Source organism: Musca domestica, unplaced genomic scaffold (genome assembly GCF_030504385.1).
Source record: "Musca domestica strain aabys unplaced genomic scaffold, Musca_domestica.polishedcontigs.V.1.1 56, whole genome shotgun sequence".
In the NCBI taxonomy this organism is placed as follows: domain Eukaryota; kingdom Metazoa; phylum Arthropoda; class Insecta; order Diptera; family Muscidae; genus Musca; species Musca domestica.
Window position 1 is genome coordinate 1351995 of NW_026712356.1, and position 125537 is coordinate 1477531.

Genomic DNA, 125537 nt, shown 5'->3' on the forward strand with positions numbered 1-125537 from the left:
ATACTAAGTTTTTTCAAATACTAAATTTTTAATACCAAAAGTCCTACGACATAATATACATTTGAGTAATATTTTATCAACCTACTTCATTTCTGTTGGAAGCTAGAGTGATTTCCACAGATGGACGGTCATGGCTAAATCGACATAGAATTTTATGCTGATCAAGAGTATATATACTTTGTTAGGTCCAAAATGTATATTTCGAGGTGTTACAAACGGAATGATAAACTTAATATACCCTCCATACTATGGCGGGGGGTATAAAAAGCATGCAGAAAAATAACCAAAAATAACAGTTAATGTCCTCAAGAAAATTAATGCATATTCCAATGCAATATAAAGAAAAATAAAATTTTATAAATTTTAACAAAGCCTTTGCGGAAACATTTGCGAGGTTGGAGTGTACCGCACTCTGTGATCTTGCAGAAAAAAGAAATAAAAGAGTGATCTGCAAGAGTGTAATCTGCTCGATTTTGAATGAAATGCTTAGGTTGTTCGATCTTTTTTCTCCCAGAATCACATTCGCTCAAATTCGATTGAGTTTCGCGCTTTGTACAAATTCGTGCAAGTTTGAACACCATGATAATTTTTTTCGCTTAGCACCCCCCTGAGTACCTTTTTTCATTACATAATTCGAAAAATTGAGTAAAAGAAGTTCAATTTATTTTTAAACAATAATCTTTATTCCAATTTTTGTGTGGAGAAATTTACAATTGATAATATTTTCATACTAATTATCAATAAGGACTAGTTTTTGTAATCGTTTGTTTGTGTTTTTTTCTATTTTTTTTCTTCTTTATAACTTCTAAAATATTTATTTTGTGCTATTTTAAAAATATGTATACGTACGTTGTTGTTGTCGTATTTAAATAAAAACGCTTAAATACTATTGATGGTGTAACGAGAAAATTGGCTTAATTTATGATTTGTTTTCAATATTTTTCAATTAATGTGAGAATTTGTGTTATTATATTTTTCATGTGTTTATCTTAATTATTAAGTATATACAAATATTAAATATTTATAAATAAAACAAAAAATAAAATAATGAAAGTTAATACAAACGAAAGGTATGATTTACATGTTTATATTAAATTGTGAAATAAGAACTTAACACATTGGCTGAAAAGTTTATGGGGTAAAGAAAATTTGTAGTGAAAAAAATCTTGTTATGTCAAAAACAAATTTTGTAATATAGGAAAAAATGACTTCAGAATTTGGTCCATCAAAATTTATTCAATTTCAAAAATCATTCTCCAAAACATATTCTTAGGTTATTATAATCCATAACTCAAAGGTTATTATACAGGGTGAGATAAAAAACGCCATAATTTTTACATGTTTTTTAAATTTTATTGAATGAAAGCACAAAATGTCGGAAAGATCATTAAATTTTAGAATACGTTTAGATTTGTTTGAATGGTCATCTTTGGCACGAATTATGACCTTCATACACCCAATGAAACCGTCACTGCGGTATTTTGGCCCATTCCCGGCGTAGCGCACTTTGGTATTTTTTAGTGCCAACCTTGCTTTCCAAACTACTCCAGACACAAAAGTCCAACGGATTGGTATCCGGAGATTTTGGTGGCCATTGTGCGCTGGATGGCGCGTGCTGAGTGCGATGGTGCTGAGTGCTGTTGGAATGGCCAAGGTCTGCGGTCAAAATGTTTGCGTGCCCAAGGCGTTAATACACCCTCCAGAATATTTTCGCGATAATATTCGGAATTTATTATGAGGCCACGGTCGATTGATACGAGCGGAGGGCGACCATCGGCTGTTATGGCGGCCCACACCATCACCATGGCCGTCGCTTGAGTTCTGGTGGCCAACCGAAGCTGCACATTTTCAGCTGACAAACTTCTGGACAACGAATGTTTTCTCATCGGAGAAAACCAAATTTGACAGTTCTTCACTGTCGGCCAAGCGAAGCAACTCTTTAGCTCTTTTGAGTCTATTTTCTTTCTGTTGCTGTGTATATTCTTGTATTTTTTTAATTTCAATGGCTTTACCCTGAGCTCATTTTTCAATATTTGCCGAATGAAATATTGCGATATGTTCAGCTCACGAGCCATTTTTTCGGCCACAGCGACGCGGGTTTCGATCAAGTCGCTTCTTAACTTTTCGAACCATTTCTGCCGATGTTGCTGTTTTCTTCCGTCCACTTCCTTCACGTCGGGCTACCCTACCAGTGTCACGGTAACGAGCGATGGTACGAGACACAAATTCTCTTCTAAATGCTGGAGTGCTCTAACGATAGTCACTTGTGGTTTTCCAACCAAATGTAAAGAAATCACACTGTAACGCTTGAATACTATCACGAATATTTTTTTTCTGGAAAACCAAAATGCTTTTGTACGCTTGTAAATAATATAATGAGCTTTCACTGGAATAATTCTAAAAGCTGTCGGACGAGTGGTTTAGAAATGACAGCAGTTTGAAGTTGATTACAGTTTTTTTTATCTCATCCTGTAAATTAAAAGTCAACACAAATAAGACCCTGAACCTTTAAATATTTTTCTTAAATTTGAAATATATTGAGTGTGGACATGTATTCTACAATTTTTTTATTTTTTCCCTGCCAATATTTGATTTTTAGTTACGTTTTTTAAAATAGTATTTGGAATTGTTTCAGATCGAAAAAATCGTTCATAAAAGTAGGTCACCAATGAACATAAGATTTATAAAGAGTATGACTATTATTATTTCCTAAATAAGAAATCTTGGTAAGCCATGAAAATTTCAGCCATGTGTTATTGTTATAGATATGTCAAAAAAATATATATTCCAAGAAAATTAAAAAATATACAATTTAAGTATTATATTTGTTTCCAATATTTTCTTAATTATTATCAGATATTTATAAATATGCAGTATAAGGAGAACCCTGAGTTGTTGTTTTGTTGTTAGACATGATTATTTTAATTATTATTGTTACTATTAGTAAAATGTTAAATTAATTTATTTTTGTTTCATATTTTGCACTAATACACAATTCTATAATAAAGTCTTAAGAATAATAATTGTTGTCCTCTATATACAAAATTTGATATTTGCTGTTTTGTGTGTGGGTTTATTTGATTATAGGTTAAACAAATACTTGTTAGTCCAATTTATTTAATTCTTTTTTGTAGTGCTATTTTATTTTTGTTTTTTTATTTATATCACAGCCAAATGAGCAAAACAAAATCAATGCAGAAATGTTTATTTTGTTTTTTTTTTCTCTCTTCAAACAAAAAAACACAACAAATAATTTTTAACATTTGTCATTTGGCAAGGTATGGCATATGGGATTCATTCCCCTTCCATCAGGCATTTCCGTTTACATCGATTCTCTACTATTGTCACTGTTATGTTGCATTGCTAGTTGACATTCGGTTAATGGAACACTGTTATTACCAGCCGCTGTTATGGGTGGATTATTTTTCATGTTATTAACATTGCTGCCAGTACATTTACTGTTCATGTTATTGTTGCTGTTGTTAACGTTAATATTACTTTTAGCTGAATTGATAATACTATTCGGTGTGGAGCAGGCTGAATTCGGTGCATTGTTGTTGTTGTTGTTGCCGCTGTTATTAGCAGGTGGCGAAGTGGTGGTAGTCGACACAGTGTGCTGAGCCATAATATCGGCTGGTATTAGACCCTCCTTGACACGTTTCTTTTGTTTCATGCGACGATTTTGAAACCAGATTTTAACCTGAAATTAGAAAGAAAATGTTAATTTTTTTACTCAAGTTTAAAAATATGCCTCAAAATATTCTTCAAAAATTCCACATTTAAAGATCTGATAACCCTTAAAAAATATTCTCAAATATCCGTGTTCTAAGATAACATAATTTTTGAAAAAAAAAAACATTTTTCAAAGTGCGAATTTAAAACTCTGATAGTCCTTGAAAAAATATTCCTCAAAATTCTCTTTTTAAACTCTGAGAATACTTGAGCAAATATTTCTTAAAAATCCAGGCTTCCCAAAGATGTTTCGAAATATTTTTAAAAATCCGCTTTTTAAGATCTAGTAATCCTTGAAAAAATATGTTTCAAATACGGGTTTAAATCTCTGATAATCCTCATAAAATATGCCTCAAAAAATCGGTCTGCAATAATCCACGTTCAAAACTCTGATAGTCCTTGAAATATGTTCTTCGAAACTCTACGTCTTAAGCTCTGATCATCCACATTTATAGTTCTTATTAGTCCTATTTTTTTTTTCCAAATTCTCATTTAAAGCTCTTATATTAGTAGTGAAGTACGATAAGGCTGCGTTTTTGGAAATTTGTACAAAAGGGGTACGAAAAGTACTAAAATGTACTAATAATATTTGCTTTTGTCAAATGGAATGAGCTAGAATTCTAAAATTTGGAATTCTAAAATGGCACTAAACTTCTCAACCGCTGCCATTTGGTATTATGAAAAGGGATAGAGTTAAATAGAGTATTAGGCTCGCTGGACATACGGAGGTTGTTTGGTAAATTGGTATTATAATTGCAAGAAAAGTTCTGAATAGTACTAAAGGGTGAGATGAAAAAACTATAACCAATTTCAGACTTCTGTCATTTCTAAGCCATTCGTCCGACAGCTGTTAAAATTTTTCCAGTGACAGCTCATTATGTTGTTTACAATCGTACAAAACCATTTTTTGAGAAAATTTTCAAGAAAATAAGTTATTCGTGATAGAATTCAAGCGTGACAGTGTGATTTCTTTATATTTGGCTGGAAACCACAAGTAGCTTTCGTTAGAGCACTCCAGCATTTAAATGTGAATAAATCTTTTGTGTTTCGTACCATCGTTCGTTACCGTCATACTGGTAGCGTAGCCCGACGTCAAGGAAGTGGGCGGAAGAAAACAGCAAAACCAGCAGAAATGGAAAGAAGCGACTTGATTGAAACCCGCGTCGCAGTGGCCGAAAAAAACAGCTCACGGTAAAGCCATTGAAATTCCAAAAAATGCAAGAACTTACACCGCAAAAGAAAGAAAATAGACTCAAAAGAGCTAAAGAACCGAAAGTGGTGAACTGCCGAATTTGGTTTTCTCCAATGAGAAAACATTCGTTGTCCAGCAGTTTGTAAACAAACAAAATGATTGTGTGTCAGCTAAAAATGTGCACTTCGGTTGGTCACCAGAACTCAAGCGCGGCCAGGGTGATAGTCGCTCGCTGCTCGTATTAGTCGACTGTGGTATCAGAATAAATGCCGAATATTATCGCGAAAATATTCTGGAGGGTGTATTAAAGTCTTGGGCACGAAAACATTTTGGCCGAAGACCTTGGACATTCCAACAGGACTCAGCACCATCGCACTCAGCACGCGCCACCCAAGAATGGTTAAAAAATTAGGTTCCTCGCTTCATTTCCAGCGCACAATGGCCACCAACATCTCCGCATACCAATCCGTTGGACTTTTGTATCTGGAGTATTTTGGAAAGGAAGGTTGGCACTAAAAAATACCGAATTGTCGATCACCTCAAGCAAGCGTTTCGCCGGGAATGGACCTGAATACCGCAGAGCAACATTCGGGCAGCGTGTGACGGTTTCATTGGCCCTTTGAAGGCCATAATTCGTGCCAAAGGTGACCAATTCGAACAAATCTAAATTTATTCTAAAATTTGATGCTATTTTCGACATTTTTTGCTTTAATTTAATAAAATTTCAAAAAAAAAAAAAAAAATAAATTATGGCGTTTGACTTTGTTGCAGATTTTTATCTCACCATGTATAAATCATTTAAAATACTAAAAATTAAAATACTTTACAAATGACTCTAACATTACATGTATGCTATATAGATATATACTGCAGCTTTGATAAACTAGGTCACCGGTGGCCAGTTTTTGGTCAATTTTAGATAAAGGATTTAAGAAACCCCAAATTCCTGAGGATTTCGCATTTTAACCAAACAATATTCCCTGCCTCCTACTTTAACTTACCTGAGTTTCGTTCAACTGCAGCGTATTGGCAATTTCAATGCGTCGCGCCCTCGTCAGATAACGATTAAAATGAAATTCTTTTTCCAGTTCGGTTAGCTGTTTGTTGGTGAAATTCGTACGGCCAGAATTATTGGTGGCCGCAAGGCTACAGGCCATACCCAAACTATTTGGACTATGATTACCGCTCAGAAGCACGGCAGGCGATTGGGGGCCAGCCATTTGATGTGGTGACAATACAAGTCCAGCTGGACCGGCATTGCCACCAGCCGCTGCTGCATTGCGGCACATTGCATCCAGTGCCGACTGGCTATTCAGGTGATGATAATCATGCAAAGTGGCAGGTAGTTTTGGTGCTGCAAGAAAACGAAGGAGAAGAAATGATAATTAGACAAGTTTGTTTGTTGGATGAGTCAAGTGATGTTTAATTTTTTTTTTTTTGGGAAAAAATACAAACAGATTTTGTTGTTTTTGTGTGGTTAACCCTATTGTTAGAATCTCAATGCCCCGAAAACCAAAATTGTGGTTTTACAGATTATGAGTGATTTTGTCAGTGATGATCGCTGTCAAAGTTAATCAGCGTGAGATTTTCTGTTGTTGTTGTTGTTGGTCTTGTGGTTTGTTCGGTTGGCTGGGTTTCCTTTGAGACATTTATACCCAAAACAAAAAGCACATGCCGTACTCAAAAATCCCAAAAATGTTTAAGATGTTACGTTCAGGTTCAGGTTAGGGACCCTAATTCATTTCTACCTCCAAGAACACACAGCCACATACAACACAACGGGATATTTTTGTGTTGCTTATGAGTATTGAATGATTTTGAAATTTTTTTTTGGTTTGGTTTCTTTTTTTGGCACACAGGTACATTTCATGTGTCTAGTTTTGGCATGAGTTGGCATATATTTGTTATTGTTGTTTTGCTTCCTTCTATCCAGAGGGTGACATGCACCCCATGGCTAAAATCTAATGATTATTAAAATCCATAATTTCTGTGGTCAATAGTGGTGGGTTACAGGTAGGCAATGGATATTCCTATGTGACGTGCAATTGACTTGACTTTTTGATTTTTACAATGATGTTGTGGGTTTTACTTGAACGAAAGAAAAGGCTTTAATGAGATTAACCAGAGTTTGTTTTGGAAATATTTAATTTAATAAGAAATTAATTCTTCTTTGCTTCGTTTTTCTTTAGTGGGCGTTTGCTTCTTGAAGACCTCCTGTGACCAAGCTAACAGAGGAAAATCCTGGCAGGATATAGTTTTCGTAGAAAGGAAGAGATTTTATTTGTCATGGTTAACCAAAGGATTTTTTTTGGAAAATGATCATGTTTGGTACGAAAGAAGCTAGGGGTACTGACATAACCCAAGGATAACCTTACAAGGAAGTGGAAAGTTTTGCATCCTACCCAACACCATGGATGAGAAAACACAAAACTATTTATGAAACCTACTCTATAATAACCCCGAATAAAAAAAAACCATAAAAAAACTCTACAACAAGAGAAAAATTTCCCCCGACAATTTGGTAGAATTCGGACATACGTCGGACAAAACTTCCGACTTTGAGCAGACGTGTCGGGCGTCCGACATTTGGTGGGTTGGGTATGTTCGTAGTGTGTCATTTTTGTTGAGATCAAAAGCCTTCAGCACTCATACCAAAACAAATGCTATGTTGGAGCATGCATGAGGTAGCGGCACGAAATCACCCAGCTAATTCGGAATGGGACTCTGAACCAGTTTTCGATTCTGATGAGGATGCCTAAAATCCGAAAAGTTTTGTCGGAAAAAAATTCCAAAGGAATATTGAAATTTTGTGATGCATTACTTTGGAATTTACGAAATAATAATTGGGAAATTTATTTTCTGAACTATGGATGCTTTTTTTGAAAAAATCTGAATATTTCTAATTGGAAAAAATCGGATAAATATAACAAAATTAAAACAAAACGATATATAATTTTTTAAAGGTAGAAATATTCACACTTGATTTTGACATGGTAGGAATATACCACAGTGCAAAACATAAACTAATTCCAGACTCCTAAAAGTTCGTATGAAAATATTTGAACCATATTAGTACCTTTATTCGCTTTTTTTGCCTGTATCCTCCAAAATTTGCTCATTCACCCAATTAGACCCGATTTCAAAGGAAGACTGTTCTCAGTGGCTAGGAAATCAATCTTTCCGGGAAAAAGCTAAACCAACTTTGTTTTAATTTTCAAATACTGTTCGAAATCTGGACTTTGATCTTAAATTCCTCAATTTAAGCTTTCGATCAAATTGTACACATCTAAATATTTTATTAACACAACATCTGGTGTGAAGATTGGATATATCGGTCCACTCCTTCTAGTACCTCCACCACAAAGGATTCAACCTTTTCAATAACAAAACCACAAAAGGTACAAATTTTGATTAACAGTTATTTGCATAAAATTGAAAATGAATTTTCGATTTTCTTCAAATTTTTAGTTGTATTAGACGATGTGGTATGGTATCTGGTCCACTACAGGGCGAGATAAAAATTGCAACAATCACAAACGCCATATTTTTAACTTTTTTTTTTAAATTTTATTGAATGAAAGCTAAAAATTTTGGAAAACCATTAAATTTTCGAATAAGTTTGGATTTGTTCGAATTGGTCACCTATGGCACGAATTATGGCCTGGAAACGGCCAATAAAACCGTCACACGCTGCCCGAATGTTGCTCTGCGGTATTTGGTCCACTCCCGGCGAAGCACTTGGTTGACGTGATCGACACTTTGATCATTTTTAGTGCCAACATTGCTTTCCAAAATACTCCAGACACAATAGTCCAACGGATTAGTATCTGGAGATTTTGGTGGCCATTGTGCGCTGGAAATCAAGCGAGGAACCTCATTTTGTAACCATTCTTGGGTGGCGCGTGCTGAGTGCGATGGTGCTGAGTCCTGTTGGAATGTCCAAGGTCTTCGGCCAAAATGTTTGCGTGCCCAAGGCTTAAATACACCCTCCAGAATATTTTTTCGATAATATTTGGCATTTATTATGATGCCACGGTTGATTAATACGAGAGCGACAGTCCACACCATCACCATGGCCTGCTCTTGAGTTCTCGTTGCCAACCGAAGTTACACATTTTCAGCTGACCTCTTTGGCAAGTAAACACGATCATTTCGTTTGTTTACAATCTGCTACACAACGTATATTTTCTCATCGGAGAACACCAAAATCGGCAGTTCACCACTTTCGGCCAAGCGAAGCAACTCTTTAGATCTTTTGAGTCTATTTTCTTTCTGTTGCTGTGTGAGTTCTTGCACTTTTTGAAATTTCAATGGCTTTACCCCGAGCTCATTTTTCAATATTTGCCGAATGGAATGTTGCGCTATGTTCAGCTCACTAGCCATTTTTCGGCCAGTGCGACGCGGGTTTTGATCAAGTCGCTTCTTTACTTTTTGAACCATTTCTGCTGATGTTGCTGTTTTCTTCCGCCCACTTCCTTGACGTCGGGCTACGCTACCAGTATCACGGTAATAAGCGATGGTACGAGTCTCAAAAGATTTATTTTCATTTAAATGCTGGAGTGCTCTAACGATAGCCACTTGTGGTTTTCCAGCCAAATATAAAGAAATCACACTATCACGCTTGAATTCCATCACGATTAACTTTTTTTTGGAAAATTCTCACCAAAATGCTTTTGTGCGCTTTTAAACTATATAATGATCTGTCACTGGAATAATTTTAACAGCTGTGGGACTAGTGGTTTAGAAATGACAGCAGTCTGAAATTGGTTGCAGTTTTTTCATCTCACCCTGTATACCCTCTGTAGCCATATGGTTTAGGGTTTAAAAAAAAACTCTCTAAAATTTTCAACACAACTATTTCCCTCTCTTTCGCAGAAAAAATTACCAACATTGCCAGAAATGCAATTATTTCGGGGGCACAACCGACAAAACCTGAAATTTTCAAGAGGTTACGTCGAAGAAAAAAACTTAATTTAAATAGCACAATATTGAGTAATGAAACAAATACTTTTCTTAGCCTTAGGGATAGTTTATACATCATGTTAGTGTCATATGTAAAGTAACGTTTGTTATATTATACATTTAGGCGCTTTTCATATTTTTTAAACTACAAATAAGAGTTTATGTATTAATTTGTATTAATTTCAGTTAATATATTCAAAGTATACACATAGTACAATGCAATTTTGTATAGTGCGTTTAAAGTTATTTTACATATGACTTTTTGCTGTAGATTTTTTCTTCTCCTCCATAGGGCCTGAGGCATTTCTCTAATACTCTTAAAACTAAATATCGTCTTTAAGCGTTTGTTGTCATTTTCCACATAACGAAGCAGACCACCTATTTGAATACGATTTTTTATATGCTAGATATCTTTGCATATTCTAAATATACAAGCAGAATAGGTATGAATGTCTGTATACCCACATCATATGTTTGTATCCTCTATGTCTTTATTAATAACTAAATATAAATGTTGCCCAAAAACAGAAACATTTCTATGCTCCATGTTTTTTTTTGTTTTGTTTAGGTTTTTTCTCTGATGTTTTTTTTTTTTTTTTTTTGACTGGCTTTTGATTGATCATTTCAAATGATTTTTGACTTATTTATGAGACGTAGACGAGTCATGTGTATGTTTGTCTCTCTATGTTTATTGACCACATGGTTATGTGGGTATGTGTGTCTGTTTTCAACATTTTTGATTATCTCTTTTTTCGTTGACTCTCCAGTTTTACGGTTTTATGGCACATTTGATTTCTAACGCTTATAAATTTTATTTAATAATATTGGAAACACTTGACATTTAATATGGCGTTATATGATTTGTTGCCTAGGACAAACCGAACCAAAAATTTATATATGACCAGCCTCATAGGCATTTGTTTTGGGTATAAATTTGCTGGTGTGTGTGTGTGTGCGTGTGTGTTAGTGTGTCATATAAATCATAAAAAGCAATTTTATTTACAACAGTAGCAGCAATTCAATGTTTTATCTCTTCAGGTTGTTTATTAATTTTTATCTGTCCACCATACTGAATGTTGAAAATCACGTTTGGTAGTACAATTCGTTGTTATTATGGCCTAATTATGGATTAGCGGAATTAGTGGCAGATTGGTACAGCTGAGGGGAAGGGGGTGGGTGCAAAGGAAAAATGTTCTCAAAGAGTATTGCTTCAATATTAAAATTAAATAGCAATCCTATCGGATTCTCTCTACGACGGAGGTGCAAATTCAAATAGATCTCCTCTAAAGGAAAAATGTGGTAAGACAGTTATTTCAATTATGTAAGTTATAGCCTTATATAACCTTTGTAGACATGAGGCTAAATAAATAAAAACTTTGGTTCGAAATTGGACTTTATATTAAAAAAAAGAAAAAAATAATTTCATGAAGTATGAAGAGATACGCGAATCAATCCCAATATTTTAATAATAAAATATATTTACCCAAATTAGATGAATTTCGAAGGTAATTTCCAATTTGGCAGTAATTTTTTCTAATTTAGGATATCCAACATATATCAAGGACCGACGCAATATCTCCTTCTAGTAAAAAACTTAACTTTTGAAAATTTGTACAGAGCATAGAGAGCTCCCTACTAATTTGGTCCAATTCAGTAAAAACTTCCATTACCAAATAATGGGTTTCCTAACCAATTTTAGGCAGTTACTACTACTTACAAAAAACTTACTAGCCCATTATTTTTATTAGGGCATGACATCTAAAATATATAGTTGTTCTTGAGTCTTGAATTTCGACAAATAAATAGAAACAAATAAAAAAAAAACAGAAAGTACTGCAGGACCGAACTTTGAATATCCTCCACCATTTGGAAAAATATGAAAATTTTCAAAAAATCAGATATTCAAATAGGAAACTTGAAACAATTCTTGTGAATAATGTTGTTAAAATCATGAAAATACCAAATATGGGGAGGTACAGTTGTATGTTGTATTTCCTGTCATAGACTGTAGTAAGCATTTGGAACTTCAATTACGAAATTTGATACAAATCCTGTTATTAACGTCGCTGAAATCATAAAAATACCGAATATAGGTAGGTACCATTACATGGGGGGTACACGAATACATGGAACTATGAGCAATTTTCTGTCATATGACGTACTTCAGACTACTGTTATTTCTAAGCCACCCGTCCGACAGCTGTTAAAATTAGACAGACGTGATATTGTAATTTCTTTATATCTGGCTGGGAAACCACAAGTGGCTATCGTTAGAGCACTCCAGCATTTAAATATGAATAAATATTTTATGTCTCGTACCATCGCTTGTACCCGATATACTGGTAGCGTAGCCCGGCGTCAAGGAAGTGGGCGGAAGAAATTAGCAACATCAGCAGAAATGGTTCGAAAAGTAAAGAATAGACTTTATCGAAACCCGCGTCGCAGTATATATATCGCAATAATCCGTTCGACAAATATTAAAAAATTAACTCGGGGTAAAGCCATTCAAATTCCAAAAAGTGCAAGAACTTACACCACAACAGAAAGAAAATAAACTCAAAATAGCTAAAGAGTTGCCTTGCTTGGCCGAAAATGGTAAACTGCCGAATTTGGTTTTATCCGATGAGAAAACATTCGTTGTCCAGCAGTTTGTAAACAAACAAAATAATCTTTTTTACTTGCCAAAGAGATCAGCTGAAAATGTGCACCTTCGCATGGCCACCATAACTCAAGCGCCGGTTATGGTGATGGTATGGGCCGCCATAACAGCCGATGGTTGCTCTCCGCTCGTATTAGTATTATCGTATTATTATTACGTGGCATCAGAATAAATGCCGAATATTATGGTGGGTGTATTTAAACCTTGGGCACGCAAACATTTTGGCCGCAGACCTTGGACATTCCAACAGGACTCAGCAAAATCGCACTCAGCACGCGCCACCCAAGAATGGTTACAAAATGAGGTTCGTCGCTTCATTTCCAGCGCACAATGGCCACCAAAATATCCGAATACCAACCCGTTGGACTATTGTGTTTGGAGTATTTTGGAATGCAAGGTTGGCACTAAAAAATACCAAAGTGTCGATCACCTCAAGCAAGCGTTTCGCCGGGAATGGGCCAAAATACCGCAGAGCAACATTCGTGCAGCGTGTGACGGTTTCATTGGCTCAGGCTCTTGAACTTACAACCTTCGTTTTATAGTTGGACCCGCATACCATGTGCCGACGATACTCATTACTTGGCAATGAGGAAAATAAGTTCGTTCTTCGGATATTCGTTTATGATATCGAAGAAAATTGCAAAACTATTAGATTCTTGCAGGTTTTGGAAAAAAGCATATGTATAATGCAAAAAGTAGTTTGAAGAAAGTTTAATAGGTTATTCCAAATTTAGCTGAGAATGATTGCCCCCCCCCCCTCTTACTTACATTGTATTTCCATGAAGTGTAGCAATAGAAATATCTAACCATCTGTTATCTATAAATGTAAATACACTACTCTGAGAATAATTAATATTGAAATTTCGATGACAGCTCTAATTAAGAATAGTTCATAGTGTTGACATAGTTAATCATTGTCCACAACAACATACTGGAACTGAACAACACCAACTCTCAACATTCCAGTTTGAAGTGCAACATTTATAAAAAATTGTATCTTTCAACACATTGTATTTCATTTCTTCCTTTCCTCCCTGCCTCCCATCCTCCTGTCCAACGTATTTTTTATGCAGGCGCCAGTAGCCCATTCTCAGGCGAACAGATGCTCTACAAACAAATCGTAGAGGCATAACACAACATTGTTGTTGAGCTCTTGTTAAATAATGCTTGTTGCGGCCGATTAAATAATTGCAATTGAGCTGTAATCAGTTGACTTCTCAGGGAATTTTTGTTTAGTGTTCTTTTTCGTTTTCTTTTTCAATTGATAAAGTAAATAAACACTTAAGCGACAAGATAGTCATTTGGTGGTGGTGATGTTGATGACAATGATGTTGATGGTGACAATTAGTTGAAAATTAATATTTATATCGATGATAGTGTTGTGGCGATGATGATAAGAAGTCCCTAGTAAGCAGTTGTCTACGAAATGTAATCGAAAAAGAATGCGGGGGGATTTTATGAAAATATTAGCCTTTAATACAAGAATATCTACCAACTTAAAATAACATAAATGTACTTATCTCGACTTGCGGTGTTTTGCAAATGAACCAAAGATAAGTTCATACACAGAACTAAATGTGTTGTGTTTTTTTTTTCATAATTAAAATAATAATAATAATAAAATTTGTATAGCCTCCAACATGGTATGGAGGGTATACATTTTTGACCGCGAAATATACATTTTTGACCACACAAAGTATATATATATTCTTGATCGGCATAAAATTCTATGTCGATTTAGCCCTGTCCGTCCGTCTGTGGAAATCACTCTAGCTTCCGAAGGAAATTAAGTAGATTGACAAAATTTTACTCAAATGTGTATTATGTCTGCAGGACTTTTGGTATTGAAAATGGGTGATCTAGGTCCACGTTTTGGTATAGCTCCCATATAATGTTACCTCCCTTTTTTCGGTATTTTGGTGGTTTAAGCGACATTATTCACCGGAAATGTTACAAATTTGGTATTTGAAGTTCGCAATTGTACTACAGCCTAAGACAGAAAATTGTCTGTGCAGGTCCACGTCTTCGTATAGCCCCCATATAACGGTACCTCCCGATATTCGGTATTTTGATTATTCACCGGAATTGTATCAAATTTGGTATTTGAAGTTTGTAATGGATACCACAGCCTATGAAAGAAAATTGTCTGTGCAGGTCCAAATTTTGCTATAGCCCCCATATAATAGCACCTCCCTATATTGATGATTTTAGCTACATTATTCTCCGATTTTTTTTCAAGTTTCGCATTTGAAAATTGTAATGGCTTATGACGAAAGTTGCCTATGCAGGCCCACGTCATCGTATAGACCCTATTTTATTTTTATGATTTTAACAGAATTTTTAACGTATTTTATTTTTTTGAAAATGACCAAAATCGTTCAAAATGGTGAAGGGTATTCAAGCATCAGCCCGGCCGAACTTACAGCTTTTTAACTTATTTTTGATTGTTTTTTCAGTTTTCAGACACTGTTTAGTGTTGCGCTTATGCATGTATTTACAAAAAAAAAATCGTTCCAAAAATTTTCTGAACAACCTGCCTTACCCCCTTGTAAACATTACCATCGTTCTCCACTAATAAACAAACGTTGTTTTTATAAAAACAACAATAAAGGGATAAAGCCTGACCATTTTGCAACAACAAAAAATTTATTTAATTTAGATCTGTTACTCTCAAATCTTATTAAAAATAATTAGTTTCAGAATTTAGCCAATTACATTTGTAATAAACAATTTATACAAATATTACAGCATATGTCCACACGAAACGAATACCAACTGGACAGGGAAATTGGATTTAGTTACAATAACAAAAACATACTGCATGAAAATCATAATAAATTAACAATGAAAAATCAGTCACACTTGTTCACTTTCCCTTAAATAATGTTGTCATCGCCGACAACGAAGGGGTTATTAGCAAAAAGGGAGTTAGTCAGTCCGTCACCCTTTTCTTCAATTCATCTTTTCAATATTTAACTTGATTTTATGATGCTGGACAACACAAATGACGGACATGGAACACACAAAATCCATAATCCCTGAAAGATAGTGAGTGGATGAGCGAGCATACTGACCATACGGTACGCAGGCTCGCTGTGAGTGACATGCTGGTCTGTCAATGGACTGGCTGGTTGGTTGGCTGACTGGCTGGCCGACCGGCTGACCATTGGGTTTGTGTGAATGAGTGACAGCTAGTATAATTTTTTGATGTGAATTAGCTTCATCTGTTTTTTGGGCTCATTAGCAAAAGTCAACACATTTTGGAGCCATGCCATGGATTTTAAGAGGCAACAAATGATTGAAGATACATTGAAATCTTTTCTGTTGGAAGCGAGGGGGTGAGGGCTGATTTATATGGTATAATAGAATAGCATTTCACATTTTTCATGGCTATGATTTGAAGGTATTTTGTGTTGTTGCTCGAGTTAGAAGGGGAGGAGGGCGAAACGAAGCTTGAATCGAAAACCTCCAATACAATGACTTGACGAAAACATGGACTAATCCATTTATACTGTCATTTTTATTACTTTTCAAAAGTTTTGTGAGCTGTCATTTGAATTTTCTACCCATGAATGTGTGCTTTGAATTGAGCCATATTCACATGGACGTAAACGCACACACTCACTGTGACTTTTTGTTGGCCTTTTAGGAAGCCAAGTGCATCCAGAATGACTTTGGATTATTTGATATTGAATTTAATCAAAATCTTGGGATTTAATTCTTCAGTTGAAATCATGCTCACACACACTCAAATACTCCATACCACATTCATACTATTGTGAATTGAATTCATTTATGAAATGCATTGATTATGATGGCTCCCCGCAGTTTATTAGTCACGATTTGTTATAATAACATTATAAGAAACCCGCGCTCTCTCTTGCTCCAAGACAGACACATGTACATCTATATGTCTGCATAAAACAATTTTTCTCAGCGCATCAAGTTCATTATTTGGTTAAATTCTTGTGAGCTGGCGTCGTCGACGAGGCTTAAGAAAAATTATTTCATTGAACTCCCCTCCAGAAAGGTTAAGCAGCAACAAGTGTTCTCAACTCCTTGGGGATTTTTTATATTTGGGATTTCAATATTAATCTTGTTATTCGCTTGAATTTTTTTTTTAAACCCCAACAATGCTTCGAATTACTTCTCCCTCCCCTGACCCCCTTTTCTTCTTTACTCTGCTCTTATTTCTTTTGTTGTTCTTTCTATTGTTCCTCTAGACATGACTTGTTAGTTAATCCTTTTTCTTTTGTCAACCAATGGCCTGACGTTAAATGTGGCGCCTTCCTTATCAACAGTGTTCTTTATTTTTACATCACAGGCCTAGCCTTGTAGTTATTTGTCTTTTCTATGTCAGATGCAATCTATTCGAACAGGAAGTAAATATTTTTGGAGTTAGATTTTATAACACCTTTTTGTGGTTAGAAGGAATGGTTGTATGTTTGCTTAAAAAAATACCGTCATTTGAAATGTAAACGCTTGTCTTTTGTAAGGTTTATCTTTTCCAAAGACAAATATTGTCAAGGTGAAGAAAAATTTGAGACAGGGAATTTTTTTTTCGATTAAGGAAGGTTGGATTGAATTTAAGGCATATGGAAAATTCAGGATAATCCACCACGTATCTTTCAATTTTTTTAACACTCTACAACACAAAAAATATTTACAAAAAATATCCAGCTGATTATGAAAGCAGGGCTAAATATAAAAGACACTTGTATCGACCTTTTGAAAGTTTACATAGCAAACTTACCTAAATAGAGGGGCAGGTCCAACCTCCCCTTGTCCAAGAGTAAGAGTTTACTCTAAGAGTGAAAATGAGTGGAAACCAGTAAAAAAAGCAGCTAAGTTCGACTGGGCCGAACTTTTAATACCCTCCACTATTTTGAAGGAACTTGAAAAAATGTTCAAAAAATTCAGTCGAAAAATACCACTCAAAGGAAAACCGTTATACGGGGGGTATACGAATACATGGTCCTGCATGTATATTTTTTGTCAAAGGCTGTAGTACCCATTACGAACTTTAAATACGAAATTTAAAACAATTCTGGTAAAAAGTGAGACTAAAATAAAAATGAGGCCAAATAGCGAATATCGGGGGTAACGTTGAATGTTGGCTTTACGACATCGTGCACCATTATAGACAATTCAGCGGGTAAAGTACTCACAACAAAATGCTTGTATGAATTTTCAGATAATTCCATTGAAAAATTAGTCTAAATTATCAAAAAACCGAATATCGGGTGGTACCGTTATATAGGGAATATACGATTTCGTGGACGTTATATGTGGCCTATATGAAGACGTGGACATACAATTTTCCGCCATAGCTTGTAGTACCGTAGACAGAGGGTAAAGTACTCAGAAGGAAATCCTTATCCGGATTTTCAGACAGTTTCATTGAAAAATGAAGCTAAATTAATCAAAATACAGGATATCGGGTCGTACCATTATATGGGGAATATATGATTTCGTGGACGTTATATGTGTTGAAGTTATATGTGGCTTATATGTAGACGTGAACCTACATAGACAATTTTTCGCTATAGGTTGTAGTACCCATTACGAGTTTTACATACGAAATTTGAAACAATTCCGGTGAATATTGCCCCTAAAATCATCAAAATACCGAATATTGGGAGGTACCGTATATGGGGGTCATACGAAGATTTGGACCTGCGATTTTTGTTATAGGCTGTTGTACCTGCTACTAACTTTAAATACGAAATTTGAAATAATTTCGGTAAAATATATCCCTAAAATCATCAAAAAAAAAAAAAAAACAGTAAAGAAAGTCCTAAAGTCGGGCGGAACCGATTTTATGATACCCTACACCACTTTGCTAATTTAGTTGAGCTCCACTTAATAATTAAAAGTTTTTATGGGAGAATTCAATCATACACGCTATGATTATAATTATAATTTAAAGTTCAAAGGACTAAATATGCCGAAGCATTTGTATCTTTTAAATTCGGACTTGCATTGCCCATTTGGTGCGAAATTAATTTGAAATCGGATAAAAATATATATGGGAACTATATCCAAATCTGAACCGATCTCGATAAAATTTGGCAAAGATATTTCTGAGCTGTATTTGATATATATATCGTTGTTACGCAGTGCATATTACGGCTGTGGGTAACAAATACAATAAATCGGATGAACAATATATATGGGAGCTACACTTACATCTGAACCGAACCATCCTCTATTAGAAACTGTTTAATTTTAACAGCTAACACAAGGGCAATAAATCAATCGATTTTCTCTTGATTTTTGGGACCTATAAATTCATGGTTCTATCGACGGGAATCATTCTCAAAAGACGAATACGACATATTTACAACACCTTTTACAAGAGTACACGAAAGCAAACAAACAAACATCACCTTTAACTTTCAGTTGCACAAATACAACCACATTGACATCTTTGTAATGGTATGGCAAAAGAATGTTTTTTCCGACTTTGTGGCCACCATACAATGTAAACTAAACCGGACACTAGATATCAATGCAATCAGTATTGCAGCTATGCATAGCTTACAGTGCTTGCTCTATGACGACGTCTTGCGTATCCGTCTAACCATTATGTGCGGCAGTCAGCTAAAATGTCAATACAGTAGCCAATGTAAATATTGTGACAGCAAATATTGACTCAAAGAAATAAACTGTGCATCGCATAAATGGTGGTGGTGGTGGCGGTTGTTGGGTAACATAAATGTTGTTGAAAATCCCCACGATACTGCAATCTTGCTGTTTATTTACTTGGCAGAAAATGCATTTGCTGACGCTTGAATGTATGCTATGCGAGCAAAATCCTCTTATAACGGTGGTGCAGGATTTTCTTACAAAACAAATTTCATAATCTGTTGACGTTGAAGTTGAAATGCATAGCGCCAGTTTTGTATTCTTTCGTTTTCCTTGAAAGTGTTATTGTTATCGGGAGTTATTTTTCCTGTGGGTTGTTTGCGAGAGTGGCACAGTAGTTGGGAATTTTAAATTATGCCTCGCTTGGATAAATGTCAATGAAAGTAATTTTTAGGATTTTTTAATGTAGGAAATTTTGAGATTGAGATAAATTGAAAAAAATATTCTGAAGGAGTTGAAGGAAACATAAGAACATTTTTTTCTTTAATTTTGAAAAAATATGCACAGAATAAATTCAGAAGGTATTGCCACTGTTCACAGAGAGAACCTGATTACAGACTAAAAAAGACCAAAGTATATATAAAAGTAAAAGTTAAAAATCACTTAAGTTCGACCGGGCCGAATTTTCAATACCTCCATGGTTTTGAAGGAATTTGTAAACAAATCCGTCGAAAATGAATCTAATGTTATCAAAATACCGAATATCGGGCGCTATAGTTTTATGTGGGCTATACGATAGCGTAAACCCGCATTGTCCAACATCTGACAGAGAATGCCTATTGCAAACTCCAAATTTCTTTAGTCTTACCACAAATGTTTTCTGTGCCTAACGAGTTTAATTCATACTTTAATTTATTTATTTTATCACTTTTTCGCTGAGATGAAAAAACTGCAACCAACTTTAGACTGCTGTAATTTCAAAGCCAATCGTCCAACAGCTGTTAAATTATTCCAGTGACAAATCAATATATTGTTTACAAGCGTACAAAAGCATTTTTGTGAGAATTTTCCAGAAAAAAAGTTATTCGTGATGGAATTCAAGTGTGATAGTGTGATTTCCTTATATTTGGCTGGAAAACCACAAGTGGCTATCGTTAGAGCACTCCAGCACTTAAATGTGAATAAATCTTTTGTGTCTCGAACCATCGCTCGGTACCGTGATACTTGTAGCGTAGCCCGACGTCAAGGAAGTGGACGGAAGAAAACAGCAACATCAGCAGAAATGGTTCGAAAAGTAAAAAAGCGATTTGATCGAAAAATGCGTCGCAGTGGCCGAAAAATGGCTCGTGAGCTTAACATATCGCAATATTCCATTCGGCAAATATTGAAAAATGAACTTGGGGTAAAGATATTGAAATTTCAGAAAGTGCAAGAACTTACACCGCAACAGAAAGAAAATATACTCAAAAGAGCTAAAGAGTTGCATCGCTTGGCCGAAAGTGGTGAACTGCCGAATTTGGTTTTCTCCAATCAGAAAACATTCGTTTTCCAGCAGTTTGTAAACAAACCGATGATCGCTCTCCGCTCGTATTGATCGACCGTGGCATCAGAATAAAATTTGATTCTATTTCCGACATTTTTTGCTTTCATTCAATAAAATTAAAAAAAAAATGTAAAAATTATGGCGTTTGACTTTGTTGCAGTTTTTATACCCTCCACCATACTATGGAGGGTATTTTAACTTTGTCATTCCGTTTGTAACTCCTCGAAATACTCATATCAGACCCAACAAAGTATATATATTCTTGATCAGCGTAAAATTCTAAGTCGATTTAGCGATGTCCGTCTGTCTGTCTGTCTGTCTGTCTGTCTGTCTGTCCGTCTGTCTGTCTGTCTGTTGTAATCACGCTATCTTTCGAATGAATTGAGATAGGTGGCTAAAATTTTGCACACATGTTTATTTTTCCAGTAGGCAGGTTAAGTTCGTAAATGGGCCATGAAGGTCCACGTTTTCATATAGCCCCCATATAACGGTACCTCCCTACATTCGGTATTTTGATGATTTTAGCGACATTATTCACGGGAATTGTTTCAAATTTGGTATTTGAAGTTCAAAATGGATACTACACCCTAAGACGGAAAATTATCCGTGCAGGTCCACGTCTTGGTATAGCCCCCATATAACGGTACCTCCCTATATTCGGTATTTTGATGATTTTAGCGACATTATTCACGGGAATTGTTTCAAATGTGGTATTTGAAGTGCAAAATGGATACTACACCCTAAGACAGAAAAATGTCTGTGAAGGTCCACGTCTTCATATAGCCCCCATATAACGGTACCTCCCTATATTCGGTATTTTGATGATTTTAGCGACATTATTCACCGGAATTGTTTTAAAATTGGTATTTGAAGTTCGTTATGGGAACTACAGTCTGTGGCAGAAAATTGTCTGTGCGGGTCCAGGTCTTCGTATGGCCCCCATATAACGGTACCTCCCTATATTCGGTATTTTGATGATTTTAGCTACATTATTCACCGTTTATTTCAAGTTTCGAATTTGAATATGGTAGTGGCTTATGACAAACAATGCCTATGTATGTCCACAATGCCTATGTATGACCCCAAAATAACGGCTATATTCGGTATTTTTAAAATTTTAACAGAATTTTTTAAGGATTTTATTTTTTGAAAATTTCCAAATTCGTTGCAAATGGTGGAGGGTATTAAAAGTTCGGCCCGGTCGAACTTACTGCTTTTTAACTTGTTTTTATCTCACCCTGTATATTTTATACATATATTCTTAAAAAAACGTCTTGTCAATGATGTAGTCTTGAAATAAAAATTACTCTCTAAATTTAACAACAACTCTCACACCTTCTCAACTCTCATTCTCTCTTGCCAAAATATATCGCTCACAGGAACGCCAACCTTGTAAATTGGAAAGAAAGCTTCCGATATTTTACTGTTTCACCCACAATGCTTTAACAAACAGCGGTTAATGACTTATCGCAGAAAGCGCTGAAGTGAACATAAACATATCTTTCACTACGAGAACAATGTCCTTGTGACAATCAGTAACAAACTCGGATATGAATTTTGATAATAATTGAATAAATTTAGCGAAAGTGATTTGGAAAGTATACAAGCGAATAATATACAACCAACCCACATTTTTTGATTTGCAGAGATTTCAGCAATATTGTTATCTCTCTCAGAGTCAAACAATACAGGAGAGTTTGTAAACAAGAGAGAGCCCCAGAGATCGTGAGCAAGACAAAACAGAGCCAAATATTGAGAAAGGTTGCCAAACAAGAGAGTACGAAATTAACACGAATAGCGAAACATGGGAAAATAGGAAAATAATTTTGAAATTTATGAAATTCATACATATCATTGCGAAAATAGTGTCTTTATATTGGACGTTTACATATAATCAATATTAAATGAAAAATTAATTTAATACGATTTTTTCGAAATTTTTTTAATAACAGTTTTAAAGAAATATTTTCTGCAAATAATTTCTCATTTTTTTATTTGATTAAGAGCAAAACAAAATTGTTTACAATAATTTCCCATTTTCCTCAAACACCGTACAATATTTCCACTAATCAAAAATACCATTACACAACGTACGTACATGCCTACATCCATAAGTATAAAATTACAGGTAACAAAACACAAAAAAAGAAATCCATTGACTTCGGCGATATGAGTAGCATTATGCTATGACCACGATATCATTTGATGTCAAAATCGGCGCGGCCAGTTGGCGGCGCTAATATAGGCCCATGGCGCCAATTGATATCTTGAAATTGTTTGACGCTTGTAATGTTAACTGTTTTACCCGGACGGTAGCGGTAGTAACAAGAGCAGTAGCTGTAAGTGCAGCGCCAACCTATTATCGCCTTATATTTGTTTTTGTTTTCTACTTTGCTGACAACATAAACAAAACGCTATCGAAGAAGAAGAAGAGCGATGTTGGCTACCCCAACATTCAATTACATACACCTTCAGTACGGCTCCTTATCGTGATAAGTGTGATTATGATTTTTTTTTCGAGTTATGGTGGTAATTTTTCTGCGATTACATATTGTTGTAACATGGAAGTGGAACTATGTTACACAATTTTCGGTTTGGGGGTGTATGAAGATGGAAAGGGTTGTCATCGTCGTCGTTGCGCTAACATTGTCGCCAGAGATGACCTAGACATAAGCGCCACTGGCACTGGCACCAAAGCATTTAAGCGACATCAGACATCATCGAAGGGAATGACAGTTGGTAAACATTGTCATTGGGAATCGGTGGGTAAATATTTCAGGAGACATCGGCATCTAGGCTGACAAATAGATGGAGGGATGAACGTACGGGGGACACTAATATTTGTTTGTTCCGATAAAGATATTAAATGTGTAAGATGTCTTTGGGTTCTTTCAAGTAGTGGATTGCATATCTTTTTGATGTGGACTTTTTGTTGTGGTGTTTCCGAGTTAGTTTGGATCATCTATATATATAAATGTAAGTTGTGTTAGTTACTACGCTTATAACTTAAGAACCGCTGGACTGATTTTAACGATTCACACAAATTCGGAGTTGTCTCCTCTCCGAAAAGGATAATATCCAAAAAAATCGCGTAAAAATGTGATATATTAACATAGTAATGTTTTATTTTGCATGATTTTTTCTATTTTGACTGGCTTTTTTCTAATTTACATTTGTAGTGTTTTTTATATTTTATTTTTGAATTCGAATAATAAAACCAATTTATTTAATTGACTTGATTTCTTGAGAACTGAAATTGATGGCGGGTTACATGGAAGTGTAATACCGAATTATATGGTGGCGAAACGGAATAGATGATATCGAAATGATTTAACGCGGTCTCACCAAAAGAAAGATAATTATTAATTAAAAGATAATTACTTTTTCAAATTCGCTAAAAAATCACGAAAAAGAGATCTCATTGCAAAAATTCTCAAATCGGGAAAAAATCGAAAAGATTTTCAGTGGAATCGAATTTTAAAATAATAGTAAGGGTCTTTAAACATTTGCTGTAATAAATCAGCGAACAAGTTGAAGATTTTTTCAATTTGTTATTCTTCTTTTGCATTTTTTTTTAATTTGTATTATCATATTGAATTCAGTGGATTTTTTTGTGAACAAAATAAAGAATAATTTTTCACTATATACAATTTTTCAACAAAAAACTGAAATAAGTGCGAAATACGATGTTAATTGACATCTACCTTTCAACTATAGGGCCGACATCGTGGTTCATATGGAAGATGCGAACACATTTAAACAACCAAAAATGACAGAAAACCCCTAATGGAGCTCATTTCAAAGCGTGGACCTACTTCTTTGATGTGACAATAATCCGTCCAATGAGAGCTCAAAATGCAAAATTCTTTGGGAGTACAATCAGTAAAATACCAAATATAAAGGACGGAAAATAGTAGAGCGAATGAGACTCTTAGTAAGAAAAGGATTTCTATCCTTCCAGAAATTCTTCACAAACATTCAAGATACCTTAAATCACTTTTGCAGGTCATGATATCGATCATAACTCACGATAAGGGTACATCCCGATTTCATATTTATATAATCATCATATGATTTAAGCTATTTTTGGGGTCTTGGCCACTTTTTTCATTGCTTGGCCCTTATTTGGCATCTTTGTCTCTAAGGGGTTAGGGAACCATCATACAGATAATTGCCACATAGGAATTTATTTAAGTAAAGTCCCCACATTGGAGTATCCCCAAGTCCACTTTCACATATAATGTGTGGTCTGAAAAGAAAATTTTGTATTCTATTGAATTTGTAACTCTCAAGAGAATATTGGTTGGAAACGTAGATTTGGGATATACATCTATATGATAATATAGTGGATAAAACTATTTTTACTCATTTAAATCACGCGAAATTTTTTTCAGTTTGACATGCTATGTTGTTCTGTTAAATTTTTGATTTGGTCTCTATTTAACTTTGGCTATTCTTAATTGATTCAGCGCTCAATTATGAGGTGTACAAAATACAGCAAATTCCAAATTACTGCTCATTTGACTGGAAAATTTTGCTACGATTTTTATCATACTAAAAATTAATTTGATCCTTTACATGGGGATAAGATTGATATATACTTTTTAATAGATTTGTATAGCACATCCACACCTTTGAAGCCCACGGCTTAAATATGGGTACAGGTATTTTAAAACACTTTTAATCGACCAGTACGGGAACACTTATATCAGTCATATCTGTGAATAATTATGCTTTGACAAATATGCATAATAGACAAAAACTACTGGCCGGCAACGCGGACCGGGCCAGCTAGTAAAATTATAATTAAACTTTTGGTTTAATTTCAAAACTTTTTTTAGAAGTTTAATGGACAGAAAACAGGAAATTTTCTCAATATATACTTTGGTCAATTTTTCAAATTTAAAAAATAAGGGATATTCTTTCAAATCGACATATAATCCAGTGGCTGTTATAAGGTTCTAGTGGATGTTGTGTGTTCACTAAAATCTGAACTTTTTTCATAACTACAGAAAAAAATGTATATGACATTTTGAAGGGTTGCAATCAATAGATTGTTTGGAAATATGATGGCGTTCATATCTTGTGTGTATGTCCATGATGGCCATGTTGGAAAGCACCCTAATCTTATTTCCTCATTCAGCATCAATCATAAATGAGGGTTGAGTTTTACAAAAGGATGCGCAAGGAGGTTGTCCTGGTTAAAATTGCATAACTCTTAAACCAACATTTTCATAGCTATTTGTATACCAACAAAAAAAAAAAAAAAAAAAAAAAGAAATAAAAACAAATAAAAATTAAATTACAAGCTTTAAATTATCGTATTGCTTACGAAATTTTCAATGTACGTTAAGTGGTTCGAAAAGTACTAAAATGTAATAAAAATTGCAGTGTACAAATGGAATGACCCTAGAATTCCTAAATTTGTAATGAAATTTGTCACTAATGGATGTACCAAATGGTATTTGAAAACTCAAACTTTAAGGTTACGAAAAGTTCTAAAATGGTACTAAATTTCTAAAATTGTACCATTTGGTAATATGTGAACGGATGGAGATAAAAATTTGAAATGTGCTATGCGAATCAAGGTTGGAAAGAAACGTTTGAAATTGTTCGAAAAGTACTAAACAGTACTCAATTTTGTAATGCGGGAAGGAACAGGGCTGGAAACCTCAAATTTAATATTGAGGTCTCTATTGGTATCTTGAGGTGGTTTTGGAAATGTGAACTTGAATCAGTTTAGATTTGCTGTGAAGAGATAGAGATAGATTGCTGTGAAGAGATAGAACTGAAATTCTCAAAATTTGATATAGATGTCACTGTTCTGTGCACTGGGACTGTGTTTAACATTTAGAGGTGGTTGTACTAAGTGTGCAAACTGTACAAAATGGTACTAAATTTGCAACAATTTGGTAAGGGTGACATTTCGAATTGATCAAAACTCGCATCGCATTGCCCGAAAAATTGCTCGTGAGCTGAAAATAACGCTATATATACCATTCGTACATATTGAAAAATGAGCTCGGGGTAAGGCCATGGAAATTTAAAAAAAATTGCGAGAACTTACACCGCAACAGAAAGAAAATAGACTCAAAAGAGGTAAAGAGTTGCTTCGTTTGGCCGAAAGTGTTGAACTGCCGAATTTGGTTTTTTCCGATGAGAAAACATTCGTTGTCCAGCAGTTTGTTTACTTACCCAAGAGGTCAGCTGAAAATGTGGACCTTCGGTTGGCCGCCATAACAGCCGATGGTCGCTCTTCGTTCGTATTAATTAATCGTGGCAACAGAATAAATGCCGAATATTATCGCGAAAACAGCAATAGAACAACATTCGGGCAGCATGTGACGGTTCCATTGGCCTTTGAAGGCCATAATTCGTGCCAAAGGTGACCAATTCGCACAAATCTAAACTGATTCTACAAATTGATGCTATTTCCGACATTTTTTGCTTTCATTCAAGAAAATTTAAAAAAATGTTAAAATTATGCCGTTTGACTTTGTTGCAGTTTTTTTATCTCACCCTGTAGTGCTTGAAATCTGAAATTTGGTATTAGGGTCGCTTTTCATGTGTAGCATGGACATATGGAGGTCGTTTCGGAGGTATATATTATTATTTTATCTCAAATATCTCAAATTTAATGCTAAAACCGTTGTTGGTATCTGGAATTGAGATATGTAAATAATTGTACGAAAAGTACTAAAGGGTACTATATTGGATGAACATATAGTGCGTGAAATCTTAAATTTTGTATAAGCGTACAGCGGCATGACATATAAAGCTGGCTTATGAAATGCGTATTATAATTGTACGAGAAGTTCTAACCGATACTAAATTTGGTATTTGACGAAGGAATAGAACTAACTGTTAAAGTGTGTGGTTAAGATATGGATGCGTTTTTGAAAATGTGTACTATAATTTTTCGGAAAGTAACAAGCGGTACTAAATTAGGTATTACGTGAGCTAAATCCTGAATAGAGCTTGAATCTTGAAATTTGATATTAAGGTCTTCATTGGTTTCTAGGATTTAGATATGATGGTGGCGACAAATTTTTATAATGAAAATGCGTTGAAATAGTATTGGCCATTGGCATGTGGTCTTCGGTAGACATCGAAACTTTTGGTGCACTTTTTGGTGCAAAATTTTCTATAAGGTGATGCCGTGAAATTATGCATTTTTGAGAACTTAAATGAACGGTTCGGACGAATTTATAATTTTAAGATAGAATTTTCACGTACGAAGTCTTGCTAGTCTTTCATAATTTTTTGTCCATAGGATTTCCATAGACTGCAGAATTTCTAAGGGACTTCTATAAAATAGAAGAAACTTCATATATCTATTTTAAAATACAATACCCATTAAGACATCCAAATGAAAAGAAGAACTTCTATTGACCCATAGCTTTGTTATCATGGATTTTTAAGGAAGTAAACTCACAGTTTCTAGTTTGGAATTTAATTTCTTATTTGCACTTCTTAACATTTCATGTTAGTTTTTTTAACAACGCAATTTTCAAATTTAGCACTAGCGTGTTTTCCTCATTCAATGGCTTCATTTCGGGCATTTCGGGTGTCTATGTGTACTTTGTTTTCGAACTATGTTAGTATGTATTTGTTTTGTATTCTTTTCCGTATGCGTGTGTGCGTTTTTTCGTTTTCCATTTTTTTTGCTTGCCCTGTTAGCTGTCGGTGATCCGTCATGTTGTCAGAAAGTATTACCCCCGAATTAAGATTTCCATTTCTTCCCTTTTTGACATTGAATTAACACATCTACACGCATACAAAAGACCCAGGCCCAGACACATATGTACAATATTGCTTATGTACTTATGTAAGTATATGTGCATAGTAAATATATGTACATATAAATGACGCAGATGTACAACTACTCGTAATTCTATTGTTAGAAAATAACTACAACAATGGCCAATAAAGTGTAGACATTTTGGATTTAAGACAAATCTCCCTCTTGAATCATGCATACGTACATACACATGTATTGTGTGGTATGTATGTAGTTGTTATATAGTTTATACAATTTTATGGGGGAAATAAGCCTGTCAACATGTTTTTTTTTCTTTTTTTGAATGGAAAGGGAAAATTGGAATGTTTCAATTAAAAATTTTGTTTTATGGCTTCTATGAATAGGTATTGGCATCCGGCAGCTGTGTACTTTAGTGCTACGTTTTTGACATTTTACCCACTACAAATGAAAAGATAGAAGCAACGATTCACCCCATATTTAATACAGGATAACTATGTTTTCAACTTCCCTAGTCTATCTATGTAAACTAGTCCTCAAATCGGTTGTAATTTCACATTTTCATCCTGGATGCGATTTAAAGGTCCCTTAGTTTTTGAATATTAGATTGTTTTATAATTTTTCCAATGATTATAGGAGCTGCAGCTTTGGGGTATAATTTTGTGGGGCTAGAATTGCTATTATCAGGCTCGAATGCCTTACAGGGTGAGATGAAAAAAATGGCAACCAATTTCAGAGTGCCGTTATTTCTAAGTCACTCGTCCGACAGCTGCTAAAATTATTCCAGTGACAGCTCATTATATTGTGTACCAGCGTACAAAAGCATTTTGGTGAGAATTTTCCAGAAAAAAAGTTTTTCGTGATGGAATTCAAGCGTGATAGTGTGATTTCCTTATATTTGGCTGGAAAATAACAGGTGGCTATTGGTAGTGCACTCCAGCATTTTAATATGAATAAGTCTTTTGTGTCTCGTCCCATCGCTCGTTACCGTGATACTAGCATGTAGCGTAGCCCGACGTCAAGGAAGTGGACGAAAGAAAACAGCAACACCAGTAGAAATGGTTCGAAAAGTAAAGAAGCGACTTGATCGAAACCCGTATCGCAGTGGCCGAAAAATGGCTCGTGAGCTGAACCTATCGCAATATTCCAATCAGCAAATATGAAAAATGAGCACGAGGTAAAGCCATTGAAATTCCAAAAATTCCAAAAAGAACTTACATCGCAACAAAAAGTAAATAGACTCAAAAGAGCTAAAGAATTGCTTCGCTTGGCCGATGAAAAAAACATTCGTTGTCCAGCAGTGTGTAAACAAACAAAATTATCGTGTTTACTTGCCAAAGAGGTTAGCTGAAAATGTGCACCTTCGGTTGGCCACTAGAACTCAAGCACCGGCCATGGTGATGGTGTGGGCCGCCATAACAGCCGATGGTCGCTCTCCGCTCGTATTTATCGACCGTGGCATCACAATAAATGGGAGTGTATTGAAGCCTTGGGCACGCAAACATTTTGGCCGCAGACCTTGGACATTCCAACAGAACTCAGCACCATCGCACTCAGCACGCGCCACCCAAGAATGGTTAAAAACTGAGGTTCCTCGCTTCATTTCCAGCGCACAATGGTCACCAAAATCTCCAGATACCAATCCGTTGGACTATTGTGTCTGGAGTATTTTGGAAATCAAGGTTGGTATTAAAAAATACCAAAGTATCGATCACATCAAGGATCGCTTCGCCGGGAATGGGCCAAAATACCGCAGAGCTACATTCGGGCAGCGTGTGACGGTTTCATTGGGCGTTTGAAGGCCAAAGGTGACCAATTCGAACAAATCTAAAATTATTCTAAAATTTGATGCTATTTCCGACATTTTTTGCTTTCATTCAATAAAATTAAAAAAAATGTAAAAATTATGGCATTTGACTTTGTTGCAGTTTTTTTCTATCTCACCCTGTATTTTTTCACGGATTTCCAATTGTAATTTTTTGAGTAATTTGTTATAAAAAAATACAAGGGCTATAAGGATGTTGTACATTAAAAAAACTTTAAAAGAAAGATTTTGTAGATTTTCAGGTATTTACTATTTTCGAGAAAATTTTTTTTCCGTCTACTATCAGGGAACCAGCAGAATTTCATTTATGCTCAGAATAAATTTTATAAAATAGTAATTTCCTGGTTTTGTTGCAAAAAAAAGACATTTCAAAGAAAAATTTTTAATATTTTTCCAATGATCCAAAAATTAAATTCTATTCATATATTTTCGTTATAATAAGAATTCCTAAACGGCAAAATGTTGGTGTCCCTGTATCTCAGAGTTCATTTGAAATAGCATTTCGGATAATATGTACGGAGAATTTTCTTAGTGACGCTCCTTCCTCTAATCTCAGTTGAAAGCTTTCCCAACAGTTTCCATTTTCTTCTCAGCTCTTTTCAAATATCCACTTTAAAATGTCCGGGACCACTTAAATGATCACTTTATTCACAGCAAGCTATCACAACCGGGCACTTTAGATTAAAGTGAAAATTCCCATAACCCCAAAAAGGCACACACCCAATAACATGGCTAATAACCCAACCCATAACAAAATGGTAAACTAAAAATCAACCGTCCCCCTTCCTCTCTCGATCTCTTAAGAAACCCAAACAACAACCTTCTTAATAAATTGCAAAAGCCCAAAAATTAATTGAATTTAAAATGTGAACAACGCAGCAGCAGTAGCAACAGAAGTTAGCTGTGACAATGCCAAACAGTCAGCCAGCCAGTTGGAAAGAGGCAGCAGTACATTTTCGAAATGATTTATTAGAAAAGTATTATCTCTGGTAAACATAAAGTCAATTTTCACAAAATACCCAAGTAATGACACTTGTGGTTGGTCTCCAATCGAACAACTGCTTAGACTTAATTCTTCTTCTCCCACCTTGTTCGCTACAACTCCTTGGCAAGAGAAGCCCATACTTTTTTTTTGGAAAGGCAAACGAAACTACCCAACCACATGCTGATTTAGTCATCCGAAAACAAAAAGTGACAAGTAAGAGCTAATACTTTATTTTTCTTTGTTGTTGCTGGTTTGCTTGCCTCGATATTAATTTGTCTAATGAAAATTTGCCATGTCACCCATAGGCATACAAACATATACGTCTATAGGAAAATTAACGTAAACCCTACCTATATTTTGTGGGTATGGACGAGTTTTTTTATTAAGACAAACGTTCCATTATTAATGCCTTAATAAACAAAAAATTGGCAACAGAAGCCATTCACGTTGGCAATCTTTGGCCAAATGACATCTTAAATGGCGTTTTTGTTATGTTCGAGGGACACTTGTGTTCAGGTTGTCATTATGTATGGCCGGGAATGTTTTTTGCTTCGACAAGTAAATTTATGAGAAAGGAATAATGAGCATTTGGGTGGGGTTTGGTAGCTTGTTTTTAACACTGGGAGCCCTGTGGAAACTGTTTGACAAATCGGAAAAAGTAAATTTCAATTCAATTAAAAAATTGGATGGAACAAACTTTACTAAATGAAATTAAAAACCAGTAAAGAAAGTCTGAAAGTCGGGCGGGGCTGACTTTATGATACCCTACACCACTTTGCTAATTAAGTAGAGCTCCACATAACAATTAAAAGTTTTTATGGGAGAATTCAATTAAACACACTATGATTATAATTATAATTTAAAGTTCAAAGGACTAAGTATGCCGAAGCATTTGTATCTTTTAAATTCGGACTTGTATTGCCCATTTGGTGCACAATTAATTTGAAATCGGATAAAAATATATATGGGAGATATATCCAAATCGGAACCGATCTCGATAAAATTTTACAAAGATATTTCTGAGCTGTGTTTGATATATTTCCCTGAATATCGTTGTTACGGAGTGCATATTACGGCTGTGGGTTACAAATATAACAAATCGGATGAACAGTAAATATGGGAGCTATAGCTATATCTGAACCGATCTTCACCAAATTTGACATACTAGCTTCTAGAATTAATTCGGTCGTAAGTGCCAAATTTCATCTCATTTGAGCAAATATTAGATGTTTGGTGCACAATTAAACGTAAATCGGACGAAGTTATATATGGGAGATATATCCAAATCTGAACCGATCTCGATAAAATTTGCAAAGGTATTTCTGAGCTATATTTGATAAATTTCCCCAAATATTGTTATTACAGAGTGCATATTACCTAAATCGACTCAGAATGTGATTGTAGATCATCAAATGGAACTATGAGTCTATCTCGTTACCTTTTTCCTGTTACAAACAAATGCACAAAGACATAATACCCTCTGGTGTAGGGTATAAATAAATATTCTTAAAAATTATTTGTTTTCAGTTTGAAAGGCCTTTGAAACCTTAAATTAGGTTCAAATCGGTGGCTAAAAATTCCTAAATTTTGTGGTTTTAAGTGGATGTCAAAATCTTAAAAAATGCTCAATTTTAGCCCAATCAATTAAAAAAATGTTGGATTTTCTAAATTTTGAGGGACATTTTTAAAATGTGCAATCCAATATTGAAAGCAAAATTTAAAAAAAAAAGTTAGGCAATAAAATACTAAAACCAAAAAATAATCGCAAAATATATTAAAAACAAGTAAGCAAAGGCTATAGTCGTGCGGGGCCGACCAATTGATACAATACAACGCTACAATGTGGCAAAAGTCCCAAATCCATTTTGGAAGATTTCGCTTTTAAAATTATGCCATAGAGCACTGCTCAGATATTACCCTTGGCTTTTTGACCAGGAACATTTTCCCAATATTTATGCACTCCGTCGTTCTGTTATTTGTTATGGTCCATTTTAGAGCTAAATATATTCCAATGATCAAACGCCAGACTTCTTCCCTGTCCTTAACCCTCTTCTCATGCTAAATTCCGTGTCGATTGGTTTCAATTGTCTGAAAAGGAAAATCTTTTCGTTTTTGGTTAATTTGAACCCCTAAATATTTTGCGATCATCTCCAAATGCAAGAGGCTCTTCTGTATCTCCAAATTTAAACTCATCTATATGATTTGCTTGTCTACGATATTTGGCTATATTGGTCAAAGAAATCTTCATAAAAAGCCAGAGGTTCGCCTGTATTTTGAATTTCGCATGTAAGTTATTTCCAGCGTTTCGGTAGAATGAAAATGTTGGTATTTATTCACACAAAAGTAGTGGTTCATTCTACCTGGTGTCCTAAACTCTAACTTCATGCGAGATTTCGTGTCATTTGGTTTCTATTTGTAACCTTTATAACGACTGCAAAATCAGGAACATTTGTAGTTGTTGGTCCATTTCAACCCCTAAATATATTGCGGACATCTTTGAAAACAATAGGCCTAGCCCTTCTGAGCCTACCCTTGAAAACATTTTCGTGAAGATCGGACGATAATTGCAATCTGTTTATAATAACCCCAACCTGTGTTGTAAGGTGAAAAAATATTACAAAATATACACTTCAATATTATAAGTCAAATTAAAAAATCGCTTGCGATAAAAAATATGAAAAAATATGTAAAAAAAAACTACAAAATCTATATTGGCATTATTATTAGCCAGAGATGGGCATAGTGCACTGTATTTTTAGTGCACTAATAATTTCACTATCACTGTTCATTTAGTGGTAGTGAAAAATAAATTGCACTACCCCTAACCCTTTAGTTATATTTAAAAAAAAAACCGCACTACCACTAAATTTTAGTGGTAGTGAAATTTCAATAGCACTACCACTAAATTTAGTGGTGTTTAAAAAAAACTTGCACTAAATTAGTGGTATTTCATAAAAAATAGCACTAAATTAGTGCTATTTAGAAAAGTAATCAAATTGTATGACTATATACTATATATTATGGATTGTTGTTCCCTACTCACTTCAATAAACTTCGTTATAGCTGATATAATACTTATATACATAGTGCTTTTTTTGGCTTCGCTAAAATTTAGTGGTAGTGCAATTTTTTTTTTAAATATCACTAAAGGGTTAGTGGTAGTGCAATTTATTTTTCACTACCACTAACCCTTTAGTGGTAGTGGAATTAAAAATTGCACTACCACTAATTATTTAATTCTTAGTGCACTAAAAATTTAGTGCAATATGCCCAACCCTGTTATTAGCATCTTTTCATGCGATTTTTTTAGACATTATTCTCTTATGTCAAGATGGCCTTTTGAATTGACAAAATTTGTCACAATCGGACCAGCCATTCTTGAGATATAAGCATTCTAACTAACATCCCCTTCCTTTGTATATACACATTGTATATATTTCGCTATATATATCCGATATATTTACTATCGGCAACTACTTAACGATCAGAATGGACCTTTCCGTCTATTTGTGATTTCGTCGGGATTAAAAATATTTGCGTTTTAATGGAAAATTTGCCTTTTATTTAACACAAATGTCATGGTCTATTTCACCCACTAAATATTACCCGATGAGCATCAAATTTGGAGGGCATAAGCCCAGCTCAAAGCTCTAGGCCCGTGTTAATTTCCGAGTCGATTGGTCTAAAATTGCAACCTGTAGAGCAACTGCAAAATGGTTTTTGGGCTCATAAGTCTCCCAAGTTTTTGGTGGGTAATATTAGTCCAAAATTGCTCTCGAAACAATATGAACATTTCTATACAAGATTTTTCCATACAAAAGATGGAGGTTTAAATATTATATCCATAAACGATAATTGATTATGATTGTAATTAAGTTGACATTTGCCCAATAATTTCTAATTTAGTTGTTACTAAAACTCTAAAATATAGGGTTAAAAATTTTAGTTTCGCTTAGATTCGGCATTCAATTTCTAAAAATGTTCTCGGTGATTTTATTGCCTTTTTTAAATAGTCCCCAATCTTCACATATTTTTAATTCAATAATTTTCTTCTCCTACCACAGTGTCATTTTTTTTATTCCAAACACCAAATATCAATTTCCCGGCGCATACGTTTATCATTTGTCGTCGCATAATTCATTTTCCCCAAACGAACTACTGTCACTACTCAATTTGAAATTAATTAACAATCCTTGATGTCGCCAACCAACCAACCGTCAACCACTTCACATAATCCAAATATTTCTTTGGCGTTTCGTTTATATCAAATTGAAATGTCAACATTACAAATTTTAAACGCTTAAAAAATGTTCCTTAAATCCTCCTTAGAAGAACCCCCTCCCCCATAAAGCAAAAAATACTCCAACACTTAATGTCTTATCAAAAAATGTTCAGCATATTCTCTTTAGCGTCTTTGATTATTTTGGCATTCGCATCGAGTCACTCCGCCATCCGATGTGATGCTATTTTTTTTTTGCAAATATTTGTTTATAAGCAGCGTACGCATGTAAGAGTTTGAGTGTGTGTGTGTGTGTGCGTTTGGTTGTTTGTGAAAATAAAATTTGACAATGATGCTAATGTCATCATCAATCTTCAGGACAGTCAAGGAACATAGCATAACACGAGCGACAATAACAACAACAAAAAAAAAAAAAACACTTCAAGAAGAACAACCGGCACTAGTGCTTAAAAAGACAGCAGGAGCAAAAACTATGAAATTTAGATGTATATATATACATAGGTATGTATACATATATTCACATATGAACTGGTAAAAGTAGTGTAATTATGGAATATCGCAAAGAATTTGAAATTAGAAGTATAGATTTTTTATCTACAGATTTCGAAAAACTTCAAAATTGTTATAACCTCAGTCATCGAGCTACCTCATCGAAATAACGATTTTAGAACCTAGGTCTCTTTAAACTAATTCCATTTCTGGGCATTTGGATTCGATCTAAAGTTGTCCGTCCGTTTTACATTTAGTTCACAAATATCATCCGATATTCACAAAATTTTGCATGGGAGTAGGGAATTAGTAGCAGAATAGAACGCTATTATTTTGAAAGATGTTCGCAAAATATTAAAATGGACCAAAAATCTAAAAATTGTCTAGATTTTACAGTAGCTCTACAGTTTTCAACAAAAGATCAATATACATGGAATGTAGATAGAATTTAAAAAAGTGCTGAAACATAAAATTTTTGACGGTCGGTGACGGATAATGTTTAGCTACAAAAGTGAACCACAATTTTATCTGAAATTATATTAAATAATTATATCCTCTAATATAAATAATAAAATGAATAAATATACATGCATATAGATTTGTTCGAATTGGTCACCTATGGCACGAGTTATGGCCTTCAAACGGCCAATGAAACCGTCACACGCTGCCCGGTATTTTGGCCCATTCCCGGCGAAGCGCTTGATTGAGGTCATCGACACTTTAGTATTTTTTGTGCCAACCTTGCTTTCCAAAATACTCCAGACACAATAGTCCAATGGATTGGTATCCATAGATTTTGGTGGCCATTGTGCCCTGGAAATGAAGCGAGAAACCTCATTTTGTAACCATTCTTGGGTGGCGCGTGCTGAGTGCGTCCTGTTGTGTTGGAATGTCCAAGTCTGCGTGCCCAAGGCTTTATTACACCCTCCAGAATATTTTCGCAATAATATTCGGCATTTATTCTGATGCCACCGTTTATTAATACGAGTGGAGAGCGACTATCGACGATTGAGTTCTAGTGGCCAACCGAAGGTGCACATTTTCAGCTGACCTCTTTGGCAAGTAAACATGGTCATTTCGTTTGTTTACAAACTGCTGGACAACGAATGTGTTCTCATCGAACAAAATCAAATTCGGTAGTTCACCACTTTCGGCCAAACGAAGCAACTCATTAGCTCTTTTGAGTCTATTTCCTTTCTGTTGCGGTGTGAGTTCTTGCACTTTGTGAAATTTCAACGGCTTTACCTCGAGCTCATTTTTCAATATTTGCCGAATGGAATATTGCAATATGTTCAGCTCACGAGCCATGAGCCGTCGGCGACTGCGACGCGTGTTTCGATTCTTACTACTTTTCGAACCATTTCTCCTGATGTTGCTGTTTTCTCCCGCCCACTTCCTTGATATCGGGCTACGCTACCAGTATCACAGTAACGAGCTATGGTACGAGAAACAAAAGATTCCTTCACATTTAAATGCTGGAGTGCTCTTACGATAGCCACTTGTCGTTTTCCAGCCAAATATAAAGAAATCACACTATCACGCTTGAATTTCATCACGAATAACTTTTCTTCTGAAAAATTCTCACCAAAATGCTTTTGTATGCTTGTAAACAATATAATTTTTACAGCTGTCGGACGGTTGGCTTAGAAATGACAGCAGTCTGTAGTTGGTTGCAGTCTTTTCATCTCACCCGAAATTAACGAAATCGCAAATACATGAAAGGCGCACCTCTGATCTGTACATTGATGCTGATATCGTTGACGAATATAGCCAAATATCGGCATATCATATAGGGGAATTTAAAATTTCAAATATTGTTTAACGACATAGGGCGATATCGTGGTTTCGGTCAAAAGCCAAGATAAATCTTTTATTTCAAAAATGAAAAGAAAAAAAAGGTTCAATAGCCAGGAGAAATATGAAGTTTATGTTCTTTTCCTTCGTTTATGTTCTTTTCCTTCGTCAAATACCGATGCTTTTTTAGAGATCGTATTTTTTTGGTGAATATTGGTTCCAGGACAATGATGTTAATTCGAAAAGAGGAGCAATTAGTTTCAATATTTGGTTTTATTATGTAGTAGATATGAGAATGTATCTTAGGGGGATGCTTCATTCTATTAAAAAGGGTTTCAGATCTGACGAAACTTTACCATAAATATTGTAGGTTATCGAATGGTCGACCCGCCTGTCTATAACCTTTGCTAACCTTGTTTTTTATTATTTTCGTTTCCACCTTTTCCTGTTTTATTTCCCCAAAAACGTTTCTAATTCCATAAAACATCCTTTCAACACATTCCGATCATTAATTTCTTTCTTCAAGCCTTGCCATGATAAACATTTGATATTTAAACAATTACCCAAATGCCGCCACCCCCACACACAAAAATAACCTCTTAAGTGACTATTAATGTTACAAATTTCATGTTATCAGAGCTTACAAATCGGTTTAAAATGATAGCACTGATGTTGGAGAGAAGCAAAAAAAAAAAAAAAAAAAAAAATAACAAATCAACAACATTCAAATTCTTGACGAAATTCCAATGGTCACAAGTAATTAATATGGTTAGTGAAATAAAGGTTCTAAAAAAGACACATTTCAAAGAAGCCTTGTTAATTGTACCCACATAACCCCGTACCCTTTTATGTTCTTTTCATTAAAGTCCACATTTTGTTTTTCTTTTTTTTTTGTGTTTCTTATCATTCAAATAAATGGCATGACATGCAGGAGACAATGCACATATGTACATATTCGGGACCAAATATCATGGTGATAATTATGGTCAGTGCTTTCTAAGGTTTATTTGAAAACTTACGAAGTCCGAAAAACTTGCTGGAAATCCATGTGACAAATGGGGTCTTTAACAATTACTAGAAAAAAAACAACGAACCTTACAACAAAATTGAAAATACCTCTCCCAAAAAATATTGGTGTAATTTCCAAACTTACATTTCATGTTAGTCTCGTTTCTCTTTTTGTATATATGAAAACAGATCTTATCTGTTTTTTCAATTGTTGTTGTTAGAATTATTCCTGGTGGTCGTTTTTACAAAATTAACAAAAAAAAAAAATGTTCGTTTAGCCACTTTTACCCAAAGAAATACCAATAAGAGGAGAACCATTTATTAATTAATTCAATTTGTTTTGTTGTTGCGGCTGATGGCGTTTAGGATATGTGTGTGTGTGTGTTTTCCTTTCCGAGGTATTAACACTTTGGAGCTTAACGAGATATCTAATGTGAAAAGTCTTTGGGAAACGCCATTGATGATGGCCTTAAGTAAAAAGGGGGCCTTTTGGATGCCATTTATTTTTAGGAATTTTGCAGCTAACAATATAATACAGGGTGAGATAAAAAAAACTGCCACAAAGTCATGTGCCATAATTTTTACATTTTTTTTAAAAATTATTGAATAAAAGCAAAAAATTTCGGAAATAGCATCAAATTTTAGAATAAGTTTAGATTTCTTCAAATTGGTCACCTTTGGCATGAATTATGGCCTTCAAACGGTCAATGAAACCGCTACACGCTGCCCGAATGATGGTATGCGGTATTTTTGTCCATTCCCGGCGAAGCCCTTGCATGAGGTGATCGAGACTTTGGTATTTTTAGTACCAACCTTGCTTTCCAAAATACTCCAGACACAATAGTCCAACGGATTGGTATCCAGAGATTTCGGTGGCCATTGAAGCGAGAAACCTCATTTTGTAAACATTCTAGGATGGCGCGAGCTGAGTGTGATGGTGCGGAGTCCCGTTGGAATGTTTGCATGCCCAAGGCTTTAATACACCCTCCAAAATATTCGGAAATAGCATCAAATTTTGTAATAAGTTTAGATTTCTTCAAATTGGTCACCTTTGGCACGAATTATGGCCTTCAAACGGTCAATGAAACCGTTACACGCTGCCCGAATGATGGTCTGCGGTATTTTGGTCCATTCCCGGCGAAGCCCTTGCATGAGGTGATCGAGACTTTGGTATTTTTTAGTGCCAACCTTGCTTTCCGAAATACTCCAGACACAATAGTCCAACGGATTGGTATCCAGAGATTTCGGTGGCCATTGAAGCGAGAAACCTCATTTTGTAAACATTCTAGGATGGCGCGAGCTGAGTGTGATGGTGCGGAGTCCCGTTGGAATGTTTGCATGCCCAAGGCTTTAATACACCCTCCAGAATATATTCGCGACATTTATTCTGATGCCACGGTCGATTACTACGAGCAGAGAGGGACCATCAGCAGTTATGGCGGCCCACACCATCACCATGGCCGGCGCTTGAGTTCTGGTGGCCAACCGAAGGTGCACATTTTCAGCTGACCTCTTTGGCAAGTAAACACGATCATTTTGTTTGTTTACAAACTGCTGGACAACGAATGTTTTCTCATCGGAAAAAACCAAATTCGGCCAAGCGAAGCAACTCTTTGCTCTTTTGCGTCTATTTTCTTTCTGTTGCGGTGTAAGTTATTGCATTTTTTTGAAGTTCAATGGCTTAATCCCGAGCTCATTTTTCAATATTTGTCGAATGGAATATTGCTTCTTTACTTTTCTAACCATTTTTGCTGATGTTACTGTTTTTTTCCGTCCACTTTCTTGACTTCCTTGATGCTGGAGTGCTCTAACGATAGCCACTTGTTGTTTTCCAACCAAATATAAAGAAATCACACTATCACGCTTGAATTCCATCACGAATAATTTTTTTTTCTGAAAATTCTCACCAAAATGATTTTGTACGCTTGTAAACAATATAATGAGCTGTCACTGGAATAATTTTTACAGCTGTCGGACGAGTGGCTTAGAAATGAAAGCAGTCTGAAGTTGGTTGCAGTTTTTTAATATCACCCTGTATATCTAAAACTTTACCCGCAAACAATCACATCATGAGTCTTGATCTTGACCAACTTTCTTTGAAGACCTCTTCCATAAAAAGAGGCCCCGTCTTGGAAGTGCAACCAAAAATCCCTCCTTGTTCTCGATAATTGTGTCTTTAGCCATAATCAAACTTTCATTCTATGTCATGCAATATTTTTGGTTGTATGTCTGTCGGTTTGAATGTTAGTCGTATGGTCGAAGAAGTCCAGTCCGATGATGTTCGTGTTTAACATTTTTGAGTGACATTGCGTGCAAGTGTCAAAAAATATCACAACATCACATCAAATAAATGTTAAAATATATTCATAAATTTGAGACGAATTGAAAAAAAAACACACACACAAAAAAAGAAAACAATTCTACCGCGCTCATTGTCATAAACAATAAGTGGTCGTAAAGGCTAGTTTAGCTATTGGCGCTTAGGGGAGGGTTCTCTCCAACACTTGAATAAATGGCTTGGTTAAGTAAATGTTAACCTGGCTGGTTGGCTGGCTAACTGACTGACAGTTTAGACTTGTTGTCTCTGATGTGGAGTGACCTTTTTTTCTACTTCGGACAGACAAACATGGAAAATAGAAAGGTAAGGCAAGTTATGTTTAAATTTGTGTGGTTGTTGGCGAGTAGTGTTCATTTCAAACCAACAACTATGGTGTGGTTTGCTCTAATTTTTTTTAATAAATTTCAATTTACCATTTTTATTTTTGTTGCTGTTGTTGTGACCTGCATTGCGTTTTTATATCTCATCTTCTTTTTATTACTAATTTTTAATTTCTTGTTTTTTGTTTCTTTTTTATTCTCCCAGGTTTGCGTTTGTGTGTGCGGCGTTTTGAAATGTTGATTAGTTGGATTTCTTTGAAATCACCAAACAGTTTAGCAGTCCAAGGTTTGCGTGTCTTCTATTGGCCCCAGTTTGAACTGTTATTATTATTATGCCCATCATCGTCGTCATCATCACATAAAAGTAACAAATAAATAATTGCGTTAATAAAGAGCTTATCATTATGGGGCCACAATTGTCGCATAAACGCAAACCTATAAATTAACACCAATATTGAGTTATTAAATTCAGTAATTTGTTAAGAAAAAATACAGCTGTGTTCGGTGAGGACGGGGGAAATATAGGAATTTAGTGCAGTTAACTAGAAATATTGTCTGTTGAACTATAATCGAAATATTGTACCATTATTTTTAAAAATTACAAATTATATTTGTTAGGCTCAAAATTGGTTTAAGTCCAAATATCGAATATAAGGAGTTAGGACCTGTAAATTGTGATATTCAAATGCGAAACTTAAAACATTTACGTGAATAATGTTGCTAAAATCATTAACATACCGTATATCTGTTTACATAGGGGCTATACGAAGACCTATACATGCATATGCAATTTTCTCTAAGAAAATCGATTAAAAATATGACAATATGATATTGTGGAACTATATAGACAAATCTATTTCTGGAGGTAAAGTACTCACAAAGAACTCCTTGTGTGGAATTTCAGACAATTCCCTAGAAAAATGTGGATAAAATCATCAAAATACCAAATATCGGGGGGTTACAGTTACTCACAAAGAACTCCTTATGGGAATTTTCGGACAATTCCGGTGAAAAATTTGGCTAAAATCATCCAAATACCACGTATCGGGAGGTACCTTTATATGGGGGATATACGATATCGTGGACCTATACAAACAATTCTCTTCCAGGAGGTAAATTGCTCACAAATAACTTTTTATGCATAATTTCAGACAATTCCGTTGAAAAATGTGGCTAAAATCATCAAAATACCGAATATCGGGGGTACCGTAATATGGGGGCTATACGATATCGTGGACCTATATAAACAAATCTCTTTCAGGGGGTAAAGTACTCACAAAGGACTCCTTGTGTAGAATTTCAGACAATTCCCTAGAAAAATGTGGCAAATATAATCAAATTACCGAATATCGGGGGGTACCGTTATATGGGTGTTATACGATATCAAGGACCGATATAGTCCATCTTCGAACTTGACTTGCCAGCAGACAAAAGACAGACTTATGCCAAATTTAAGCTTCCTATCTTAATTCGGTTTTTACTGTAGCGTAATTACAACAGACGGACGGACGGACAGGGCTAAATCGTCTTAGAATTTTACGCTTTCCAAGAATACATATACTTTGTTGGGTCTAAAATTATTATTTCGATGAGTTACAAACGGAATGACGAAGTTAATATACCCTCCATACAGGGTTGCCCATATTCGACGGACCCATGACTCTTTGGGCCCATTCCAATCGACGAGGCTTGTCCGCAGGCAACATTCTTTGCGTCAATTGAATTTTGTACGGGAACAAATGCAAATCAATGCGAATAATCCGTTGTAAAGTGGAGCGAGCCATGCCCAACTGCTGAGAACGGCGTTTTTGGGATGTTCTTGGGGACCTCTCAACACTGGCTCGTACGGCAGCGATATGCTTCAAACGTGGTATGTCATTAAGCGATGTGACACCTCTGTCAAAAGTTATGGCGTTGCCAGATGGGTCCGTCGAATATGGACAACCCTGTACTACGTATGGTGGAGGATATAAAAAAATTATATGATTTTGAATTCAGTTACAAAATTTCATATTATCAATGTGAGAAGGCCTTCCTTATACACGACGTACTGTACGAATAAACTCATCTCCCCCTATGGAAAAATGTTTCATACCGTATTACCCAAATACACAAGGTCCATGTAAGGTAGTTAGACTCCCATTAGAGACTTCAAATACAAAATTTCAGACAATCCGGTTAAAAGAAATTGGGGAAAGCCATCAGAATACCGAATAAAGGTGATACCATTATATGGGAGATATACCACAATGTGAACCTGTATTACTATTTCAATGTGATCAGGAATCCGTTAAAACATTCAAAAACCAAATTAAAGCCATTCCGTTGTGTGTGCCGAAAGCTTAAAATGAGGGGCTGTCATGTTATGGTGAAGTGCAAAAAAAATTGTAAATTAAAGAAAACCAATCTTATAATGAGTTGCATTTTTTATATTTTTCTCAAAGGTAAAATAGTTTTCTGGTTGTGCTCTGTGCTCCTAATGTAAATTGGGATTATTTTTAACCCAAAAAAGTAAATCAGGATCTCATATTTTGTATAGCCTTTCGTGTTGGGGATCTTTTTTCCCCAATTTGAAGTATTTTGAAGATTCATATTAAAACAATTGCTTATTGGCATCTTCGCTGACATTTCCCGAATGATGTATGAAATCAATTCATATAAGTAGAATAAGAATTTTCGCATGAAGGAAATGAAATAAAAAGATATCCAGGGTGTGTGTGTAAGGGAGAGACAGAAAGCGAGAGGGTAAAAATCCCTGAAAAAGGCCTAATGGTCTTAAAACTGCCTCAACCACTGTATGGTCTCTGACCATTGTGAGAGTGTTAAAAGTAAATAATCCTCCTACTTTCGCTCGTTCTTACGTTAAACTGTCTAATATTACATAATGTGGCATATCATCCCCAAATTTCTGAAATCGATATTGGCACACTTGGCCTTGTGCCACTTTTATCTCGTCAATATTTACTTTGACGGCTTGTGTTGGCTGAGAGCATTTTGTTTGTTCAACTGAGTAATATCCTTTAGTTTGCGAATTATTTTTTTTATTTTCTTGCATTTTCTGGATATATAAAATGAATCTATAAAAATGTTTGAATAGTTCTAAAGTTACGCCATCGATGTGCGAAATGTGTCGTATTTCATTGGTTCTGTAAAAATATGTCGACTTAGAGATTTAGAAATTTTAATTTTCTACAATTGTTTGAGAAAGTTCTCTAGTTCTTAAAAGATATGTATAAAATATTTTGGTTTTCCGAAATGTGTCGTATTTCATTGGTTCTGTAAAAATATGTCGACTTAGAGATTTAGAAATTTTAATTTTCTACAATTGTTTGAGAAAGTTCTCTAGTTCTTAAAAGATATGTATAAAATATTTTGGTTTTCCCCTGACTATGTTCTTTCTTTTTAACACATTTTACATATACACACATATATACACACATTTATAGCAACTGTTTGCCCTTACATGATATCACAGTTTTTTTTTTGTTTTAGATAAAATACCTATAAATTTCGACTTTGTATTGTGTCGTTCTTTTATGTCAACTCTAATTAATTATTGATTATTTGACATCGCAAAAATCTGGGGGGCTTTTTTATTCTTCAAAGTCATAAATCTTTTTTCTGCGTTCAAAAAATAGTACGTTTTGTACTTATTCCTTTGGAAAACGATATGAAATTTTACACTTTAGTTTGGCAAATTTATTTGGCGCCACATAATCTATCAAAGCTAGAAAGTTTTGTAAAAAATCAATAACATTAACATTAATTTTTTTAAATAATGTTATCTTTTTAAAACTGGTCATAAATATTTGAGATATTTATGGACTGTAAGAAAAAAAAATAGATTTAAACCAATTAATCAGAGTCATAATGGAATGGAATAATATAAATTGATCCACAATAAAAATTAGAATATCAAAAACATAATAGCAATAAATAAATTAAAACAAGTAAGCAAAAGCTACAGTCGAGCGGGGCCGACCGTTGAATACCCTACAACACTATAATAAACGATACAGTTTATATAGGCGAGAAACTCGAAAGAATTCCACAAGATATTCTGACAAATAATAAAAGAAACCCATCAGGTTTCGTTCTCTAATTTTCAAATAATAGCAACTTAAACTAATTTGCTCATTTCCAGTTTATTGGTAGATTTTGCACGTAAATGGTCTTCCTAGATCTGGAAGCAATATTTCCCAAAGACCCATAATCTCTCAAAAGTGGCAAAAATTAACATCTATATGAGATACAGACATTTGACTATATTCTTCAACGAAATCAGCGTTAACGAAATAGTCAGAAGTGCGTCTTTCCTGTATTTGTGAATTCTCCAAAAAGTCACTGGAATGGACATTTTCGTATTTTGTCTACAAAAGTTGGCAAACTATTTCACACATTGAATATTTTTGGATGGCCATTCAAAACTGCTTGGCTTTTGTAATGTCCGGTAACCTATATTCAAATTGCGTGAGGATCGGGCGATAATTACGACCTGCAGACAATTTTGCAGTTTTTTGGTCCATTTCAACCCCTAAATTTATGGCGATCATCTCCAAAAAGAGTAGGCTTCTATTCTGACCCTCATCTTATCTCCATGCAAAATTTCGTAAGGATCGGGCCATAAATGCGATCTGTATATGATATCCTGATATCCTAACTACTTCGTTTTGTTAGCTGTAGAAATATTACCAAATGTTTAATTCAAAATGAAAATATGCCAAAAATATGACAAAATTGAAAAAAATATGAGAAAATTTTACAAAATCAATATTTTCATCTTTAGAGAGATATTTTTATGCGATTTTTTTAGACGTTTTTTCTTTCCTGCCAAGAGGCCATTCTGAATTAATGAGAACTGTCGAAATCAGTTCAGCCGTTCTCGACATATAAGAGATTTTTCAAGCATATCTTCTTTGATAAATATATATATCGCACATATTTTGCTATATATCCGTTTTGTTGGATGTTAACATCAATGTAAAGATCAGAAGTAACCTTGTCATGGCTTTGTGATTTCGCCGGGATTTAAAATATTCGCGGTTTAATGAAAAATTTTGAATTTTTTCAACACAAAAGATATGGTATATTTTACCCGCTAAATATTATCCGATAACCACCCAAATTGGTAGGCTTCTTCCCCGACCTAAACTCTAGCTACATGCGAAATTCCGCGTCGATTGGTCTATAATTGCAACCTGTATAGCTACTGCAAAATCCGACATTTTTTCAGTATTTGGTCCATTTCAACCCCTAAACATTTGGCGATCATCTCCAAAAGAAATAGGCTTTTATTCTGACCCTAACCTTCGTGCAAAATTTCGTAAGGATCGGGCCATAATTGCGACCTGTAGCGTGATTACAAATTAACATGGACAGACGGACAGACGGACGGACGGACATACATAGCTAGATCGACTCAGCTCGGCGAGCTAGGAAGATCCATATATACTTTCCTATATGGGAAACCAATATTTCGAGGTGTTACATAAATTCTGGCCCAATCAAACTTATAATACCCCCAACACATAGTGTTGTAGGGTATAAAAATCGAAAATCTTAAAAATTAATTTGGGATGGTGCTTTTCTTTCGCCTTTAATTTCATATTGACTTATAGAAATAGACCCATAGTTTCTCTCTGAAAAAAAAAAAAAAACTATAATCAATTCGGCTACAAGCCGGCCAGTAAGCCTTGACATGGCTTGAGAGCAAATTGTCAAAATGCAGAATGTGATTTGAAATTCAAAGAGGGTCGAATCACAATAGTGCAAAAACATCTATGTTTAATGTCAAATTGTTGCCATAAGAAGTCTTCTTGGCCGACCTTATATGCAGGGTGAGATGAAATAACTGCAACCAACTACAGACTGCCCAGCCACTCGTTCGACAGCTGTTCAAATTATTCCAATGACAGCTCATTATATTGTTTACAAGCGTATAAAAGCATTTTGGTGAGAATTTTCCAGAAGAAAAGTTATTCGAGATGGAATTTAAGCGTGATAATTTTAAGCGTGTGATTTCTTTATATTTGGCTGGAAAACCACAAGTGGCTAGAGCACTCCTGCACTTTAGCAATGTGAATAAATCTTTTGTGTCTCGTAACATCGTTCATTACCGTGATACTGGTAGTGTAGCCCGACGTCAAGGAAACGGACGGAAGAAAACAGCAACATCAGCAAAATGGTCCGAAAAGTAGAGAAGCGACTTGATTAAGACCCACGTCGCAGTGGCCGGAAAATGGCTCGTGATATTTCAATATTGTATTCGGCAAATATTGAGAAATGAGCTCGGGGTAATGTCATTGAAATTACAAAAAGTGCAAGAACTTACACCAACAGAAAGAAAATAGACTCAAAAGAACTAAAGAGTTGCTTCGCTCGGCCGAAAGTGGTGAATTTGGTTTTCTCCGATGAGAAAACATTCGTTGTGCAGCAGTTTGTAAACAAACAAAATGATCTACTTTACTTACCAAAGAGGTCAGATGAAAATGTGCATCTTTGGTTGTGATGGTGTGGGCCGCCATAACAGCCGATGGTCGCTCTCCGCTCGTATTAATCAGAATAAATCGAGTGGTGTATTAAAGCCTTGGACACTCAAACATTTTGGCCTCAGGCCTTGGACACTCCAACAGGACTCAGCACCATCGCACTCAGCACGCGCCTCCCAAGAATGGTTACAAAATGGTGATGGTTTCATTGGCCGTTTGAAGGCCATAATTCTTGCCAAAGATGACCAATTCGAACAAATCTAAACTTATTCTAAAATTTGATGCTATTTCCGACATTTTTTGCTTTCACTCAATAAAATTTAGAAAAAAAAAGCAAAAATTATAGCGTTTTACTTTGTCTCATTTTTTTAGCTCATCCTGTATATAGCATGGAGGCTTTATTAAGTTCGTCATTCTTTTTGTAACTCCTCGAAATAATAATTTTAGGACCAACAAAGTATATATATTCTTATCGGCGTAAATTCTAAGACAATTTAGCCTGACCATCCGTCTGTCCGTCTATTGTAATCACGCTAGAGTCAAAACGAAGGAAGGAAGTTAAAATTTTGGACAGATCAGTCTTTTGTACCCCCGATATTCGTTGATAATTTTAGCTAAATTTTTCAATGGAATTGTCTAAAAATCCATACTAGAAGTTCTTTCAAAGCACTGTACCCATTGGAAGTGAAACGTCTACGATATCATATAGCCCACATACAACGGTACCCCTCCGATATTCGATATTTGGACGATTTTAACGACATTATTCACTGGAGTTGTCTCAAATTTCGTATTTAGAGTTCGTAATTGGAACTATAGGCTATGACATTGTCTATGCAGGTCCAGATCTTCGTATAGGCCTCAAATATCAGTACCTCCCTTAATTCGGTATTTTTTAGGTACAATATTCACCGAAATTGTTTGAAATTTCGTATTTTTAAAGTTCCTAATAGGTACTACACCCTGTGACAGAAAATTGTCTATGCAGATCAAGGTCTTCGTATAGCCCCGATATAACGGTACTGCCCTATATTCTGTATTTTGATGATTTTAGTAACATATTGTAATAGCTTATGACGATTTTAGCGACATTATTCACCGGTGTTGTCACAAATTTCGTACTTACAGTTCGTAATGGGAAATACAGTATATGCCATTGTCTGTACAGGGGCTGGATCCTTGTTCTATGAAAATATGAAATTAAAAATATTTCCTTTATAATATTTTTCATTTGACATTTCTTTCCTCTATAAAAGTTTTCATTATGCCCTACAACACTATGTGTTGGGGGTATTATAAGTTTGATTGGGCCAGAATTTATGTAACACCTCGAAATATTGGTTTCCCATATAGGAAAGTATATATATCTATATATATATCTTCCTAGCTCGCCGAGCTGAGTCGATCTAGCTATGTACGTCCGTCCGTTCGTCTGTCCGTCTGTCCATGTTAATTTGTAATCACGCTACAGGTCGCGAAATTTTGCACGAAGGTGGGGTTAGGGTCAGAATAGAAGCCTATTTCTTTTGGAGATGATCGCCAAATGTTTAGGGGTTGAAATGGACCAAATACTGAAAAATGTCGGATTTTGCAGTAGCTATACAGGTCGCAATTATAGACCAATCGACTCGGAATTTCGCATGTAGCTAGAGTTTAGGGCGGGGAAGAAGCCTACCAATTTGGGTGGTCATCGGATAATATTTAGCGGGTAAAATAGACCATATCTTTTGTGTTGAAAAAATTCAAAATTTTTCATTAAACCGCGAATATTTTAAATCCCGGCGAAATCACAAAGCCATGACAAGGTTACTTCTGATCTTTTCATTGATATATATATATATACAAAATATGTGCGATATATATGTTTATCAAAGAAGATATGCTTGAAAAATCTCTTATATGTCGAGAACGGCTGAACTGATTTCGACAGTTCTCATTAATTCAGAATGGCCTCTTGGCAGGAAAGAAAAAACGTCTAAAAAATCGCATAAAAAAATCTCTCTAAAGATGAAAATATTGATTTTCTAACATTTTCTCATATTTTTTCAATTTTGTCATATTTTTGGCATATTTTCATTTTGAATTAAACATTTGGTAATATTTCTACAGCTAACAAAACTAAGTAGTTAGGATATCAGGATATCATATACAGATCGCAATTATGGCCCGATCCTTACGAAATTTTGCATGGGGATAAGATGAGGGTCAGAATAGAAGCCTACTCTGTTTGGAGATAATCGTCATATATTTAGGGGTTGAAATGGACCAAAAAGTGCAAAATTGTCAGCAGGTCGTAATTATCGCCCGATCCTCACGCACATTTGAATAGGGGTTTTGGATGGCCAAGCAGTTTTGGATGGCCATCCAAAAATATTCAATGTGTGAAGGAGTTTACCAACTTTTGTAGACAAAATACGAAAATGTCCATTCCAGTGACTTTTTGGAGAATTCACAAATAAAGGAAAGATGCACTTCTGACTATTTCGTTAATGCTGATTTCGTTAAGGAATATAGTCAAATGTCTGTATCTCATATAGATGCGTTTCAGTCAAAAACCAATAATAAATGTTAATCTTTTGCCACTTCTGAGAGATTATAGGAATTTGGGAACATCTACCAATAAATTGGAAATGAGCAAATTAGTTAAAGCTGCTATTATTCGAAAATTAGAGAACGAAACCTGATGGTTTTCTTTTATTATTTGTCACAATATCTTGTGGAATTCTTTCGAGTATCTCGCCTATATGAACTGTATCGTTTATTATAGTGTTGTAGGGTATTCAACGGTCGGCCCCGCTCGACTGTAGCCTGCTTACTTGTTTTACTTATAAGGTTTGAGTTAATACCTCACAAAAAAAAAAAAAAAAACAAACAAACAAAAAATTAAACTTGTCCGCAACAAAGCATATGACTGCCTCACTACCAAATCAGGCGTGAGAGATACGTACGGAAAAAGTGTCATACCACCAAACCAACCCACCCACCACCCCCATTGACAGGCATTGAAGACAATTAAATCTTTTGTCATTATAACGAGTATTGTTAAAAACTTTCAACTTGACATTATAAATCAATTGTACGAATACCCAATGATCGGTTCATCAAAGCAACCGCTAGACAGACAGACATACCGACAGTAGTTGGAGTACTGGCACATTTGTATAAAAGCCCTCCACCCACCACCCAATCACTGGCTCCATAACGGGCTAATGACTACTCCACGATCGGATAGCGGGTGTGCTGCCGGATTTTTTTGGTTTTGTTTAAAAGGACATAGACTCGGATCGAACGGTGATTGTGTCACCATAGTATCTGTTTGTTGTTGTTGTTGCTTTATTGTTTTTGTTTTATAACACACATTGTCACACTGCTGACGCGTAATTTACCACTGTTGGTGCACTTAAATTGACACTGTCTGCCACCAGATTTTGATTTGTGGCGGCGATCAACATTCACCGATAAATGAAACGAATCAAAAAAAAAAAAGACCAGTTACAATAACAACAACATTTTTTTGAAAATGATACAACAAAAAATAATTGTTCATTACAACACCTGAATTGTGTAGAGAATTGAATACGTCACTTTGATGGCTGGCCAAGTTTGTTAGCTTTGCTAACTGATCGGGCTGCCCATTGTTAAAAGTGCCGCCGGCAAGGCAGGCTGGGCCAGAGATATTTCACAACACTCACACACCAAAAGAATTGGACATTCGATACTTTTGTTTGTTTTTTTTTTTTTTACTTTAAGACAATTGTTGCCGGTGTTAAATGATTTGGCTTATTTTGTTGTATGGCGTATAGCGAGCGACCTTAAATATTACCCATTTACAAAATGATTGTTAAATGTTCTTGCCTTTTTTTTTTTGGGAGAGGGTTTGAATTTACCTTTTTTGAATGATGTTTTGCCTTTTTTGTAAAATGTTTTTCTTGTTAAAAACATTTGAAATGAAACAAAGCCACAGAAGCCGTTGAAAATTGTTTTTCGTGTTTTTTTCTCTTAGGAGTTTGTATGGCTTCTACACCATATTGTGGTCAAGGGGGTAAGACTTTATGCACTAGTGGTCTATTGGGAGTTCAAGAAACCATCTAAAATATCTTCGAAAGGTATTCTATGGCAAAAAAAAATTCACAGATGTCTTCTAGGGCTGTAGAACCTTCTACAACTTCAAAAACCTCCTATATATGGATAAAATACCTTCTAGAAGACATATATGAATAAAAACACATTTGGAGATTTCATGTGAAGAACTTCTTGATATCTGCTGTCGATACGAAAACCTTCTAGGTATATTTTATAAAGAACTAGGAGTGATTATCTCCATTGAATACCTCCAATATGTCCTTTTATTGGAAGAATATCTTTTTTTTTTTTGGGGTAGATAGGATCTTTTTGATACCATTTGTAGATAGATGAATGGCTTCTATAAACCTTTTAATAGTCTTTTAGAAAAGTTCTAAAGTTTCTTTTATGGGTTGAAAACTTTCTTGAAGCCTTTGTGAGAATACAAGAGACATACTTTGGATAATCGGCCTAGCAGAAGTCATCTTCGGAAATCCCTCCAGATCTCTATTGTCGATAGAAATTTTTCTCGAGATCTTTGACTTTCTATAAAAGAGGAAAATGTTTGCATGTTTGTTTGTTTGTTTGTAATTTATGGACTCGAAACCCGCAACACAGATTTTCCTGAAAAATTCCAAGTATACTCCAACATCGCCTGAAAGTAACATAGGCAGTATACATTTTTGAAATTCCACCTGGAACTGGAGATATAGCATCAGAATCGGAGGTACGTCCCAAAAATTTAGATATGATATGCACTTATATTGATTGATTACAAATATAGTCTCCAAATTTGGAATGAATGACGGTATTTGATCAGAAAATATATTTGCCAAATTATATTGAAATCGGTTCGGATTTGGATGTAGATCCCATATATATTTTCGACCGATTTCGTTTAGTTGATGCACCAAACAAGATATGTGTGTTCGATTCCAAAGTAATATGGAATGAGTGACGGAATTTGTTAAAAAATAAATTTGCCAAATTATATTGAAATCGGTACAGATTTGGATATATTTTCGGCCGATTTCATATATATGATGCACCCAACGCGATATGTATGTCCGATTGCAATGAAATTCGTGCAGAGAGGCGAGATTTGTTAAAAAAAAAAACCAAATTATATTGAAATCGGTTGAGGTTCCGGTATATCTCCCATAAAACTGCAACAACTTCAGACTGCTGTCATTTCTAAGCCACTCTTCCGACAGCTGTTAAAATTATTCCAGTGACAGCTCATTATATTGTTTACAAGTATATAAAAGCATTTTGGTGATGATTTTCCAGAAAAAAAGTTATTCGTGATGGAATTCAAGCGTGATAGTGTGATTTCTTTATATTTGGCTGGAAAACCACAAGTGGCTATCGTTAGAGCTCTCCAGCATTTAAATGTAAATAAATCTTTTGTGTCTCGTACCATCGCTCGTTACCGTGATACTGGTAGCGTAGCCCGACGTCAAGGAAGTGCACGGAAGAAAACAGCAACATCAGCAGAAATGGTTCGAAAAATAAAGAAGCGACTTGATCAAAACCCGCGTCGTAGTGGCCGAAAAATGGCTCGTGATCTGAACATATCGCAATATTCCATTCGGTAAATATTGAGAAATGAGCTCGGGGTAAAGCCATTGAAATTCCAAAAAATGCAAGAACTTACACCGCAACGGAAAGACTCAAAAGAACTAAAGAGTTGCTTCGCGTGGCCGAAAGTAGTGAGTATTGCATTTTAAGCCTGTTCAGGGTAATTTTAATAAAAAGTTATTTTTAAGGACTTGTAAATTCAAGAAAATTTACAAATTCAAGCTACCGAAAAAAATACTCTGCAATTGCTTTGCAATACATCAACGTGACATCTTAAAATTAACACAATTAATTACGTGAGTCAATGAACGTTAGATTGATTTTTGATAAGGTATTGTTAATATAATGGAAGTAATATTTTACTTTTTTACAAGTTTTCTGTTTTTTTTTTTTTGTTTTTGGTTTGTTTACACACTTTGGCTGTGGCTACAATTCAGAAACTCAATTAATTAATAATTATTATTAGCAGTAATAAGTACAAATGAAATCAATAATGTTATTAATATAATACCTTAATCACATTGATGGATATCAAGACAAAATTGTGTTGCGTCATGGAGTTTTTCTTGTTTCTTTTTGTGGACATACAGACAATGCCCTAAAATTGGCAGAATATTTGTATTTGGTCTCAAGACATTAACCACAAAAACATAGAAGCTAGAGCGATAAGGTCCAATGGTCAGCGGTCGAACTGAAATGTGATAATGAAACCGGGGTTTTTCAAAAAAGAAAACATCAACATAAAGGTGTCCACTCTAATACCAGTGGCGTCAAGTAGATTTTTTTTCTTATCACCCATCCAGAACTTAACCAAAGAAAATGTAGATCTAATATTTTTGTCTTCTCATTTCTATTAACTTTATTAAAAATTGTTTGTTTTTTTTCTCTCTCTCTCTAAATATTGAGACATATATCAATATTTGCTTTATGAGCACTCAAGTGGGGGGACGACATCACTCAATTCTATGCAAATTTATCTTAGTTTGGCATCCAACGGCAGAGGGGTTTTCAGAATCAACAAAAATTGTATTTATATCCTCCTGTAAATTTCATCCGGAATATGAAATTTGTCATTCCGTTTTAAAATATATAAACAGGACGTGTCAGCTTATTTTTTATCTTCAGGCGAACTTGAAGGCACTCGTTCGACAGCTGTTAAAATTATTCCAGTGACAGTTCATTATATCGCTTACAAGCGTTCAAAAGCATTGGTACAAAAAGGTAATCGTGATGAAATTCAAGCGTGATAGTGTGATTTCTTTATATTTGGATAGAAAACTACAAGTGGCTATCGTTAGAGCACTCCAGCATTTAAATGTGAATAAATCTTTTGTGTCTCGTACCATCGCTCGGTACCATGATACTGGTAGTGTAGCCCGACATCAAGGAGTGGAAGAAAACAGCGACATAAACAGAAATGGCTCGAAAAGTAAAAAAAGCGACCAGCGTCGCAGTGATCGAAAAATTGCTCGTGAGCTGAACATATCGCAATATTCCATTTGGCAAATATTGAAAAACTAGCTCGGGGTAGAGTCATTGAAATTCCAAAAAGTGCAAGAACTTACACCGCAACAGAAAGAAAATAGACTCAAAAGAGCTAAAGAGTTGCATCGCTTGGCCGAAAGTGGTGAACTGCTGAATTTGGTTTTCTCCGATGAGAAAACATTCGTTGTCCAGCTGTTTGTAAACTAACAAAATAATCGTGTTTACTTGCCAAAGAGGTCAGCTGAAAATGTGCACCTTCGGTTGGCCACCAGAACTCAAGCGCTGGCCATGGTGATGGTGTGGGCCGCCATAACAGTCGATTGTGGCTTTCCGCTCGTATTAGTCGATAGTGGCATCAGAATAAATACCGAATATTATGGCGAAAATATTCTGGAGGGTGATTTTAAGCCTAGGGCATCGCACTCAGCATACGCCACCCACGAATGGTTTCAAAATGAGGTTCCTCGCTTCATTTCCAGCGCACAATGGACAACAAAATCTCCGGATACCAATCCGTTGGACTATTGTGTCTGGAGTATTTTGGAAAGCAAGGTTGGCATTAAAAAAGACTTTGTTGCAGTTTTTTTTATCTCACCCTGTACAAATAAAATTTTAGCCTTATTTAAAACACAAATCAATAATTATACAAATTATATTGAAATTAAATGATAGAAAAAAACAACAAAAGTTTTTTTTTGTTATTTTACTTCTCAATCCACGGTTTTTTAATTCTTAAATACCAGTTTAGCTAATTCTTAATTAGCATAAGTTGAAAATCACGCAGGCATCTTTATATCGTCACTTACTTAATCAAGACCAAAACAACAAAAATCCAGCAACTACAACAACAACACCGTGATTGAAAATTGGCTAGATGTCAGTTTGTTTTCGTTTATTTTGAATTCTGTCATATTTGTTATTGTGGCCGTTGAAGATGCTAACAAAAATGCCACAAGGCAATGTCACTGATGTTAAGACGTCTGTTGTTGAATGACTTTGGGAAAAGGGGCAAACGAGCGATTTGGAGACTTAAATGTCTAAAATATATATTTTTGATTGACATACCAGATATTTCAGCTTAGCCATCAGCAGACATCCAACTGAGGGGGTATGTCACCTAAACCCATAAAAAACATATTTGCATATCAACGCAACAAAATGTACGAAGGAGCGAACATTTCAATATAGGTATTTGAAAGAATATTGCCAGACTGTGGCAGAGATGCCATTAGAAAAATATTGTTGTATTAAAAATTACCATAATCGAGCATTGGTAAGCGAGTCAGCAATATAACTAATCGTTTCTAATGGGTGATTGTCACTTGGATTTTAGTTGTATGGAAATTGTTAAATAACCTCTAGTGTTGTTCATTTGAAAACGGGTTTTTCGATTTGTGCAAAAAAAAAAAAAAAAAAAAAAACACAAAAAAATTAATAAATAAATTAGTATTCTAGAAATTTTATAATTAGTTTCGATTTTTTCCATGACCATTGCAGTCAATTGTGTGCCAGAGAAGGTGGAGCCTATTTCGAACTCAAAACACTTGGTTTTAAATAATTCCGGCGAAAAGAAAATACCGACTATCTAAAGGCACAATTATATAATGACTATTTTAAAATTTGGACCTATATAAATACCTCTATGCAAAGACATTTCAATTTTTGTTCAGAAAAGTACTAAATGTACGAAAAGTACTTAAATGTACTAAAAATGCAATTCTTCCTTTTGAACAAACGATATGAGCTAGATATCTGAAATTTGAAATTGAAGTCACTGATGGAATGCAGGATATATGTACCAACGGGTTTTGTGGAAATCCGAACTTAAAGGTTACGAAAACTTCTATGGTTCTGAACTTCTAAATTGGTACCATATGGTATTATGTGAACGAATAGAGCTAATAACTAGACATTTTGTATGAGAATCAAGGTTAGAAAATAAGTTTGATATATGAAAGTGCTTAACTAAGTGTGTAAAGTGTTTGGGAACAGTTTTGGTACTAAATTAGACACATAATTTGCAATTTTGTATTTAGATCCCTGTTGCAGGTAGGTTTTTGATAAAGAGGTGGTTTTGGAAATGTGTATCCTACACATATGGAGGTGGTTTCTGAAAATTGCACCATAATTGTACGAAAACTACTGAATGGTACAATATGTGGTATTGGATGAAGGAATAGAGCTGAAATTTATTGGATGAAGGGATAGAGCCAGAGGTCTCTTTTGGTATCTAGCATTGAGAATGGAGGTGGATTTGGAATAAATGAGCGAAAAGTGCTAAATTGTACCGTATTTGGTATTGGGTGAACGGATAGACACAAAACTCTGAAATTGGATACTTCGATTAATGATGGTATCTGTGTTTGTGATTTGACGATAGTTTAAATGGTACTAAATTGAGAGAAGGAATAGGGCTGAAATCCTCAAATTTGATATTGATGTCTCTGTTACTATCTGGAATTGAGATATGGAGGGGTTTTTGATATAGATGTCACTGTTGGTGTCTGTGGTTAAAATATGGATATGATTTCGGATATGTATACTATAATTGTACGAAAAGTACTAAATGGTACTAAGTTCGGTCTTGGTTGAAACTATATGGTTGGAATCTTCAAATTTAATATTGAGGTCTCTTTTGGTATCTGAAATTAAGATATAGAGGTGATGTGTACCATAATTGTTCAAAAACGTACTACATGTTACTAATTTTGGATCACCCTTGGTGTCTAGGTTGGAGAGATGTAGATTGTCTTGAATATGCGTACTAAATGCCACAAAATGTGCCGTTGGGTGTTTGGATAGAGCTGATTTTGAAATCGCGGTTGGTTTCTAAGGTTTACATGTGGAAAAAGTTTTGGACAGAAAAATCGGGCAAAGGTCCAATGTGCGTTGGCGAAACACAGGGTGAGATAAAAAAACTGCAACCAATGTCAGACTGCTGTCATTTCTAAGTCACTCATCAAACAGCTGTTAAAATTATTCCAGTGACAGTTCATTATATTGTTTAAAAGCGTACAAAAGCATTTTGGTGAGAATTTTCCAGAAAAAAAGTTATTTGTGATGGAATTCAAGCGTGTGAATAGTGTGATTTCTTTTTATTTCGCTGGAAAAGCACAAGTGGCTATCGTTAGAGCACTCCAGCATTTAAATGTAAATAAATCTTTTGTGTCTCGTACTGGTGATACTGGTAACGTAGCCCGACGTCAAAAAAGCGGACGGAAGAAAACAGCAACTTTAGCAGAAATGGTTCGAAAAGTAAAGAAGCGACTTGATCGAAACCCGCGTCGCACTGGCCGAAAAAATGGCGCGTGAGCTGAACATATCGCAATATTCTATTCGGCAAATATTGAAAAATCAGCTCGGAGTATAGCCATTGAAATTCCAAAAGTGCAAGAACTTACTACGCAACAGAAAGAGTATAGACTCAAAAAAGCTAAAGAGTTGCTTCGCTTGGCCGAAAGTGGTGAACTTCCGAATTTGGTTTTCTACAATGAGAAAACATTCGTTGTCCAGTAGTTTGTTAACAAACAAAATGATCGTGTTTACTTGCCAAAGAGGTCAGCTGAAAATGTGCACCTTCGCTTGGCCACCAGAACTCAAGCCCCGATGATCGCTCTCCGCTCGTATTAATCGGCCGTAAATAAATACCGAATATTATCGCGAAAATACTCTGGAGGCTGTATTAAAGCCTTGGGCACGGAAACATTTTGGCCGCAGACCTTGGACATTCCAACAGGACTCAGCACCATCGCAATTAACACGGGCCACCCAAGAATGGTTACAAAATGAGGGTCCTCGTTTAATTTCCAGCGCACAATGGCCACCAAAATCTCCGGATACCAATCCGTTGTACTATTGTGTCTGGAGTATTTTGGAAAGCAAGTCTGGCCCTAAAAAAAACAAAGTGTCGATCACCTCAAGCAAGCACTTCGCCGGAAATGGGCCAAAATACCGCAAAGCAACATTCGGGCAGCATATGACGGTTTAATTGGCCATTTGAAGGCCATAATTCGTGCCAAAGGTGACCAATTCGCACAAATCTAAAGTTATTCTAAAATTTGATGCTATTTCCGACATTTTTTGCATTCATTCAATAAAATTTAAAACCAATAAAAAAGCTGTAAGTTCGTCCGGGCCGAACTTTGAATACCCTCCACCATTTGGAAAGAATTTGGCAATTCTCAAAAACAATAACATCAAACAATAAAATATATCTTAAAAATCGACATGGACTTGCATAGGTAACTTTTGTCATAAGCCATTACAATATTCAAATGCGAAACCTCAAAAATCGGTGAATAATGTAGCTAAAATCATCAAAATACCGAATATCTGGAGGTACCATTATGTGGGGGGGGGTCTATACGATGACGTGGACCTGCGCTGACAATTTTCTGTCTTAGGCTGTAGTATCCATTACGAACATCAAATAACAAATTTGAAACAATTCATCGCTAATTTTCAATATCAAAAGTCCTGCAGACATAATATATATTTGAGTAAAATTTTATCAATCTACTTCATTTCGTTCGGAAGCTAGAGTGATTTCCGCAGACGGATAGACGGACGGACATTGCTAAATCGGTATAGAATTTTATGCTGAACAATAATACATCTACTTTGTGGGGTCTAAAATGTATATTTCGTGGTGTTACAAACGGAATGACAAACTTAATATACCCTTCATACAATGGTGGAGGGTATAAAAAATATAAAAATTATGGCTTTTGACTTTGTTACATTTTTTTATCTCACCCTGTATATTAGGACATTGCAATATAGTTATATGCTGGGTGAGCCCCTATTCAAGATTTGGCAACTCCTTTTTTTCCTGGCAGAATAAAATCGCACTCATCTTTCATATGACATTTCATATTTTTTGTCAGCAACACAAGTGATCTTTGTATGAATCTTTTTTTTTTTTTTTGCAGAATCCAAGAAGTATGAGTGTGCGTTTGAAAATATTTCCTAAGCAATTTTTTTTTTGCTTCTTCCACGATTCTTATTTTATGCCGGCAGAAATGTTTTCACAGATAAGTTTGTCAATTCGCTCATGCAGTCAAAATTGTCACTTGTCAAGTGGCAGGAAGAATGCCAGCCAGTGTGTTGCAGTCAATGGTGTGGTGGTTGATGTGCCCACTGAATTACTTCTTTTGCTCGTTCCGTTCTCTCACTCACTCTCTCTCTAAAAATAAACTAAAATGCTGCTCGACTTGGGTTTTTCGTTACTGGAATTGTGATAAAAATCTTCAAAAAATTAAAAAAAACCTGGGCACATATTTTTAGATAACACTTGCCAAAGAACTTTATGGTGTGGGTTTTTTCGGTGTGTTTTCTTTCTTTTTTTGTATTTAGCCAACATTTCAATTTCATTTTGACATTTGTAAATTATTACTGCATTCGCACTAGATCTATGACATTCCGGTTTGGTATTTTCATTGACCAGTGGAGGAAAACGCATAGCGAGCATGACAAAAACAAAAACAGTGCAAATTCCATTTGCATATCGATAAAAATTCATTGAGTTGTTTTTATTGTATTTGCTGTACGGTGCCGTATGTAAGAGTGAGAAGGGGAGATAGGTTTGTTGTCATATATTTTTTTTTATTGTTAATCACAATTCCTACTGCTGCTTCCAATTTTAATTAATTACCAGATATTGTTTATTAACTGTAGAACTCACTCACTCACACGCTACACATTCATGCTGATCTTTTTTCAACGCCAGATATCTGTTCAAAGTTGATTTAATCATAAGTGAGGGAACATAAAGTGAAAAAGCTGTTGAACAGTGGAAAAACTATTTTTTGCCGTTAATTAAAAATGGCTTTGAGAAAAGTCCTCTAATCCGTAGATACTTATAATTATTTTGATTCCTATTTTATGCGTTTATGTGTGTGTACCCAGCGAACCTAAACTCAAACATCGAAGTCGGAAGTTTTGTCCGACATGTCTGATCGACGTGTGTCCGATTTATTCCAATTTGTTGGAGGAATGTTTTCTCTTGTTATAGAGTTTTTTCTCGTGTGCTTGTGTACTAACATTTGTTGTAAACAAGCGAAAAGACAAGAAATGGGATGAGTTCCCCTCTCTCTCTTTGAGAAGCCTTCTTATGCTCACATATTGTAGATTTTCATTGCTGAAAATTAGTCAATTGTTAGAGCTACTTGCTTTTGTCATTACTTTATGTCAGTTTCTTTTAATGTCTGCATCAGGCCGCTTATTCTTTAATTTTGACCATTTGTTCTGTTTTTGTTACAATAACATAAGAAATTTTAACAATAACAGGAGTAGTTAAAACATACAGAATAGGCCTACAGAACTTTATAGAACCTTTCTTCCGAATTCGGACTAAAGACTATTAGAAAGTCGGCAAAAAAAAAAAAACTGAATTTCGGACCATGCAAATTCGGTCCGAAAGTCGTCTAAAGCTTCAGACTTTCATTTGACCCTTCGGTTCGAAAACACGTCAACCAATACCAAAAAAATGTCGGTCAAAAGTCTTGCTTAATTCGTATTCGGAAGTTTGTTCCGACTTTTAGTTCGAAGTCGGACCGAACTCAGACAGTTTGGTTCGCTGAGTGAGAGCAAACATGTTTTAATGAAGCTGTGTACAGGGGACACAGTAGAGGCTATGAGCAGGTGGATTTTAGGTACAAATGTTGAAATGCTGTCACATTTTTCCATGGTACAGATTGACGGCAATAACCTTTAACGTGTTTGATTTTCTTCTGTCTGCAGCAATGGGGTTTTTTACTTCCAGGAGTGCTCCCGAAGGAATTTGAATAAATAGCGAAATTCATTTACATTACAGAGGTATGGCAGAAAGCATACTAAGTACGAAATGGCGTCCTCCTGGAGGTCTAACTGAGTTTCTACAGGTGAGATGAAAAAACTGCAACCAACTTCAGACTGCTGTCATTTCAAAGTCACTCGTCCGACAGCTGTTAATATTATTCCTCATTATATTGTTTACAAGCGTACAAAAGCATTTTGGTAAGAATTTTCCATGAAAAAAAATTATTCGTGATGGAATTCAAGCGTGATAGTGTGATTTCTTTATATTTGGCTGGAAAAGCGCAAGTGGCTATCGTATAGAGCACTCCAGAATGTAAATGTGAATAAATCTTTTGTTTCTCTTACCATCGCTCGTTACCGTGATACTGGTAGCCATGTCAAGGAAGTGGACGGAAGCGACTTGATCGAAACCCGCGTTGCAGTGGCCGAAAAATGGCTCATGAGCTGAACATATCGCAATATTCCATTCGGCAAATATTGAAAAATGAGCTCGGGGTAAAGCCATTGAAGTTCCAAAAAGTGCATGAACCTACACCGCAACAGAAAGAAAATAGACTCAAAAGAGCTAAAGAGTTGCTTCGCTTGGCCGAAAGTGGTGAACTGCCGAATTTGGTTTTCTCCGATGAGAAAACATTTGTTGTCCAGCAGTTTGTTAACACACAAAGTGATCGTGTTTAGCTGCCAAAGAGGTCAGCTGAAAATGTGCACGTTCGGTTGACCACCAGAACTCAAGCGCCGGCTGGTGATGGTGTATGCCGCCATAACAAACGATGGTCGCTCTCCGCTCGTATTAATCGACGTAGCATCAGAATAAACGCCGAATATTGTCGCGAAAATATTCTGGAGGCTGTATTAAAGCCTTGGGCACGCAAACATTTTGGCCGCAAACCATGGACATTCCAACAGGACTCAGCACGCGCCACTCAAGAATGGTTACGAACTGAGGTTCCTCGCTTCATTTTCAGCGCACAATGGCCACCAAAATCTCCGGATACCAATCCGTTGGACTATTTTGTCTGGAGTATTTTGGAAAGCAAGGTTTGCACAAAAACACCAAAGGGTCGATCACCTTCTATCTACCCACGACCTGAATCTACAGAAAACCTCTTCCATTTAGAAAATTTTACTCTTGGAGCTGTTTTACTCTTGTACAGGGTGAGATAAAATAACAACAAATTTCAGCGGTTCTACATTCCAACTTTAATAATATCTTCGTCAGATATTCCATATATGGACGACTTTCTGCAGGTCTCGTGGAGATAGAATGGTTTCTTCAGGTTTTTTTTTATAAATGGAAGAGGATTTCTGACTATCTCCCAGACCAGGAGTATTCTAGACCTGAAGCTAAGTTTGTTCTTCTATACAAAATTTCCTACAGATTATCAGTCTCGCAACATCTCCTTGCAAATCCAGTCTTCCGTTCATTCATCGGAGTTTTCTGTCCGCCATGCTGTTCCAGCTGTAACCAAGTATTTGCTTCTGCTGCCGCTGCCTCTGCTGATCACTTCAAAACTTACTTGCCTGTAATAATCGAACACGCATGCCAATACATATTCAATGCTACCATTTCTGATCATGATAACTGATTATTTCAAAACTTTTTTCCTGCTGCTTTTAATTCGAAACTTGCTCCCTGTTCGAACGACAACAAAGCCATACTAGCTTGGGAAATGCCAACAAAAAAACACAAAAATTACTACAACCAACAATTCATTCTATAGCTTCTTTTCATCATTTGTATCCAAATGGGGGATGACATGACAGATGAAGCGTACAAGTTTGTGCACAGTCAGACACCAAGCAAATAAGAAAAGTACAAAAAAAAATGATAATAAAATTAAAAGAAAGGAATAAACAAAATTAAATATCACTGGGGAGAAGGTATTACGACTCTTTTCTCTCCCTCTCTCTCTGGTTATAGTGTGACTGGATTTTCAAAGGAGCAAAGCAATATCGGAATATTGGATGATTCTAACTGTAGCAACGATTCTATAAGGATAAAAAAATTACTAAGTCAGGGTTTTCTACAACCTATTTATCGAGGTTCCGCTGTAATTGCAATAATTAGTCTTACGCATAATCTGTAGCGGGGTTTTTGTATGAATGCATGCACGGTATGTTCAATACCGTACGCACAATCTTGCCATAGCACAAGATAAACGAATGAACGAACGGACGGACGGACACCATCAACGAACGTTGTAAAAACTTTCATACAAGGCAATGTGAATGTAGCTCCCAAACTATTGACGGACTGGCTGGCTGCCCGGCCAGCATTCGACTCCAAGAGCAGTAAGTTATTCACTTACAAGCTCTACTCCTTACAGTGTTGCTTCTGCTTGTTTCTGGCTAATTTTTTTTCTTTCTGTATTGTCTTGGCATTTCAATAATAATTTTTTCTGACAGCCAACTTGACTTCCAGATCAGTAACAATTTTAAATTGTTTATTTGTTTTGTTTGACTTGGCTTGTTTGACTCATGATGCGGTTTAAAGCCAATCCAAAAACAACAACAACAACAAAGAATAAAGAATAAACGACGACAATGGTTAATTCCAATCTAAAAGATGAATAAGAACAACAACAAAACTTCAATACTTATTGCTTTTGTTGTTTGTTTGCCTCATTCATTGACGATGGCGTCTGTTTGGTTCGGTTGACAGTCTGGCCTGACTGTGTTTTGCAGCAGCGCAGTTGAATATTGAAATATCAGTAGGATGACATCTTTGTTTTCTCCTTCTTCTGATATGGGAGTAATGTAGTAATGACACTTTTCAGTTACGACATGACAAAAGTGAAAAAAAAACGAAGACATTGACATTGCTAATACGAAAATGAAGGTATGTGGAATACAGGGATGCATACTGACTGACTGACTGTTCGCTCGGTCGCATCATCTCCAGATGCACTCAAGATAAATAAGAATTTTGTTTTTTTACGATAGACGTGCAGGTATAATTTTATATTGAGGGGTTATGAAAGATTTCGCAGAGTAAGAAACCTGTTGGATTTGTTAATAGAGCTTGATGGTATGGAAATAAGCTATACCTAATATAAACAATGACTCACTACTTTAGAGGTCGACGTGAAAAAAACCTGGACATGCATAGGCAAATTTTGTTCTAAGCCATTACAATAAACAAATGAGAAACATGAAAAAAATTCGGTGAATAATGTAGCTAAATTAATGAAAATGCCGAATATATGGGGGCTATATGAAGACATGGACCTGCACGGACAATTTTCTGTCATAGGCTGCAATATCAATTACGAACTTTAAATACCAAATTTAAAACAATTTCATTGAATAATGTCGCTAAAATCATCAAAATACCGAATATCGGGGGGTACTGTTATATGGGGGCTATACTAAGACGTGGACCTGCACGGACAATTTTCTGTCATAGGCTGTAGTATCCATTACGAACTTCAAATATCATATTTGAAATAGTTCCGGTAAAAAATGTCTCTAAAATCATCAAAATACCCAATATCGGGAGTTCACGTTGTATGGGGGCTATACGAAGACGTGGACCTACATGGTCCATTTTCTAAGCTATGCTGTAGTATTCATTACGAACTTCAAATGCCAAAATTGAAATATTTCGGTGAATAATGTCGCTTAAATCACCAACATACCGAAAATAGGGAGGTACAATTATATGGGGGCTTTATCCAAAACGTGTGCCTACATGGTCTATTTTCAATACCAAAAGTCCTGGAGACACAACATACATTAGTGTAAAATTTTATCAACCTACTTCATTTCCACAGACGGGCAGACGGATAGACGGACGGACATCGCTAAATCGACAAGGGATTTTATGCTGATCAAGAATAAACAGGGTGAGATGAAAAGACTGCAACCAACTTCAGACTGCTGTCATTTTCAAGCCACTCGTCCGACAGCTGTTAAAATTATTCCAGTGACAGCTCATTATATTGTTTACAAGCGTACAAAAGCATTTTGGTCAGAATTTTCCAAAAAAAAAAAAAAAAAAAGTTATTCGCGATGGAATTCAAGCGTGATAGTGTGATTTCTTTATATTTGGCTGGAAAACTACAAGTGGCTATCGTTAGAGCTCTCCAGCATTTAAATGTGAATAAATCTTTTATGTCTCGTACCGTCGCTCGTTATCGTGATACTGGTGGCGTACACCGACGTCGGAGGAGTGGACGGAAGAAAACAGAAATATAAGCAGAAATGGTTCGAAAAGTAAAGAAGCGACTTGATCGAAACCCGCGTCGCAGTGGTCGAAAAATGGCTCGAGAGCTGAACGTATCACAATATTCCATTCGGCAAATATTGAAAAATGAGTTCGGTGTAAAGCCATTGAAATTCCAAAAAGTGCCAGAACTTACACCGCAACAGAAAGAAAATAGACTCAAAAGAGCTGAAGAGTTGCTTCGCTTGGTCGAAAGTGGTGAACTGCCGAATTTGGTTTTCTCCGACGAGAAAACATTCATTGTCCAGCAGTTTGTAAACAAACAAAATGATCGTGTTTACTTGCCAAAGAGGTCTGCGGAAAATGTGTGCCTTCGGTTGGCCACCAGAACTCAAGCGCCGGCCATGTTGATGGTATGGGCCACCATAACAGCCGATGGTCGCTCTCCGCTCGTATTAATCGGCCGTGGTATCAGAATAAATGCCGAATATTATCGCGATAATATTCTGGAGGGTGTATTAAAGCCTTGGGCACGCAAACATTTTTGCCGCAGATCATGGACATTCCACGCGCCACCCAAGAATGGTTACAAAATGAGGTTCCTCGCTTCATTTCTAGTGCACAATGGCCACCAAAGTCTCCGGATACCAATCTGTTGGACTGTTGTGTCTGGAGTATTTTGGAAAGAAAGGTGGGCACTAAAAAATACCAAAGTGTCGATCACCTCAAGCAAGCGCTTCGCCGAGAATGGGCCAAAATACCGCAGAGCAACATTCGGGCAGCGTTTGACGGTTTCATTGGCCGTTTGAAGGCCATAATTCGTGCCAAAGGTGACCAATTCGAACGAATCTAAAATTATTCTAAAATTTAATGCTATTTTCGACATTTTTGGCATTCATTCAATCGATTAAAAAAATGTAAAAATTATGGCGTTTGACTTTGTAGCAGTTTTTTTATCTCTCCATGTAGATAAAATGACATCTCCTTTTATTCGGTATTTTTATGATTTTAACAATATTTTCTAATGTATTTTTTACTTATTTTTTTAATTTCCAAATTATTTTCAAATGGTGAAGGGTATTCAATATTTGGCTCCAGCGAACTTACTGCTTGTTTACTTGCATTTTTTTATTTTAAAAATCAATCGTCACGGAATTTTGACTGCCATTTTTTTGTGAAATTATTTTGCATGTCAGCACTAAAGCACGGTAACATTTTTGCAGAACTGTTTTGCATTAATTCAGAAACGAACCAAAATACCAAAATGAGTTGAGATCTAATTGGGCTTTCTTTATGAATCTATATATTATCAGTGAGAGGTTGTTATAATTATGAACACAGATTACCTTCTACTATGATTTAAGCCTTCTCGAAGTCATAATATGCACTCTATAGCCATCAAATATATTTCAAGATGTCACCTACAGCAGAAAAAATATTAGTTCCATCCCATTTCTTAATTCGGTGGCTCTAAGTCGTTATACGTATTCAATAACGATCGCAAATTTCCAATATAAACATATATTTTTATGAATAAAACTGCAAACCGACTACCGCCTTACCTTTGTCTTTTCATTAGTACTTAGGTTTGTATGTGAAAATTACATCCATGATTATACGAATAATTGAGAACTATAACAATAATGAAAGTATGAAAACATACGTTGAAGAACCTGAAAGCATCCAACTCCAAAATTTTATTCGGGAAGTGTAAAAACAGAAATACTAGCATTATTATTTTATTTTGTTGATACGAAAAATTCGACTTTGAATGTGAGAATTGAACCCCCTTCCTTTATTATTTGTCTCATCCATGATCCTAAATAGTGAAGTTCATCTATAGATTAGTAGTAAAGAGCTAGAATTTGATTGCAGGTGTTCAGACAGAAAATATGGATCAGTTTTTGCTTCACAAATTTTCTGATTTTTTATAAAATATTTATTTGTTATGTTTCAATTAAACTTAACACAAATATGTACTATATTCCAATACAGAAATCTATTAGAAAACTGTTGGAAAAAATCGTAGATAAATATACTATTTCAGAATGTAGAATTGAAGTATTTTGCATGATTGCATTTTCGCTGCAACGTTTTATTATTGAGAAATTTATTTGGATTTCCTTAAAGCTGCCGAAGAAGATATAATTTAAGTCGATGAAAAATTACACCTTACCTATACAGTTGATAGGCCCGGCAACATCAACACGTTTTCGTATACCAAATTAAATCAGGCGGTACTTTTTGCCAAACGTTTTTTTTTTTTTTCGAATTTGATCATACCTTTATGATTCTCCACAAATTAATTGTCACATGATCAATTATATTGGTTATTAATTTGTTAATGATGTTTCTAGCTCATGACTATTTTTTTAATATTTGTTTTCATTTCCTGGCAATTGATGCCCAAAATCATTCTCCCAGTATTTGATATTATAATTCCAATGCAGTATCTCACGAAAAAATCCCTCGCACTTACCTTGTGGTTTCGGCACATTACGTTTCAATTGCATCCACTTGTATGTGGGCAAATTTCCCGTTTGATTTGGTGACTTGGCTTGTCCAGCCGCGGCATTACCCACAGAACCATTCGATGATGCGGACGATGTTGCTGATGATGACGAGGACGATGAGGATGAGGTGGCGGCAGAGGTGTTTGTTACAATCGATGATGTTGTGGTTGTACCCCCGGGAGATACAACATGCTGTGATCGTGAACTATTGACAGTGGGTCCCGTCATACAACCCGAAGATCCCAGGCTATTGGGCGATGAATGTTGTTGCATTAGACCGGTCTGTTGATTTGCCACCATACCACCAGCAACAACAACATTGTGATGTGTTGCACTGGAGGAGGATAGATGTTGATGTTGTCCCGGCATATTGTGTGAATGTAAATGTGGATGCATTTGATAGGTATCGAGGGGTAAACCATTTGCATCCAGTCCATGGCCATACCCGCTGGCCATGCTGTGTTGATGGGAGTGGTGATGATGCCATAGTTGTGGAGAAGTCTGTTGATTTCCGGATGAGGCCGATTGCTGGGCGTTCATATGCATCAGGCCGTCATCCAGACCATATTGGGAATGTAAAACCGAGGCATATTTTTCCTCGGCGGCCATATAGTTGACCTGTTGATGGGGTGAATTTTGATTATAGAGACAATCCAAATTGGTATAGCTGAGACCATTTTCGGAGCTTATTATGGGCGGATCTGTGCTGGCATTTTGTGTAGCCTGACCCCCGGTGGTATTGGCTGGAGTTATGGGGGAATTGGTACCGGCCGGTGGTACTGTGGCATAATAGGCATGCCCCGAGTCGGTGTCATAGTAGACTGCTTCACTGGGTGACTGGCTGTTGGTGGAGGGATGAGTGGGTGTGGCGGCGGATAAGGTATTCGAGGTGGTAATACCATATTCTGCAGCTGTGGGGCTGAAGAGATGAGAATGTGTTTGGCTGGCATATAACGGCTGGCTGTGATGGCCAGCGGACGGTTGGCTGGGTGGCGGTGTTAATTGGGGCGGATGTGGTTGGCCATGTTGATGATGATGTAATGGTGGAGTTTGCTGTGTTTGCTGGTGTTGTTGTTGCTGTTGCTGCTGATAGTAATTTGGTGAGGTACCATCGTAAGATATATAACTACTGTTCAGGGCATGTGGTGGCTGCTGATGGTGCATCATGGCGCCATGACCCATTACCGGGGTATTGGGAAAATAGGCATTTGTATAGCCATTGGCGGCGGCCGCTGCCACCGATGTCATATCGGGCGCCACTGCCCCAGCGGCATGATAGGTGTTGGTGTGATGAGGATGATGATTGCCGTACATGCTGGTTACGTCCATCATGTTTGCTAACAACCAAGAGCGGGGGCGACAAAGCTCGATGTCGGCTTCGGCTTCAACTTCTAATGGAAGTGACAGGCAGGAGTGGGTTGCACTATTCCCGAGTTCACTTGGCTAGATTTTTGATTTGTATTGCTTTTTTTGGTTTTTTTGATTGACACTTTTATTTGATTTGTTTTATCTTGATTGTATTTGTGCTTCACTTTTGCACTTGTTTTTGATTTTAACACTTTATTTTTGGCACATGTTTTTGTTTTGAAGTTTTCTTTTTTTGCTTTATTTATTTTGTAACCAAAATATCCACAAGTTTTTAGTTACAAAAATTTTAATTGTAATTCCATTAACAAAAATAACGAACAATATCAACACCGTCGCTTCAAGAGAATTTTTATTTGAATTAATCGAGGAATTTTTTACAATTTCTTTTCAATCCATTCGAACGCTACACAACGAAAACTATTCAAATACCGCAGAATTGTCTCTTTTCTAACGGAAAAACTAACTAATGAACGAAGAACGTACGTTTGTATTTTTCGGAATTTGACGTGCGCACATTAACAACTCAGGTTTGTCGTCCCGCGTGAGGGCAATTCACAACTGATTCATAATCAACGAAACGTAACGCAACGCTACGAGTGAGACTGACCCTAGCCTCGAATGTGTAAGAACAAAGAGCCCAACATAACAAATAATCATGCTATTTCATTCACTCCTACGAGGGATAGGGCATAAAAAAGAAAAACAACTACCACCATTCTAATGCCTTGCTTGGTTCATATTGTTGTTGATATTGTTGGTATGATGGTGTTTGCCTGGTGGTGGCATGTTGTTGACCAACTCATAACTCCGCCTATCGTCGTATGTGTGAAAGAGCAAAAAATAATTGAAAATATAGTCGTTCTCTTTTGTCTCATTTACTGCCGCCATTATTTCTCTTTTATTTTATCTTAAGTTTAACAGTTTATTTTCTTTATATGCGTAGTACCTTCCTACCTCTGGCATGATTTACAAAATTTAGTTTTGACCGCTTTAGTATTCAAGCTTTAAGGCACTTACCACTATTTTTATTTATTTATTTTTTTTTTTTTTGGGTTTTGGCATAGTTGCATGACAGCAGCAAAACAGCAATGCCAATGGAGGAAATAGCCGTAGTCGTACTGGATAAAATGTGTTGTTGATTTTATTTTTGTTATGTTTTGAAAGTTGTAGCGGAAATCTTTTAATGCAGTAGCTTAACAATGCAGCATGTAACGCTATGTGTTTCTGATATGAAATGTGACAGATTTTGTTGTGTTTAAGAGTAGACTGCAGTTATCTTACAACAAGGGAACAAGGAATATTACCGTAAAGTTTAGCCACTATATGTATCTGTTTGAAAGTAAGGGTAAACTTATACAACTATATAAAGATTGGACAAAAAGCATATAGCTGTTTAATGTTTCCAACAGCAAATATATGGTCAACGACATAAAAAAAAATTATTCGAAACGTAAAGAAATATGTTATTCCGAAAGAGCAAAAAATTTTGGTAACATAACATAGGGAAAGTGTACCAGTAGTCGGCATTTTAGGATTTTCGCGTTTTCAATCGTTCGCCATTCTGAGTGGAACTTTTCAATTATTGCAAAATTTCGCAATTTGGTATAGTTTTTGCAATAATAAATAAAGTTTTAATAACTTTTTATTAAATTTCATAAATTTTGAGTTTAATTAAAATAATGATTTTTTGCCAGTAGTCGGCAGCACTTGCCTATTAACGGTATGACATGTTCCAACAGTCGGCGTACCGATTTTTTGTAAAGATAGTTAATAATAATAAAAAAATAATTTATTAAAATATTATATTTTTGTTTAGGTAAATTGATTCGACGTCTTTATTGTAGAATATTGTAGAAACTGGTCGTAAGTGCTAAAATTCATCCTATTTGGGCTAAAATTACACGTTTGGTGTAAAATAAAAAGCAAATCGGAGGAAGTTATATATGGGAGCTACATCCACATCTGTCCCGATCTCGATCAAATTTAGCAGAGTTATTTCTGAGCTGTATTTGATATATTTCCCCAACAATTGTTTTTCCAGAGTGCATATTACGGCTGCGGAGGACAAAATAACAAATCAGATGAGCCATATATATAGGAGCTATATCTGAACCGTAGTATATATCTGAACCGATTTTGATCAAATTTGGCATACTTTTTTAAGGCCTAATTTGGTCGTATGTGCAAAGTTACTATTACTATTTGATCTGATATTACACGTTTGGTGCACAATAATAAGCAAATCGGACGAAGATATATATGGGTGCTACCTCTAAATTTGACCGATTCTCTCCAATTTCAATAGGGTTTGTCATTAGATCAAACAAATGATTAGTGCAAAATTTCATCTGGATCGGGCAATAAATGCAATTTACAAAAATACCTGGACAGGTGGACGGACATACATAAATCGACTCAGAATGGGATTCTATGCAGATCATCAAAGGGAAGTATGGGTCTATCTCGTTTCCTTTTGCCTTTACCACCTTCCGGTGTAGGGTATAATAAAAATGATATTAAACGGCGACATTTCATGTCTAAAACTCTAGAACCTGCATCGTGCTTCAGCTGGAAGATGCGAACACATTTAAACAAACAAAAATGAACGACAAAGCGACAAAGTTATGGGGCTCATTTCAAAACGTGGACCTAATTTTTTCATATGGCAATAATCCGTCCAATGAGAACTAAAAATGGAAAAATCATTGGGAATGGAATCAGTGAAATTCCGAATGTAAGTTGTGCAAAAATAGTAGAGAGAATTGGATATTTAGTAAGCAAAGGATTTTATCCTTCCAGAAATTCTTCTTAAACCATCCTTGCAAAAAATTATCACTTTTTAAACATCATATGACTCAAGCTATTTTCGGGGTCATGGGTACTTTTTTATTTTTTTTTGGCATTTATATTTCTTAGAGGGTAGAAAACCTCTTCTCATAAAATTTTTTGAGTTGGGTCCATCTTGGCCTTGATTCCATTCTTCAATTGATTTGGCTACAAAATTTTATTTAGTCTACTGGGGTAGGCTACATTGTCCACAAAGGCATTTATTAAGTATAGTCCCCACATTAGTGTACTCCCAAGTCCACTTTCTCGACAAATGTGTGGCCAGAAAAGAAAAGTTTAAATGACAAAGAAATGAATTCCATTCTTACGGCAATGGGTGTAAAAAAGTAATTATCTTTGACAATTCTGAAACCATTCTGCTCCCAATTACGAGGTGGACAAAACTATGGAAATGCAAATTCCAAACTACAGCTAATTTGAATGGAAAATGTTGCAAAGATCTTTACAATACCAAAAATTAAGCTGGGGTTTCACCTGGGGCTGTTATAGATATTCTATATCATATAGGTTGTTAACATTCAAATTAAAGTCTATGGCTGAAAAATAAGATCAGGCTATTCAAAATTCATAAAACCGACGGTATGTGAACATCTATTATATTTTCTGCCATGAATATTTATTTCTATTTAGAAATTACTATGGAGTCATTACTTATAATAAAAATTGTGCCGCTTACATAAGTCGGATCTGTGATTTATTATGCTTTAAATAAATACATTAAAGACTATAAGAACGGGCCGGCAACGCGGACTCGCCAGCTAGTATTCTATAAACTTCATTTCACAGTTTTTAGGGTTTTAAAAAGACCCTGCTGAATTTTTTTTAATTTTAGCATTCAAATTAGCTGGAATTTGTTTAGAATAACGGGATGTGCGGTATTTAGTTTTGTCCACTTTATAATTGAGGGCAGAATGATAGTCAAAGACAATTATTCTTTCACACCCATTACTGTAATATGGGAATTAATTTTTTGTCATTTAAATTGTGCGTTGGAGACCCCATAAAGTTCATATTTTTCATTTTAGCATCATTTAATGACGATTAAACAAATGTTCGGTCCTATGCTACTTTCTAATATTCGTAATTTTTTTACGTTTCTGCTACAATTTCCGACTGATTGAGTCCCAGTTCAACATTTGGGAGTTTATCCCAAAATCTTCGTTCCCAACCAATATTATCTTGGGGGTTACAAATTAAATAGAATACAAAAATTTTCTTTCCTGACCACATATTGGTTCGGAAAGTGTGTAGAAACAAAGATGTCAAATAAGAGCAAAAAGAAATAAATAAAGTGGCCAGACCAGGATGGTTTCTTGTCAAATTACCAAAATATTCGGAAATTTGTATGAAAAATATGGTTAAAATATAAAATATACTTGAAATCGGGTTGTACCATTATCCGGAGGTTATGAACCATACCATGACCTACTAAAGCGATGCCTAGCCTGTTCAACTTTTTTTTAAGGCAGACAAGCAATTGCTACCCAGACAATCAAGTTTTTATTTCAGTTCATTTACTTTTTTCGTTTGGGAGTAAAAGCCCATTTTACCCATTGACCTACTGTCAAAACATTGTTTATGTTTCCAAAATGAAAATTTATTTATTTATTTATTTTTTTAAATTATTACGTCCGTTGGTTTTAGATGTGGCGTGCCGGTGCCCGCACATAATCCTCACGGACATAAACCCCATTGCAATTATGGGGATTATACCCGGTTTGTTTTTGGTCATAATCCCCATAATAATAATGGGGATAGTGTCCGCTTCCAACACAGACACAACCCCCATGGGAAGTATGACCGTTTGCTGTATGGACTACTTACAAAAATAATTAATTTTAGAAATCTTTGATTCGTGGTAGCCGGTGCAGGACATGTTCAGAGGAGAATATCTCAACCCCCGGCTAATGGCCGGCTACTTACAAGAATTATGAAATTTTGGGTGCAGGAAAAAATCTCATTTGTGGGCAATTTTTTTGGAAATTAGCGGACATAACTCCCATAATAATGGGTATGTCCAAAGACTTTCACTCTGGATATGTTTGGCACTGGCTATCGCGAATCAAAGATTTCTAAAATTAATTATTTTTGTACGTAGTCCACGCAGCAAACGGTCATACATTATTATTTGGATTATGGGGATCATCACCGAAAAAATGGTCATAATCCCCATAATTGCAATGGGGATTGAGACCGTGGAGATAATGTTCGGGTGCCGGTTTTGGATTTTCCATTTCAAATAAAAGTGTAACTGGGGGTGGCGGAAATATCAACCTAATCCGCCAAACGTTAGGTGATGCCACAAACCTCGAAATATTAGTTCTAGACCCACGATTTTACATATGTATCTACCTATATCTCCGAGCTGGGTCGATTTAGCTATGTGTGTCCGTCTGTCACTTTTTTATTTGTAGTCACGCTACACGTCACAATTATGACGCAAACCTCACAAAATTAGGCGTTGAGTCAGGGTTAGGGTCAGAATAAATACCTATAGGGCTTGCAAATGACCAACAAGAGATTTTTTCTGATTTTGTAGTCTTTCATGTCAATTCGCGCCTAATTTTGCGTGAGTTGAAAGCTTGGGCCAATTATAGACATGAAAGATCGCTATTTAATATCGTATTGCGCACTCATTTCATTTTTAATATTATTTTTTAATTCAAAAATATTCATTCACAGTTTTATTGGCATAATTTTCTTTTTCCAAGATACCATACCGAAATTGTATGAATTGTCAAAATCTGTCATGAGCTATAAGCTTAGTAACTAACACAACTTATTTTTATATGGTGAAAATAGTTCCTCATTTTGTATCCTCTTCTGAAATGATATTATTCGTATAGTTTCCCAGTTTTATTCGTTGTCGCTTTGTACCCCAAAAAGACTACACATCATATTAGAATTCAACCAGTAAAGAAAGTCCTAAAGTCGGGCGGGGCCGACTTTATGATACCCTACACCACTTTGCTAATTTAGTAGAGCTCCACATACACGCTATGATTATAATTATAATTTAAAGTTCAAAGGACTAAATATGCCGAAGCATTGGTATCTTTTAAATTCGGACTTGCATTGCCCATTTGGTGCAAAATTAATTTGAGAAAAGATATATATATATATATATATATATATATATATATATATATATATATATATATATATATATATATATATATATATATATATATATATATATATATATGTATATATATATATATATATATACATATATATATATATACATATATATATATATATATATATATATATATATATATATATATATATATATATATATATATGTATATATATATATATGACAGCTATTACCAAATCTGAACCGATGTCGATAAAATTTGGCAAAGATATTTCTGAGCTGTATTTGATATATTTCCCTGAACATCGTTGTTACGGAGTGCATATTACGGCTGCGGATAGACAAATACAACAAATCGGATGAACAATATATATGGGAGCTATAGCTATATCTGAACAGATCTTCACCAAATTTGGCATTCTAGCTTCTAGACTGGTGCACAATAAAAGGTAACTCGGACGAAGTTATATATGGGGGCTACATCCAAATCTGAACCGATCTCGATAAAATTTAGCAAAGGTATTTCTGAGCTGCTTTTGATATACTTCCCCTGCGGAGGACAAAAATAACAAAACGGATGAACAATATATATGGGAGCTATATCTAACCCGATTTCGATCAAATTTGGCATACTTATTTTCAGGCCTAATTTGGTTGTATGTGCAAAATTCCATACTTTCGGGCTGGTATTACGCGTTTGGTGCACAATAAAAGGCAAATCGGACGAAAATATATATGGGAGCTATGTCTAAATTTTAACCGATAGGGTTCGTCCTTGGGCAATACAATTAAGTTGTGCAAACTTTTATCTGGATCGGGCAATAAATGCGAACTGTACTTTGTTTACAAACATACATGGACAGACGGACGGACGGACATGCATTAATCGACTCAGAATGTGATTCTATGCAGATCATCAAAAGGATATGGTCTATCTCGTTTCCTTTTGCCTGTTACAAACAAATGCACAAAGACATAATACCCCAACCACCTTGTGGTGTAGGGTATAAAAAGAAAAAACAAAAAGAAACGCTACAAATGTACGTTCGAAAATAGTAATTCAAAATGGAAAAACAAACATGCAATATTAAATATTACGATTGTACATTTCAAAAGTCAAATGAAAATTTTCAAATTTCATGTTTTTAAGCGTTTTTTTTTTTTGGATTTTGTCCTTTTCTGCCAAGTGACAATTCCGAATTTGTCTGAATCGTTAAAATCTGAATTGCGGTTTTTGAGTTATAAGCGAGGTAACTAAGACAACTCTCTTTTATATAATTTTTTAAAAAGACATAATTCGACATTTTTTTAACTATGCATATTTCAAATATCAGAAAAAATTTAATTCACTTTTGTGTAAGAAAATATACAAATATTTTCATGCCACCAAAGATATTTTTCCGATTAGGATTATTGAATACAATTCTCACCACACCTGCATATCAATTCCAACGTAAAATGGACAAATTCTCTAAGCAGTGCAGTGCAATGCAGTGTTTGTTTTTCACTTTTTCGACTTTTCACGAGTTACGCCCACTTGAGCAGAATGAGTCCATAAGATAGCATGCTGAGCGATGTGGTTTTTGCACGTTACAATTCTATTGCAATGTACACCAACAAGAACCCAGCTCCTTTTAATTCGTATTGCTAGCAAGTTGTCTCGTATGTCCAACTATCGTTGAGCAAACGTATGTAGGTAGGTAGACACAGATCTGTTTTGCATTCAACATTTGCGGTCACGAATTCCTATGAATCGATAATTCCCAGCGGATATTTACAAACAAATGCAAAAATTGACAAAGAATATACTGAGCACAAAATAAGAAGGCAGGTACACCTTGAAACTACCTTATATTGTTGTCCTGTCACATGCTGGCTGACTGGTTGGCTATTCATGTGACAGCTTTGTTTACGCGGTTGCTGGCACTCCGTTCTGTTTAGATGGAAACCTATTACTCGTACGCAGATAGGTATTATTCTGACTGTCAAAGAAAATGCATGGAGTACTAATGGCTGATTACAGTGTTGAGCTTGGGGACATGATTTTATTGGAAAATATGCAGACTATGTGGGCTGGTGGCAAGTATGGTATTGCAATGGCATCAGCATGTTAACAGTGGTTACAATGGGGAGTGTTTAATAGATGAATTGGAGGGAAATTTCCTACACGACATAAATTGAGTCTTTCCTTTACGATTTGGAACAGTCTAGGTAAAGAAGAGACGGAGGATGAATCTTTAGCCAAGCCGGATGGAGTCTCGTCTCTACGGAAGAGCTGGAGCGAGTCTCGTTTGCATAGGTGAGCTGTAGGGATTCTCGTCTCTATATACGAGCTGTAGGGAGTCTCGCCTTTATAGACGAGTTGTAGGGAGTCTCGTCTCTACAGACGAGCTGTAGGGAGTCTCGCCTTTATAGACGAGCTGTAGGGATTATATCGTCTCTACAGACGAGCTGCAGGGAGTCTCGTCTCTACAGACGAGCTGCAGGGAGTCTCGTCTCTGAAGACGAGCTGCAGGGTGTCTCTTCTCTGAAGACGAGCTGCAGGGAGTCTCGTCTCTGAAGACGAGCTGCATGGAGTCTCGTCTCTGAAGACGAGCTGCGGGGAGTCTCGTCTCTGAAGACGAGCTGCAGGGAGTCTCGTCTTTATAGACGAGCTGTAGGGAGTCTCGTCTTTATAGACGAGCTGTAGGGAGTCTCGTCTTTATAGACGAGCTGTAGGGAGTCTCGTCTTTATAGACGAGCTGTAGGGAGTCTCGCCTTTATAGACGAGCTGTAGGGATTCTCATCTCTGAAGACGAGCTGGAGGGGGGATTTGGAGGCGAGCTGAAATAATTATTTTATGTGCGAGCTTAGGCGAGCTAAAGGGAGTCTTAAGTAGTTTCTCCAAAACACAGCGATTAGCTTTTTATTTTGGATGGAAGTTTCGAAGAGGGTCATACACAGGTTGAGTGCGATTTTTATTTAGATGATGGCTGGAGGAAATTTTTTTTCGAGCTGGCTGGAGCATTTTTTTTATAGATTTTTCTCTCCTTCTGGTCTGAAACGCGTTTTTTCATCATGAATGCTCCTTCCACAGTATGCTAGCCACAGTGCGGTACGACTTTTAAAGATAGCTAAATTTAGGAATTTGGAGCATGTAGGTGCAGTAGCAACATAAAGATGTCATATAATTGACAGTTGTCTTAAAACTCGACCAGTGCTTCCAAAGACATATGAACCCATTTATATCCCATGAACACACAAAGAAAAACGACTGCACGTATATATAAGTATATACTTATTGTGTGGAAATATAATACAAATATGACAATTTTTTCTGACATCTTTTTCTTCTCATTCGTTCCTTATTGTCTGAACAAAAAAAGAGATTTCTGATTGACATGTCAAAAATATATTTGGCCGACCGTTGACCATACCTTTAGATAAAATAACATCCCTTTATATTTCACATGTCCTCCTTTAGGTCTTCCATTTTTGTTGTTATCCTTTTTACTCATTCAACAACAGCACACATAAAACCATAATTGTATTTGAGCACATATGGATCGAGTGGCATGGACACAAATTGAAGGCATCACTGGACATCTTATTCGCTTTCCTCTTCCTCTTTGTTGTTCGATTATAACATTTCCATTAAATATTAGAAATGTTGAATTGTGTAGACATTGGTTTTTGCACTACGTTTTTTGGGGAGGATATTGGAAATAAAAGTACACATCACTGTGTGTGTGTGTGTGAGCGTTTGTTTGTGCCATGGTGATCTATTACATTTTTGGACAGCACCAATTAATAGCAACATGACGTTGTTGGGTGTTATTATTGTTCTGGTCCTTTTTTTGTCTTTATTTCTTGCATTCTTCTATTATACCCTCACCAACACCGGATACTTGATTCATTCTGAAAGCTGTGGAGATAAAAATTGGAAATAAATGTGTAAACTCTGCTCACGTTTGCCAACGTGCTACGTGGAAGCAGGATGTGTCATACGTAATAGTTATGTCCAGCATAGAGAATAATGAATTTTGTGATTCAGAATGTTGTTAGGATTCAGTGATCAATCTGAGATAAACCGGGCTAGAGACACTAAAATCCAAAATCGCCAAACCCTACTAAGTAAGATTAGAATGTTCATTCTCCTATGTAGTGAGAAAGCTTAAAAGCTATGTTTTCGGCATTATTAGTAATTTGTATGAAGTTCAGTTATAATTTCTGTAGTCAAGAAATTAGTTCCAAATATATGAAGGTGTTGTCGAATATTTTATGTAGAATAAATGAAGTAACTTAAATGTATTTAGAACATGGATTCACAAAACAGTACGTTTACGTTTGATCTCAACGAATGTAGACATGCGTGAAGGATGTACGCATTGTTGTTTAGTTAACATTAAGAAAACAAGTTGTAGATAGCTTTTGTAGGAAAAATATGAATATATTGGGGTTATATTTAATGTTATTTAATAATTTTGCTAACATAAAGCACGTTTCTTGTTACAAAACGTACAAAAGCTAGAAGGGAGATATTGTTTACGTGCATAAACAAAATCGGTCGAAAATGTATATGGGAACTATATCTAAACTGAACCGATTTCAATATAATTTTACAAACTTATTTTTGTACCAAAATCCGTAACACATTCCCAATTTCATTGAAAATTGAGATATACAGGGTGAGATAAAAAAAACTGCAACAAAGTCATAATTTTTACACTTTTTTTAAGTTTATTGAATGAAAGCAAAAAATGTCGGAAATAGCATCAAATTTTAGAATAAGTTAGGTTTGTTCGAATTGGTCACCTTTGGCACGAATTATGACCTTCAAACAGCCAATGAAACCGTCACATCGTCACAGCCCATTCCCGGCGAAGTGCTTGCCTGAGGTATTCGACACTTTTGTATTTTTAGTGCCAAACTTGCTTTCCAAAATACTTCAGGCACAATAGTTCAACGGATTGGTATCCGGAGATTTTCGTGGCCATTGTGCGCTGGAAATGAAGCGAGGAACCTCATTTTGTGGCGCGTGTTGAGTGCGATGGTGCTGAGTTCTAATGGAATGTCCAAGGTCTGCGGCCAAAATGTTTGCGTTCCCAAGGCTTCTCAAGGCAATACACCCTCCAGCATATTTTCGCTATAATATTCGACATTTATTCTGATGTCATGGTCGATTAATACGAGCGGATAGCGACCATCGGCTGTTATGGCGGCCCACCCCATCACCATGGCCGGCGCTTGAGTTCTGTTGGTTGGTTGCAGTTTTTTCATCTCAACCTGTAGCTATTTTATGTGGAATAAATAGAGTAACTTAAATGTATCTAGGAGGATTATTTTTCTATGAAAAATTGTACTTTTATGTAAATACTACCTGAATATTTTTTGGTTTTTAATAAAAATTAAACAAATTCAAGAAATCTAGAAATTTGACATACATATACGAAATTTGGTGCAACACATAAACGAAATCGGCCTAAAATGTATATTAATATGAACAATATAATTTAACAAATTAATTTTTGTAACAAATTCCGTCACTCAGTCTAAATTCTATTGCGATCGGCCGCACATATCGTTTTGATGCATAAAATACGTGAAGTCGGTCAAATATATATATATGGAGCTATATCCAAATCTGAACCGATTTAAATATAATTTTACAAATTTGTTTTTATACCAAATTTCGTAACACATTCCCAATTATTTTGAAATTTTAGATATATAGTGTGTTTGGCGGATAAAATACCTTAGATCGGTGGAATATATATATGAGAGCTATATCCAAATCTAAAAAAACAAAGCTATAGAGAGGCCAAAAGTCGGGCGGGCCGACTATATGAAGCCTTGCACCACTATGCATATTTAGTAGAGCCAATCGCCACAAATATTGGGACTTAATGTGAAATAGATAATACCAACTATGATTATACCCTACAACACTATGTGTTGGGGGTATTATAAGTTTTATTGGGCCAAAATTATGTAACACCTCGAAATATTGGTTTCCCACATAGGAAAGTATATATGGATCTTCCTATCTCGCCGAGATGACTCGATCTAGTCCGTCCGTCTGTCCATGTTAATTTGTAATCAAGCTACAGGTCGCAATATTGAACCGATCCTCACGAAATTGAAAATGGAGGTGGGGTTTTGGTCAGAATAGAACCCTATTGTTTTTGGGGGTTGAAATGGACCAAAAACAGAAAAAAATCCTGATTTTGCAGTTGCTCTATAGGTCACAATTATCAACCAATCGCCGCGAAAATTTACATGGAGTTAGAGTTTAGTAGTGGGCATAAACCTACCAATTTTGGACAATAATTAGCGGGTAAAATAGATCCTGACTTTTATGTAAGAAAATAGGAAAATTTCCACTAAACCGCGAATATTTTCAATCCCAGCCAATTCACTAATACATTAATAGCCAAGAAATCGGATATATAGCAAAATAGGTACAATATATATGTAAAATAATTGATCTTATTTATTCTGCTTATAAATCAAAAACCGCTCGGCCGATTTTCACAATTCCCATCAATTCGGAATGGTCTTTTGCCAGAAAAGCAGAAAATCTAAGAAAATCGCGGAAAAATATACCAATAAAAAAGTGAATATTTTTGTTCCATTTTTTTCAAATCTTGTCATATTTTTTATCGCATGCGATTTTTTCAATTTGACTTACAATTTTGAGTTGTAAATTTTCTAAATGTTTACACCCTTCAACACTACGTTTTGAGGGTATTATATGCATGTCGCAATTATCGTCCGATCCTCACGAAATTTGGCATGGAGGTAGAGTTAGGGTCAGAATTAAAGCCTGTTGTTCTTAAGATGTACATTTAGAGCTGCAAATGGACTAAACAAAATAATTTTTTCTAATTTTGTAGTCGCTCTATAGGCCACAATTCTAGAAGTCTAGCATTTTGGATGACCATTGGATTACATTTAGCTGTAAAATGGACCACAAATTTTGCCAAATTCTCCGGGCCAAAAAACTAAGGGTAACCTCTGGGCGGGGCTCTTTGACATTATTTCAAAAACGAAATCTTCCAAAATGGATTTGGATATAAGGAGATTTCGAACATATATATGGTGGTAAGTTGGCCGCTATAGCCCATCTTTGAACTTGATATAAATTCTACCTCAATTCCTTCGGAAGATAGCGACCATCGCAAGTAAACACGATCATTTTGTTTGTTTACAAACTACTGGATAACGATTGTTTTCTCATCGGAGAAAACCAAATTCGCCAGTGCACAACTTTCGGCCAAGCGAAGCAACTCTTTAGCTCTTTTGAGTCTATTTTTTTCTGTTGCGGTGTAAGTTCTTCCACTTTTTGAAATTTCAATGGCTTTACCTCGAGCTCATTTTTCAATATTTTCCGAATGGAATATTGCGATATGTTCAGCTCACGAGACATTTCCATCAAGTCTCATCTTTAATTTTCGAACCATTTCTGCTGATGTTGCTGTTTTCTCCCATCCGCTTTCTTCCTACGCTACCAGTATTACGGTAACGAGCGATGGTACGAGACACAAAAGATTTATTCACATTTAAATGCTGGAGTGCTCTAACGATAGCCACTTGTGGTTTTCCAGCCAAATATAAAGAAATCAGAATATCACGCTTGAATTCCATCAGGAATAACTTTTTTTCTGGAAAATTCTCACCAAAATGCTTTTGTACGCTTGTAAACAATATAAAGAGGAATAATTTTAACAGCTGTCGGACGAGTGGCTTAGAAATGAGAGCAGTCTGAATTTGGTTGCAGTTTTTCATCTCACCCTGTATATCCAAAACTACATTCAGATTTCCACCTTAGGGGACGGACCCGGATATGTGACCCGAAAGCCCGGTTCCAAGACATGTGTTAGACCCAGATCTATAAAACCGATAGGGACAATATAAATATCATTTGGAAATACCTGTCACATGATGGGGTTCGGTAGTTTTATCAAATCGTCGAGTTTTTGGAACTGTTATGTGGTCTCGGTTCAAATGTTTATGGGGTTTCGGACGAATGTTGTAAAGGTATGTTTACCTTTCATGTCGTGATGGAGAGTATAACCATAATTTTAACATTTTGTGATCTTTGTTTATAGAATTCAATATGCCTTAGTTTTAATCTACCAAAGTATTGATTTATACAAATTAACTTGGTGATGGGGGTGTTTCTAGTTTGCCTTTTAATTACGATTTACAAAAGAGTTAGGAATTTGAATTTAGCCATAGATTAACAAGCCCCACTGCTAAATGGAACGAATAACTAAATAAACTAAACCTATAAACATTTTTAACCCAGAGGCAGCCTTATACATATCTTCATCCTTCTCTAATAAAGGTGATTTTAAGGCACCAAACCTAACTCAATCAAAGCGAATCGTTCTCCCAAACAACATGAACAGTGTGTCCAAGCAGTGCCTCATACTCTCTTCTTGTTCGCTTGTCCTAATGAATTTATGTTGTAACTGGACACATTTCCATTTGTGTATTCCCCAGCAGTGGCGTGAGCCTTCGTGTCAGATACAGAGGATGTGATAAAATGAAATGATAATTTAATTAAAATACAATCCATAATTTTTACCCTAAATGTTGTCCATAACTTACACTACATAGACATACAAATGTACTTTTCGTTCTATTTCGATTGTAAATGCTGGTAATGTATAGACGAAGGGATAGAGCAATTGGAGTATAAAAGGTAATGTGTTTTTTTAAGGTTTTAGGGCAAACCAATTCAAAGGAAATTTATTCACTAAAATGAGGCTTTAAGTTTGGATTTTACCTTATATTCTTATGCCATGGTCCAGTTGTTGGAATGCTAGAGACCAATTCTCGTAAAAAAATCTAAAAAATGTGTTTTTTTCAACGATAATAGTATTATGTAAAATGGCTCTAAAACTATCCAAAATCTGTTTTAATTTTAACAAGTTTAAAAGTAACAGTCGGTTTTGTCTACAGATATAGGGTAAGTGCGCCTAAGGTCGGCATGTCTCAGTAGTCGGCACTTTTTAAATTTAAACTTAAATAACCAAGAATATAATTGACCAAATAATTAAATAATTGCAAAAAACGTCAACAGTGTTCTCTGCTCTCTTTCTGTAAAAAAAACAATGAGCTCCGATCATTTATTACGAGAGAATAACGGTTTTCGTCAGTGAGTGTCTTCCAACGCATGCGATAGTGCTTGTTTGTAAAGAAAAAATTAGTTGTGGTGTCAACTTAATAATCGATTTAAGTAAATTAAATTTAATACTTTTGGAATCAGAAATATTTTATTAAAGTAAATAACAGTCTAAAGATCATTTTATAACTTAAAACATTTACAAATCAAGCATTTTTCTGTAATATTATTCAATGCCGACATTAGGAACAGAAAAAAAGAGATTTGCCAGTAGTCGGCTGGGGGTGCCGATTACTAGGAAAAAAATATTTTTGCGTCGGCACTTGTTTTTATTTGTGCTTTTTAACCAACTTTTCCAAATTAAGTAGGTTTTTTAAATCAGATATTTGATGTTTTAGATAGCGGTGGCATTTTTGAAGAAAGGAAAGAGATCAATTCACAAATTCCAAATATAAGAAAGGTACTTTTTTCTTTTTATTTAATTTAATTTTTATTTTAATTGAAAATCCATTCTTTACTGAAGGTAACCATACTATTCTTGATTTTCTACCTATATTTGGTTTAGAATGATAATTAAATAATACACTATTTAAAAACGAAATTAATTAATTTAACTGTAAATAGCATTGTTTTATACTATTAGAAATAAAAAAAAAAAATATTATTTTTTTTACTGAAATACTATATGCCGACTACTGGCAAATAGACATGCCGAGGATAGGAAAATGGTGCTGAATACTAGCAAAAGACTACTATTTTAGTAAAATTTCAAATTTTGCCAATTTAATAAAAACAAATTCAATTGTTGTTTGTTATTTCGAAAACTAAACAAAATTTGGAATCTAAACAACTTTATTTTTCTGCAATTGAAAGATTTCACTCATTGAAAATTCTAAAAGTGCCGATTACTGGTACACTTACCCTATACCATATTCAAAATGTTTAGCATTTATTGGCATGTTGTTGAAGGAGTGGACCAAAATTTCCCACTTCACATATGACCTAAGTCTGATGATGGAGTGGACCGATATTGATATTTTCGCTCCTGATATAGCACTCATACAAATATTGAGATTTACATAGTTTGCACAGAATTGGGTAATCCTTTCTTGTTTTATGACGTAAATTTTTATATCCTAAACCACATAGTGGTAAGGATATAATGTCTTTCTGCATTTGTTTGTAACATGGAGAAGGAACCGAGATAGACCCATAGCAACTTTTAAGGATCTCCATAGAATCACTTTCTGAGTCTATTTATGCATGTCAGTACGTCCATGTATTCTTGTGAACAAATTGCAGGTCGCATTTATTATCCGATTGAGATGAAATTTTAATTTTGCATACAATATTTGTATGGCCCAAGGACGAATCCTATTAAAATTGGTGATAATCGGTTCAGATATGGCTATAGCTCCCATATTTATGTTTTATCCGATTTGGGGTTTAAAGTCCCTAACAAGCGTAATATGCATTCGACAACAATGATCTTTGGTACCAGATATTAGATGCAGCTCTGAAAAAAGTGTATTAAATTTTGTTCAGGTGGGTTCAGATTTGGATATAGCTCCCATATATATCCTCAACCGATTTCGGGTTTATTGTGCACCAAATAGCCAATATCAGTCCAAATGACCTGAAGTTTAGCATATCCGACCGAATTCAGTCTAGAAGCAAGTACATTGAATTCGTAGAATTCAATGAATTAAAAAAAAAACGGTTCAGATATAGCTATAACTCCCATATATATGTTTCATCCGATTTGGGGTTTTAGTCACTCAAATTCGTAATATGTATTCGACAACAATTATATTTGGTACCAGTTATTGGTACCAGAAATACCTCAGCCAAATTTTATGAAGATCGGTTCAGATTTGAATGTAGGTCCCAAATATATCTTGAACCGCTTTCGGGCTAATTGTGCACCAAAGGACCAATATCTGTCCAAACGTCCAGAATTTCGGTGCATCCGACCGAATCCAGTGTAGAAGCAAGTACATCAAATTTGGACCAGATTGGATTGCTATAGCTCCCATATATATATATATATATATATATATATATATATATATATATATATATATATATATATATATATATATATATATATATATATATATATATATATATATATATATATATATATATATGTTCCATCCGATTTTAAGTTAAGTTAAGGTGTTTAAGTCCCTCACATTCGGTATATGCATTCGACAACAATGATATTTGGTACCATATATCATATAAATCTCAGAAATACCTTTGCCAAATTTTATGGAGAACGGCTAAGATTTGGATATAGCTCCCATATATATCCTTAATCCGATTTCATGTTTATTGTGCATATAATGACTAATAACAGCCCAAATAAAGTAAACTCGGCTCGATATAGATTTCTACATGTGATATCAAGCACTCTATCGCCAACTGTATAGCTGCTTTAAAGCCAAATATTGATAAGTGGTATGATCTACTTGAGGTAAATTCTTTTGTTACGGGACCTATACTAAATACGCATAGTGGTGTAGGGCATCGCACAGTCGGCCCCGCCCGACTTTTAACTTTTCCATACTGGTTTTCTATCAAACTTTTGACCATTTCTAAGTTTGACAATAATATTACCTTGTACCAAGTTTGAATGAAATCGGATACTGCCTTCGAGAGTTATCGTGCGCATTAGCCAGAAAGCCATACAAATGGATACAAGGACTCCAAATGTCCTGAGACGGGTTTGGACCAAAGAGGCCTAGGGTCTAACAAACTTGTTATAACCTCCACCAGAGTAAAAGCAAGTGGTGCCAAATTGTATCTCAATTGATCTGTATTGAGATTACAAAAATATATAGACCGATTATAAGTAGGTCAGCAAGCCAATGTCGTTACCTTTACAAAACAACATTGGTGACAGTTACAAACAAGGAAACATACTCTTTACACCCAGTGGCAACGCACCGATATGTAAATTGTAAATTTGGAATTTTAGTAAAAATATATACATACATCGGATAACTATTCATTGGCTACAATAATTTAAAACGAACACGCTGTCCTACACCAACTAACTGAAAAGTAGTCACATTTTAGATGTTCTTTTGGATTTCCCTACACATGTTGATAATTAGTCTAATTACACTACAATAAGTGTTGGTAAAAAACGAGTGCCACTTCTTTTCACAAAATACACCCTCCAATATAAAAGTGTAATGCAGTTGATATTATCAGCAGTGGAATTACCAGACCAGTCCACATTTGTGGAAATGTGCAAATAAATATACACAACAATTGAGATTAGTTTGTAATCTATGTTTATGGAGTCTCTTTGATGTTATCGCATGCCGCTGGTTTGACAAGTCTAGGGCTACTGTCGCTGCACTTTTGTTCGGTAATAAGCGATAATGCAAACACATTTACTACTCATGCTGATAAAAAAAAAAGAATTCAATCATTTGACATGGGAAATTGTAGTGCAACTCGCATATAGTACAGGCACTCAGATCTGATTTTATGCAGTAGTATGTTGGAGACAAAAATAACCCCAAAGAAAAGGATATCATTCGGATGTGCTGACTTCATGGTAAACATCACAAATCTGGAGAATTAGTTCTCCTCGAGAATTCACAATTAGTTTTCCGATTTAAATTGTTTAATAATTTTTAAACTTAAACATTTGTTTTAAATGACAAATTTTAGTACATTTGTTCCATGTAACAAATATTAGTTCGCGTTTGTGGGTATGGAACAACTCTCCATAACTCTTTATTTCCAAGAACAATATACCGGGTGATATAAAAAACTGCAACAAAGTCAAACGCCATATTATTTTTATTTTTTTCTTAATTATATTGAATGTAGCAAAAAATGTCGGAAATAGCATCAAATTTTTGAATAAATTTAGATTTGTTCGAATTGGTCACCTTTGGCACGAATTATGGCCTTCAAACGGCCAATGAAACCGTCACACGCTGCCGAATGTTGCTCTGCGGTATTTTGGGCCATTCCCGGCAAAGCACTTGCTTGAGGTGATCGACACTTTGATATTTTTAGTGCTATCCTTGCTTTCCAATATACTCCAGTCACAATAGTCCAACGGATTGGTATCCGGAAATTCTGGTGGCCATTGTACGCTGGAAATGAAGCGAAGAACCTCATTCTGAGTTCTGTTGAAATGTCCAAAGTCTGCGTTCAAAATGTTTGCGTAACTAAGGCTTTAATACACCCGCCAGAATATTTTCGCCATAATATTCGGAGTGGAGAGCGACCATCAGCTGACCTGTTTGGCAAGTAAACAGAATCATTTTGTTTGTTTAAATACTGCTGGACATCGAATGTTTTCTCATCGGAGAAACCCAAATTCGGCAGTTCACCACTTTCGGCTAAGCGAAGCTACTCTTTAGCTCTTTTGAGTCTATTTTCTTTATGTTGCGGCGTTCTTGCAATTTTTGGAATTTCAATGGCTTTACCCCGAGCTCATTTTTCAATATTTGCCGATTGGAATATTGCGATATGTTCAGCACACGAGCCATTTTAATGAGCTGTTACTGGAATAATTTTAACAGCTGTCGGAGAGTGGCTTAGAAATGTCTGAAGTTGGTTGCAGTTTTTTTTATCTCACACTGTATATCTAAACTAGTGGCTCAACTTTGTCAGCGAAAAGTCCACCTTAAAATTTTAAATTCGTTCCAACAATTTTTGTTAGGCCTTTTTAGTATTTCTGTTTGACAATTTTTCTCATAAATCGTACCAAGTTATTATCTTTTTCGGAAGGAGAATTTTAGCAAAATCATTGCACAATGGTTTCCAATCCAATTTTTCTCTCCAAAACCTTTTCAGCTCCTCCATATGTACAGCCTAGAAATCAAAGTGACCTCAATATCAAATTTTAGCTCTGTAATTTGCTAGTTATCAAATTTTGTACCATTTAGTACAATTATAGTACGCATATCCAAAAGCAGCTTCTTGTCTCCAACAAAGACACCAACAGTGACATCCTTATCAAATTTTAGGATTCCAGTTTAGCAGTATTTAGTACTTTTCCAATAATTGTAGTACATATCTCCAAATCAAGCACCATATCTAAATTTAATATACCGACAGAGACTTCAAAACAAATTTGAGGATTCCAGTCCACTACCAAATTTAGTACTTTTCCGTACAAATATAGGACGCATTTCCAAATCACGACCAAATCTCAAACACAGATAACATCCGTAATCTAAATATCAACATTGTATCTCTATCCCTTGAACAAATACCAAATTCAGTACCATTTACTTTTTTTTCGTACAAATATGATACAAATTTCCGAAACCACATTAATATGTCTAGTCTACAGATGAATAGCGACCCTAATACCAAATTTCATATTTTAAGCACTATCTGTTCACCCAATACCAAATGGTACCAAATATAGTACGATGTAGTATTTTTCGTGGACTTGTAGTACACATTTCCAAAAACACCTCTTTATCTCAACCCTACCACCAGCAAGGATCTCAGCGCAAAATTTCAACTTCATCCGTTCACCCTAAACCAAACAGTTCCAAATTTAGTACAGGTCGTACAGATTTTAAGCCACAGGTCTCATTGGACCATATATCCGTTTCAGGACATTTGGAGTCAATTTAGCGATGTTCGTTCGTCCGCCTATTTGTCTGTCTGGCTGGTGCGCACGATAACCCTCGAAGCGATTTCGTCCAAACTTGGTACATCGTAATATTTTGGTCAAACTTAGATCGAGTTCGGAGATGGGCAATATCGGTACAATACCTCTGGTATCTCTCCCACAAAATATCGACAATTTCCAAGAAAATATTTTATTGCACAGAAAGAGAAAGCATGATCCGATTTTGCTCCATCTTTGCAAATCCTAATATTTCCATCACTGCTACGTCAGGACAATATTGGTCCACTCCTTCAAGTACCTTCCCCACAAAGGATCAACATTTTTAATAATTATAACTCCACTTCTTCTGGTACCTCCCCCATAAGGTGTCAAAATTTTTAAATATTCATGAAGCTCATAAGACACGAATTTAACTTTTCATTCCATTCAGACTTGGCACATCTGAATATTTCTATCAACACAAGATCTGTTATAAATATGGTATAGATCGAACCATTCCTTCTGGTTCCTCCCCAACATACGGTCAACATTTTGAATAACCAAAACAAGAATAAAATCCGAAATAAGCATGCGGTTCTCTTCAAATTACACACATCACAATATTTGTATTAACCCAAGGTCTGGTGTGGAATTAGGATATATTGGTCCACTTCTTCTGGTACCTCCCCCAGAAAGCGCAAAATTGACAACCGATTCCATTCAAACTAGGCACATCTCAACATTTCCATCAACGCAAGATATTTTATGAAGATGGTAGAGGTCGGACCACTCCTTCTGGTACCTCCGCCACAAAGCGTCAAGGTATTGTCTAACCAAAACGATCATAAAATCCGAAACAAGAATTCGATTTTCTCCATATTTCGCACATCCCATTATTTCTACTAACACAAGATCCGCTGTGAAAATTGGATATATCGGTCCATTCCCTCGGGTACCTCCCCCACAAAGGGTCAAAATAAATAAACATCCGATTCCATTCGAACTGGGCACATCTCAATATTTCTATCAACACAAGATCCTTCTCCTACCTTCCCTACAAAGGGTCAGAGTCTTGAATAACCAAAAGGATTATAATATCAGAAATAACCATCTGGTTTTCTTCATATTTCACGTATATCTCTATTTCTACTAACATAAGATCTGCTGTGAAGATGTGATATATCGATCCACTCCTTCTCATACTTCCCCCACAAAGTGTCAGCATTTTGGATTTCCATTAAGCTCATAAGACGCGATACCATTCAGAGTTGAAACATCTCAATATTTCCATCAACACAAAATGTCTTATAAAGATGGTAGAGTTCGGACCATTTCTTCTGGTACGTCACCCACACAAAGTTCAAGATTTTGAAAAACAAAACACTTAAAGAAAGCGAAATAAGCATCCAACTCTCTTCAAATTTCACACATACAACAATTTTGCTAACACAAGATCTGTTGTGAAGATGATATATGTCTGCGAACTACTTATGTTACCTCACCCAAAAAGGGTCACCATTTTCTATAATTTTATCTGCCAAGACAGCGATTTTTCTAAAAATTATATAAATTGAAGGAAGTAACCAATATAGTCGAAACCTGACACGTCGCAATATTTATATCATATTTATTACATCTGATACGAAATGGAAAATATTGGCCCATTCCGTCGAAACCCACTCCATAGAGGAACTACAATTTGTATAATCATAGCAGATGTTAAATTATATTTAAATCATCGAACATTGGCTGAGACAGATGTATACCTGTCGGCAAACCCGACTGATACTTTCTGACTTGTTTTTTAATAAAGTTGAAGTAAAGCTTAAGATTACACCACCTCAACAGCTAACTGTTTAAACGTTACAAAATTCTGAGACACTGTGTGCCGGTAGAATATCTCGTTACCCAATATGGGTTAGCAAGTTTTTATACCCTACACCATATAGTGGTAAGGGTATTATGTCTTTGTGCATTTGTTTGTAACATGGAGAAGGAAACGAGATAGACCCATAGTTACTTTTGAGAACCTTCATAGAATCACTTTCTGAGTCGATTTATGCATGTTAGTCCGTCTGTCCGTCCGTCCGTCCTTCTGTCCATGTATTCTTGTGAACAAAATGCAGGTCGCATTTATTATCCGATTGAGATGAAATTTTGCAAACAACATTTGTTTGGCCCAAGGACGAACTCTATTGAAATTGGAGATAATCGGTAAAAATTTAGATATAGCTCCCATATATATCTTCGTCCGATTTGCCTTTTATTGTGCACCAAACGTGTAATATCAGCCCGAATGGTATAGAATTTTGCACACACAACCAAATTAGGCCTGAAAATAAGTGTACCAAATTTGATCGAAATCGGTTTAGATATAGTTATAGCTCCCATACATATTGTTCATCCGATTTGTTATTTTTGTTCTCCGCAACCGCAATATGCACTCTGTAACAACAATATTTGGGGAAAGTTATCAAATACAGCTCAGAAATACATTTGCCAAATTTTATCGAAATCGGTTCAGATTTGGATATAGCTCCTATATATAACTTCGTCCGATTTACCTTGGATTGTGCACCAAACGTCTAATATTTGCCCAAATTGGATAAAATTTGGCATTTACGACCGAATTGAGTCTAGAAGCTAGTATGTCAAATTTGTTGAAGATCGGTTCAGATATAGCTATAGCTCCCATATATACTGTTCATCCGATTTGTCATATTTGTTACCCACAGCCGTAATATGCACTCCGTAACAACGATATTCAGGGAAATATATCAAATACAGCTCAGAAATATCTTTGCCAAATTTTATCGAGATCGGTTCAGATTTGGATATAGTTCCCATATATATTTTTATCCGATTTCAAATTAATTTCGCACCAAATGGGCAATACAAGTCCGAATTTAAAAGATACAAATGCTACGGCATATTTAGTTCTTTGAATTTTAAATTATAATTATAATCGTAGCGTGTATGATTGAATTCTCCCATAAAAACTTGTAATTATTAAGTGGAGCTCAACTAAATTAGCAAAGTGGTGTAGGGTATCATAAAATCGGCCCCGCCCGACTTTAGGACTTTCTTTACTGGTGATAAATGCATCTGCCAATGGCCCAGTCATTTTCCAAGAATTCTTCATGCCCCTTATAAAATTAGCCCAAAATTTTAGGTAATTTTCACATAATCTATTAATTTATCTATCATTTTAGTTGGGTTATAAGCATAATATCGGCCCGGTCTAATTTAACATACACTTGTCATCCCACTTTTATGGGAGATTTATTACAACACTAACATCCCGTTGACGGTGTAACAAGAGAAAAGCTATGTTTTTTCTCTGCGCTACTTTTTGCTGTGGACTATACGAGCATTTGCTTACCGGCAGGTTGATGTTCGGTACCATTTCTAAATATCACTTTGATGTGTGGCTAAATGTCGCGGCTAATGGCGCGTTAATGTATTAGAGATTAATGTAGTGACGCCTGACGGTTTCATTGCAGATATTGACGAATAACTTTTAGACGACTGTGTTATGGCCCACTATCTGTTAAGCTTGTTGGCGCGGTTACCAAGAAAAAGTGTAAATAATGTGGTATTAGAATACTCGTCGACCAATATCAAAGCAACAACAACATCAGCCATTGGTCGCCGTTGGTGGTAGTGGAGTCTCCTTCGAATTGTTCTTGTTGTTTTTGTTTCAGTTGACTTCTGTGACAACTTTTGAGTAGCCTCAAAAACATTAAATTCCTCCAAAATTCAAATTTGTCCATTGATTGAGTGACAAGCTGTGTGGCAGCCGGACTGAATGAATGCCACAAAAGGCAATACCTCGACAAAAGATTTCACAAAGTACAGGCCTTACCATCATCCCACCGAATTGACAACTGGGACTGGTTGGCTGGCCCTCATCAACACGCCAGCTATGTTTGTCTGTATGTGTGCGTTTTGTGTTACATTTTGATGACTTACGATGGTAATTCTTTTTTTTTTTTTTTGGTTAGTTAACAGTTAGCACGGGTAAGGGTAATTGATGGATTCGAGTACGTGGCGCCTCGTTATGTCAGCGGCAAAACGTTTGCTTTACAGCCAGCCATATAGACAGACTGACGTACAAAATGTTGCTGTTGTTGTCGTTTTTGGTTTCTTTTAATTTGCTGTTACATTTGTTTTTCATTTAAAATTTTCGTGGTCATTTCGTGGTTGTGAGTGGTGGGGCGGGCGACTTTGGGTTTTGTTTTTTTGGTAACAAATTGATCATTGTCCACAGAAGTTGTAGCTGTTGTCATTTTTTCTTTTTGATTTCATATGACCATGTCACTTTTGGTTTTGGAGGAGACAAAAAAGCACGAATAAATGCAGACAGCCAGCAGCGTTCCATCGGCTTTTGTTCGATTGATCCAGTTAGAATCATGTCGCCTTTCACCTCAACCATGGTTGACGTGTTGGCGTCGACCACGGTGGCGATGATGGTCAACTGATTGCGACTGAGGCATTACATTACCCAGGCAAATGGGTTAATTATTATTATGTTCTTGTAATTTTGCCTATGCGGGAGACGACACATAACGGCCAAATTATCGTCGGGCGCCCCCCAGTGCCAGCTGATATTTGGCGAATGGGCATGTTGGTGGTTATCGCTTCTGTATCTAAACATTTTCCTATTAATCACATTAGCGGCGGCAAGTAGAAAAGCCCAAAATTTGATTAATTTCTTGTTATTACCTGCTGTTGATAGCATTTGATGAAATACCTACCTACCCGTGTTATAAACTTGGATATTGGCCAAAATTATCTGGGGAATATTTAATCGATTTTTGCCACAAAAAATACTCACAGTTTTTGACATTGGAATATAGATTTGCATATCATAGCATAGCATGGTGCATTATCTGTGGTTCTTGAGTTCTGAATTTAGAGAAGATATCTTTTAAGATAAATAATTCCATGAACACGTATAATTATTTCTACCACTATGAGTCATACATCAAGTTAGAATATTATGATGTAACCATTTTGATGATATATCACAGAATTGCTTGTGGTAAAAAAATGGAAGAAGAAATTAAATTTTGAACATACGAAGCCTAATATCGGCATGCCTAATTTCGGAATGTCCCAGTAGTCGGCATTTTTTACAAATAAACTCAAATAAATAAAGATCTTTATATCTAATTGTAAAAATTAATTTAAAACAACTACGAATATAATATCGTTATTTCGATAAGAAACAAGTAAAAAAGCTGTAAGTTCGACCGGGCCAAACTTTGTATATTACCACCATTTAGAACGAATTAAGAAATTTTCAAAAAATTAATAAATACTTTTTAATACCACATTTGAAGACTCACCCAATACCAAATTTTCAACCATTTAGCAATTTTCGTACAAATATGGTACACAGTTCCGAAACCACCTCCATATCTCAATCACCCAATACTACATTTAGTACTTTTCGTAGAAATATAAGACGCATTTCCAAACCACCGCCAAATTTCAAACAGACATACCATCAGTAATCGAAATATCAAATTTCAGAATTTTCTCACCAATACCCAATTTAGTATCATTTAGTACCTTTCGAACAATTATAGTACTCATTCCCAAATCCATGTCCATATCTCAATCCCAGATACCAACAGAGTCCCCAATATAAAATTTCAGGATTTCAATTCTGTAATTTCCGCCATAATCAAATTTAGTACCATTTAATACAATTATTGTACGCATATCCAAAAGCAGCTTCTTCTCTCAACCACAGTCACCAACAATGACATCCATATCAAATTTCAGGATTGCATCTCTATTCCTTCCCCAAATGCCAATGTTAATGCTCTTTACCATTTGTCGTACTTTTTAGTACGTATTTCCAAATCCCCTAACCATGTATCAACAAAACCGCATAAAAGGTGATCCTAATGCAAAATGTTATACATACAGCACTTTTCGGGCACCTGTAGTATACATTTCCATATTCACCGCTTTAAACCTGCAACCAACAAGGACCCTATTATACAATTTCAACTTCATTCGTTCAATCTAAACAAAACTGTTCCAAATTTAGTACAGCTCGCACACTTAATACATATTACAAAAGAATTACTAATACCCCAGATTTTCCAAACGCACAAAGACTGGTCTTCCTGCAAAATTTAAAAATTCTAGCTTCAGCCGTTTCGTCAGGGCATTGATTCTGGATCAGTCAGTCAGTTATTTCACTACTCTTTTATGTAGGGTGAGTGTACCAGTATCCGGCACTGTCGGAGTAATCGGATTTTCGTTTCCTTAATCTGAGTGGAATTTTTATACCCTACAACACTATGTGTTGGGGGTATTATAAGTTTGATTGGGCCAAAGTTACATAATCTCGAAATATTGGTTTCCCACATAGGAAAGTATATATGGAATTTCCTATCTCGCCGAGCTGAGTCGATCTAGCTATGTATGTCCGTCCGTCTGTCCATGTTAATTTGTAATCACTCTACAGGTCGGAATTATGGCCCGATCTTCGCGAAATTTAGAATGGAGGTGGGACTAGGGTCAGAATAGAACCCTATTTCTTTTGGAGATGATCGCATAATACCTACAGGTCGCAATTATAGACCAATCAAAGCAGAAGTTAGCATGGGGCTAGAGCTGGGCTGGGCAGAAGCCTTCCAATTTTGATGGTCATCGGTTAATATTTAGTGGGTGAAATAGGCTACAACATTTGTGTTAAATAAAAGTTAAGTTTTCTATTAAACCGCGAATATTTTTAATCCCGGCGAAATCACAAGTTGACGAACAGGTCAATTCTGACCGTTACGTAGATGCCGATAGTAAATATATCGGATATATATAGCGAAATATATACAATGTATATGTACAAAGGAAGGGGATGTTATTATATTATTATCTTATATCTCAAGAATGGCTGCACCGATTTGGACAAATTTGGTCAATTCAGAATGCCCTCTTAACATTAAAGTATAAAATGAAAAAAAAATCGCAGAAAAATGTGCCAATAATGATTTTAATACAGATTTTGTAGTATTTTTTGACATTTTTTTATTTTTTCATATATTTTATCGCATGCGATTTTTTCAATTTGACTTATAATATTTTTTAATATTTTTTCACCTTACAACACAGGTTGGATTTATTATATAAGGATTGCAAATATCATCCGATCCTCACGAAAATATTCACAAGGGTAGGGTTGGGCTCAGAAGGGCTAGGCCTATTGTTTTCAAAGATGTCCGCAATATATTAGGAGTTGAAATGGATCAACAACTAAAAATTTTTCCTGATTTTGCAGCCGTTATAAAGGTCACAAATAGAAACCAGACAACTAATTTTGTGTGGACCACTAATTTTGTGTGAAAAAATACCAGCATTACCTACAGGCGATATCCGAAATACACAAAGGGCGAACTTCTGGCTTTTTTATGCTGATTTCGTTGACGAATCTAGCCAAATATCGTAATTAAGCAAATCATATAGATGAGTCTAAATTTGGAGATACAGAGGGGCTTCTTGTTTTTGGAGATGATTGCAAAGTATTTAGGGGTTCAAATTATCCAAAAACAGAAATGTTTTTCCGATCACACAATTGAAGCCAATCGACACTCCTGTGAAGAGAGTTAAGGACAGGGAGGAATTCTAGCATTTTGGATGATCATTGGATTATATTTAGCTGTAAAATGGACTACAACAACTAACAGCACGACGGAGTGCATAAATATTAAGCAAATGTCCCTAGTCAAAATCCTAATTTCAAAAGCGAAATCTTCCAATATCGATTTGGACATAAGGGGGCTTCTAACATACTGTAGTGTTGTAGGGTATAACAAAGTCGGCCACGCACGACTATACCCTTTGCTCACTTGTTCAATTATAACAACGTTAATTTATGCAGACTCGGAATTTTGTTCGAAATATTAGACAAAGTTTAAATCACTTTTTATTACATTTGTAAAATTTTCAATTTTATTAAAATAGTGCTTTTGCCAGTAGTCGGCATCACCTTCTAGTTGTCGGCATATCGACCTTTTATGTTAGGGAAAAAGAATGTATTTTGCTTGAGGTGATCGACACTTTGGTATTATTAGTGGCAATCTTGCTTTCCAAGATACAATAGTCCAGATTTTGAGATTTTGGTTGCCATTGTGCGATGGCTGTCCACACCATCACCATGGCCGGCCCTTGAGTTCTGGTGGCTAACCGAAGGTACGCATTTTCAGCTGACCTCTTTAGCAAGTAAACACGATCATTTTGTTTGTTTACAAACTGCTGGACAACGTATGTTTTCTCATCGGAGAAGACCGATTTCGGCAGTTCACCACTTTCTGCCAAGCGAAGCAACTCTTTAGCTCTTTTGAGTCGATTTTCTTTCTGTTGCTGTGTAAGTTCTTGCACTTTTTGGAATTTCAATGGCTTTACCCCGAGCTCATTTTTCAATATTTGCCGAATGGAATATTGCGATATGTTCAGTTCACGATCCATTTGCGGCCACTGCTACGCGGGTTTCGATCAAGTCGCTTCTTTACATTTCGAACCATTTCTGCTGATATCGCTGTCTTCTTCTGCCCACTTCCTTGAAGTCGGGTTACTCTATCAGTATCACGGTAACGAGCGATGGCACGAGACGCAGAAGATTTATTCACATTTAAATGCTGGAGTGCTATAACGATAGTCACTTGTGGTTTTCCAGGAAATATAAAGAAATCACACAATCACGCTTGAATTCCATCACGACTTACTTTCTTCGCACCAAAATGCTTTTGTACGCTTGTAAACAATATAAATAGCTGTAACCTGAATAATTTTAACAGCTGTCTTACGAATGGCTTAGAAGTGACAGTATTCTGAAGTTAGTTGCAGTTTTTTCTTTTTCCTCACCCTGTACAACTAGAATAATTAAATAAATAAATTCATCGCATTTTTTAAAAATGTCAAACCTGTGCCGAACTTAGGACTTATAGTCGGCAAGTTTTCCATACTCATTTTTAAGGTTGGAGAGATTTTAATTTTTAAATGCTCCTATTTGTGAATAAACCCACCCAAATCCTTTTATTCCTTAATTAAAATTATTTTAAAGTATTTATTTCAAAATGTTGAAAATTTTGGTTAGTTAAATGATCCAAATTCATGTTTTCCACCCAAATGAAAACTATTCGCCTGTTCTTATTTTTTTGCGTTCCAGAATTATTTTATAATAATACTCTTGTTTAAACAATTCTTTTGGCAGTTTTTTAATGTTTCAAAAATATCCTGTTGAACATTTTTCTGAAGAATGAGTATGCATTGGCTCGTTCGTGCTCAAGGACCTTCACAGAAAAAAAAAACTAGATTTTAATAGAATAAGTCATCTTAATGAAATTTTTCACAATGATATCTGAAATTATATTTGAAGCTATAATAAATTCCTTTTTATGCTTAGTTACAAAGATTCTTATTAATTTGATTTTAAATACCGAACTTAGGCTCGCTTACCCTATAGATAACTTTTTCACTACAATAAAAACTTTATGCCGACTATATGAACATTAGATAGTGATAACGATTAATGGCACAAAATCAATATTTTACCTCATTAGGAAATTTCACCAACTTATAGCCTGTTTCAGAACTGCAAGAATGAGAAAGTTTTTACTGCCATAACCGATATTCCCTATGTGATATCGAAGAAAATTACAAAACTAGTATATTCTTGGAGGTACTGGAACAGAGCATTTATAAAATACAATGTTGTTTCTTATAACCATTAGTATAGAGAATTTTTTATCAGAGTTACTTGTATCTAATATCAAAATAAATAGCAGTGGAATTTTGAAAATAAAATCTTAAAATTCCTGCTATTGGAATACTTACCCCATAAGCATGTATTACGTCCTGGGTTTCCAGTTCATTCTAACCCATGTTACAATTCATTGCAAAAATGTAAGTGTTATGTCAGTGCTTCTAATTGGCAAATGGAAGGCATTTCCTTGTTTTTTATCAACTTTAAATATGTTTTGTAGCAAAAACATTCTAAATATGAAAAGATAAGCAGCCAACATAAATATATATTCATACACGTATTTTGCTTTAAACAACTGTGTGAGTTATTTATTTAACATTCGAAAAAAAAGACATTTGCAACACACACGTCTTCCAAATTAGCTCAGGTAAAACAGTTTCCATTTCAATCTTCCACATTAAGTCTTCCGATGAGAGGGAGTGAGTGTGTGACAGAGCACAACATATGTACACACGAATTTATTGCAAAAGCTGAACTAACCAATAACAGCGCTTCATTTTGATTTCCCCTTTCATTGGTTGTTTCACACAATGTCTCTACTCACTCACTCTCACATACCATACAAAAGGACTTCTGCTCATTTGTTTCGTTCTCCCCCCAAATCCTTTTGAACACACAAAAAGTGAGATGTTGATGTTGTTGACAGCTTGGAAAACTATCTGAATTACATGGGATTACAACAATAGCTGTGAGTTGTTCGTTTATTTATCGGATGGAATTGAAATCTTTTAACAAATAATAAAATTAAATCTCTCCTTGACAGACATGCGAATAAAGGAACAAACAAAAACTGAGAATAGCTTCGTGCAGAGTGAAGTTACGGGTATGTGTAAGAGGTGTTAAAATACATGTGTTAAAATCTTTGACATTTTGAAATTATTAGTTTTCAATAGATATATATTTTTTTTAAACACCATGGTTAATAACTACAATTTTGTGGTAGAGTCTAAATCTAATGTTTCTTTAAGTATTTATAAAAATTCATAATTGGAATAAATGTTTGATGTTTATATGTAGGAATATATATCATGGCCGTGTAGGGTAAGTGCGTCTAAGTTCGACATGTCCCAGTAGTGAGAATTCTTTATAATTAAACTCAAAACAGATAAGAATTTCATAACTAAGTATAAAAAGAAATTAATAATAGCTGAGCATATAATGTCAGCTATTTTTGTGTAAAATTTCGCTAAGAAAAGTTTTATTATTCTTTTAAAATTTACATTTTTGTCTTTAAAGCACAAATGAGACAATACACATTCTAAAAAAAATGTGAAATTTAAAAGACCCGTATATATTAATATAAAACAGTTAAAAAATATTAGTCGTTTTTGCCGACATTTGTGTACCCTCAGCCAATATTTAATTAGTTAAATATATATGAATATTGCGACGTGTCCGATTTGGAATATATCGAATACTTCATTCACTTTATATGAAACTAGCTGCCCCGGTCCGCGTTGCCGGCCCGTAGTTTTAGTCTTTAATGCAAATTTTGCATAGCATAATATTTCACAAATCTAGCTCATAAAGGTGAACAAATTTCAATATAAATATTGATTCGACTAAATAGAAATAAATAACTATGGAAGGAGGGCAAAATAATTTCTAAATAGTCAAAGTTAATTACGCTTTTACACCCATTACCATAGCACCTCAAATTGCGCATTAGAGTCCCCAAAAAGTCTATGTTCTTGTTCATGGTAAAATTCAATAACGATTAAACAATACCCGCGTTGTTATCCGCCAATCGGTAAACATCACTATAGATCGGCGGGCCTGGGGACTATATGGTGACTGTACCAAAATATTTACGTATGTTGACATTTTTCTGTAAGATGGTTCTCTACTCACAAAGTAGCCTAAATACAGCAAATAATGGCCAAATCAGTTGAAAAACGTGGCCAAGACCACGGTCACAGCTGTCAGGTCAGGGATACATTTATATAAGGGTTATACCAAAACGTGGCCCAACCAATATTCTCTTGGGGGTTACAAATTCAATAGAAAACAACATTTTTTTTCTGACCACCAATTAGATGTGAAAGTGGACTTGGGAATACGCCAATGTGGGGACTTTACTTAAATAAATTCCTATGTGGCAATTATCTGTATGATGGTTCCCTACCCCAGAGTAGCATAAATACAACCATTAGCCAAGTCAATTAATGAATGTGGTCAAGACCAAAATGGGCCCTACTCTGAAAATTTCAAACTTTATGCGAAGAGGTTCTCTACCTCCTTAGAAACAAAAATGCCAAATAATGGCTAAAATATTAAAAAAGTGACCAAGACACCAAAAATAGCTTAAATCATACGATGGTTATATAAATATGAAATCGGGTTGTCCCTTATCCGTGAGTTATGATCGATATCATGACCTATCTTGAATGTTTGGGAAGAATTTCTGGAAGGATAGAAATCTTTATCTTACTAAAAGTCCCATTCGCTCTACTATTTTCCACCCTTTATATTTGGTATTTTTCTGATTGTACATTGGACGGATTATTGTGACAGGAAAGAAGTAGTTCCACGCTTTGAAATGATCCCCATTAGGCTTTTTCGGCAATTTTTGTTTGTTCAAATGTGTTCGCATCTTCCAGCTGAACCACGATGTCGGCCCTGGAGTTGAAAGGTAGATGTCAGTTGACATCGTATTTCCTACTTATTTCATTTTTTGGTGAAAATTTGTATATAGTGAAAAATTTTTCTTTATTTTGTTCGCAAAAAAATTACTGAATTCAATTAGATAATACAAATTGAAAAAAATATTGACAAAAGAAGAATAACACATTGAAAAAATCTTCAACTTGTTCGCTGATTTTTTTACAGCAAATGTTTAAAGATCCTTATATAGTTTGTCAATAGAATGTACTTCTATTTTAAAATTCGATTCCATTAAATTATTTCGACATCATCTATTCCGTTTCGCCACCACATAATTCGGTACTACGCTTCCATGTAACTCGCCATCAATTTCATTTCTCAAGAAATCAAGTCAATTAAATAAATTGGTATTAATATTTGAATTCAAAAAAAAAATATATATAAAAAAACACTACAAATGTACATTAGAAAAAAGTAAGTAAAAATGGAAAAAAATCATGCAAAATAAAACATTACTATTGTACATTTCAAAAGTCAAAATGAAAATGTTAAAATATCACATTTTTACGCGATTTTTTTGGATATTATCCTTTTCGGAGAGGAGAAAATTCCGAATTTGTTTGAATCGTTAAAATCAGTCCAGCGGTTCTTAAGTTATAAGCGTAGTAACTAACACAACTTTCTTTTATATATATAGATAATTATTAAAAATTTTGAACTTTTGTGGGGGAGGTACTTGATGGAGTAGACCGATATTGTTAATTTTTTCACCTAACCAAATATTATGATTTGCAAAATTGGAGCAAAATCGGAACATCCCTTTTCTTTCTGTGCAATAAAATATTTTCTTTAAAAATTTTGACATTTTATGGGGGAGGTACCAGAAGAAGTGAATCGATATTGCCCATCTCCGAACTCGATCTAAGTTTGACAATGATATATACCCTCTCTAGCCATATGGCTGAGGGTATAAAAATGTTAAAAGGGTCTTTTTAAACATTAAAATCATTAGACAATAATATTATTGTAAAATAATTATAATTTTGCATTTTTTTATGATGCCGGCTTCTGAGATATAAAAAATTAAGAATTTGCCTATAGTCGGCATGTGGGAGGAAATATGTATTTTGGACATTATAATTAACCAAAAATTGAATTTTTTGAAATAAGTAATTTTAAACAATTTTAGTTAACAAACAAAAGAATTGGTGTTTTTATCCACAGAAAGGGCCATTTAAAACTGAAATCTCTTCAAGCTAAAAAATGAGTGTGGAAGAAATTGACGTCTTTAAAAAATTCTATGAATTCATTTATTTAATTATTTTAATTGTCTATTTTATATGGATTGAAATCGAAAATTTTTTTAATTAAAAAACTAAAATTTGTTTTATTAAATATATTATTTTTTGTTTACAAAGAACGATATTCAGATTATTGGAACATTTCTAAAACTAAACAAACTGTTCGAATATGAATAAATTAACGATGCTGCAATTGAAAAATTCCACTCAAAATGGTAAAAGATTTAAAAAGCGGGCACTTTAAATGTTGAGAAATCAGTTCTGTTTTTTGTAAATTGGGGATCGCAGATCCTGACACATACAAAGCCGGTAAAAATACTTAAATATGAAATTAGGAACTTCAAAACACGCGTACTTTTGGGGCTTTCATTAGTGGTAAAAAATTCAGGCATTCGTCCCACTATTTGTTTATTAAAATTCCTCATTTTCGAATGCAAATTCTCTTTTAAATCCAATTGTCTTGTTGTAAGAAAAAAATAATAATAATAATAACCAAAATGTATTTTTGTAGATTTGATGCAATGTAATCAAAATTAAGAAATATCGTACATTAATAAAAGAAAAGAAGTAGAACGTTCCTACATTTTTGGTAAAATTATTTATTTATTATACCCTACAACACTATTTGTTGGGGATATTATAAGTTCTTTGGGCCAAAAATTATGTAACACCTCGAAATATTGGTTTCCCACATAGAAAAGTATATATGGATCTTCCTATTTCGCCGAGCTGAGTCGATCTAGCTATGTCTGTCTGTCCATGTTAATTTGTAATCAGTCTACAGGTCGCAAATTCACGAAATTTGGAATGGAGGTGGTGTTAAGGCCAGAATAGAACCCTATTGCTTTTGAAGATGATCGCATAATATTGAGGGGTTGAAATGGACCAAAAACTGAAAAATATCCTGATTTTGGATTTGCTCTGCAGATCGCAATTATAGACCAATCGACGCGGAAGTTAGCATTGGGGCTAGAGCTTAGAGCTGGGCAGAGGTCTTCCTATTTTGATGGTCATCGGGTAATATTTAGTGGGTGAAATAGACCATAACATTAGTGTTAAATAAACGGCAAATTTTCCATTAAACCGCGAATATTTTTAATACCGGCGAAATCACAAATAGACGAACAGGTCAATTCTGACCGTTACGTAGATGCCGATGGTAAATATTTCGGTTATATATAGCTTACGATCTCGTCACTTGGGTAAAAAAAATGTTTTTTGTCATAGAAGTTATTTTTTAAAATAACTTCTGGGGAGAATATCCCAGACAAGAAACAAGGGAACTGATGAGGATTGGTGGCTCTTTCCGAAACCTAGGTATTCCCTGCCTTACCCCCTGGTAAACATTACCATCGTTCTCCACTCATAAACAAACGTTGTTTTTATAAAAACAACAATAATGGGATTTTGCCTGACGATTTTGCAACAACAAAATAGCGAAATATATACAATGTATATATACAAAGGAAGGGGATGATAGCTGGAATGCTTATATCTCAAGAATGGCTGGACCGATTTTGACAAATTTTGTCAATTCAGAATGCGCTCTTAGCATAAAAGAATAAAATCTAAAAAAAATCGTATAAAAATAATGACGTTAAAATAGGTTTTGTATTATGTTCTGAGATTTTTTTTTATTTTTTCATATTTTTTATCGCATGCGATTTTTATACCCTACAACACTATGTGTTGGGGGTATTATAAGTTTGATTGGGCCAAAAATTATGTAACACCACGAAATATTGGTTTCCCACATAGGAAAGTATATATGGATCTTCCTAGCTCGCCGAGCTGAGTCGATCTAGCTATGTATGTCCGTCCGTCCATCTGTCCGTCTGTCCATGTTAATTTGTAATCACTCTACAGGTCGCAATTATGGCCCGATCTTCACGAAACTTAGAAGGTGGGGCTAGGGTCAGAATAGAACCCTATTTCTTTTGGAGATGATCGCATAATATTTAGGGGTCGAAATGGACCAAAAACTGAAAAAATGTCGGATTTTGCAGTAGCTATACAGGTCGCAATTATAGACCAATCGACGCGGACTTCGCATGTAGCTAGAGTTTAGGGCGGGGAAGAAGCCTACCAATTTGGGTGGTCATCGGATAATATTTAGCGGGTAAAATAGACCATATCTTTTGTGTTGAAAAAATTCAAAATTTTTCATTAAACCGCGAATATTTTAAATCCCGGCGAAATCACAAAGCCATGACAAGGTCACTTCTGATCTTTACATTGATGTTAACATCCAACAAATCGGATATATAGCAAAATATGTGCGATATATATGTTTATCAAAGAGGATATGCTTGAAAGATCTCTTATATGTCGAGAACGGCTGAACTGATTTCGACAGTTCTCATTAATTCAGATTGGCTTCTTGACAGGAAAGAAAAACGTCTAAAAAAATCGCATAAAAATATCTCTCTAAAGATGAAAATATTGATTTTCTAACATTTTCTCATATTTTTTTCAATTTTGTCATATTTTCGGCATATTTTCATTTTGAATTAAACATTTGGTACTATTTCTACAGCTAACAAAACTAAGTAGTTAGGATATCAGGATATCATACAGAGATCGCATTTATGGCCCGATCCTTACGAAATTTTGCATGGGTATAACATAAGGGTCAGAATAGAAGCCTACTCTTTTTGGATATGATCGCCATATATTTAGGGGTTGAAATGGACCAAAAAACTGCAAAATTGTCGGTAGGTCGTAATTATCGCCCGATCCTCACGCACATTTGAATGGGGGTTACCGGACATTGCAAAAGCCAAGCAGTTTTGGATGGCCATCCAAAAATATTCAATGTGTGAAGGAGTTTGCCAACTTTTGTAGACAAAATACGAAAATGTCCATTACAGTGACTTCTTGGAGAATTCACAAATACAGGAAAGACGCACTTCTGACTATTTCGTTAAGGCTGATTTCGTTGAAGAATATAGTCAAATGTCTGTATCTCATATAGATGCGTTTCAGTCAAAAACCAATAATAAATGTTAATCTTTTGCCACTTCTGAGAGATTATAGGTCTTTGGGAAATATTGGTTCCAGATCTAGGAAGACCATTTAAGTGCAACATCTACCAATAAATTGGAAATGAGCAAATTAGTTTAAGTTGCTATTATTCATTAATTAAAGAACGAAACCTGATGGTTTTCTTTTATTATTTGTCACAATATCTTGTGGAATTCTTTCGAGTATCTCGCCTATATAAACTGTATCGTTTATTATAGTGTTGTAGGGTATTCAACGGTCGGCCCCGCTCGACTGTAGCCTTTGCTTACTTGTTTCAATTCGATTTACGACATGGTAGTGCTCCGTGACATAATTTTTTAAGGGAAATCTTTCAAAATGGATTTGGACAAAAGAGGGCTTCTGACATATTGTAGTGTTGTAGGGTATCAGATGGTCGGCCCCGCACGACTATAGCCTTTGCTTACTTGTTTTTAAATCATTTTTTACTGGAGCATTTGAATAGTAACAAGTACAATAGAAGTTAAGTTCATCCGGGCCGAACTATTCATACCATCTACAAGTTGGAAAATAACTCATGTAAAACTATTCCTGGAAATGCCGAAACTATAGTATTCGGGGTTTATGTGTCACTTTTGTCATTAGGAACATTAAATCGAAATTTCAAGGAATTCTATAAAAAATGTAACCAAAATGCCGAATGTTGGGAGGGTGTGACGAAAAAACGCTGATCTATGTAAAAATTCGTTTTCAGCAAGAGTAGAGAACCCTCTACGAAATTCAGATACCGACTTTTAAATAATTTTGTATAAAATTTGACCAAAATCGGTAAAAAACCAAATAAGAAGAAATATCGTTATATGGGGCTATAGATTGAACATGTTTTCTAGCTTGTGTAAATTATAACAAGTAAAAAAGCTGTAAGTTCGGCCGTGCCGAACTCCACCATTTGGTACATGTTTGACAATTTCCAAAAAGAAAAGAAAATCCGTTAAAAATTCTGTTAAAATCTTAAGAATACCAAATGCTTATACGAGGACTTGGGCCTGCATAGGCAAATTTTGTCATAAGTTATTACAATATTCAAATGCGAAACTTGAAGAAAAATCTGTTTATAATATACCGAATATGGGGGGTACCGTTATATGGGGGCTATACGAAGACGTGGACCTGCACAGACAATTTTCTGGCATGGGCTGAAGTATCCATTACGAACTTCACATGCGAAGTTTGAAACAATCCCGGTAAATAATGTGGCTAAAATCAGCAAAATACCGAATATCGGGAGGTACAGTTATATGGGGGCTATATGATAACTTGGACCTACATGGCCCATTTACGAACTTTGCCTACTGCAAAAATATACATGTGTGCAAAATTTTAGCCTTCTATCTCAATTTGTTCTAAAGATAGCGTGATTACAACAGACAGACAGACACACAGATAGACAGACGGACATGGCTAATTCTACGCTGATCAAGAATATATATACTTTGTTGGGTCTGACGTGAGTATTTCGAGGAGTTACAAACGGAATGACTCCATAGTATGGTGGAGCATCTTTTCGTCGCTTCTAGTTACCATAACTGCACGAAAAATCGATTAAAATTCCCTCTTTTTCAGCTTACCACTTAACAATACAGTATAACAGTTGTTTGTGCTTGCCAACTACAAGCAACACAAAAGTGAAATGCATTAATTGGCAACGCTCCAGTTGTATCAATAACAAGAGACTTGTGTTGCATACTTTGAGGGATAATTATTTCTTTTGTTCAACATTTGATTTCTTTGTATAACATTTGATTAACGACGATGTGAAGTATGCAGCACATCTGTTGGTGTTTTATCATGTTTGAATAGCAAGTGTCATATTATCTTGGCAACATGCCAGTAACTTTATTGCCGTTTCTTGGCCTATTCTAATTGAGTCAACCGGCACAAAAGGAAGATCATTAAGCTTTTCATTGGTGGTGAAAGGAACTGGTTTCAGGCAAGGAATATTATTTGTAAACAAAGAAGCTGTGCAGTTTGTCTGACAGATGAAAACAAACACCTTAAGAAGACCAACACGCAAAAGGCATTGAGTCTGGTCTGGCCGAGACTCCATGCCTTTAGCGTGATGCTCTTCTTAAGGTCGGTCAAGCTGCTTTGGTGCAACGATAATGATTTGTGTCTGTCACGGTGTATTTACGGTAAACCCTCGAATGGGAATATCATGACCTTGCCTTTAAATCGAAGTACCTGTTTATTTTTTATTCCTGAATGACGGTCATGCGTGTGGATTGAGTGTCAACAGGGGCACTGGGTCATTGATCATTGATGGTGCGACAGATTCGATGGATTCTGCTGTAGGTTATAACGTTTTGTAGTTGTTGTCGTTGCTATTAAGAGTGCTTAACAATTCGGTATCTCTTCTGGTTAAGAAGTGCAACATTGAAAAATTTATGCGTGGACGAAAATATGCCGCATCATCCATTCATATAAAAGAGTTGCGAAATAAGGAAGAAGACATCAGTTTCCTTGCAACATTTGCACAGCAAACATAGCAACGTTTTCTTAAAGTTTAACAATTAAATATTTCTCATTGAAAAATGCAATTCAAATTCATTGTTTTTGTGACCGTTTTGGCATTTGCCTCGGCCGGTGTTTTGCCGGAGAATTTCGAGCAAAATGATCCACATCCCAATTATGAATTCTCCTACAGTGTTGATGACCAAGAATCGGGCGATGTTAAATCGCAACAGGAAAATCGTGATGGTGAAAATGTCCAAGGCCAGTATACCATAAATGATGCCGATGGTTACAAACGTATTGTGGATTATTCGGTTAGTGGAGAAAGTGGTTTCAGAGCCATGGTGCGTCGTGAGCGTTTGGATGATAATGTAGAACACGTCACAAAACAAGCATCCGCAAAGCCTTTACCCGTCAAGGAAAATCTCATCAAACCAGTGGTCCCAGCAAAACCTTTGGTTAAGAAACCCGTGGTGCAAGCCCCTGCCTATTTACGCACCACCGTTGTCCATCAACCCGCACTATATCATGCTCCAGCACCCGTTGTCCACTTGGCACCATCAACACATCATCATCACATAGTCCATGCTGCTCCAGCTACCACCACTGTTCTTAAATCTTCGCCCACCGTTATTACAACACACCATCATAGCCCAGCTGTAGTCCATCATCACACTCCTGCCGTTGTTCGCGCTGCTGTGGTCCATCATGCCCCTACCTCTGCCACTCTGGTCCATCATCATGCTCCTGCCGTTGCAACACCACATCATGTTTCGTATGTTCATTACCATTAAATAAATGATTTGCTTTTTTGTGACCCCCATAAATAAATAAAAACTGTTGTCGAACTGAAAGTTTTACTTCTTTCCATTGTTAACTTATTGCTAAATTTACATATATATTTCGCCATTCGGTTGGATGGGAATTTTACAATTTATTGCCATGCTTTTATCGTACATCTGATAAACAAACCATAAAGTCATAATGGCGGTTACGACCCCATATTAGCTACTGATCATTAAACAAATCACTTTTGGATTGTGTTACTGATACGGAAAGGGCAAAGTGGTGGGAAGGATTTATGACAGAAAAAAAATTCAATATTCAAAAAAAAAAAATTGAAATTCTGAGTAAATAATGATATGAAAACATTTTTACAATTTTAAAGATATTTAGGAATATTATTTTGACTTGAAACTTGGAAGGAAAGGACAAAAATCGGGTGGGCCGGGTTGGAGTTCTATCCATTAAAAATATAGGTGTGATATATTGGGAATTTGTGTGATGTAAATCATACCAACTATAAAAGTCACACATTTCAATAGATGTAAAGGTATCTTCGAAATACCGAAGCTCACCAAACCGTGCCTCATCGAAATAACGGTTTTAGACACTAGGTCTCTTTAGACTAAATCCATTTCAGGGCATTTGTAGTCGATCTATTATTGTCCGCGCACTATAACTCTCGAAGGGAGTATCCGATTTCGTCCAAACTTGGTACATCATAATATTATTATCAAACCTAGATGGAGTTCGGAGATGGGCAATATTGTTCTACTCCTTCTAGTACCTCCCCTACAAAAGGTAGAAATTTTCAGTAATATATTTTACTGCATAGAAATAGGAAGGATAATCCAATTTATCTTCTGTTTTGCAAATCCTAATATTTGCATTAGTGCTAGGTAAAGTGCGAAAATGGACAAAATCGGTCCACTTCATCAAGTACCTCTCCCACAAAGAGTCAAAATTTTGAATAACTACAACTCTTATAAAATATGATGTAAAAGCCCGATTGTCTTCAAATTATATTATTATTTATTTTTATATATTCTATATTTTTATTAACCCAAGGTGTGGTGTGCAAATGGGATATATCGGTCCACTCTTTCTGCTACCTCCCTCACAAAGGGTCAAAATTTTGAATATCCATGAAGCTCCTAAAACGCGAAATTAACATCTGATTTCATTCAGACTTGGCAAATTTCAATATTTTTATATCAACACATGATATGTTATAAAGATGGTAGAGATCGGACCATTTCTTCTGGTACCACCCTCTCCGCTCGTATTAATAAACGGTGGCATCAGAATAAATTCCGAATATTATCGCGAAAATATTCTGGAGGTTGTATTAAAGCCTTGGGCACGCAAACATTTTGGCCGCAGACCTTGGACATTCCAACAGGACTCAGCACCATCGCACTCAGCACGCGCCACCAAAGAATGGTTACAAAATGAGGTTCCTCGCTTCATTTCCAGCGCACAATGGCCACCAAAATCTCCGGATGCAAATCCGTTGGACTATTGTGTCTGTAGTAATTTGGAATGGAAGATTGGCACTAAAAAATACCAAAGTGTCGATCACCTCAAGAAAGCGCTTCGCTGGGAATGGGCCAAAATACCGCAGAGCAACATTCGGGCAGCGTGTGACCCAAGGCGACCAATTCGAACAAATCTAAACTTATTCTAAATTTTGATGCTATTTCCGACATTTTTTGCTTTCATTTAATAAATTTTAAAAAGAATATGTAACAATTATGGCGTTTGACTTTGTTGCAGTATCTTTATCTCATCCTGTACACTCCATCTGTGACCCTCATTCCAAATTTAAGAACTTTAGCGCTACTGGTTCGTCCTTTTAGTACTTTTACGTATAGTTCTGGTACAAATTTGCAACATCCAACTTTATCTTACAAAATTTCAATATTCTAACTTTAGCCGTTGTATCTGGACGTTGTTATATTCTGAAACTTTTGAAAAGTTTTGAAAACATAGGCATAACAATCGATAAATTGTCTTATTAATGTTTCTTAACAATATGAAAATATTTTTCTGCTCATATTCAAGAAATCGTAAATTTAAATGAACCAACATAATGAAGTTATTTCGATTTAACTAAAAATAAGTATGTGTGTATGTGATTTTTATTCCTCTCCGATGATTTGTGAACAAGGTCTTGGTTGGCAACGAAATCCATGTAAATTGCCATCATTTATCGCTCATTATTATAAACACATCTTGGCTATTATTAACGGCCATTAAAGGAGTAATAATGGAGCCAACAGAAATGTAACTACCGATCTTCAACTCATTTTTTTCGGTACTGATGATATTGGTGCCAGAAATAATAAACAGGAATTGTGTGTTTAAATGAAGGTACAAAAAAAAAGGAAACAAAAAATAAACACAGAAAATTCTAAAATAAAATACCCAAAATAGGCAAGTATCGTTACAAGGGGGACTGCAGAAAAACGCACTGTATGCCATCACATACTTCAAACACCAAATTTTTAAAAAAAAACATTCCGATGAGAAGTGTAAAAAAATCATAAAAATACCGAATATCTTAAGGTACAGCTATATACAATTGCCTGCTACAATATCCCTACATCCAGGGAACACTAACATCCTACTAACAGCAAATTCGGACATAAAAAAAATTTGAGTTAAATTGTGTCTATTTACTTCATTCCGTTCGAAAGCTTGAGTGATATCGAACAGATAAGATTGTATATACTATATGAGATCTAAAAATTTCGAGGCGTTACAAACGGAATGACAATTTAATATACTCACCATACTATGGTGACGGGTATAGTCTTATATCTCAATTCGTTCGGAATATAATATATAACATTATTACAATATAAGGTGATTACAAACGACAGGTGGACGTCACTAAGTCGAACCCTAGGGTAACCCTAATCATGAACATACATATCCTTCGTATAATTACTTCGGAGAGTGTAATAACAAAAAATAAAAAAGCCAATATATCCTATGGGGCATAAAAAAGTAAAAACCAGTATGGACAAGTCCAAAGTCTTGCGGGGCCGACTATATGATACCCTACACCACTATGCATACTTAGTAGAGCTCCCGTAACAAAAGAATTTATTTGAAGTGGATCATACCACCTATCAACATTTAGCTTTAGATCAGTTATAGTTTGGTTTCACAGGGAACTAATATATGGGAGGCATATCCAATTCTGAATCGAATATTCACTAAATTTGACGGAGACATTTTTATCTTTTATACCAAATAACATTGCTATAGAATGCATGATATCACTTCGACAAGGATTATATTAAAACAAGTACGAAATGGCTATAGTCGTGCGGGGCCGACCGTGTGATACCCTACAACACCACAATATGTTAGAAGCCCCCTTATGTTCAAAACAATTTAGGAAGATTTCGTACAGATATTACCCTTAGCATTTAGACCATGGATATTTGCCCAATATTTACGCACATCGTCGGGCTGTTAGTTGTTGTACTCCATTTTACATCTAAATATAATCCAATAGTCATCCAAAATGTCAGAATTCTTCCCTGTGCTTAACTCTTTTCACAGGCGTGTCAATTGGCTTTAATTGTGTGATCGGAAAAAAATCTGTTTTTGGTTAATTTGAACCCCTAAATATTTTTCAATCATTTCCACAAGCACGAAGACCCTCTGTACCTCCAAATTTAGACTCATCTATAAGATTAGCTTGTCTACTATATTTGGCTAAATTCGTCAACGAAATCAGCATAAAAAAGTCAGAAGTTCGCCTTTTGTGTATTTCGGATATCGCCTGCAAGTAATGCTGGTATTTTTTTCACACAAAATTAGTGGTCTATTGTACCCGCTGTCCTAAACTCTAACTTTATGCGAGATTTCGTGTCCTTTGCTTTCTATTTGTGACCTTTATAACGGCTGCAAAACAGGAACATTTTTAGTTGTTGGTCCATTTCAACCCCTAATATACTGCGGACATCTTTTCGTGAAAATTTTCGTGCGGATCGGCCGATATTTTCAATACTTATATAATATCTCCAACCTGTATTGTAAGGTGAAAAAAAATATTACAAAATATTATAAGTCAAATTGAAAAAATCGCATGCGATAAAAAATATGAAAATTTAAAAAAATGTCATCAAATACTACAAAATCTATATTAACATCATTACTGGCATCTTTTTCAGCGATTTTTTTTAATTTTATTCTTTTATGTCAAGAGGGCATTCTGAATTGACAAAATTTGTCAAAATCGGTACAGCCATTCTTGAGATATAAGCATTCTAGCTAACATCCCCTTCCTTTATATATACACATTATATATTTCGCTATATATATCCGATATATTTACTATCGGCATCTACGTAACGGTCAGAATTGACCTGTTCGTCTATTTGTGATTTCGCCGGGATTAAAAATATTCGCTGTTTAATGGAAAATTTGACTTTTATTTAACACAAATGTTGTGGCCTTTTTCACTCACTAAATATTACCCGATGACCACCAAAATTGGAAGGCTTCTGCCCAGCTCTAAGTTCTAGCCCCATGCTAACTTCCGTGTCAATTCGTCTATAATTGCGACCTGTAGAGCATCTGCTAAATCAGGTATTTTTCAGTTTTTGATCCATTTTAACCCCTAAATATTATGCAATCATCTCCAAAAGAAATAGGGTTCTATTCTGACCCTAGCCCCACCTCCATTCTAAATTTCGTGAAGATCGGACCATAATTGCGACCTGTGGAGTGATTACAAATTATCATGGGCAGACGGGCAGACGGACGGACGGACATACATAGCTAGATCGACTCAGCTCGGCGAGATAGGAAGATCCATATATACTTTCCTATGTGGGATACCAATATTTCCGTGGTGTTACATAATTTTTGGCCCAATCAAACTTATAATACCCCCAACACACAGTGTTGTAGGGTATAAAAATATATATCGGAGCCGAGTTTCACAAAATGGAAACGTACGTCCCGAGATTCACTCCAGTTAGACTGATATTAGCCATTATTTGCACAATAAACCTGAAATCGGAATAAGGATATATATGGGAGCTATCTCCAAATCTTAGTCGTTCTCGATAAAATATCCAAATCTGATGCAACCTTGATAAAATTTTGCAGAGGTATTTCCGAGCTCTATAAAACATCTGGTATCGAATATCATTATTGTCGAATGCATATTACGAATATGAGGGACTTAAAACACCAAATCGAATGAAACAAATATATGGGAGCTAAAGCTATATCTGAACCGATTTTCTCCAAATTTGTTTTACTTGCTTTTTGACTGAATTCGGTCAGATGTACCAAAATTCAGGTCATTAGGATTTATATTGCCCATTTAGTGCACAATTATCCCGAAATCAGTTGAAGATATATGGGAGCGATATATAAATCTGATTCGATTATCACCAATTTCAATAGGGTTCGTCCTTGGGCGAAACAAATATTGTTTACAAAATTTCATCTCAATCGGATAATAAATGCGACCTACATTCAAAAGAATACATGGACGGACTGACATGCATAATTCGACTCAGAAAGTGATTCTATGAATATCCTCAGAAATAACTATGGGTCTATCTCGCTTCCTTCTCCCTGTTGCAAACAAATGCACAAAGACATAATACGCTTACTACTATGTGGTGTAGGGTATAAACAAACAAGTAAGCAAAAGCTACAGTCGTGCGGATCCGACTATTTGATACCCTACAACACTACAATTTGCCTTAAAGTTTCTGCCGGAGTTACCGCAGAGCAACAGTCGGGCAGCGTGTGACGGTTTCATTGACCGTTTTAAGGCCATAATTCGTGCCAAAGGTGACCAATTCAAACATATCTAAACTTATTCTAAATTTTGATGATATTTCCGAAATTGGTTGTTTTCATTCAAAACAAGTAAGCAAAGGCTACAGTCGAGCGGGGCCGACCGTTGAATACCCTACAACACTATAATAAACGATACAGTTTATATAGGCGAGATACTCGAAAGAATTCCTAGATCTGGAACCAATATTTCCCAAAGACCTATAATCTCTCAGAAGTGGCAAAAGATTAACATTTATTATTGGTTTTTTTATTGAAACGCATCTATATGAGATACAGACATTTGACTATATTCTTCAGCGAAATCAGCGTTAACGAAATAGTCAGAAGTGCGTCTTTCCTGCATTTTTGAATTCTCCAAAAAGTCGCTGGAATGGACATTTTCGTATTTAGTCTACAAAAGTTGGCAAACTATTTCACACATTGAATATTTTTGGATGGCCATCCGAAACTGCTTGGCTTTTACCGTTCCGTAACCCCCATTCAAATGTGCGTGAGGATCGGGCGATAATTACGACCAGCTGACAATTTTTCCGTTTTTTGGTCCATTTCAACACCTAAATATATGGCGATCATCTCCAAAACGAGTAGGCTTCTATTCTGACCCCCATCTTATCCCCATGCAAAATTTCGTAAGGATCGGGTCATAAATGCGATCTGTATATGATATCCTGATATCCTAACTACTTAGTTTTGTTAGCTGTAGAAATATTACCAAACGTTTAATTCAAAATGAAAATATGCCAAAAATGTGACAAAATTGAAAAAAATATGAGAAAATTTTACAAAATCAATATTTTCATCTTTAGAGAGATATTTTTATGTAATTTTTTAGACGTTTTTTCTTTCCTGCCAAGAGGCCATTCTGAATTAATGAGAACTGTCGAAATCAGTTTAGCCGTTCTCGACATATAAGAGATCTTTCAAGCATATCTTTTTTGATAGACATATATTTTGCTATATATCCGTTTTGTTGGATTTTAACATTAATGCAAAGATCAGAAGTAACCTTGTCATGGCTTTGTGATTTCGCCGGGATTTAAAATATTCGCGGTTTAATGAAAATTTTTGAATTTTTTCAACAAAAAAGATATGGTCTATTTTACCCTCTAAATATTATCCGATGACCACCCAAATTGGTAAGCTTCTTCCCCACCCTAAACTCTTGCTACATGCGAAATTCCGCGTCGATTGGTCTATAATTGCGACCTGTATAGCTACTGCAAAATCCGACATTTTTTCAGTATTTGGTCCATTTCAACACCTAAACTTTTGGCGATCGTCTCCAAAAGAAATAGGATTCTATTCTGACCCTAACCCCACCTTCGTGCAAAATTTCGTAAGGATCGGGCCATAATTGCGACCTGTAGAGTGATTACAAATTAACATGGACAGACGGACGGACGGACATACATAGCTAGATCGACTCTGCTCGGCGAGCTAGGAAGATCCATATATACTTTCCTATATGGGAAACCAATATTTCGAGGTGTTACATAAATTCTGGCCCAATCAAACTTATAATACCCCCAACACATAGTGTTGTAGGGTATAAAAATTAAAAATTATGGCGTTTGACTTTGTTGCAGTTTTTTCATTTCACCCTGTGTTATTTAATACTGCCACAATGTGCCCCATATAAAAAGGCTTAGATCCAAAGTCTTTTTGAAGAATAGTTAGGTCCGTTCATCTGTCTGGCTGGCTGGTGGTGAATGATACGGTCAAAATGTGACTCATCCAAAATATCGGACTTAGGTTTCAGGTCTCTTTGACAGAAATTCGATTCAGGACATTTGGTACGTTTTCTAAAAAGTATTCACATATCTCATATCAATATATCCAAACCTGTACGTCGAAATATTTTTATAAAAAAATTACGTTAATGGTCCACTACCTCGCTAACTCCCCAATATAAATCCAATATTCCGAATAATCATGACGCAAGTCAACATAAATTTTATTAAGCGGGCATAGAATATACATCAGTTGCAGAATCGTCTGATACTTTTCAAATGTTTTTATACCCTACAACACTTTGTGTTGAGGTATTATAAGTTTGATTGGGTCAAAAATTATGTAACACCACGAAATATTGATTTCCTACATAGGAAAGTATATATGGATCTTCCTATCTCGCCGAGCTGAGTCGATCTAGCTATGTATGTCCGTCCGTCCGTCCGTCTGTCCATGTTGATTTGTAATCACTCTACAGGTCGCAATTATGGCCCGATCTTCACCATAACCCTATTCTTTAGGAGATAATCGCATAATATTTAGGGTTTGAAATGGACCAAAAACTGAAAAATTTTCTGATTTTGCAGTCGCTCTACATGTCACAATTATAGACCAATCGAAGCGAAAGTTAGCATGGGGCTAGAGCTTTGGGCTGGGCAGAAGCCTTCGAATTTTGATGGTCATCGGGTAACATTTAGTGGTTGAGATATACCATAGCATTTGTGATAAACAAAAGTAAAATTTTCCATTAAACCGCGAATATTTTTAATGCCAGCGAAATCACAAATAGACGAACAGGTCAATTCTGACCCTTACTTAGATTCCGATAGTAAAAATATCGGATATATATAGCGAAATATATACAATGTATATATACAAAGGAAGGGGATGTTAGCTAGAATGCTTATATCTCCAGAATGGCTGGAGCTATTTTGACAAATTTTGTAAAATTAGAATGCCCTCTTGGCATAAAAGTATAAAATCTTAAAAATCGCATAAAAATGTGCCAGTAATGATGTTAATATAGATTTTATAGTATTTTGTGACATATTTTTATTTTTTCATATTTTTTATCGCATGCGATTTTTTCAATTTGATTTATAACATTGAAGTGTATATTTTGTAATATTTTTGCACTTTACAACACAGGTTGGGGTTATTATTTATATACAGATTGCAATTATCGTTCGATCCTTACGAAATTTTTCACTAAGGTAGGGTTAGGCTCAGAAGGGTTTCAAAGATGTCCGCAATATATTTAGGGGTTAAAATGGACCAACAACTCAAAATGTTCCTGATTTTGCAGCCGTTATAAAGGTCACAAATAGAACCCAAGGGACACGAAATCTTGCATGAAGTTAGAATTTAAGACAGCGGGTAGAATGGACCACTACTTTTGTGTGAAAAAATACCAACATTACTTACATGTGATATCCGAAATACATAATAGGCGAACTTCTAGCTTTTTTATGCTGATTTCGTTGACTAATATAGCCAAATTGCTTTTGGAGATAATCGCAAAATATTTAGGGGTTCAAATGATACAAAAACAGAAAAAAATCCTGATCACACAATTGAAGCCGATCGACACGCCTGAGAGTTAAGCACAGTGAAGAATTCTAGAATTTTGGATGACCATTGGATTATATTTAGCCGTAAAATGGACCACAAAAACTAACAGCACGATGGAGTGCATAAATATAAGAAAATGTCCCTAGTCAAAATGCTAAGGGCATGCAAAAATGTAAAAGGGCAGTGCTTCGTGACATAATTTCAAAAGCGAAATCTTCCAAAATGGATTTGGACATGAGGGGACTTCTCACATATTGTAGTGTTGTAGGGTATAACATGTTCGGCCCCGCACGACTATAGCCTTTGCTTACTTGTTTAATTATCAAAAATGTCTTTTATCTATAGAAGACAAGTTCCACCTGCCACTCGAAGACGATTTATTTTCTGAATATAAAAACTGTTTTCTTTGAGACATGTAGCATTCCATCTTTATCCGCATACAGGGGTGTCCAATATTATCTTCATGAAATTTCGGTCACATAAACTTTGACCCTGTATTTTTCTATAATCTCTATAATCCCTGCCTTCCGCAATGTAATCAGTTTGACAATATTCTTTCAAAATCATTATTATGATGATATCGGATGATAAAACATAACCGATTTATTACATTCTCAAAAGCGATTTGCTTAGTCACATTTGTGTTCAAAAAGTACGCACACCTAAAACATAATTACGTATACAAAACTACATACCGATTGACCGATTATTATAATTGGCATAACGAAAATTTAGTTCAATGATATCGGACTTGGCAAGGCATTCTAGTCACATTGGCATTCAGATATTAAACCGACAAACAACAACAACGGAATAAATACGACATTAGCCAACAGAGCCACAACAAAAACAATCAACAAACAGACAAGGCTCCTTCTGGTGGTCTCACAGCAATTAAAGAAGTGACCACAGCAAGTAATATTTTTGAACTCAGGCATGATTCGATTACATGACGTTTCTTGATTACGACCAACACCGCCAAAAACAACAACAAGAACAGCCAGCCAACAATTATGTTTAATTTCGGCTAGAAACTAAGGGAACTGCTTGAACATGATTAGCACAAATTTCCGTACAAAAAAAAAAAAAAAAAAAAAAACTCATAATCATAAAAGTACTTGGACTCACGTATTATTATCGAATAACGCACCGTAGCGTACCGTACAGTACGCTGCTAGTTATGACGCGCAGCTGCTAAGCGTTATGTCGAATTGCAGTTGTGCGCAGGCGCATGAGCTGCATTCGTTAAATTGTAACAAAACAAAGTGGAAGCCTGTCAGTTTGTTTGCCACGATACTTTTATGTTTGGTCTTAAAGGGGGGGTTTGCCAATCTCAAATGGCGGTGGTGTTGGTGGGAGTGTTGTTGTTGTTGTCCCATTGCTAAATCGCGTGAATATTAACAGGGATTGTAGCGTGCTCTGACTTCTGACTACTCTACTATGTTTGACTGGCTACCAGTTTCAGTAGCCACTGGGTGGACATGTATGAATGAACGATTGGCTGATCAACCACATGATGGAATCGTATCTGTTGGGCAAACTACAGAAGACAATTTTTTGTTATTTTAAATGATTTGCATTTGGCATTTTTTTGGTATCTGCTCATCGATGGTAGTTGGTAAGCGAGTGTCACAAGTAAATTGAAACCTTGATACAAATGCACAAAATATGTCGAGGGTGGTGGTGGTGGTGATGGTGTTGTTTTGGAAGCTTTTGACCTTACGTCTGGCGTTGTGCAAACAATAATTTTCTCTGCAATCGCGGCTGTCGTAGTGACCGTGAAAAAGTTTTCGAAAGGAGGTAGTCATTTGCATAATTGGAAAGGAAAATTTTCTGCAATTTGATGATGGGAGAACTTTTAATGCAGATGAGGTTGTTATACCCTACAACACTATGTGTTGGGGGTATTATAAGTTTGATTGGGCCAAAAATTATGTAACACCACGAAATATTAATTTCCCACATAGGAAAGTATATACGGATCTTCCTATCTCGCCGAGCTGAGTCGATCTAGCTATGTATGTCCGTCCGTCCGTCTGTCCATGTTAATTTCTAATCACTCTACAGGTCGCAATTATGGTCCGATCTTCACGAAATTTAAAATGGAGGTGGGGCTAGGGTCAGAATATAACCCTATTTATTTTGGTGATGATTGCACAATAATTAGGGGTTGAAATGGACAAAAAACTGAAAAATATCCTGATTTTGCACTTGCTCTATAGGTCGCAATTATAGACCAATCGACGCGGAATTTCGCATGTAGCTAGAGTTTAGGGCTGGCAAGAAGCCTACCCATTTGGGTGGTCATCGGATAATATTTAGCGGGTAATATAGACCATATATTTTTTGTTGAAAAAATTCAAAATTTTTCATTAAACCGCGAATATTTTAAATCCCGGCGAAATCACAAAGCCATGACAAGGTTACTTGTGATCTTTACATTGATGTTAACATCCAACAAATCGGATATATAGCAAAATATGTGCGATATATTTGTCTATCGAAGAGGATGTGCTTGAAAGATCTCTTATATGTCGAGAACGGCTGAACTGATTTCGACAGTTCTCATTAGTTCAGAATAGCCTCTTGGCAGGAAAGGAAAAACGTCTAAAAACGCATACAAATATCTCTCTAAAGATGAAAATATTGATTTTGTAAAATTTTCTCATATTTTTTCAATTTTGTCATATTTTTGGCATATTTTAATTTTGAATTAAACATTTGGTAATATTTCTACAGCTAACAAAGCTAAGTAGTTAGGATATCAGGATATCATATACAGATCGCATTTTTGGCCCGATCCTTACGAAATTTTGCATGGAGATAAGATGAGGGTCAGAATAAAAGCCTATTCTTTTTGGAGATGATCGCCATATATTTAGGGGTTGAAATGGACCAAAAAACTGCAAAATTGTCAGCAGGTCGTAATTATGGGGGTTACCGGACATTGCAAAAGCCAAGCAGTTTTGGATGGCCATCCAAAAATATTCAATGTGTGAAGGAGTTTGCCAACTTTTATAGACAAAATACGAAAATGTCCATTCCAGTGACTTTTTGGAGAATTCACAAATACAGGAAAGACGCACTTCTGACTATTTCGTTAACGCTGATTTCGTGGAAGAATATAGTCAAATGTCTGTATCTCATATAGATGCGTTTCAGTCAAAAACCAATAATAAATGTTAATCTTTTGCCACTTCTGAGAGATTATAGGTCTTTGGGAAATATTGGTTCCAGATCTTGGAAGACCATTTAAGTGCAACATCTTCCAATAAATTGGAAATGAGCAAATCAGTTTAAGTTGCTATTATTCGAAAATTAGAGAACGAAACCTGATGGTGTTCTTTTATTATTTGTCACAATATCTAATGGAATTCTTTCGAGTATCTCGCCTATATAAACTGTATCGTTTATTATAGTGTTGTAGGGTATTCAACGGTCGGCCCCGCTCGACTGTAGCCTTTGCTTACTTGTTTTTAAAATTATTTTATCCCACATCACACTGTGGCACCGGGAATGATTGCCTTTGTTCATTGATTTGTAAACGATTAAAGATGTTCCCATAGTACCCATACTTTCGTTTGAAATGTACCCATACTTTAACAGGCGATTTATGAGTATCAGTCCGTCTTCAGATTGGAATTTAAGAAAAATAGTACTGATACTTTGACAGATATAAGAATATGACTGAATACATAATAATACGAATTATTAAGTAATTCCTTTTTTGTCCTCATACAAATCATTTAACAAGTGCTCGAAGTTTAGTGTAAAACATTATATGTTTTGGCCAGCAAGATCTTGTAATAAACATTTTAAAAAATCGAGGTATTTGGTATTTTTCCTTAAAAAGCATAGACCATGTGATAACATCGGTTACATATACCCACTGCTTTTCATATCTTAACACGCATCCCCTCCAGAGGGATCTAATATATGAAACGTACCTGTAAAATGATAATGTGAAACAAGTGAAAACGCGGTACGTTTGGCGGCGTCGAACTTCATATACCCTTCACCATTTGGGATACATTTGCAGATTTCCAAAACAAAAAAAAAAAAAAAAACTGGGTTGAAAAATACAGCTAAAATTATTAAAATATCGAATATAGAAAGTTATCGTTATGGTGGGTCCTATACGAAGACGTGGACCTGTAAATACAATTTTTGTCATAGGCCATTAAGATATTCAAATACGAAATTTAAAAAAAAAAATAATTCCGGTGAATTATGTCGTTAAAATCGTCAAAATATCGAATATAGAGAAGTTCCGTTATTTGGGGGCTATCCGAAGACCCGGAGCTACAATTTTCTTTCATAGACTGTAGTAGCTATTACGAACCTACAATATGAAATTTAAAACAATTCCGCGGGCTATACGAAGACGTTGTATGTATGAGCAATTTTCTGTCATAGGATATACAGGGTGAGATGAAAAAACTGCAACCAACTTCAGACTGCTGTCATTTATTAGCCACTCGTGTGACAACTGTTAAAATTATTCCAGTGACAGCTAATTATAGTGTATACAAGCGTACAGAAGCATTTTGGTGAGAATTTTCCAGAGAAAAAGTTATTCGTGATGGAATTCAAGCGTAATAGTGTGGAAAGCCGCAATTGGCTATCGTTAGAGAACTCCTGCATTTAAATGTGAATAAATCTTTTGTGTCTCGTACCGTCGCTCATTAGCGTTATATTGTTAGCGTAGACCGACGTCAAGGAAGTGGACGGAATAAAATAGCAACATCAGCAAAAATGGTTCGAAAGGTAAAGAAGCGATTTGATCGAAACTCGCAGTGGCCAAAAAATGGCTCGTGAACTGACAATATAACAATATTTCATTCGGCAAATATTGAAAAATGAGCTCGGGGTAAAGCCATTGAAATTCCAAAAAGTGCAAGAACTTACACGGCAACTGGACTCAGCACCATCGCACTCAGCACGCGCTACCCAAGAATGGTTACAAAATGAGGTCCATCGCATCATTTCCAGCGAACAATGGCCACCAAAATCTATAGATACCATTCCGTTGGACTATTGTGTCTAGAGTACTTGGGAAATCAAGGTTGGCGCTAAAACATACCAAAGTGTCGATCACCTCCAGCAAGCGCTTCGCCTGGAATGGGCCAATATACCACAGAGCAACATTCGGGTAGCGTTTGACGGTTTCATTGGTCATTAGCATACCAAAACTTATAACTACATTGGAAGTTCTATAAAAAGATGTTTCTTTTGGGAGCATATGCTGCCAATTTACAGTAAATTCGGGTAAAACATGTGGCTAAAACACCCAGAACACCTTAAATCTTTCGGTACAGTTATATGGGGGCTATACCAAAACCTGGACCTATATAGCCCAATGTCAGTGCCAAAAGTCCTGCATCCACATCTGCGTAAAATTTTGTCAACCTACTTCATTTTGTTCATATTGGTCATAACTCCTAAGATATTGACATTTGGGGTTTTTAGCTATGTTTTGTCAGGTGGTTTTTTAAAGAGGAAAAAATACAATATTGCTTATTTTAAAATGGCCATAACTTCTTTAATATAGACATTTCCTGCCCGAATTCTTGTAGCAATCGAACTGTTTCTATTTGTTTTTTTTTTTTTGTGTAGTATTAACCTGTATTGCAGGTTTCACCTGTCCAGTTAGGTATGAACGAGCCTTAATATGAGGAATTACATTTTCCAATTTTCTGTTGTTTCAAAATAGTTAGGCTTAATCCCAATATTGTTGTTTTAATAACAACAACGTATTACCAGGGGTTAAGACAGGCAATACCTAGGTTTCGGAAAGGGCCACCAATTCTCATCAGTTCCCTTGTCTTTTGTCTTGGATCAAACTGAAATTCTTTTGGGAAATCATCTAAAACATA

The 125537-nt window shown here is 35.5% G+C and overlaps 2 protein-coding genes across 2 annotated transcripts; one reads left to right on the plus strand and one right to left on the minus strand.

Annotated features, from left to right (window-relative positions):
• Nucleotides 1–660: 660 nt before the first annotated feature.
• LOC101895435 (homeotic protein labial) lies at nucleotides 661–70699 on the minus strand. Its single transcript, XM_059128642.1, has 3 exons — nucleotides 68493–70699; nucleotides 5926–6278; nucleotides 661–3700 (listed from the first exon to the last, which is right to left on the minus strand). The coding sequence occupies exons 1-3, from the start codon at nucleotides 69856–69858 to the stop codon at nucleotides 3323–3325; spliced, it is 2097 nt and encodes a 698-aa protein (XP_058984625.1). The 5' UTR covers nucleotides 69859–70699; the 3' UTR covers nucleotides 661–3322.
• A 39056-nt stretch (nucleotides 70700–109755) lies between these two features.
• LOC101887419 (pupal cuticle protein Edg-84A-like) lies at nucleotides 109756–110550 on the plus strand. The gene has a single exon (XM_005188932.3). The coding sequence runs from the start codon at nucleotides 109815–109817 to the stop codon at nucleotides 110526–110528; it is 714 nt and encodes a 237-aa protein (XP_005188989.2). The 5' UTR covers nucleotides 109756–109814; the 3' UTR covers nucleotides 110529–110550.
• Nucleotides 110551–125537: the final 14987 nt, after the last annotated feature.

What these genes read in the sequence shown, in the direction of transcription:
- LOC101895435 (XM_059128642.1), bottom strand. Translation starts at nt 69,858, where the DNA reads ATGATGGACGTAACCAGCATGTACGGCAATCATCATCCTCATCACACC. An exon ending in TAATGTGCCGAAACCACAAG is followed by an intron (nt 6,279 to 68,492) that starts GTAAGTGCGAGG and finishes GTTTTCTTGCAG; the next exon opens with CACCAAAACTACCTGCCACT. An exon ending in TGCAGTTGAACGAAACTCAG is followed by an intron (nt 3,701 to 5,925) that starts GTAAGTTAAAGT and finishes TTCTAATTTCAG; the next exon opens with GTTAAAATCTGGTTTCAAAA.
- LOC101887419 (XM_005188932.3), top strand. Translation starts at nt 109,815, where the DNA reads ATGCAATTCAAATTCATTGTTTTTGTGACCGTTTTGGCATTTGCCTCG.